Source organism: Lissotriton helveticus, chromosome 1_1, assembly GCF_964261635.1.
Source record: "Lissotriton helveticus chromosome 1_1, aLisHel1.1, whole genome shotgun sequence".
Classification (NCBI taxonomy): Eukaryota; Metazoa; Chordata; class Amphibia; order Caudata; family Salamandridae; genus Lissotriton; species Lissotriton helveticus.
This window is the reverse complement of record NC_136057.1, coordinates 1,542,639,321-1,542,783,499: the sequence shown is the minus strand read 5'-3', so window position 1 is coordinate 1,542,783,499 and position 144,179 is coordinate 1,542,639,321.

Genomic DNA, 144,179 nt, shown 5'->3' with positions numbered 1-144,179 from the left:
CGGTGATGCCCCTTGGGCGGATAGACAAGCAGGTTGAGCTAGGTCTTCCCTCGGTTCTCAGGGAAGATTTTAGCCCCAAAAGGTCTAAATCCCAAGTTTTTAATTTTGGATATCTGGGCAACTTTAGCACCAATAGCAGGGGTCTAGGATTAGAAAGCCACCACTTTGGGATTGGGACTCACTCAGGCTGGATCCAGGTGGCGATTCAAGATGATGGGAGCCTTTTATGTTCCTGATCAGGAGGCCTGCAAACGAGCCATATTGTGTGGCTGTCTGGGAGGATTAGACAGAGTCTACTGCCAACTACACCCAGTCATGTAACTCCGGAGAGGATGCAGGTACCAATTAGTTTAGGACAGAAAAATACCAACTTTCTAAAAGTGGCATTTTCAAAATGTGAACTTAAAATCCGATTTTGCCATTAAAAATGATTTTTAATTGCAATTTCTCAATCACCAAACATGTAATGCTTACCTGTTCCTAATCAAACATTACCACTTATTAAATGCATTATGATTAAGGCAACCCCATGGTATCCTATAGTACAGGTAGGCCTCGCGGTAGTTAAATAACATTTGGACTTTTCACTATTGGCATATGTAAAACTAAAAAGTACATGACCAAACTTTTATTTACAATTCAGTCTGCCCTCTTGGCTACCTAGGGCAAACTAAGGAGTGACTTGTATGTAATAGGAGGAGAAGTAAAGGCTTGGCAAGGTGGTTATATTGCAACCACAACAAAATGATGGACGGAGGGATGAAACGGTTCAAACCCGCACCCCCAGTCTAGACATCCGGGTTAAATCCAATGTTCTTTTGCCCACCATGCCACCCCAGTTTGGACCCAGCCATATGCAAATCAACCTTGACCCTGCTCCCCATTAGAACCGTCCAGCCCGAACTGCCAATCCAGGTCCTCCCTGGACCAGAAACAAGCATCCTGGGACTGTATCAAACCTCATCAGGGAGGCTAGCTTGAATCCAGCGGCACAGCAATCAACGAACCCACATATGGGCATACCCTTGGCCACTTAGGGCGAACATACTAAATGGAACAAGATAATAGATGGAGTGCCGAAACTTTTCAAACACTCACCCCTAGTCATAAGATCTGGGTTAAATCCATTATTCTTTTGCTCACCATGCCACCCCAGTTTGGACCAGCCATATGCAAATGAGTCCTTAGCCTGCTGCCCAAGGTAACAGTCCAGCCCAAACTGCCAGGCCAGGTCATTCCTGAACCAGAAGTAATTATCACCTCTTGTCAGCCAGACTAGCTTGAATCCAGTTTCACAGCGAGCAAGGGTGACACATCTGTCACGGTCCGCCGGCTCCTCAGGATCAGGATGATGCTCATAGGATTCCACCTCCAGATTTCCCCACACTCCGACTAACAATATGTATAAGAGTACGGAAGTAAGCAGGTGAGGGATAAAAAGGGAGGGAACAGCAGTGGAAGAAGGATACCTGTAATGAAAGACCCCACATTAGTACATGTACTCTCCTTTGCCTGGAGAAACATGGAAAGGACAATATGAGTAACTGTGTTAGTGGATTCTGCTGCCACCAAAGAGGGTAATCTCCATTCCTTCCCCTCAGAGCTTTTCTCGAGTTCCTGAGTTTCCTTACTATCGGTACTTTGTATTACTGGGAGGGCTAAATTTTTTCCTGCATAGAAGGGTCTTTGTTTCTTGGGTTTCAGGGTACAATCCTTTACATAGTGCCCCTTTTTGTCACAATTCATGCAGAGTCCCTGGGTTCTACGGCTTTCCCTCTCTGCTCTAGACAGTGGAGATCTAATTGCACCTACGTCCATTGGTTCTGGTGTGTTTCCCTTATCTGCGGGGGAAGGCTGATTGACTCGCCCCAACTCCCCTGAGGTTCTATAGCTCTCCGGTCTTCTACTCTTTCTGCGAGACGGTGATCTAGTCGTAATGTTAGATTAATGAGGTCAGTACAGGTCATGGGTTGGGAATCTATCTGTGCCAACACGTCCTTCAGCTCTTCAGTTAATCCCTGATAATACAGTGCCATCCTTTTTTCTTCCGGCCAGGCGGTCTCGGCTATTAATCGGTTGAATGTGGTCATGTAGGTGACCAAATCCTTCCTACCCTGACGTAACTCTAGTAGTTCCCGATCTGCGCTCAGTGTGGTGGCTCTCCTATCAAACACTTGTTCAAATTCTTTCCGAAAAGCAGTCTAATCTGAGAGCAGAGGATCATCATTCCTAACCAAAGGACCAGCCCAATTGGCCGCATCCCCGGTTAGATACGAAATGGTGAATGCTACCCAGGATAAGTTCGTCGGGAAACATGCGGGTCGGCAAGAAAAGTGCAAGGATATCTGAGTCAGAAAAGCCTGTATGGTATGAGGCTCCCCTGAATACCTCTCGGGACTTGCTAATGGAATGGGTGGGGGAACCGTCACCTGAATTTGCTGAGCACCTACAGAAGCATTGAAAGGATTCCTTGTCTGCCTGTCTACCCTCTCTTTCAGGGCTGCGGTCCCTGCTCGTGATGTGGCTAGTTCCTGCTGTACCAGGACCAGTGCATGAGGTACATCGTCTAACGTAGCCATCCCTGAGTATCTTCCTGACCAGGAGGAGAGTTAATCGTGGACACGTGATTCTGTCACAGTCCGCCGGCTCCTCAGGATCAGGATGATGCTCATAGGATTCCACCTCGAGCTTTCCCCGCACTCCTACTAACAATATGTATACGAGTACGGAAGTAAGCAGGTGAGGGATAAAAAGGGAGGGAACAGCAGTGGAAGAAGGATACCTGTAATGAAAGACCCCACATTAGTACATGTACTCTCCTAGCTACACTAATGTATAAGCTCGCTTGATGCTTAGCAATACCTGATAATCTCTCAGGATTTGACCCTTTCCTTCCTTTACTCTTGATGAGATATCTTCTCTCACCAGCAGGTTTGTCTTTCCTATGGGTTAAAGAATACACTGGTAAAGACCTTGTTCGTTTTCTTCACACACATAAATCTCTCTTAAACCAAAAACGTACATACCAGCCATTCTCCACCGTTAAATCCAAAAAGAACTTCTCCAGTACCAGCTATGATGGATTAAGTCATCCGAATAATCAAAGAGGTATATAGTTTGTAAAGGTACGGAAAGAATGATTTATCTGACAACTCAAGATTTTTACTGCAGATGCTGTAAGTATTAATCCGCTCTGGAAAAGGGCAAAACCAAATGATAAACAAGACTGAAGTAATCAACTCCTCGAAGGAGATACACTCTTACCCCACTGGCCTTGATGTCTCCAAAAGATCAACAAATCTACTCCGCCGAGTAGATTTCAGCAAACCAATGCGCTCTGACACAGGAGGGAGCAATCCAGCGTCTCCCTGCCGTCTCAAACTAATAACACCACATGGAGCTTCCCAGAACGGTTAGGAGGGGGCAATCCAGCATCTCCCTGCCTTCACAAACTAATAACACCACATGGAGCTTCCCGGAACGGTTATGAGGGGGCAATCCAGCGTCTCCCTGCCGTCTCCGGGAAACACTAGAAAAAGAACACAGAAGGCGTTCTGGTCGGCTGAGCAGCACGCAACAGAGGCACAGAACGTAACACGGCAGCCGCGGTGTTACCCAGGGAAAAAGAACAGATGCAAAGAACTCCAAAGGCTCTGCGGGAACCGGGCGTCCGCATAACCACTTGCCATCAGCTCCTCAGAATCACGTGCGAGGCACCCTGCGTATCGCGGGATTATATAGCATTTCCGAAATACCTTCCAGAAGGATGGTCTTCTGGGAGATGTAGTTCCATCATGCTGAATCTAGGTAGACACCTGTCGGACCCTGACAACATCTGGGCATATCCTTGGCAACTTAGGGTAGACAAACACCCCCCCCCCCATTCATGAGATCTGGCTTCAATCCATCAGTCTTTTTCTTAATATGACAACCCAGTTTGGACCCAAGCCATATGTAAATCAGTCATGCCCCTGCTCCAGATTAGAACAGTCCAGCACAAACTGCCAGGCCTGTGGTGCATTTTGCCATTCCAAAAATCACTGGAATGCAGGTGTATCAGCTATGAATTTCTAGACTCATAAGTAGGTGGTCATCTTCCCAGGTGATTTCATTGATGATTCTCAGGAAATCACCGCTGCCACAAGCATCTGAACCATGCAGAGAAATAGTTTGTGAGTCATGGGTGATGGATACTAGTGCAAACCCAGTCTGTGCACTCTTACTCCATGCTTTGCTTGGCATGTTATAGGTCTTTCTCAAGTATCAAACCACCGTTTTAGTGCATATAATACACGTCTAGGATATGCTGCAGGTATGTAATATAGGATGATGTTTGGTGCTTAAGAGATTGAGAGATATCCTTTGAGTTCAATAAGTTACTTGCTAACTTGCAAGCCCCTATGCCAAGTGCTTTATAGAGTATGCCATCCTCAAAACAATTGACATACATGTTCACAAAAGAGTAGAGCCTGTCTTTCAGTTAGAGAGGCAACTACAGAAACACTTATACATTCAGTAAGTCACCAAAAACTATATATGCATGCAGCAGACTCAAATGTAGTTGCAGTGATACCTCTTAGCTCTCTATTGCCTAACACAGGCCCTGAAGTATTTATGCAGCCAGTTACATACATATTTAGGCAGCCATAGAGGTATTATAGTAGTCAGTTATATACCAGCACCCTTACGTAACATCTTGTGGGAATGATAGAGGTGCACTCCTACACTCTATCAAATATGTAGACAACTGCTGTCATAACCTTGTCAACCGTGTACATAAATTGTCACTCAAGCATGGGTGATGGCTACTGGTGCAGAAGCTGTCTGTGCACTATCACTGCAAGCTTCAGTTGGCATGTTAATGGTCTTTCTAAAATGTCAATTCCACATTGTAGTGCACATAACACTTATCTAAGATATGCTGTGGGTATGCCATAAATGGTGCTTTTTTGTGCTTAAGACATTGACAGATATCCATTTGAGTTGCATCAGTTACTTGTGCACTACAAGGCCTCTATGCCAAGTAGTACATACAGTATGACAACCCTAAAACAATTGACAGAAATGTTCACAAAAGTATAGAGCCTTTCTTTTATTTACAGAGCCAGCTATGGAAGCACTTATACATTCAGTCACTCACCAGAACCTCAACGGTAGTTGCAGTGACACCTATACAGCTCTCTATTGAATAACACAGGCACTGAAGTATTTGTGCGGTCACTGACATACATATTTAGGCAGCCATAGAGGTATAATAGCAGGCAGTTACATACCAGCACATTTACTTAACCATCTCATGGCACGGATAGAGGTGTACTAGTACACTCTCTGAGATATGTAGGCAAGTATTTACACAACCTTCTCAACCATGTGCACAAACAGTCCTTCAAACATGGGTGATGGGTACTAGTGCATACCATGTTTGTGTTCTGTCACTGCAAGCTTCACTAGGAATTTATGCATCTTCCTCCATTTTTAAATCAAGGGAAAGGCTGGGGCTGGGGTTCCTGAGGTTCCTGATGAAGATGTCGGCCCGGGGAGGCAAGCCGTTTGGGCCGCCTCCCCTTTAAAAATTATATATCAAGGCCTGGCCCCGGGTGATTGTTCCTCAGGGTTGAACTTGACCTGGGGAGAGGGGGCATGTGGCCTCTTCACTTTGTTAAAAAAATATATAAAGGCCTGGCCCTGGGGAAGGGGTCCCCTGGGCCAAAATCAGCCCAGGATAGGGGGGCTATGAGCCCCTATTCCCTTATTTTTTTAAAGAAAGGCAGGACACTGGGGATAGGGTTCCTGGGGCCAAAAGTGCCCGTGAAGAGGGACACACAGTCGCCTCCATTTTCTTACAGGAAAAAAACAAAAAAGGGGCAGGCCCTAGGGGATGGGTTCCCAGGGGCCCAAAAGGTCCAGGACAGGGGACCAACATAACTCCCCTCCTACAAAATATAAGAAACAAAGGATGGCTACTCGCCTGAGGCAATGCCCTCTTTCTCCACTACTCAGCAAATGTGCCTCCTAGCAATATGTTGGTTCCGGGATGGAGAATTCTTGGCTGTTGACAGTCTTAGGGGCCAACAAGACCTCCTGTTACCTCCAGTAAGCCTCAGACAGTGGGATTGATGAGAGGTGGTCAGAGACCATGCCCCCTTTCTCCACCACTCTACAAACGTGCCTCAGCGCACTGCTGGTTGGTAGATGAGGTCCTTTTGCCCCCTGAGGTCCCCAGGGCTAAAGTGGACTTCATCCTCCAACTAGTAACCTGTTATATCCAATAAGTCCCACACAGCTTGATTGCTAAGAGGTCTTCGGAGGCCACAACCCCTTCCTCCACCACTATGCAAATGCAACTTGTGGTGCACTTCTATTTGGGATATGAAGTCCTCTCTACTTCTGAGGGACCTTGGGGACCAATGAGCCCTCCTAGTATCTCCTGTTAATCCTGCAAAATGGGGTTACTGCGAGTTGGTCGGAGGCCCAGCCCCCTGTATCCACCACTGTGCAAATGTGACTACTAGTTAAAACACCATGGAAATTCACTGAAAAAAACAAAGGCTACAGGGATGTTAAAGGTATGGCAAGCATATTGCGGCCTTTGGACCGCTGCACCACAGCCAGGGATCAGCCTTTCCCTGGCAGCGGTGGTGGCAGTCCAATGGTGGTCCAACCGGCCAATTCTTAATGAGTAAGTCAGACCGTCGATGCAGTGGTGGTTGGTTCACCGCCACCAAAGTCGAGCAGACCTCAGACTGCCAGATCGTAATCAGGCCCTAATTAGGAATCTTTAGTAAATACTTAAATTAATTTCACACCCTAGGCCCCTACAAGCCTAGCAGCTTAAAACTACAATATGAGTAAAATAAATATGTATTCCATAAATTACATATTTATAATTCAATTAAATATTTTATAGTTAATTAGTTATTGCTTAAATAATATCCTACCCTATACACCTACAAATCTAGCAGTTCACAACTGAAATGAATCAGTCTTCTGAAATGTACATAATTAGAAAACAATTGGATGATTAATTTACAATAATAAATGGTTTATTAATTATTACTTAATATACTTCCAACACTACACCCTTACTACACCCTTACAATCAATCAATCACTACATTTATAGAGCGTGCTCCATACCTGTGAGGGTCTCAAGGCGCTGTGGGGGAGGGGAGGGGGTGCTGCTACGGATCGAAGAGCCAGGTCTTGAGGAGTCTTCAGAGGTCCTGCCTCTGTCGTAGGCTGGTGGGGAGAGCGTTCCAGGTCCTGGCGGCGAGGTAGGAGAAGGATTTGCCGCCCGCGGTGATTCTCCGGATACGGGGTATTGTAACGAGGTTGGCTGAGCGGAGGTTTCGGGTGGCGGTGTGGAAGCTGAGACGGTTGTTGAGGTATGTGGGTCCGGCGTTATGTAGGGCTTTGTGTCCGTGGATGAGGAGTTTGAAGGTGATCCTCTTGGTGACGGGGAGCCAGTGCAGGCCTCTCAGGTGGGGGGTGATATGGCTTCATCGGGGGATGTCGAGGATCAGTCGTGCCGAGGCGTTTTGGATTCGTTGGAGTCGTCTCAGGAGCTTGGTTATTGTTCCTGAGTTGAGGGCGTTCCCGTAGTCGAGTCTGCTGGTGATGAGGGCCTGGGTGACGGTTTTCCTTGTGTCGGGAGGGATCCATTTGAAGATCCTGCGGAGCATGCGGAGGGTGTTGAAGCAGGATGCGGAGACGGTGTTGACTTGCCTGGTCATGGAGAGGGTGGAGTCGAGGATGACCCCCAGGTTGCGTGCGTGGTCTGTGGGTTCCGGGGGGTGTGCCTAGCGATGTGGGCCACTAAGAGTCGTCCCAGGCTGATGGGGTTGGTCCGAGAATGAGGACCTCTGTCTTGTCTGAGTTCAGCTTCAGTCTGCTGTCCCTCATCCAGTCGGCCACGGCCTTCATTCCTCTGTGGAGGTTGGCTTTGGCGGTGTGGGGGTCTTCGGTGAGGGATATGATCAGCTGGGTGTCGTCGGCGTAGGAGATGATGTTGAGGTTATGTTGTTGTGCGACGTGGGCAAGAGGTGCCATGTAGATATTGAACAGCGTCGGGCTGAGGAAGTATCCCTGTGGGACGCCGCAGATGATATCGGTGGGTTTCGAGTGGAAGGGTGGGAGACGGACGCTCTGGGTTCTGCCGGAGAGGAAGGATGTGGTCCAGGCCAGGGCCTTCTCTTGAATTCCGACGTCATGGAGGCGTGCTGATAGGGTGCGGTGGCAGACTGTGTCAAAGGCTGCTGATAGGTCCAGGAGGATGAGGGCGGCTGTTTCTCCTTTGTCCATCAGGATCCTGATGTCGTCAGTGGCGGCAAAGAGGGCGGTCTCGGTGCTTTGGTTGCACAGCTTACACAGCCCTCAACTGACATGCTAGTGAATAAACAAGTATTCGATACATTACAAAATGAAAAATCAATGAATCAATGAAATAATTTTTTAACAATTATTCCTTAATTAATATTTGATTATTACTTAACTTCCCACCCCATACCCCTACAAAGCCAACAGCACACAACACTCTAAATTACTATTAATATTCAAATACAAATTTCAAAAACACGTATAATTACAAGCTATATCTAAAATATATATATATATTCTTAAAAACAATACTAACACATAAAATTAATATATCTATTAAAACACATAACGAAAATTAAAAAACGATTTTTTTTACGATTATATTACCGAAAACAACATTAAGAATATCAATATTCTTTAAAACGGTATTACTTACCTTAAAAAGTAATATTCTTGTCAACAATATGAGTGCATCACAATATGTATTTTCGAAAATGTATGTCATCTGATATTTAAGACTTGATATTTTGTCTAAATACTCTACAGAGACTTGAACCCTTTTCTTAGGTGGCAATATCAGCATTCGCTACACTGGAATGAGCGTAGCACTAGATTTCATGGTATTAGACCTGCAGAATACAGAAAAATTGAGGGGCTGATTACGAGTTTGGCGCAGTTGTGCTGGCCCTCCGCCAGAACAGCTGCACCAAACATGTGCAAGGACCGCTCGCCGTATCACAAGTTGAACTCGTGTACGTCAGACGGTTCTTCGCCTCTCCCATGGCGGTGCATGCTTTTCAGGCACCGCCATGGGAACAACGAAAAAGTTTCAGCACGGCATGGACAGTGATGTCGACAGTCCCGCTGAAAATCTTACATTGTGGCGCAGATGTGCCACCGCCAAGGAACAACTGTTCCCTGGCGCATCCGGTGGCCCTCCGCTGCAGGGAATTTGGAAGTCGTAATCTGATGGACAGTGAACCGCCACCACAAGTCTAGCTGTCAGAAGACCGCCAGGCTCGAAATCAGGCCCTAGTCTGGGCTGCAGTTCATGAAAATAACTGCTTGTGGAAAAATGTAGTATTACGTTCCCAACTTACAAAATGCCTTATATTGCTCAGTTTCAGCAAGGAAAAAAATCCTTACACTAAAGAGTTACCCCACAAAAACAAAATGTCAAACTTACTACCCCACTTTCTTTGTGACTTTACTGTCTAACGGTGATACTGGGGTTGAATTAAGTATATTAGACTGCTGAAAATGTAAGCTTAATCCAGTATGTACTCATAAATTAATCACCCAAAGTCCTTTAAAGCCCTGAGCCTCACCCATAAATCCACTCACTAACTTTACTCACCCGAACAGTCTAGTCTCATCACAAGATTACAACGTGTCTAGATTCCCTGTTGTTCACTGCCCTAACTACAGAACCAACTGTTCTCCACAGTACAGACTTCTTCTCTCGCAAACAAAAACCGTACAAATTCCACACAAACAGGAAGATATGTAAAGGCAACCTTTCATTCTTTCACTCATTCGTTCGTTCGTTCATGTTGCAGTGGCAGGTTTGCTTATAAGTTTGTTATTGAAAACTGGATCACAAACGCAGAATTATTTACAGGCAAACTATTTGTCATATTTCTCTAATTATTCAGTAACCTGTTTTCTACAAATGTTTGCTCTAGCGGAAAATTAATATTTTGGACAATATCAAAAGGAGTTCGCTTCATTTTACTTCACACACGCATCACAAATTTGAGATAGCGAAGTTGGTGCATTTTTTTCACGAATGCAGATGTATTTGGTGTTTCAGAATGAATTCTAGATTATGGAAGAACGTCTTTAAGGCGCACAGCCTCTGACAGGAAGTGCAACTCTGGCTGCCTGGCCCGGGTCCCCAAGGCTCCTTCCACAGAAGTAATCAGCCTTGTATAAAGGTCTGTAAAAGGTTTGATTGGCAATACAATGATCTCGTAGCTGACTCCTAACCATGATGAATCACCAGGGAGCCCTGCTCGCGCTGCTCATTATAGCTGAACGAAAGGATGCTGGAGAACTCTGTGGCGAAACTGTGCACCACGCGCACGCGGAGCAGAGAAAGGCATCAAATGTAGCCCAAGGAGGCAAGACCAGCAAGAGCGCTTGATTGGGGCTCGGGTCAGGAACGACGTCTAGCTTCATCAAAATCAATTTTCTGCTCTTGGTTTTCTTTTAAATGCGTTAATCTCACACGGCCGTGGCAAGCGGAAGGAAAGCTGCAGGACTACGCGTTCCGCCGCAACAGCTTCCAGGGTTGGCTCGCCTCGCACAATGGATCCCCAAAGGGGAGAAGGATTCAGCAATACATTAATTCCAGCTGCAGAGAATAGTTTTATTTTTAGCAAAACCTACAGCAGCAGCTAACAATTAATGTTTTGTTCTTGGCCCTCCTGCAGCAATGTAGGCATAAAAGGACCGACTGTGCAGCCAGATGATAAGAGCTGGAAACTCTGTCCCAGATCCCCCCTGTTCTCAGGATAACTGGGCAAATTATCCCGTCTCTATCAAAGGCAATGCGCAGCTTTGCTTTCGCTATAATAATTGGTTCGGTTTCACACCTCTACGTTTTTATCATTTCGTGTATTGACTTAGAATTATACACCTGGCCACAAAGGCCCTATTGGTGCCCCCGGTCTTTTAGAAACACTCAGCCCCCTCTCCGCCCACAATGCTCTGCTGGCGTGGTCGGTCACGCTGCCCCCAACCGCCATGACTGGCTGTGCGTCATTTGCAAGTCTTGAAATGACCGAGAAGGAATATTCGATTCTGAAGTACAAGAGACTGTGCAAGGAATGCCCTCTGACTATTCAAAAGTAAATGACTAGTGAAAATAGAGAAGAGAAGACATACATAGCAATACATCGCTCACATGTGGGCCCATTAGCTGAGGGGAGATGGGCTTCATGATTAATCGTTTTAATCAATGCATCGATGAATAAATAACACTATTTTGAAGCATATCTGCTGTTTTTGTGATTAGAAACAGAACAATCTGATCTTACCAAAAGTTAGCTCCGAGTTTCCCTTGCTAAATTCAGTAGTGGCTCGCACAGGTAAGAGTGGTGAGGTGGGCTGGTGGGGCTGGATGGGGGGTGGTGGAAGTTGCCGAGTCGACAATGCGGCAAGCGCAAGGTAAGCAGTTTTATTTATTTATTTAATATTATTTATGCCGTTGTCTGTCGACTTCCACCGCCCCCCATCCAGCCCCTCCCAGCCCTTTTACCTGTGCGAGCTGCTACTGGCTAAATGAGGAAAATTGAATATTTGGTATCTTTGTTAATATACAAACACAGCAAAATCCATTTACTAATTTTTCCAGTGGTACACAGATCTTTAATCAGTACGTAGTCTTTTGCATCCTTAAGAATACAAAGCAAAATGTTGCAAAACAGTAATAGGTCTATTTTTTCACTGTCGCACAATGCATTTTTTCCCCATTTTATTTTTGTGGTTCAAAAATTGCAAAGTTAACAGTCCTACTTTCCATGTTTAATTCTTACTTTTCAGGTGACTCCCCTATGCTAAAACGGAAACAGGAAACAAGATAGACATATGTCAAAGATAACACCTTGTCTTTTTCCGATATTTTCTAGCAGTAAATGGCAAGGTGGATCATTTTGAAAACAGCAGGATTCATTATAAATTAAGGGGATTATTTACAAGCCCCTTGCGCTGCAGATGCGCCACTTTTTATAACGCTCCGGTGGCGCAAAGTGCCGACCCATATCTACGAGGTTACTTTGCATGGCCTTGTGGATATGGTGTAAGACAACGCAGAACAAGTCGCTGTGTTGCCTTACACTCCATGAGCGAGGCATTCCATGGCTTTTGCGGTAGGTGTTCCCATGCAACACCCATGGGTTTTGACACAATCCCAGATTTAAAAGGATCAGTAAATCTGGGAATGCATCAAAACTGTACACCTCCCAAGTGCAGGCATAATGAGGCGAACAATGTTTATTTCTCATAATTTTTTTCCTGTTTCTATGTGTGCTTCATCCTGCAGCACACATAGAAAGAGTAAAATGCCTCCATGGATTGTTTTTGAGCAGGAAGGTGCCTCTTTGATTTGGCGTAGGACAGCGTAGCAAAAACACATGGGGTGCTGCACTACACCAAGTCATTGTGCCTAATTTACAATGATTTAGCATAGGGCTGTGCTGACCTATGCAATTTCAAAAGGGCAGGAAGGCACAGTATTTATGAGATGCAGTCTATTCCTGTCCTTTCAGCCAGCGCCGGTGCACGATATGGTGCTTACCACTTACACAGAGGTACAAAAGGGGGTGGTGATGGACGGAGCATCTGAATCAATCAAACACTCACACCCAGTCAACAGATCTGGGATTAATCCATCACCGTTCTTTAGCCCACTCTGCCACGCCAGTTCAGACATGGCCATATGCAAATCAGTCTGACCCTGTGCCTCATGGGAATAGTCCAGCCCTAATTGTCAAGCCATGCCTTCCCTGGACGGAAACAAGCTTCCTAGGACCAGTTTCTGGCATTACAGCCGTCTTCAGCCAGGCTTGCTTGAAACCAGCGGCAAAGTGAGCAAGAGACTCACGTCTGAGCATACCCTGCCAACTTATGGCAAACAAAGCGGTACAAAAGGGGGTGGTGATGGACAGAGCATCTGAACCAATCAAACACTCACACCCAGTCCACAGATATGGGTTTAATCCATCACCGTTCTTTAGCCCACTCAGCCACCCCAGTTCAGACATGGCCATATGCAAATCAGTCTGACCCTGTGTCTCATGGGAACAGTCCAGCCTGAACCGCCAAGCCATGCCTTCCCTGGACCGAAAACAACCTTCCTATGACCGATTTCTGGCATTACAGTCATCTTCTGCCAGGCTTGCTTGAATCCAGCGGCAAAGTGAGCAAGGGACTCACGTCTGAGCATACCCTGCCAACTTATGGCGAACAAAGCGGTACAAAAGGGGGTGGTGATGGATGTGTCATCTGAACCGATCAAACACTCACACCCAGTCAACAGATCTGGGTTTAATTCATCACCGTTCTATAGCCCACTGTGCCACCCCAGTTAAGACATGGCCATATGAAAATCAGTCTGACGTTGTGCCTCATGGGAACAGTCCAGCCCGAACTGCCAAGCCATGCCTTCCCTGGACCGGAAACAAGCTTCCTAGGACCGGTTTCTGGCATTACAGCCGTCTTCAGCCAGGCTTGCTTGAATCCAGCGGTAAAGTGAGCAAGGGACTCATGTCTGAGCATACCCTGCCAACTTATGGTGAACAAAGCGGTACAAAAGGGGGTTGTGATGGACGGAGCATCTGAACCAATCAAACACTCACACCCAGTCAACAGATCTGGGTTTAATCCATCACCGTTCTTTAGCCCACTCTGCCAACCCAGTTCAGACATGGCCATATGAAAATCAGTCTGACGTTGTGCCTCATGGGAACAGTCTAGCCCGAACTGCCAAGCCATGCCTTCCCTGGACCGGAAACAAGCTTCCTAGGACCGGTTTCTGGCATTACAGCCTTCTTCAGCCAGGCTTTCTTGAATCCAGCGGCAAAGTGAGCAAGGGACTCACGTCTGAGCATACCCTGCCACCTTATGGAGAACAAAGCGGTACAAAATGGGGTGGTGATGGACGGAGCATCTGAACCAATCAAACACACAGACCCAGTCAACAGATCTGGGTTTAATCCATCACAGTTCTTTAGCCCACTCTGCCACCCCAGTTCAGACATGGCCATATGCAAATCAGGATGACCCTGTGCCTCATGGGAACAGTCCAGCCCGAACTGCCAAGCCATGCCTTCCCTGGACCGGAAGCAAGCTTCCTAGGACCGGTTTCTGGCATTACAGCCGTCTTCAGCCAGGCTTGCTTGAATCCAGCGGCAAAGTGAGCAGGGAACTCACGTCTGAGCATACCCTGCCAACTTATGGCGAACAAAGCGGTACATCATCCCCTTTGGTATCGTTTTTTTTGCCCTAAGTTGGCAGGGTATGCCCAGACGTGGGTCCCTTGCTCACTCTACCACTGGATTCAAGATAGCCTGGCCGATGAGGATTATGAATCCAAAACCGGTCCCAGGATGCTTGTTTCCGGTCCCGGGAAGACATGGCTTGGCAGTTCGGGCTGGACTGTTCCCAGGAGGCAAACGGTCAGACTGGTTTGCATATGGCCATGTCTGAACTGGGATGGTGGAGGGAGCTAAAGAATGGTGATGGATTAAACCCAGATCTGTTAACTGGGTGTGAGTGTTTGATTGGTTCAAATGCTCTGTCCATCACCACCCGCTTTTGTACCTCTTTGTTTGCAATATGTTGGCAGGGTATGCTCAGACGTGAGTCCCTTGCTCACTTTGCCACTGGATTCAAGCAAGCCGGGCTGAAGACGGCTGAAATGCCAGAAATCAGTCCTCGGAAGCTTGTTTCTGGTCCAGGGAAGGCATGGCTTGGCAGTTCGGGCTGGACTGTTCCCATGAGGCACAGGGTCAGACTGATTTGCATATGGCCATGTCTGAACTGGGGTGGCAGAGTGGGCTAAAGAACGGTGATGGATTAAACCCAGATCTTTTGACTGGGTGTGAGTGTTTGATTGGTTCAGATGCTCCGTCCATCACCACCCCCTTTTGTACCTCTTTGTTCGCCATAAGTTGGCAGGTTATGCTCAGACGTGAGTCCCTTGCTCACTTTGCCACTGGATTCAAGCAAGCTAGTGACAAGGTCGTACCATGGAAAAAAATAAAAGTAAAACGTCCTCATGACGCCCAACGCTGGTTCTCGGAACAATTAAAGAAGGATAAACTGGCTCTCCGCCAGGCTGAGCGCCGCTGGCGGCGCACATATGCCCCTGATGAGAAATCCGTATATGTCGCCTTGCTGAAACAATATAAAAATTCTATCCTCCACGCCAAAACAGACTACTTCTCACAAAAAATCATTGAATCTGCTTCTAAGGCGAAAGACATCTTTGCCATCGTCAATGAACTCACACAACCGGATCGGGTGATCATTCAATCCGTCCCCTCACTAATACCCTGTGACTCACTTAATTCTTATTTTATCAACAAAATTGCTGTTATTAAAAATAATATCCCCATTCCTTCCTCCCCTACCGCTCTGGCCATACCTTGCAAGAACTCTCTCTCACTGGACTCTTTTCCCTTAATTTCCAAAATAGATTTTTTGGCCTTACTCAATAAAGTAAGTTCCGGCTCGCCTAATGACTGTTGCCCTCCCCAGGTCCTTAAGGAGGCTTTTCTTGCCTGTGCTGATCCTCCGCTTGCACTCCTTAATAAATCCCTAGCTACAGGCATTGTCCCAGATTCCTTTAAACGTGCCGCAGTTGTCCCCATCCTGAAAAAGCCTAATGCTGACCCCTCTGTATTAAGTAATTTCCGACCTATCTCTCTGCTTCCCTACCTTGGTAAGATCTTAGAGGCCCATGTTACTAACTGCCTAAGCTTATTTATTGAGAACTCCCAGTTCCTTGACTCTCAGCAGGCGGGCTTTAGGCCAGCTCATTCTACTGAGTCCGTCATCTTGGCAGTGATGGACGAGCTCAGGAAAGGAGCTGATAATAATATCTGTCAGGCACTTGTGCTTTTGGATTTATCGGCAGCTTTTGACACGGTCGATCACGAACTCCTGATCGACCGTGTCAACAATGCCGGTATTCAGGGTCGGGGACAATCGATATTTGCCCGGCGGTATTGCCTCTGTAACCCACGAATTATTAATCAATGAAGAGGCAGGCGCTGGAGGCGGGAAGGCAGGAAACAAGGTTTATTCTCTCCGGAGGAGAACACAACAGTTAGACAGCAGGTATCGTTCTGAGGTGCTCTAACTGCATCTCTGAGGCCTGGCCTCTTATATACAGGTTTTATTGCTTTATTATAGATTACATGTTCATGGCAATGCTTTGATGTACGGAAAGACATTCCCGGAATCTCCCCTTCGGGCCCGTTCCCACACACATTTACAGTAGAAGTCCCCACCCCGGTCACAACAGGTGATGATTATCGCGCAGCTGGATATTCTGCCGATTCATGGAATGTGGGGGGGGTTCGATCGGATCTCATGGGGTGGGGGCTTTGATCAACTCGGGGGTCCTTTGATGAGGGAAGCTTTCTACTGTACGGGGAGGGGCGAGGAATAGTACCGGCAGAGCTGGGTGTCGGCCTGGGAATGAGGAAGACAAACGGGCACACACAGGAAAAAGGGGTTGGCATCAAAGGGCCTGGGACCATGAAAAGGAACGAAGGGAGGTGTCGCGCTGGGAACAGGATGGGGTTCTGAGGCAGAGCTGCGCTGAAGAGGGGTTTATGACTCAAAGCAGGTGCGAGCAGGGGGTTGGTCAGCGTGCAGGCTTTGTGAGGGCGAAGGGCTACGTCGGGGCCAGTGGCATGCAAAAGGGCTATTCTGATCGAGGCACCTAAAATGGCGGGCGCGCACGAAAAAAAGTGTGGCATCAGGGGGAAAGGCAAGATGGCGCAGATAATGTTTACCAAAATCGTACTAATTTTCCACACATGGCCATATGAAAATCAGTCTGACGTTGTGCCTCATGGGAACAGTCTAGCCCGAACTGCCAAGCCATGCCTTCCCTGGACCGGAAACAAGCTTCCTAGGACCGGTTTCTGGCATTACAGCCTTCTTCAGCCAGGCTTTCTTGAATCCAGCAGCAAAGTGAGCAAGGGACTCACGTCTGAGCATACCCTGCCACCTTATGGAGAACAAAGCGGTACAAAAGGGGGTGGTGATGGACGGAGCATCTGAACCAATCAAACACACAGACCCAGTCAACAGATCTGGGTTTAATCCATCACAGTTCTTTAGCCCACTCTGCCACCCCAGTTCAGACATGGCCATATGCAAATCAGGATGACCCTGTGCCTCATGGGAACAGTCCAGCCCGAACTGCCAAGCCATGCCTTCCCTGGACCGGAAGCAAGCTTCCTAGGACCGGTTTCTGGCATTACAGCCGTCTTCAGCCAGGCTTGCTTGAATCCAGCGGCAAAGTGAGCAGGGAACTCACGTCTGAGCATACCCTGCCAACTTATGGCAAACAAAGCGGTACATCATCCCCTTTGGTATCGTTTTTTTTGCCCTAAGTTGGCAGGGTATGCCCAGACGTGTTATGTTATGTTATGTTATTTATTATTTATTAAGCGCACATACGCCCGGGGGCTTCTTGGCGCTGGTGAGAGAGTCAACATAACAGTACATAAAAGAAATACAATCACTGTTTACCATAAGCCTGAGAGAAAAGAAAAGTTTTAAATGCCTTCCTGAAAGCAAGAAGATCCTTACTATGTCGCAGAGTCAGAGGGAGGGAGTTCCACAATGAAGCGGCTAAAAATTGAAAACTGCTACCTCCCTGACGTTTCTTTTTGAAACGAGGGACCTCAAGAAGGTCTTTGTGGATGGATCTCAAACTGCGCAAGGGTTTGTATTTGCGCAGTAACAATCTAAGGAACATAGGACCCTTACCTTCCAGAGCCTTAAACACAATACAGCCCACCTTAAATGTGGCTCTATGTTCCACAGGCAGCCAGTGCAAAATCTCTAGTCCGTGTCTAATTGATTCCCACTTAGGGACTTTGCAAATAAGTCTTGCAGCTTGATTTTGCAAGTATTGCAGTCTTTTGAGTTGGCCGATAGGCGCCCCCAGGTAGAGGCCATTTGAGAAATCAATATGAGACAGGACTAGGGCACTAACTGTTTGAATTAAGGCCAAACCTGTGAGGAGATGTGCGATTTTTTTAATCTTCCTCAGCTGAAAGAACCCCGAGGAAACCACAGTTCCGATTTGACTTGCCAAGGTGAGATCCTCGCTAAGAGTCACTCCCAAACTTTTTACCGTGCGGGATTTTTTTGGGGGAGAGCCCATATCCGACGGCCAAAAGCTGGGACTCCAACTGATCTCACTCTTCCCAGGTAAGATAAGCTCTGTTTTTCCCGGGTTTAACTTGAGGTGGTTTAGGGACATCCACCTCTGGATAAGAGACATAGTTGCTCGGAATTCCTCAGCAGCATTGTGAGAGTTTAGTACAAAAACCAACTGCAGGTCGTCTGCATAATTATATACATCAACCTTAAACTCTCGTAAAGAGAACAGCAAAGGCCGCATATACAAATTAAATAATAAGGGAGACAAGGAGGATCCTTGAGGAACCCCACAAAAAGAAATTTTTTTTGGGGCTGTAAAAGAACCCAGTCGAACCGATTGGGTACGTCCTGAAATAAAGGACTTGAGCCAGGCCAAGGCCAAGTCCCGAAGGCCGGCCTGTTCGACACGGTTGACCAAGATGTTGTAGTCAACCGTGTCGAACGCAGCAGACAGATCCAATAACACCAGTGCCTGGTGCAGGTCCCTGTCTGCGTTAGACCTTAAGGTGTTCTGAACAGCCAGTATCACTGCCTCAGTCGAGTGACCAGGCCGGAACCCTGCCTGGTTAGGTTGTAAATAGCCAGAGGCTTCCACAAAACTTGATAGGCAGTTGGTTACGTGCGCCTCCAATATTTTAGATAAATAGGGCAGTAACGATATTGGCCTGTAGTTAGAGAGGTCTGAGGAATCAATACCAGGTTTCTTTTTTAAAGGGATCAGTAAGGCCTGTTTAAAGCTATTAGGAACATTCCCTGACTTAAGGGAGTTATTAAGCAATGGAATCAGGCTACTTGGGAGTGCCCGACCTATTTCTCTCATTACTTGGGGAGGGCAGGCATCCTGAGGAGATCCTGATTTAACTCTCGTGAGCAAATCTTGAAAGGTTTGATCAGTGATTAAAGGAAAAGAATGCAAAGTAAGAGGGTTAAAAAAGGTGTCGTCTATCGGGACACAAACTGGCAGCTTGGATAGAGTATCCTTGATCAACACTATTTTATCATTAAAATAGTCGTTCAATGAGTTGCAGAGCAGTTGTGAGGGGACAACCGGGGGGGAAGTTCTCTCATCATTGCACAACTCATTCACAATCCTGAAAATTTCTTTCGACTTGTTAGTCGCATTAAGTATTTTAGAAGAGAAATAAGCAGTTTTGTGAGTGTGCAATGTCTTTTGGTAGGCTTTACGAGCTAGACAATATGCTATCCTTGCTTCGGGACAGTAGTTGGTACGCCATGTTCTCTCTTGCTGCCTCACTTCAAGTTTTAATTTTCTCAACTCCGGTGTGAACCACTTATGCGCATCCGCGCCGCGTGAGTTGTCAAAGCGAGTGAGGGGAACACAGACATTAATGGCTGAGGTTAGCCAATCTTGAAGCCTACAATCGGCTATCTCCACATCTAAACTCTGCTCTGGCAAAGTAGACTTTAACAAATTTAAAAAAACTGACATGTCCAACGAGGACCATTTCCGAGTCAGACTGGTAGCCTTCAGCTTAAATTGAGGAGCTTTCGCAACACAAAATGAGAAACTAATAAAAAAATGGTCAGACCAGCTGCAGGGTTTAATATCAGTAACATTAATAGTCAAATTCAATGACCAAAGTTGATCGAGACTATGGCCCTTTTGATGGGTCTGAGTATGTATATGTTGTATAAGATTCAGATCACTCAGAAGGTCCCTCGTCTCACCAGCTTGGGGGTCTAATGGTATACTATCAAACCAGAGATTTAAATCCCCAATCAGGAGTAGTTTAGAATTATTGGTGGCTAGCATGGCCAGTTGCTCCGCAAGAATAGCAGGAAACGTGGTCATAATTTGGGGAGGGCGGTATAGTAGAACCACCACGAGTGTCCCATTGACAGTGTCCAGCTTAGCAACAATATTCTCCACATTAGGAATATCTAAGGAGGGAAGTTGTCTGAGTTGATGTTTCTTATTGGAGATAATGGCCACCCCGCCGCCAATTTTACCTCCCGGTCGTAAAACAGAGATAATGTAATAATCAGCAGGCAAGGCAGCTAGGATGTCCGGTAATGAATCCGGTGTAAGCCATGTTTCGCTCAACAGGAGTAAATCCGGTTTAGTATCAGATAGTAACAAAAAGATGTCTGTCTGATGTTTGGTCATAGAGCGGGTGTTTAAATAAACACATTTAAAATTACAAATAGTACCTGAAGAGCTTTCGGAAACCGCGTAACTCGAGGCAGGGTCCGTAGTTAAAGTAATAGGATTGGCAATGCCTAGGCGAGATGTCCGTTTCACCGTGTTAAGGGGAATGGGGGGGCACATCATGATGGAAGGCCGCAGCGCTAGTAAATCAGCGGAAGTGTACATTAAAGGACAGACAGAGTCCTTAGCCCCTAGCCCCGGACGCTCGCGGACGAGCGCAGACGAGCTTGACTCTAGCGCGACTCCGGCGCGCCTCCGTCGCGCCCGCTGCGCACGTCCGCTGCGCTCCCTCCAGCACATTGCGTTTTATGTGAGGGAGCCTCGAGCGACTGGACCGCTGCCACAGGTCCCTGCGCTCTCTGGCTCCTCCCAATATGGCGCCCGTTCCCACCACCAGACCGGCACTAGGGGCCGCGGTAGGTGAGCCGCCCTCCACACAATCGGCAAAAGCCGCGATGGACCAAGGCAGAGGGGCCGCTGTTTCAGGTAAGAATGCGAGTAGCGCTATAAATCAGCCGCCCTGCACGCAAACAGATATAGAAACACTCGCCAGCTATTCCGCAAGCAATTATAATTAAATCGCCGCTTGCACACAGTGACAGTTTAAAACACAGTATAGCAAGGTTAAAATGCAGTTAAAATGTTAAGTGCGCAATTGCAATCAAGTCTGCCGTGATGCAGAGTCTCTCGGTAAATGGCGCCGGGCTGCTACCACCAACCCGGAATCCACGAGTGAGAGAGGACTCCCTAACGTTTTATGGGAGGGAGCCTCGAGCGACTGGACCGCTGCCACAGGTCCCTGCGCTCTCTGGCTCCTCCCAATATGGCGCCCGTTCCCACCACCAGACCGGCACTAGGGGCCGCGGTAGGTGAGCCGCCCTCCACACAATCGGCAAAAGCCGCGATGGACCAAGGCAGAGGGGCCGCTGTTTCAGGTAAGAATGCGAGTAGCGCTATAAATCAGCCGCCCTGCACGCAAACAGATATAGAAACACTCGCCAGCTATTCCGCAAGCAATTATAATTAAATCGCCGCTTGCACACAGTGACAGTTTAAAACACAGTATAGCAAGGTTAAAATGCAGTTAAAATGTTAAGTGCGCAATTGCAATCAAGTCTGCCGTGATGCAGAGTCTCTCGGTAAATGGCGCCGGGCTGCTACCACCAACCCGGAATCCACGTGGGTCCCTTGCTCACTCTACCACTGGATTCAAGATAGCCTGGCTGATGAGGATTATGAATCCAAAACCGGTCCCAGGATGCTTGTTTCCGGTCCCGGGAAGACATGGCTTGGCAGTTCGGGCTGGACTGTTCCCAGGAGGCAAAGGGTCAGACTGGTTTGCATATGGCCATGTCTGAACTGGGATGGTGGAGGGAGCTAAAGAATGGTGATGGATTAAACCCAGATCTGTTAACTGGGTGTGAGTGTTTGATTGGTTCAAATGCTCTGTCCATCACCACCCGCTTTTGTACCTCTTTGTTTGCAATATGTTGGCAGGGTATGCTCAGACGTGAGTCCCTTGCTCACTTTGCCACTGGATTCAAGCAAGCCGGGCTGAAGACGGCTGAAATGCCAGAAATCAGTCCTCGGAATCTTGTTTCTGGTCCAGGGAAGGCATGGCTTGGCAGTTCGTGCTGGACTGTTCCCATGAGGCACAGGGTCAGACTGATTTGCATATGGCCATGTCTGAACTGGGGTGGCAGAGTGGGCTAAAGAACGGTGATGGATTAAACCCAGATCTTTTGACTGGGTGTGAGTGTTTGATTGGTTCAGATGCTCCGTCCATCACCACCCCCTTTTGTACCTCTTTGTTCGCCATAAGTTGGCAGGTTATGCTCAGACGTGAGTCCCTTGCTCACTTTGCCACTGGATTCAAGCAAGCTAGTGACAAGGTCGTACCATGGAAAAAAATAAAAGTAAAACGTCCTCATGACGCCCAACGCTGGTTCTCGGAACAATTAAAGAAGGATAAACTGGCTCTCCGCCAGGCTGAGCGCCGCTGGCGGCGCACATATGCCCCTGATGAGAAATCCGTATATGTCGCCTTGCTGAAACAATATAAAAATTCTATCCTCCACGCCAAAACAGACTACTTCTCACAAAAAATCATTGAATCTGCTTCTAAGGCGAAAGACATCTTTGCCATCGTCAATGAACTCACACAACCGGATCGGGTGATCATTCAATCCGTCCCCTCACTAATACCCTGTGACTCACTTAATTCTTATTTTATCAACAAAATTGCTGTTATTAAAAATAATATCCCCATTCCTTCCTCCCCTACCGCTCTGGCCATACCTTGCAAGAACTCTCTCTCACTGGACTCTTTTCCCTTAATTTCCAAAAAAGATTTTTTGGCCTTACTCAATAAAGTAAGTTCCGGCTCGCCTAATGACTGTTGCCCTCCCCAGGTCCTTAAGGAGGCTTTTCTTGCCTGTGCTGATCCTCCGCTTGCACTCCTTAATAAATCCCTAGCTACAGGCATTGTCCCAGATTCCTTTAAACGTGCCGCAGTTGTCCCCATCCTGAAAAAGCCCAATGCTGACCCCTCTGTATTAAGTAATTTCCGACCTATCTCTCTGCTTCCCTACCTTGGTAAGATCTTAGAGGCCCATGTTACTAACTGCCTAAGCTTATTTATTGAGAACTCCCAGTTCCTTGACTCTCAGCAGGCGGGCTTTAGGCCAGCTCATTCTACTGAGTCCGTCATCTTGGCAGTGATGGACGAGCTCAGGAAAGGAGCTGATAATAATATCTGTCAGGCACTTGTGCTTTTGGATTTATCGGCAGCTTTTGACACGGTCGATCACGAACTCCTGATCGACCGTGTCAACAATGCCGGTATTCAGGGCTCGGCGCTTAAGTGGATCAGATCTTTATTATTTCAGCGCTCCCAGGCGGTTCAGTTGTCTACATTTACGGCATCACAACTCAGTCTGACTTGCGGAGTCCCTCAGGGCTCCGCCTTATCGCCCCTCCTGTTCAATACATACATGCAACCTTTGATCGTTTCCCTTCCCAATAGCCCGGTTACTATCTTTAACTATGCCGATGACCTTCAGCTGGTATTCAATCTTGATTACACCACTGCATCCTGCACTAACTTTCAATCTACCATGCTCTCTATTAGTGAATGGATGTACCATAGCCAGCTGAAACCCAATCCAGACAAAACAGAGCTTGTTTTAACTGGTGGGCCTGCTAAACCTTGGAACTCTAGCTTCTGGCCATCCTCTTTGGGCACTCCCCCCTACCGGCAGACTCTGTTAAGAGTGTTGGTGTCATCATTTGTAAAGATCTATCTATGAAACCTCAGATCAATGCTGTCACTTCCTCTTGCTTTTTCCATCTACGCAGAATTCGTAAAATCTGCAGGTTCGTGACTACGGAGGCTCTTTCACTTGTCATCATGGCCCTGGTCACTTCCCGTATTGATTACGCCAACGCTCTCTATGTTGGCATTCCAGCCTACCAGCTCCACCGTTTGCAACTGGTGCAAAATCAAGCAGCCAGGCTCGTTTTTCGTCAACCCAAATTCCAACATGTTTCCCCGTTGCTGAGGAACCTTCACTGGCTCCCGGTGGACAAACGCTGCATTTTCAAACTTGGCTGTACCATCTTTAAGGCATTATCTGATCAGGGCCCTGCCTTTATCGCCTCTAGGATCCATCGGTGTGCCCCCTCCCGCGATCTTCACTCCTCTTACCATAACCTGCTTATCACTCCAGCTTTTAAGCGGAAAAAACATGGTGGACTCCGTTTCTCCCTCTTGGCCCCTAGGCTATGGAATTCACTCCCGAGCGAACTCAGACTTACTCCTAGCTACGCCTCATTTAGGAAACTTCTGAAAACCCATCTGTTTCGGCAAGCCTATGAGTAATAACGCTTCCATCATCGCCTTCTTTGCTGCTAGCGCCATGAAACCGCCTGGTGTCCGTGCGCTGTATAATTTTTAACATAACATAACAAGCCGGGCTAAAGACGTCTGAAATGCCAGAAACCAGTCCTCTGAAGCTTGTTTCCGGTCCAGGGAAGGCATGGCTTGGCAGTTCGGGCTGGACTGTTCCCATGAGGCACAGGGTCATACTGATTTGCATATGGCCATGTCTGAACTGGGGTGGCAGAGTGGGCTAAGGAACGGTGATGGATTAAACCCAGATCTGTTGACTGGGTGTGAGTGTTTGATTGGTTCAGATGCTCTGTCTATCACCACCCCCTTTTGTACCTCTTTGTTCGCCATAAGTTGGCAGGGTAATGCTCAGACGTGAGTCCCTTGCTCACTTTGCCACTGGATTCAAGCAAGCCGGGCTGAAGACGGCTGTAATGCCAGAAACCAGTCCTCGGGAGCTTGTTTCCGGTCCCGGGAAGGCATGGCTTGGCAGTTCGGGCTGGAATGTTCCCATGAGGCACAGGGTTAGACTGATTTGCATATGGCCATGTCTGAACTGGAGTGGCAGAGTGGGCTAAAGAACGGTGATGGATTAAACCCAGATCTTTTGACTGGGTGTGAGTGTTTGATCGGTTCAGATGCTCCGTCCATCACCACCCCCTTTTGTACCTCTTTGTTCACCATAAGTTGGCAGGGTATGCTCAGACGTGAGTCCCTTGCTCACTTTGCCACTGGATTCAAGCAAGCCCGGCTGAAGACGGCTGAAATGCCAGAAGCCAGTCCCCTGAAGCTTGTTTCCGGTCCATGGAAGGCATGGCTTGGCAGTTCGGGCTGGACTGTTCCCATGAGGTACAGGGTCAGACTAATTTGCTTATGGCCATGTCTGAACGGGGTGGCAGAGTGGGCTAAAGAACGGTGATGGATTAAACCCAGATCTGTTGACTAGGTGTGAGTGTTTGATTGGTTCAAATGCTCCGTCCACCACCACCCCCTTTTGTACCTCTTTGTTCCCCATAAGTTGGCACAGTATTCTCAGACGTGAGTCCCTTGCTCACTTTGCCACTGGATTCAAGCAAGCCGTGCTGAAGACGGCTGAAATGCTAGAAACCAGTCCTCGGAAGCTTGTTTCTGTTCCAGGGAAGGCATGGCTTGGCAGTTCGGGCTGGACTGTTCCCATGAGGCACAGGGTCAGACTGATTGGCATATGGCCATGTCTGAACTGGGGTGGCAGAGTGGGCTAAAGAACGGTGATGGCTAAACCCAGATCTGTTACTGGGTGTGAGTGTTTGATTGGTTCAGATGCTCCGTTCATCACCACCCCCTTTTGTACCTCTTTGTTCGTCATAAGTTGGCAGGGTATGCTCAGACGTGAGTCCCTTGCTCACTTAGCCACTGGATTCAAGCAAGCCGGCTGAAGACGGCTGAAATGCCAGAAACCAGTCCTTGGAAGCATGTTTCCAGTCCAGGGAAGGCATGGCTTGGCAGTTCGGTCTGGACTGTTCCCACGAGGCACAGGGTCAGACTGATTTGCATATGACCATGTCTGAACTGTAGGTTCATAAGGCAGCGTGCATTGTAGATAAAAAGTAGGACATGTGTACTTAAGTTTTACATATCTTGGCAGTGAAGGACCCCTAAAGTATTTTTTAACTATTGCAAGACCTATCTCTCACATTGAATAACACTAGGTTACCTTATTATATTTAATATGAGCTAACATTGGCTAGTGAGCAGATTGATATATGCTATTTACAATCAAAGGAATCAAACTTTCAAATCCTCTTTAATTGTAAAGTCAGAATTTAGGTAACAATTATGATGAAAATGCGACTTTTAGACAGTTGGTATTTTCTTGTCCCAACCATCAGTGCTTTTTGCCAGTGGACTTGGGTCACATGTGTGTATTGCTTCAAGCCAGCCCACTTACACTTCAAAGGGCTTTGCCTGTTGCATACACATAGGAACCCAACACCAGGCCTGCTCTGCCTTTTTTCACTCCGAGACAGTTTGGAGACTTGACAGAGGAAGGAGAAGAACTTTCCAGAAAAAGATGTCGGCACCAGGTATCAATATTTTACCACGAGACCACAGACCAGAACATGCCAGGACCTGTGCAAGTTATAGAAGAAGGACTGCCCTGCAACCAGAGAACTACCCTACTGCTTGAAGGACTGCCTCGCTGTCTGAGAAGGAAGATAGGACCTGCTTGATTTCCTCCTAGACTACCTAGAGTGACTACAAGTGTCAGTTGACTGACCTCCTGTGTGATTTACAGGTCTACAGGTTTACAGGTTTACAACAAGGTCTACAACAAGCTCCATAGACCTCCATGTACCTGCCCAGCTGATCTGCTGCAACTGGACCTGCCTGAGCCCTCCTGTTAGTTTCTGAGGGAGGGAGTCCTGACCCACCAAGTGGTGTCTCACAGGTCCTGGACCATTAGCTGGAATCCAAGTTTACTCCTCTTGGTGCAACTCAATGTTTCACCCAAACCAGTGCAACACAGCTCAGTCTGATACAGGCCTCCCATTGTAGCATCTCTCTGCTCTTGATTGCCAGCTTTGCCACAACTGGCACAGCTCCACCCAGGACCTCACATCGCAGTGTGATGTAGCCTGATGCAGGAACTTGCCTCACAGCTATTTGCACGCCCTTATCACCTCCGCCACCGGAACTGGCATTGCGCAATGGGAACCCAACACATGAAACATCACCTCACCAAGTATGCAAAGGTACAATCCTCAGTAGATCAAACTCAGTCCTGTACCCGGCCATGCTTGTCATGGCCGGCCTGAACTTGGGACTTTTTCCTGGTCCAGTGCAAGCAGATAACCGCAGTTGGAGCTTCCTGAGCCCTGCTGTTGTCCTCTGTGGGAAGGCCTTCTGACCCACCAAGTGCTGTTTCCCAGGTCCTGGACACCTAGCTGGATCTGAGCGTAATCCTGCCAGCGCAACTGAAGGTTTCACCAGAACCGGTGCAGCATGACCCCGTATCTTGGTATCTAATAGCTCCTGATCAGCAGCTTCCCCAGAATTGGTGCAGCACGATGCAGCATGATGCAGGACCTCACCTTGCAGCACCTAACGAGCAGCTTCACTAGAACCAGCACAACGCGATGCAGCCCAATGCAGGACCCCACGTCCCCAAACGAAGGACACAAAGGTACAATCCCCAGTGGACGGAACTCAACCCTATAACTGGACTGTGCTCCAACGTGGCCAGCCTGAACTTATTGCTTTGCCGCAGTCCAGCGCGACCTGATATTGTGCTATTTTTACTGAGGACTCTAAGATTCAATATCTCTAGTTTTCTGATTACACTTTTGTCATGGTATCATTTTATTTACTAAACTGTACTCTACTTTTATAAATTGGTTTGGGATTTTTCTTGTGTTGTTTACACACATTATTACTGTTTGTGTGCTGCATACATAATGTACACATTGCCACTAATTTAAGCCTCACTGCTTTGTGCCAAGCTACCAGAGGGTTAAGTACAGGTTAATTTATTGACTTTTGTGGTTCACCCTGACCAGGATTGTGGTTGTTACCTGAGTGGGACTTCTTACAGCTCAACCAATGACCTAAATTCATACACTGTATTTCACCTATCTCAGCTGCAGCTTCATTTGTGCACACAGTAGATGACCTCCATAATAGCAGGAAGTGTTAAAAGCACAATTTGCTGAAATGTGGCGGATGCCACTAAATTTTCTCCACATTTCAGTGTCCAAGACAAGCTACCTCAACAGAACCCCAGATTTCTAAACCACATTCAACATGTTAACAAAAGTCAAGAAAGAGGACACTGTATCACGTCTTTCTTGTTCACCATCTTCTTTGTGCTTGCTGCTTTGCGCTCTCACCAACTCACTGCCTCTGTTCCGTTTCCTTCCATCACTGCTCAGGAAATAGGACTCATGGGGCCTCATTTATGAGAAGTGACGCATCGCTGCATGAAGGCAGCGATGTGTCACTTCTCAGTGCGCCCTCCTTGCGACATGATGGATGTGTCATATTTACTGTATGACGCATTATGTCGCAAGGAGTTACAGATACGTCAGTATATCTGACGTATCTGTAGGCGCAAAAGTGACCCAATGCTGGAGTATGTCACAAAAGTGACGCAACTCCAGCAATGTGTCCTTTCACATGGGATAAGCCCCATGTGAAAGGGCCTGTATCAGTCTTACGCCTGCTGTGAGGCAGGCGTAAGATATTGACGCATTTGCACCCTATAAGTGGCGCAGTGAAATCTTACAGAGGCTTACTTACGTGGGAACGCCCACCCTGCATACATTATACCTGACGTAGGTATAATATAGTGCAGGGGTTTACATAGTGACTCATCTGCTTATATGCATCACTTTGTAAATAGGGCGCAACAGGAAGCATGTTTTACATCGCTGATGCTTCACAAAAAGTGACGCAACGGAAGTGCAAAACTGCCGCAAGGGCTCATAAATAAGCCCCATGGTATATATAACTCACTGATATTGGTAACCTGTTTCATTGTGACCTGCTTGATAAGGGTACGGTAGCTATTGTGTAATTTGTGTGTTTAGGCCTTGCCTACAAATGGATACAAAAAGGCCAATTAATTTTGTCAATTGAACTCTAGGGAGAATTATAACAGTTACCACATATGAACATTCATCTGCCATGCTTGCAAGCCACCTTGCAGTTTGAATTTCATTTGTTTTGTTCTACTTAATTTTATCACTAATTTGGCTTCAAATTATTTTTATATGTTGACTTAGGCTCACCATAGTTGCCCATGTTTTTGACACTGGTACCAGTGACCCTACGCTATTTGTGCAATTTATAGATTCATACATTCTGCTGTTGAATATTTTACCGAGCACCTGGAGAGTCACCAGCACCCATGTAAAGACTGAGTATTTCTGAATATTTTTGTCATTGTGCAGTCAGCCTCAAGGTGCAGATTGCACGTTTTCAAACACAGTTTGGTAAAATAAATTTTTGCAAAGCATATGTTGATCATGGGTTTCCGGAATGTTTTTCTGCTGTGGACGACATAAGCCCCGGGCTAAACATCTGTTTTGGAATGTAGGCCAGTTTACATTGCTTCTGGGTTTAATCGATATCATTGCAATAACACCAAATAAATGTTAAAAAATACTTGTCATTTGTGAAAACATACGGAAACTCGTATGGATGATTGATAGAGTAACCGTGATATTGATTTTTATTTATATAATGCTTTTTCCAGTTAAATAAACTGGAATATTATTACACAGAACTTATTAAAAGGATAATTTTCGACTACTGGTAGGGCACGATAAAATGCGTTTACATTAACTATAAGAAAACCCCCTTTTTTTTTAGAAGAGGCCAATTTGGTTTTGCTCTCGATCATGATCTGTTACTTTTAAGTTCAAAAACTGTTAATTTAATTTCTGAACAGGTTAAAAGTAAACAAGAATTGGTCAAAACGGTAGAGACAGTAGACATTTCCTCCAAGTCAAAAGAACAGAGAACAGATGAGCGCCTTGCAATGATCGTTAAATATAGTCGTAATCACTGAGTTCTGATTTTATAAAATATCAATTAATTAAGTGAATCCGAAGCTACTTATTTAGCTTTATTTTATTTATTTTGTTATTGATTAGCAGTTTATTTAGCACAACCAAGACCCGGTAGTTGACACTGTTCCATGCAAAACAGGAATATTGTAGGGAATATCGATTCCTGAATATCAGCGAGAATGTATATCGTTACAAAAATATTGAGGTACAACATGTTGAGAGACAAGTGCGAAGAGGGAGGCAAGGATTTATGGCTACATATATAATGATTTCAAATAGCGATTACCTAATTGGGATTCTCTGTGAATCTCAATCAGGAAAATGCTATTTGAATGTATTTAGCGTTTCCTAATGCTTCGCAAATCGGCCTACCGCATTAATGTTAACGTGACACGTCACAATTTGTGACCCATTAGGAATTGCTAAATGACAGAGATGGTGTCTGCTGGGGTCAGCAGACCACCATGCCGGTGATTGCTTTTAAATAAAGCAATCTTTTTTTTAAATGCAGCCCGTTTTTCTTAACCCCTTCCATGCGTCAGACGGCCCCTGGCCGTCTGACGTCACAGTGGGTGTGTGCGGAGGACGGCTGTGGCTGTTCAAACCCCGCCGACTCATTATTTTGCCCGCACCATGGCGGAATACGCTCCGGGGTCAATGGGTTTAAGGAAAATGGATTGCATTTACATAAGAAAAACTAAAAGTTTTCTTTTAATTTTTCTAGAGCGGGCAGTGGTCCTTGGGACTAATGCCTACTCTTAAAAAAAAATTTTTACTAACATATACAAAGGGACCCCTTCCTGTTTCTGAATGGTTTAACAACTACTTGAAGTAGGTGGTAAAATGCAAATGTTTTGCAACTGCATTTTAGTCAAAAAACATTCCTACATACCGCTGCAATTCAGTATTAGGAATAGAAGCCCTAAACACGCCCCTTCCTAATGCAGGATCAGTGTGTATTTAGAATTGCAAATTGCGATATCAAAATAAATTTTACTGGTCGCAAACTGCCTGATTCCATGGATCAGGTCATTTGTGACCAGTAAAACGCATGATACATGTGGCCCCCACTATTTTAACTCTACATCAATGTACGTTGAATATATATATATATTTATATATATAATATGGAAAGCTCCGTCGCTTATACAAAGTAGCTCATTCCTTGCCTTCAGCACACAGGTACGGACACGGACCACAGGTTTCCGATGTTAATTATTTTATTAGTGATTTTCTTGTCGCCATAACGTTTCAGCTCCTAGGAGCCTTGATCACATGACAACGTGAATACTATCACCACCCACTTATAAAGTGCCTTTGCATAGGATAATACTGGTCACATGGCATAGAAATAGAAGACAGATTACAAATGTTTTGACAAGTTAATTTAAAATGTTAAAATCATAGTGGCTAAAATACTTATCCAAATGGAAAATAGTACACTGAAAAATTGTTGTTATAAAGTGCAAAATAGCCAATATATTTGTGCAAAGATGCAAATATGTGCTAATACTGTACAAATTATCGCCATAGCTGCTGCAGTTAAATTGTCCTTCATAGCCTACAATATATTCAAAAAAATTCTCCTGTGTCCTTCCATATACAGTATTAATATACAAAATATCGTAGAGGGACACTAGTGGATAGAACTACCAATTCATTAATGATCAACGGTAGTATTGAATCATAATCAGTGTACTGCACCTTCAATCCGCAGTTACAAGCTAAAGCCTAAAACATGCGGAACAGCAAATATTTGGAGGATAAAAAAAGGTGCCTACATATTCAATAATTGCATCTACTATTTGTAAATACGCACAATAGTCATCACGGGTTAAATCCCCAGATTGAATAATGTAAATGTCAATCCAATTACATGAACCATGTTCATACTCATATGTGCAAAAAACCTTTAAAGTGCAAATATAAAGTGCAAATGTGCAAATATAAAAACTATTTATACTATTGAGGTCTTAGGTAGGCTGAGCCCAGTCATACAAATCCAATATATCAATGCTGATAATAACTCATAATAGTTCCTGTTTGGCAATAGTCATTGCTGGTAAACAATTTAGTAACATAATTTTTCACAGTAAAATACAATATTGCTGAGTATATCACTCTTTATACCAGATACCACGAAATGTGGACTTGAAAAATCATAAGAATGCAGTGCAAAAATCAATGTAGAATACAACATTGCAGAAACCAACAATCATATCTTCCTACTACTTGGATCCATACTCTTTCAGTTGACCCATGAGTGTACAAATTTGGTATTACTTTGCCAGGTGTATGCATGGGAGCTAAGAACAGTAGGGGATATATAAATTGAATCAATTCTGAATTTAAAACAATAAATACATATCAAATAGTTAAAACCACTCTTAGATATTGCCTACAGTAATAAAGAATTGTTACAGGGACAGAATGACCAAATAAATCCATATGATTACTGATACAAGCTTGTATGTAAATCTTCAGTTAAATTTAGCCCCCCTGGCTGTTTGGGGTCGAGCCGTAGTATATACTTATTTTCGATTCTCTGTTGCCTCCCCCTCTACTCGCACTGACTGCATCTATAAGATAACATTTTAGACCTTTGCTGTCACTTTGATGGTGTTCTCTAAAGTGCCTGGCCTCTGGGTACGTGTTATCTTGATTAACAATCGCTCTCAGAGGCTGTAGGATATGCTTGTGAACTGCATGCTTGGTATTACCTACATATCTGAGCGAGCATTGACATTCTAGGATATAGATGGCGTACTCCGTCTTACTGGTAAGTACCTTGCTGATCAGGTGTTTCTTACTGCTAAAACCATCCATATATGTCTTTTTGTTAATTTCGTGAGTACACGATTTACAGGTGTTACATTTAAAAAAACACTGTTAGTTTGCGGCCAGGTAGTTTTTTCAATCACTTCCGGGCTGGTGTTGACCAACCTATCCCTCATCGAGGGGGCCCGGCTAAATGTGATAGATGCTTTTTTGGGGAGTGTGCTACCAATCACAGGGTCATTTAAAATAATTGGCCAATTATTATTAATGATCTGACGTAGCTCCTTGTGTTGTCTGTTGTATCCTACTATAATCCTGAAGGGATTAGATTGAATGACAGGCTGACTGCCAACCCCAATATAGTCAGTTGGAGCAGGAGTAATTGACAGTGCTCTGGTGTCATACTTCATGAGTAGTTCTTGTCGACTGACTAGCATAGATTTAGTTATAGCTTTTTCGATGACCTGATAAGAATAGCCCCTTTTAATGAATCTGATCTTGCTGGCTTCCTAGGCTAGGTGCAAATCACTATCATTGCTGCATACCCTTCTCAGGCGAAGCATTTCGCCATAAGGTATGCTCATAATCAAATGGGATGGGTGTGCACTACCAGCATGGAGAATGGTATTTCCAGCTGTAGTTTTTCTGAATAGTCTAGTTTCCAGTTTGTTGTTACAGACATAGACTTCAGTATCCAAAAAGGTCACATTAGTTCGGCTCAGGGTTGCAGTAAATTTAAGATTACATTGATTTTCATTGATTTTAGACACAACATCTACTGCTTCCTCTTGATTACCACTCCACACCACAAATAGATCATCAATAAATCGATACCACGCGACCACTTTTGACTCAATAATTTCACCATAGTTAGCTCTGAGGACCAGTTCCTCCCAAGCGCCCATGTGCAGACAGTCATAGCTTGGGAGAAACTGGACCCCATTGCTACTCCTTGCAACTGCCTGTATAGCAAATTATTATACATGAACACATTGTTTTCAAGGCAGAACTTAAGCATTTGTTTCAACATTGTATTGTGATCCTTAAAGAGGATGCTCCTCCATGTTAAAAAGGTATTGACAGCAGCAATTCCATCGGAGTGTCTTATACTGGTATATAGCGCTGTCACGTCTAATGCAATCATCCAGTAGTTTTCTTTCCACTCGATTCTCTGCAATTTGAACAAAAAGTCGCCCGTGTCCTGAATATAGGAGTCTAATGCTCTGACATACCCCTGCAAGAAATAGTCAATATACACTGATGCTTTTTCAAGTAGTCCACCTCTGGCAGATATTATCGGTCTGCCAGGGGTGTTTGACAGGTCTTTGTGGACTTTTGGTATGAAGTAGATCGGGGCGTCGTAGGGTTATCCATTTTCAAATACTTATATTTGGCTTCCGACTGCAGTTTTTTGCTCATCCACTTGGTAAGCTTCTGATGATATTCCTGTTGCATAATTTTTAATTGAGCCTTATTTACTCTTTCATAGTGCTGCCTGTCATTGAGCTGCTTATAGGCTTCCTTGTCATAATCATTTTGGGTTAGAAGCACAATAATAATCCACGTTTGTAATCCACATTTGTAAAGCGCGAACAATCACCCGTAAGGGTCTCCAGGCGCTGGGGGCCGTCGGGAAGATTAAGCAAGCTATTGCCCAGAGTCACATGGTGCTGGGCTAAACTGCAGCCGGCGCCGGGGATCGAACAGTGATTCCCAGATTCCAGCGTATGTCGCCTTTACGGTGGCGCCACACCTCTCCCACAATGTTTCCTCCTTTGTCACTTGGTCGGACGACAATGCTTTTATCCTTACTAAGTTTTGCCACCAATTGCTCGTATTGGAATGTTTGATTGTCAAATCTTTGTTTGCTAGTATGGATCTTTTTTTGTAGTTCTTTGAGTTGGGTCATCACATTCTCTTGAAAGACATCAATCATATCCTGTGGCATGATGGGGCTGAATGTTGAGGGTGGTTTGAATGGCGTGAGTGGTGTTGTGAGATTTGCAATCAGAGCACCTCCTGTTGCTACACCACCCCCTACTTCCCGGGTTGCGGCACAACCTACTCCCTCGGTTTCCCACAATTCAAGAATATCATTGGATAAGGTGATATCTGTGTCAATGGCACTTTGATTAGAGATACTGCTCTGTACATCACTACTACTCTTCGTCTTGAGTAGATGACATTTCCGCAGTTTCAATTTCCTAACCGTTTTGTACATGTGAATGCAGATTGCTGGATAGTCCATATTGGTTTGAGGTGTATACGAGAGGCCCAATTTCAAAACATTCTGCTCCTTACTCAATAGTACCAGGGAGGTCAAATTAACAACTGTTCGTGTATTTTTACTTCTTGGTTGTCCATTGACCTCTTCCCCTCTTTTTGGGTTGTCCTCCGCCTCCCCGCGTTGTACCTTTTCCTGCATACGTAGTTTGTGTATTGTTTTTGTAATTCCTTTGTATGCGTGGTCTTAGGGACAGCATCCTCTCTTTACATAAAAAACGAATTTCTTCCCCGGGAGATGGTTTATTCTGTTAGTTAACCGCCGCCGCACCTCGAAACTCCGAATCGGACTCGCTGTCCCCTCCTGAGCTCAAGTCCGATATGGTAGAGTCACTTTGATCTTTTGTTCTTGTTCGCCGCTCTTGATTTGGCTGATAAGTTATGCCCCAGTTGGCAATCCTCGCAACATGTCATATTTACGTGAATATGTAAAAATTTGACCCAATTCGTAGTCGTTACGATCTCGTTGGAACTTGTACGTCTTGCGTTCCATAATTTTAGCCTCTTCCTTTTTCAATCTAATGTTCATCTCATTTGTTAAATTGTTTTTTTCCTCCGTATTTCCCATAGTTTCAAGTTCCTCATATATGGCTGCTATTTCTTTAAGGAGCTGAGCTCTGTCGATATCTGCATACTTGATTGAAATTAACACAAGTCGACGTGATGCCTCCAAGTTGCTCTCAGCCCATTCTCTCATTAGATCCGGGTTAGGGCTTTCATAACGCGGGCCGTAAGTATGTGCAGACCTCTGGGAATCCCATTTACATCAATGTACCGTTGTAGCGATTTTGATTCCCACCACTTACTCTGCTCATTTTTTAGCTTTTTCCCGTGTATCTTGAAATTATCTTGTAATGTACTATTGACAGGACTGGTTTCAGCCTTGGATCTGCCTCGAATGTTGGCGGGTATGGGGAGGCTATCTGAAAACATTGTATTAGCTGCTGCCTTCCGCTCTCTCACGCTGTCGGCCGACATTGTTTTGAGCACTTTCAATTTAAATCAGTACAGGCGTCTTAAACTTGTAAAATAAAATATCAAACACAGTAGCGCCCGTGCATCGACAGTCTCTCCTCCCCTGAGTCCCTGGTTGCCGCTTTACCATGAAATCTGGAATCGCCTCCAGTGTTTTGCGTCGTCCGACACGGCACTTGCAGAGTCTCTTCTTGTTCGTCCGGTGTTCACATACAGGGTCAGGGGGGTCAAACGCCTTTCTTCCTTCCGGAAATCCTTTGAACCAGGCATGCCTGGATACAGTTTCGTAGATGGCGTTGTCCTTTGAGTTACGGTGGAGAGGGTCTCGTGTTCTGGCCAAACGAAACCAGTTGGCCACAAATATGGAAAGCTGCGTTGCTTATGCCAAGCAGCTCATTCCTCGCCTTCAGCACACAGGTACGGACACGGACCACAGGTTTCCGATGCTAATTATTTTTTATTAGTGCTTTTCTTGTCGCCATAACGTTTCGGCTCCGAGGAGCCTTGATCACATGACAACGTGAACACTATCACCACCCACGAATAAAGTGCCTATGCATAGGATAATACTGGTCACATGGCATAGAAATAGAAGACAGATTACAAATGTTTTAACAAGTTAATTTAAAATGATAAAATCATAGTGGCTAAAATAATTTTCCAAATGGAAATTAGTACACTAAAAAATTGTTGTTATAAAGTGCAAAATAGCCAACATATTTGTGCAAAGATGCGAATATGTGCTAATACTGTACAAATTATCGCCATAGCTGCCACCGTTAAATAGTGCTTCATAGCCTACAATATATTCAAAATAATTCTCCTGTGTCCTTCCATATACAGTATTAATATACAAAATATCATAGAGGGACACTGGTGGATAGAACTACCAATTCATTACTGATGAATGGTAGTATTGAATCATAATCAGTGTACTGCACCTTCAATCCGCAGTTACAAGCTAAAGCCTAAAACATGCGGAACAGCAAATATTTGGAGGATAAAAAAAAGGTGCCTACATATTCAATAATTGCATCTACTACTTATAAATACACACATATATATATATATATTCACTGAAAAAACCATAGGTTTCAGGGGCGTTATAGTTAGTTGGACATTTCACTCATACAAAACCATTGAAATTCCCCTATTATAGTTAGTTCAGCTAACTATAACTCGCGCGCCCGCAATGCACTGCTGATGACATCACATATTACATCACTCATGACATGGTCAGTGACATTACTCATGACATCACTCCCACATTTTACAAAGCCGCGGGGGTGGTGGTCCCCGGGAATGGGAGGTCCGTCACGGACCCCCCAATTTTACTATTTAGTGCCCCAGGGAGGTGGCGGTCCCCGGGGCATGTGGGGAGGCTTGAGCTCCCCACACAGGTTACAAAATATATATATACTAATTATTAAATAAGCGCAACCTGCACGGATATTGCCGATTTATTTAAAAAAATATATATTTTTGGGCCCTGGGGGTCTTTCTGGGACCTCCTAGCAGGCCTAGGGGGTAGGGTGTTTCTACCCTGCCCCCTTTTTACGTTTTGCCTGTTTTTTTCTCTGCTTTCTTGTGCTTCGGTTCTATTGGATAATGTTGCTCTTAATATCGGTTCTATCGAGGCACAAGAGGGCTTCAAACACTTCCTGATTTGGAGTGTTGACAGCCAATTAGCATACAGCTCGTGATCGGGAGGGTGTTCGGATCCTCCGCGGCCATAGATATATATATGATTTTACTTTTGATTTTCTAAGCAACTACTGAACGGATATACACCATTTAACAAAAAGGCACCTTTCTGAACCAAGAGCTACCTCTTTGCCAAATTTGGTGTAATTCAGTTCAGCAGTTCGGGCTGTAGCAGCGGCTAAAGTTTCCTATGAAAAAGTGCATGGGGAAAACATGTTTTGGTACCCCCTTTTTTCTCGGCCCCTCGCTTGACGAATCACCCCAAACTTTCAGGATAGGAGTGGACCGGAGCTGGCCATAAGTTTTGAAAATTTTGCGAAGATTCGTAAATCGGCGCCAAAGTTATTGGGAATAGAATGTTGCAGATTTCCTATGGAAAATAGGTCCTAACTATAACTACCTACTGGTGACTGCCAGTAGGTTATATATATATATATATATATATATATATATATATATATATATATATATATATATATATATATATATATATATATATATATATATATATATATATCCTACTGGCGATCAGTGTTTCCCAACAGGGATTCTTTTATAATTAGCCCCTGGGGGGGCCAAATCCTGGGAGCAAATTAAAAAAAAGTATATATATATATTCACTGAAAAAACCATAGGGTCAGACATGTTATAGTCAGGAATTAGCATTTAAAAAACCCCAGCAATTCACTGAAAAAACCCACAGAGTGATATATGTATTCACAAAGTTTAATCGCTAACCCATATATCCTAAACTGAGGGGATTAAGCTGGGGTACCGACGGACAGAGCGGGGCCTCTTCACCTGAGCGAATGCCAGGAGAGGTGAGGCCTTTCCCCAAGCAATTTTGGGAAAGAAATCTATTCCTAAAGATTACTCTCCTACCCCCTGGAATTCAATACCTGGTAGGATGAATTTTTATTTAAAAACTTTTTTCAGGTACTTTGCAGTAGTGTTATCTATTCGGTCCTGAAGAAAGCCACGGTCTAGTTTCCGACCACGCATGGCTGAAACATGTCGACCATTCTTTTCATCAGATGATAGTTACTATATTCAACACTATCCACATGCTGTTTTTAGTTTTGACATTATGATGACCCCCCATAGTAAATTTTGTTTCTGGCAACATAATAGTCAATTTTAGCTTCACACTTATGATTTAATATCACTACTTAAGCACTGCAAACATATTTTTCGGCACCACCATACTACTCTCTATGGCTTTTCATCACTGGTGGATCTAGAACTTGGCTTTTCCTCACGACAACAACAAGTGAGATACCTAGTAGATACCTGTCTTTCATACAAAATCCCAGAAGATGAGGCTCCACCATTGGGTGGGCTGATGGGTTTCTTTTCCTTTTCCTTTTGCGAAACAACATTTTCACTTCTGTTGACATACGTTGCACCTCTGCATTTCCATTTCTAGCCACATGCTAGTATCCATGTATGTTTTGCTATAGTTGGATTGGGGGATAGGATACAACTAGGTCTTTAAATATTTTCTCCCCTCTTGACCCTCTGTTAAGTTTAGTTGTTTGTACCATTCGAGAGTCCCGTAATTAAAGGTAGAATTGTGGGAACCGGGATTCCTTTTAAATAACATGCCAAATTTGGTACTGAGGTGTAACATTTGCAGTGGATATTTACATGTTTACAAACAAGTGATTGTCCGACAGTAGCGTGCATTCTTAATCAGTGAAAAATACATCTATGTTGCCACGTTCACAAGGATACGTAAAAGGGAGTGATGATATTTCATGTATGTAACTGCTACCTACAGGAAAATGTATCATGCAAGATGTGAATTGAAATGTCAAAATAGGTAGTGTATTAGTGTGTTTCAGCTATAATAAATGGGAACTGTTCTAATTTCTCCAAATGCAACATTGGATAGGCAATATCTTTCATGGCCTCAACTGGTATTGACGTGTTAAATTAAAAGGTGAAAACAAATTAGTACAAATCAAGTAATGCCATGGAATGTGCCCATTTTAAAGCGTTTGAAGGGTCCAGCTAAACCGCATAATAGATCTAAGCTGACTCTGCCCATCATACAATGTTGACATGTCACTGCATAATATCAATACCAGATGACACAATATTGATCAATTTATAGATACAAGGGGACAACGTATTAACACAACTATCAACAACAGCTAGCCATTTGTACATATTATCCTGGTCTATTTGTCTCAAATGTGGAGCAGCTTCCATTTGGGATAATTTCCAAATTTCATTATAAGTAGTGTATATAAATTTTTTAGAATGTGGAAATATTGAACCCAAAAGAAAATTTGATAAATTCATGTCCTCAGACAGGAGCAAAAGATGTTGATTTGCTGCTGACAGTGTGGAAAGTTCCATCCATTGTTGACTTAACTTTCCCACCGAATAGGTGGGAATAGTACCAGAATGTGTTGACTGAGAGTATCGGGTATCAGGTCCACTTGCTTTAAACCAAGAAGTGGAATTGAGAAAACAAGCATGACAACCATTCATGTCTACTGGCCATAATAACGACACACCAGGACTTGAAAACGATTCATTAAATGTACCGTGCTGCGCCATGCTAATTAATTATTCTTCTGTGTAATTTTTAAGATTCTGCCAATTATCAACATGGGACACAGAGGGATTGGTCAGAACATTGATTTGTTTAATTTTTGCCAATCCTAAACATGTTGTCTGATGGATTGTTTCATTCAGAAAAATCATTTTTGTGGGACTTATGCAGGCTCAAAATAATATTTCTGTGCCTTGAACTTGACAGGTCTTTGTACCCCAAATAGATTTAAAATCAATAGTATTCTTTCAATAATCGGAACCTTTAAGGGCCAGTTGATTAATGAACAAATTTGTATGTATGTTTTGTTTGAGTAAGCATATATTTCTTTGGTAGTGTTGAAGTTAATTTAAAATAATATGATGTGGGGTCTGAAGCATCATATCCTGTGAAATAGATATATTTATCTTTTTGCTTTTCGGAACATTTTGGAGGGGGATTTAGAAGATGTTCCCATTGGGTATAGTAAAAATGGGGACACTGTATACCTTTTCTTTGTAGGAAATGTTGAACATAATTATGATAGCCAAACATATCAGCATAGTTGGTGGAATTAAGGAATACATCTTCTAATTCAAAAACAGTATAATATTCTAATTCTGAAAGCATAGCATTGACATTGTCAACATCTCAATCATCTGAAAGTAACCCCAGTACAATTACATCACCCATAGAAACTTTGAATACATATGGTATCCGCAGGTTCTCAGGTTAACTGAATATGTCAAAAATAACTTTATCTCAAACAATTCCATCGGTCACTGGAATGACTAAAATGTTAATGAGGGACAAGTCTCTTTTCATTTTATGTGATGAAGAATGGAAGGCCAACACCCCGTTGACCAGTTCTGTAGCAGAACGTTCCAGGAGGTAACGGCCTTTGTTCAGTAGGAAAAATACAGTCACAAATCCTATCCACAAGAAAAGGAAAACCAAGGAGAGTTTCATCTAGCCATATGTCCAAGAAGGGACTAGATAATAGTGTTTTAACCATGAGATACAAACACAAATCTGTGTTGGAGGGGTGTACAAAACAGAAGAACTGTCAGAAGAAAAAGTATCTTGATCTATATAGTACCCAGAGGTATTTAGCTGAAAAATAGGAGGTTGGGCCTTTGCAGCATGACTTGAAAAGGCCAACTCAGATGGACTCACCAACGGTGGATCAATATAAATGATATCAGTTGCAAAATATGTGATATTAGTAGCAGGTATCGTATTAGGGAAATTGTCAGCAGAGGGCACAGCCTCCCCCTCCTTAAACCGCAGATTAACAGCAACAGAGGTGCTCACAGGCTGCAAAGGAAAGTCTTGCAGGAAAGAACTGCTATTCCATGGCATAATCTAAAGTCTCCACCACATGACGTAGCTTGACATGTTTAATGGAGATAAAATAATTGTCTTTGTATCAAGAGAGAGGTGGAAAAATCACAGATCAAAGACCAAGGACTGGAACAGGAGCACGGTACAATGGGCTGAATTCCTTTTGCTGGCCACCTTTTCTTGAACCAGATCCCCAATTTTTGGAAGTCAGCTGGAAACTGGAAAAGCAACCGTAGAAGCAGAATGATGAGATGCAGGTGTATGTTTGCATGCATGAGTTAGCTGGAAACTGGAAAAGTAACCGTAGAAGCAGAATGATGAGATGCAGGTGTATGTTTGCATGCATGAGTTAGCATCACAGAACTCTTGTAGGTCCTCTACGACAGCACAGTGGTTATCTATGTCAAAGGTGTAGGCCGTCACCACAGCTTCCACACCTTTAAGGTCTGGAACATAAATCTTGATGGCAAAAAGTGCTTTGTACAGCCCACCCAGAGATCTTTTAGGGAGATGATTTAATACCGAATGAATCCCATATAGATGGTTCAACCAACCATGCCCTGGACCTAATACACTAGCCTTTAAGGACTGCTCTAAATCATGGTTCATTCTCTACACAACAGAATTACCCTCGGGTCTACACGGAGAAGAAAAATGCACTTGCAAACCCATGGACTTCCTCGATTCACGGTACACTTTAGAAGCGAATGTTGGACCATGGTCCGGTTGAAATGCGTAACAGGCATATGTCCCGACAAAGACTTGCAAGTCTTTAATAACAGTTTGAGCATCATCCGAGCTCAGTGGTCAAACCCAGAGGAATCTAGGGCAAGAATCAACTGCAACCAAAATGTATTTAAATGCAGTATCTGAAATTAGTGGACCACAATGATCTAAGTAAATGCAGCCAAAAGGTTGATTGGTAATAAACAGATGTGTCTGTGGTGGACGAGACACAGTAAAACTTTTGATCTTTTGACAAATGTCATAAGTTAAAACATTTTCTTGTTTGATGGTGTAAACCAGTGGTTCCCAAACTGTGCGCCGCAGCACCCCGGTGCGCGGTAATGAGGTGCCAGGGGTGCCGCGCACACCTGGGTGACCAACCATCCTTAAATTTCACGGAGCGTCCGGACACCTTTTGTCTGTCATTTTGGCCATCACAGGGAGCAGCGCTGCTCCCTGTGAGAGGCCTCACCCCCTGCTGATGGAGCCGCCTCACACTCCTCCTGGAGCACAACAGCAGCCCCTCCCGCCCATTGTCATTCTGTTTGCCGCTAATTGCCACATACAGAATGTCAATGGGGCAGTCTGGGGGTGTTAAAGCATGTGGCGGCCTCCTCCTGCCTCAGGGTACAGAAGCGGTACAAAACGGGGTGGTGAAGGACGGAGCATCTGAACCAATCAATCACTCACACCCAGTCAAAAGATCTGGGTTTAATCCATCACCGTTCTTTAGCCCACTCTGCCACCCCAGTTCAGACATGGCTATATGCAAATCAGTCTGACCCTGTGCCTCATGGGAGCAGTCCAGCCCGAACCGCCAAGCCATGCCTTCCCTGGACCGGAAACAAGCTTCCGAGGACCGGTTTCTGGCATTACAACCGTCTTCAGCCCGGCTTGCTTGAATCCAGTTGCAAAGTGAGCAAGGGACTCACATCTGAGCATTCCCTGCCACACCTATGGCAGCCAAAAGCGGTACAAAAGGGGGTGGTGAAGGATGGAGCATCTGAACCAATCAAACACTCACACCCAGTCAAAAGATCTGGGTTTAATCCATGACCGTTCTTTAGCCCACTCTGCCACCCCAGTTCAGACATGGCTATATGCAAATCAGTCTGACCCTGTGCCTCATGGGAACAGTCCAGCCCGAACTGTCAAGCCATGTCTTCCCTGGACCGGAATCAAGCTTCCCAGGGACTGAAGGGCATTCTGTTTGATAAAAAGTAAACCGCCCATGCTGCAATGTGAGAGAACACTTCATTTAAAGAAGCCTGTGAAACAAGTTAAAAAGAACGGGTTATCGTTCTTTCTCTGTCTCGTCATTTTAGAACTGAGGTATTTTCAATATTATATCCAACAAAGCCATGGTTGCTGCTTTTTTATTTTAAGGAACTGGATGCAAGGACAGAAATAACATAATACCAGTCGGGCTGCACACTATGCTAAGAGCAGATTTTTAGCCGAGGTGTTTTAAACTGCGCTCTTAATTACATCCATTGAAGAGACCCCCCAGTTTTTTTACACCACTTAAAGCCCTGGAAACAACACCATGTCACAGTCAACTAACGTCCTGGCACTGTGCATCATGTGTGACTCATGACTTCTACATTTCAGTCTGCCTATGTGCAGGGGCATAGTGAACTCTCCACCACCCCACCCCTTGCTGTAGTTCGTTCTTGATAGGACTCTTCTGCCTGCAACTCTGCAGACAAAGGCTCAGCTCATAATGTGAAAAGGTGGGTGAGTAAATAAGTGCAGGAATGTCTGAATGGCTGGATGGATTACTGAAAGGATGAATGCATGAATAAAAGGGGGGAATGGATAGATAATGAAAGGATGGATGGATGAGTGAATGAGTGGAAGTATGGATGAGAGAAAAGGTAAATAGATGGATGTATGAGTGGAAGGGTAGATGGATGGGTGAAAGGGTGGATGGATGTGTGAAAGGATGGATGGATGAGTGAAAGGGCAGCTGATGGGCGAGTGAATTGGTGGATGGGTGTGTGAAAGGATGGATGGATGAATGAAAGGATAGATGATGTGCAAGTGAATGGGTGGATAGATGAATTGATAAGTGAAATGGTGAATGGATGGATGAGTGAAAGGGTGGATGTAAGGATTGATGAGTGAGTGAAAGGGGGTAGATGGACAAAAGGATGGATAGATGAGTGAAGTGAAAGGGTGGATGGAAGAGAGAACGGATGGCTGGATGAGTGAAAGGATCGATGAGTAATAGGATCAATGGATGGATTCATGAATGGATGAGTAGATGGGTGGGTAGATGGATGGATAAGTGAAAGGGGGATGAGAGAGAAAGGGAGGATGAATGACTGAAATGGTGAATGGGTGGAAGGATAACTGACTGGGCGGATGGATGAGTAAGTGAATGGGTTGATGGATGTGTGGAAAAGTAAATTTTGCCATGTTCTGTGTCCCTACGTGTCATCCATCATATGTTATGTGTGCATGATTAAATATGCATATGCATTCCCTATGTTCGATTAATGACGCAATTACAGTTGTGTCCACCTCTAGTATGCCAGTTTCCAGTTCTCGTGAATACTACGAATATCAGGCCTATGTAAAGCTACGTTGCCACGTTTCTCAGTGTGCACGTTATTCTATTGAAAAGTCCCCGTTTCTAGGCCTCAAAAGGGCCCGGACACCAGATTCAGCTCCTGTCTCCTGAAGCCTCGCTGAGGAGCGATACAGCCCCCACCTGTATCCTCGACCCTTCACTTACTTCCTGCCTCGCAGTGCCCGGCTCACCCTGGCTCTGCCTCTGAGTCTGCCAAGAATATGTTATGATTCCAGTTATCAGTTCAGTCCTCCTTCTCTGCATTCCTAAAGCTACTGAATCGCATCGATAGTTTCCGTCATTGTCTAGCCTTCACGTCTCCACGTTAGAGAAATACTGCATTTAATGGTCATTTAATATTCTTCATCACGCACTACATGTAGAATAATGCATGGTCCAGTCTTAGAATCAAGTTAGCCTTTCCCCTCCTGACTTCTAGTTTATATCAACATGTTCTCTAAACATCAGATACTAGATGCTGTTTAGGTACATGTCGCCCTGACTCTCCAGACTTCAGTCTCTGCTCCTAGCACAGAGTTCATAGCCCCCAGCTTCTCCTAGTAACACGTCATTGCTAGTTTGCGCGCACCATCAGGTTAGAGGTCCCGGCTCCTCAGGTAGCCCCCTCCATGGTTTCCGCCCCATTCATGACATATTCTGTTATGTTTGCATCACATGTCTATGTATACGCCCTGTTACACCTCTTTTCACCCTTATCTTTCGCGACTGCTACGCGTCACGCCTTTTGCTCCACCCACTGCTACGCCTATTGCAATGTAATGCTATGTGTTTGCGTTATGTATATATGCTCATGCACTGTTATTAAAAAGTTATTCCCCTTGTCCCGATCCTGACCCCGGCAGCACTGCTGGGCCTTGCCATCCTATTCCTGTATTTGCTGTATTAAACCTGCAAAACTCCTACTACCTCGAATCTTGACTCTTATTTATTGAGCTATCTGTTATTCATTTATTCATTCAAAAATAGGGTATTATTTATTTATTTACCACAGATGAGTAAGTGAATGGGTGGATGGATTAGTAAGTGAATGGGTGGATGGATGAGTAAGTGAATGGATGGCTGGTGGAAGAGTGGATGGATGTATGACTGTACAGATGGATAGGGTGAAAGGGTGGGTAGATGAATAATGGATGGATGAGTGAAAGGGTGGATGGAGGGATGGATGAGTGAAATGATGGACAGAAGGATTTATGGTGGATTGGTTTGCAAATGGTTAAATATGTTTGGATATAGATGGGCACACAGATGGAAGGACAGAATGAATGGTGAAAGACTGAATGATGGATGAAAGAATGATTACACCTTGTAGCACCCATTATCTTAAGTACCATTTCCTATACATTGACTTTCATGTTAATATGAGTCATTGTCTCTATATAATTTGTGTGTGATGTAACACAATCCGACACCCTGCCCTACATACTTGGGATGAGCAACACTATAAAAGAAATTAAATACACATGAGAGACCGTCTAAGTAAAGATGAGGGGCACCATTGGAGGGTGGTAGCAAGGCCGCACTGGCAGGACCGGGCATCGGATGTTTCCCTGGGAGGCTGGAAAGGGGGGGGTTGTCACTGGGGGCTGGCACTGCAAAGTTCCTTGTTTATGCAGTAGTTTTCAATCAACAATAAAAGCGGCCTCACTTATATTCAGGTGCGGTTGACCATTGTCTGGTGGATAATGTACCTGCTGGAACGAGATGCAAATTTTGAATCGTCTAAGGTAGCAAGCTGCGGGCATAATGAAAAACCATGAAGTGCATGATTGTCTCAACCTAATATAAACTTATTTAGCCTTGTACTTAGCTGGTTGTTATTTTACTTACTTATATACTATTGCACGACCACCTCAGACGTGTCTGTAAAACGTACCTTTTGTCCCGAAGTATTGTCCTGAATTTTATACTTTTGTCCTGAATTTTTGTCCTGAATTTAGTCCCTTTGTCCTGATTTTTTACACTCACAGTCCTGAATTTGCACCTATGCCAGTTGGTCACCCTAGCACACACGATTTGGGAAATTGCAGCCACAGCGTAGGGGGGAGCGTATAGGGGGAGTTCTTGCCGATGTGAGATGAGGTATTTCGCCTGCCCATACAAACGTCCTAATACGTTTATTTAAAGTACGGGACACATTTGTGTGGACTGTAAGTGGCAGCCAAAGTGATTGCCAGTGGATGAGATTAATAATTCGAGCATTCCAACCATTATAATAACTTCATTGCGTCCCAATTACTTTAAAGAAGACAACAGGAAGTACATACCCCCCACCCACTGGTAAAAAAATGGTGAACTGCCGATTAGGTCAAGGGAGCCATAGGTCAAAAAAGTTTGGGAACCACTGGTGTAAACCTTGCCCCAATATCGTTGCTGTAAGAGTGAAATGATGGAAGCCACTCAGGCATGAGAAGAAGCTAATCCTTCAACTGCGGCTATTATTAAGTCATGTCTGAGGTCTGCGTTGGAATCATGCAATCACCAATGCCAGGAAGAGTTACAAAATGAATATTTTGGTCATTGAAATAATAGGAATGCATTTTTAAAAAGTATAAAGCGCATGGCTCCTCCACTGGAGTGTCCCAGCACTAAGTTACTTACATGTAAGACAAAAGGGTTTATTTAGGCCAAAGTGCCAGGTTTTTAACTTTTTCCTGAAAAGGACTTTTGATGTGATTATCCAAATTTCCATGGGAAGGTTGTTCCATGCAGGGGGAGCTACTTTGCTAAAAGAACTGCTTCCTGCTCTAACTTGTTAAAATCTCGGCACAGTGGCCTGCTTGACTTCCGCCAATCTGAGATTTCTCATGGGCACATAATGTTTCACTATGCTCTGTATGTACTGGGAAACCTAGAGGGAGAGAGCCTTAAAACAGTAAGAGAGTGCTTTAAAGAGAACGTTATGCCTTCTTGGAAGCCAATGTCGTTTCTGCAGTAGTTTAGAAGGAGAGCCCTTTGGTAAAGGGGTGTTGATTTTAAAACCACACATGACAGTCAAAATATCATTGTCAATGGCTGCTGCAGACGTGGCTGATTCATCAGCCAGAGCAGTCCCAACAGTGTGTGCTCCCACATGTTGATGACTCAAAGTATGTTTTACCTGAGCTAGTGGCAACTGATCTTTAAAATCTGCCACCTTAACCCAAAGCAAATTGTGATTGATTGTGATACATTTAAAATCTCGGAAGTCATTTTGCCTCCCAAAATGTAAATTATCATTAAAGGATTGTAAACAGTTATAAAAATCACACACTATAAGCGTGGGGAATCTAGGATCCATATTTTCAAGTGCAAGAAGTAATGCCTTCAACTCAGCCAACTTCACAGTGCAGTCTCCAAAAGACTGTGTGTGAGTAGTTTGAAAGCGGAAGACACCATCGGAAATGATGCCTAGAATGATGGCACATGAAGCAGAATATTGCTGCTTAGAATCTATGGCTGGTTGTGCAGATCCATCCATGTAACATGGATGGACTTATATTGGTCAAGAGGCAGAATTGAAGAGGTAAAGGATAAACATGTTGATATTGCAAAATGTCTTGTGTTTCGAAAAAACGGTCAAAGACAAAGTCAACATCCATGGCTGATAAGGACGTAGCCCATTGTATCCAATGGGCTAGATCTTTATCAATGAGGGTGGAGGGCTTTTGCGTTAGGATAGCTGGCTATTGTGATGGCCTCTAGGGCAGCACTGGAGAAACGACAATAAGCGTTTACCTTAAGCAAGTGGCCGTTCCTTTAGGATGGCATTTGGACAACAGTGAGAATTTATTCAGTAGAAGCAAAATGCAGTTCTGCAGAAGAATAAAAATGCAATTTATATGCAATGGGTACTCTGACAGCTTAATTAAAGGTGACATAAGTAAATCCAATCGCATCCGGCAAAACCCGGATGACCAAGTTTGTAGTATTGACGTATATGCAAATGCTTGTTTCAAGTAAGTCAAACTGTAAAGATCTGAGTGTTTCAGTATGTTCCGATACCCAACAGAAAGTGGAAAAATTAGGTCATATTAAGGCATAAAGCAGTTTACTATGTTGGGCATAGTCAGGTACATATGTTCTGCAACATTTAAATTTCCCAGCGGAGACTGCAATTTTGTAAGAGTAGTTGAAGGTTGCAGTTGAGCACACTTTTCCCAAAAACGAGTGGCAAGGCTTTTGCCCTCATTTATCAGTTCATATCCTAAGAAATGGACTCTGTGAAAAGCAATGTAAGATTTATTGTTAATAAACTTTCAACCAAGTTCAGCAAATTGCAAAATAATGCGATCCACTCTTGCTAAATGGGAGTTCAATTCATCATCGGATAGGTAGATATCATCAATATAGGATGGCACATCAAGATCAATGTCATGAAGAATTGACTTAATACATGGTGAAATGACTCCTGGGCTGTTCTTGTAGCCCATTATCAGTTGGGCGTAGAGCCTCAGAAAACTGAGGGTGCTAAATGCAGATCATTCACGGCTCTCCAGAGCCAATTTGTGAATGAAGAAACCATTGGAAATGTCCAAGGTGATTTTATGTGTTTTACGGACAATATTATTAATCAGTGCTGTACTATGCTTATTTTGTACCACACAAGTTTGTTTATGACTATTCAAAAGCCTGTAATCTAGGACAATATGATATGAAAAATAGGAAGGTTCATTTGAGATACACAGGGTTCAATTACCCCCTGGTACTCTAGCTGAGAAAAAATTTCCTTAACGGGTGCTTCAGCATCCCATTTAAAAGGATACATTGGTTGTTCTTGCAGTATAGACTGTACAGGGATAACAGTGTAAGGAGAATCCTTATCCAAACCAGTATGGTTAGGATAAAGTACAGGGGCCAAAGCAAGCACCCATTTGAAAGCATAAGCCTGTTTGACTTAGTCAGGGACAAGGTGCGCTTAAGAAGGGAGAATGGCATGCTCTGCCAGGGGGCATGCAAGAGCAAAGGGTGGTAGCCAGTCGACCTCCCCCAAGATAATTTCACACAATGTAGTTAAATTGTCCCAAAAGATTGCTTTAACAGTGCGTTTAATGTCAGGTTCAATTTGAATATCCAAAAAGTATAGTCTCTCCAGGGGGGGCTACGTGGGTGTCTATGGTTTCAACCTTCATAAATGTTTCAGTTGCTTTCGCTAACAGAAATTGGTGGAGATTCCAGGGTACTATGGTGACATCTGACGCAATGTCAAGGAGAGTCACCGTTCTGTTCAGGAGTATGGTTCTCACTGTCTGTGGCATGTTTAGCCATTAAAACTGTTGTAAACGAATCTAGGACCCTATTTAAATATTCCCGATTTATGCCCTTATGCGGTTATATCAAATCATATCCTTATAAAGGTATAAGAATCATACCCATATTAAGTCATAGCCAATGCAGTCCAAATACGGCAAGGCTACTCCCATAGACTCCTAGAAAGCACAACGTGTTCTTAAACAGACCAAGCCTCCAGCAGCCCAGGACGTCCCACTGCTTCTGTATTGATATGTCCTAGAACTCCTGGAGTCCTGAAAGAACTGCGAGTTCTTAGTGACATCTTATGTCCAACCTTATGTCAAACTCGGCACTTTCCAGGTATAAATATACTAGCATTTGCCCTAGCAAACACACAGTGGTTTGGAGCAGATCAGCTATCTACTTGCCCGACGCCCTGCTTTAGCGAGTGCCGAAGGAAGCCGACCCTCCCATTGACGCACTGAGAGAGACGCTGTCTTTTCTCCTGCCGAGAAATCCAGCTCAAGTGTTTCCCTGACGCCCTTGCGGGTTGCTGGGAGATCCAGTCCTGAGAGAGAGATACAAGACCTCCTTCATTCTATAACGAAGGTACGGAGCTGATAAGACCCTTAAGAGAATTCTTGATTTAGATTCTTGGCAGAAACTATCTTAACTCAAACTGCAGCTCACTTACTCTTCCCACGTACTAGGCATAGGTTAGGTACACCGGGGTATGCGTATCTTAGAAGCACCAGTTGAGTACGTTTAGTCATGATTTTATCAATGTATATATTTTATATATTTTAAACACTGTAAGGCTTAGAAACCATACCATGCTTTTACAGTATTATTTCATAATACTCCTTTTACTGTACACACGTTACTTTATGACAAGTATTGCAATTGTGGCAACTCACTTCTCTTTCATGAGAAAGAAGACTGCTCAATAAATAACATCTTTTATTGAAAACGCCCGTCTCTCTGTTCAAAGTTCAAAAAGTACTTTATTCGGTTAAAAAGCAATAACCATAAAAGCAGCCACATGAAATTTACAGTTTTACACAGGGAAATTTAAAAAGTGACAGATCTATTACATTTCATTTCATTTGCACATCACCAATTGATTTCCGTAATTTAAAAACATGTTTAAAAAACCTTAAAACTACGACAACAGTTAAAACCATGTCCAATCTCTGACATTCTAAAAAGGCTGGGCGGCATCTATTAAAATTCATTTCTTTAAGGAATGGGATTATGAGTTTCCTACGTGGCATAGTGTAAAATTTGCAAAAGAATAAAATATGGATGTCAGATTGGGGCGAGGAATCATCACACGGGCAAGTGGGTAAATTTCGCAACCATAAATTCATTACTGGGAAGGACAAAAGTCTAAAAAGTATGTTAAATCTAAAACGGGTCAAGAGAAATCGATCATAATTAGACATCGAAAGGGTTAAATATGGCTGGGCATTGTTGCCTGATAATAACAAGATGTGCGAGGTAACTGTCTTTTTACTCATTTCCTCTCGCCTTCTCTTGTCTTCGAGGTATTCCAAGCATGTTCTTTTCAACATTTTCCTGGGTATGTTCCCCATGGTAAGTGGGTCCTTATAGTATTGACGGCAACCAATTTGAGTCAAAAAACGTTTGACATATACTAGCCAATCAAGTCTACCCACCTTTTCCATTTTTAATACGTCCTGTAACATAGCACGATTCATAACACATTCGTTAGTTGTCCATACCCTGTGCCACAAGAGGATGGGTTGTGTTCTAATTATATCCGAAATATAGGGTTGCCCCAGTTCAATATGACGGATGTAAGTCGAAACACTTTGTGGTACCACTAGGACATCCCTCAAAAATTTGTTTTCGGCTATCTGAATAGGTTCTACGTTCGAATACCCCCAAAGACCAGCACCATGCAATGCTACCGATGAACAAGTGGCATTATACATAGTCAGAATTTCTCTTATTGGTTTTTTACCCAGTTTTTTTTATAAAAGTCTTTAAGGCCATTATAGTTTTTTGGAACAAAAGAGTTCTGGCCTTAACGGCGCTTGTCCAAATCCCAGATTCATGAAATAAAATACCCAAATAAGGGAAAGTAGTAGTATTTTCCAATGGTACGTTATTTATAAACATGGTTTTCATCTGCTTTCCAGATCTTGTGCCGCAATTCATGGAGAAAGTTTTACTACAATTAATTTTTAAGTCCAGACTCAACATGAACTTCTCAAATGATGATATCAATTTCTGTAGGGCCAAGGGAGTGCGTGCCATTAAAACTGCGTCGTCCGCATACAAGAGTGCAGGGATAAGTCTCTTGCCGACCCTGGGCATAGCTATACACTCCTGCAGTAGACGATGCTCAAGTCCGTTTATATAGAGCAGGAATAGGAAGGGGGCCAGAACACACCCCTGGCGTACTCCACGTCCCACCTCGAATTTTCTAGTGCATTCACCCCCCCACCATATCGGACTGAAGCTGTAGCTCCTGAGTATAGTTCTCTCAGGAAGGAGATAATAGGATCTTCCACGCCCAATCCCTTTAAAATTGCCCACAGTTTAGTATGTGACACCAATCGAACGCAGACGAAAGATCAACAAACGTAAAGTACACATTTTCACCTTTTACCCTAATATACTTTTGCTGAACAATCATTAAATTTAAGCATTGTTCGACAGTTCCAATGCCCTTCTGAAAACCATACTGTAGGTCCCTCATTATGTCATTTTCCCCCGCCCAGCTCTGAAGTCTTACCAGGATGATTCTTCCGAGGATTTTTATGGATGAGTCAAGGAGGGAGATTGGCCTATAACAGGAACAATTTTGTCTGTCTCCCTTTTTGTATATGGGTACAATCACCGATGTGAACCATGACGGATTAAGGTCCCCAGCAAGTGCTGCATTGAAAAGCTGCGTCAGCATAGGGCCCCAGATCTCAGTATTTGCTTTATATAGATCTGCAGGGATCCCATCAGGCCCTGCTGCCTTGCCTCCCTTCGTTGTTTTCAAACCCATCATGACTTCATCCGAAGTAACTACCAATTTTTCAACCCCAGTTCCCTTAATGCCCGTGGGGAAAGGGCAAGAATCTAAGGTATGGGAATCATCTTGGGACCTATAGAGATTTGAGAAATGATCCACCCAATCCTCCTCAACAATTGCTACCTCAATACAGGCCTTAGAATTGTCAAAGAGGAAAGGGGTGTTAACGGCCCTCCAGAATGCAGAAGCATCCTTGGACAGTGAAGCCTCGCAAAGAGCAGCTAGGGCCTCATTTTTTATGACATTTTTTCTATTCTTTAAAGCCTCGATATATATTTTCCTCAGACCTCTAATTTCTAGCGGGTCTCGGGGTGACCTGTAAATAGCATATTTCAAGTTGATCAATGCCTTTGTACATGCATTGTGAAACCAACTTTTATTGCCCTTTATTCTATTCTTTGCCTCAATGCGCAGACTGTTTTTAATTTCAGAAGCTATTATATTAAAATGCTCTGTTATTTGTTCGCTATGAGGATTCTCCCCAAGGCAAATTGCGAAACTTTCTGAGCAAGTTTTCAGAAGTTTCGCAAGGAACATTTCTGGCACAACCTTGCCCCATTTTAGAGTGTACCCATTCTGCCTCCCCAAAACCACATCAGAGATTGTCCCTCTGATGAACTTGTCTTCATACTGTTCATAGAAGGGGTTTTCAACCTCAATTATTTGGGGCAGATGATCACTTAAAGGTAACTCTATAATCTTTATCCTGTCGATCTTATGACTAAAACTATTTGAAGCAATAATAAAGTCAATAGTCGACGATGCTCCTCTACCAATAAATGTGGGGCCAAAGGGGGTAGGTTTTCGGGCAATTTCATTAGCGTATCCCAAGTCATAGGTAAACAATAATTCATTTAATAAATCCCCGATCAAGGAGTGGTCAAAATGTGTTAAATTAATATCTTGCTCCAACATTAGTCCACAAGTCCTTTGTTTACCCTTTGAACAGAGTGGACAATTAAAATCCCCCCCGATAAAATTATCAGTTCCCTATTGTTTTTGTCAATTCCATGTTGTAAATCATCCCTAAGCATTTTAAGGAAGTTGGGAATTTCATTTTTTGGAATGTTGTTATAAAAGTTTATAACAACAAAATTAATTCCCTTCTTAGTAGTTAAGGTTATTACGTGGTAAAAACTGGATTTAGGAATAAAATGAACTTTCTTATACGTAAGCTGATTTGAAAGAAAAATAATTAGGCCTCCCTTTGCTCTTCCATGTTGACCCCCCACGGCCGGGGTAAAAAATGTTCTATAACCATTTATAAATACTGGATCAGTAGACCAAGTTTCTTGAAAGGCCATGATGTCCTGATCATTTATAACATTTACCCAGGATGGATTATTAATTTTATTCCTTAGCCCTGCCACATTCCAAAATAGGAATGTACAGGATTTCCTAAGCTCATTTGCTACAAGATCACCCACTGAATTATTGCCCAAAGCCTTTTCAGAGAGGGAACTTACTCTACTATTGTCCCCCTTTATTAACACTGGGGTACTTAGGGTCTTAAAGTGCACCTCTTCAGTATCATCATAAATCATTTTTGAAACCGAGTCTGCTTAGCAAGTAACCTCGTTATCCTACCCTAGCATATGTTCTTTTAGTTTCCCGCTAAACTCATCTATAATGACCCCAGAGCCTACTCTAGTGGTCTGGCAAGTATCCCTTTTATGTCAATCCACATATTCAAGGCCTGAGAAGGCGTCAAATCGATTATGGGTTGGTACATTATAAGCGGGTATGGACGAAACTCTATTGTCCCAGAAATAATTATTTGCATGATTAGGTCCTGGAGTTAGTGGGTAAGAATGCAATCGATGGAAATTAAGTGGTCTATGTGTCTGGGCAAAAGAAGTCTGGCTAGATCTAAATTGATTGAAACCATATTGGTTGGAGCCAGGCCTAACTATAGGCTGCCTTACTGGCTCCCTGTTTTTACACTGTTGGATTGGGAAATATGGATAGAAGTAGCTAAGATAATGGGTGGAGATGGAATCGCTACTTCTTGAATCATACCAATCCCCAATATGTCTAACCGCTCTGTGATCTTTAAAGTTTACAATAACAACGTCCCCTTTCCTATCTTTGGGACGTAAACCCACCCAGATTGCACGCCTAACATTTAAAATGTCTCCAATAATATGGGCAGGCAGGGGTTTGTTATTGCGTAACCAGTGAGTCACTTTATTTCTTAGAGCTCGGTGATCTTCCCTAGAACCCATAGGGAGCTCAGGAACCCCCGCCATAACTATTGCATAGGGCGCAGCTTCTGGCGGTAAATCGACTATTTTATCTGACTGCCAGTTTATATTGTGAGGATTCCCTGTCCCAGTCTCCTTAATAACATTATTCTGTCGAGGCTCTGCTCTATCTTCACAATCAAATCTTTCCCCCCTTGGTTATCTGCTTTACTTAAAGTTTGAATATCAAGCGCAGGCTTTTTATTAGACAGGGGGGAAGTGTGGACTTTTTTCGGGGGTGGGACAGTTGGTTTTTTCACAGCTTGGATTATTTTACTAGAGGGTGTGGAACCTAGTAGAACTTGTTTGGGTGCTGTTATCGTACTAGCAGGTATTCTTCTAGATTTTATGATATTTACACCCTTTTCCAGATCTGCTAATACAAGTGTATTTTTTTCCACCTTTTTCATGACCGAATCTAGATGAGTGTTACACAGAGTAATCTTTTCTAGCAGGGGCTGTATTAGTTTTTTCACCATACTTTCAATTTTTTTTCAAAAAGCCAGCCTCGCTAAGGGAGCAATGAGTTGTCGTTAGCGAATCCATGGGAGGAGTTGGTAATTCAGCCACATCACCCTGTATTGTGGTAGAACTCCTCTTTTGTGTCTTAGCTTGCCGGGACATTAAAGGACCACCCACTCTTTTTTTAATTTTAACATTTGTGGGAGATATATAGGGGCATATTATCAAGGGGGTTTATCTCCGCTTTTTTGGCTTTAGAAGCCAAGAAAGCGGAGATAAAATTATCTCCCTATTACCTAACTGTCGCTAACACCAGTTAGCGACAGCTAGTAGGAGATAGCGAACATCTTGGGCCCCACTTTGCATGTCAGTGATATTTATCACTAATGACATGCAAAGTGGGCGTGCCAAGATGTTAGCGACTGGAAACAGTCGCTAACATCGCTATCTCCTATTACCAACTTTTGGAGATATTCGCGCTAAGCGCGAATATCTCCAAAAGCTAACACCTGCCCCTGAGCAGTTCTTAGCCATGTTATCCAATGGGAGGTGGATAACATGGCTAAGAGCATTAGCTCGATAATGCATGAATATCTCTGACTTTTCAGCGATATTCATGCATTGCGGCCGTTTTTTATCGCATTTGCGATAAACCTTGGTAATACCAAGGTTTATCTGCGGTAAAAATCGCCGCAGCTTAGCGGTAAAATTTCCTCTCTAACCAAGCAATAGCGATAATTATCGCTATTGCTTGGTAATATGCCCCATAGTTTGTATTAAGAGGGGATGCAGGAGAGAATCTAGGGGAGTTTGATAACCCTTCATCATCATCACTATAATGCAAACTCGACAAGGATGCACGGTACTAATAGGGGTACTGTAATAATCCAGGGAAACAGGTAACAATCCAAGTAGGTTTATTCAGCAGCACAGCATCTTGTAATCAGCTACAAGTCCAAGAACAACTGACACTGAGATGCAGAATGCATCATTAGGAAAGTTCTGAGAACCAGAACACCATGCAGAAAGGCTCATGCACTTAAAGGGGAAGTAATGGAAGATAAGGTAACAGTATAGGATGTAACACATATCCCCCTTAAAAAAACTAGAAACAAAACATATGTACAGAATCATGAAACAATTAAAGAGATGTACAAAATCGTGAAACAATCAAGGCAATGTTTTACACATAGTCTCGTAAAGACATGGGTGTCTTACGAATGCGGGAATCTTCCTTGATCCTAGAAGCAATAGTGTTAGGAGGAAGTCTAGAACACAAATCTGGTGCGGAATTATAACAATCATGAGGACCAAGATGAGTATTCACATCATGGGTATTTACATCACATTTGACAGGGCACTTAGCAACTTTGCTTACATTCCAGATTTTTCCATCTTGTGTGATAACAGAGTTATTAAAAATATTTTTGATTTGGATAGGTCTGCCATACTTGCTCATTCCCTTATTGATAAAAGAAGGTTTCATAATCTTGACCCAATCACCAACAGCCAAGCCATGTTCTCTTACTTTCCACCTCTTGTTATACCATTCAGCCGATTTCTTTTGTTTACAAGAAACTCTGTTCGCAAGACTCTTAACATCCACAGTATCTTCACCAAAACCCTTACATTTCTCCTTGAACCACCAAGGACAGATGACAGAAGCTGGATCCCTACCTTTTAATAGTTTAAAAGGACTCACCTCAGTGGTAGTGTGGGGAGTTATTCGGTAGTTCCAAAGTTTCTCTCTAAGAGCATTCAACCAGTTACCCTTTTCCTTGATGGAATCAACAACAAAGTTTTTTAATACTCGATTGAAACGCTCAACCTGACCGTTTTCGTGCGGTTCATACAGGGAAGTTCTGACATGTTTGATATTACAGGACTGTAAAAATGACTGCATCTCTGACGAGACTAATTGAACTCCGTTGTCTGACACCAAAACAGAAGGACAACCCTCTCTGGAAAATACTTCCTGAAAAAACATAATAATGGCCTCAGAAGTAATCCTAGATACAAATTTCACCTCTGGCCATTTGGAATGGTAATCTATAATTACCAGAGCAAAACGAGAAGACTCAGGTAAAATATTGAAAGGACCAGAGATATCAAAAGCAATTTTTTTCCACGGAATTTCAGGCCACGCTACAGATTTAAGAGGAGGAACAAAGACCTTCAACATTTTATCTTTGTCACAACACTCATTGCATTCTCTAACCATACGATCCACAAACCTGTCCAAACCCGGCCACCAAAAGTTCAATCTAATAAGCCGCTTCATTGCAGAAATTCCCGGATGGGTCTTATGTGCTAACTTGAGTATCAAATCCTGAACTCCAACAGGTGGAACACATTTGTCACCTTTAAAAACTAAATTTCCTTCACAAAACAACTCATCAGCAACATTAAAAAATGGCATAATATCTTCTCTGACATTAGCTTTGTTGGGCCATCCTTCCAACAAATATTTCCTCAAAATATTCAGTCTATCATCCTTCTCCTGACATTTGAGCCAAAATTGTTCAGTAATATCTTGATACTGAGTACCAATAAAATCTTGCAAACCAGACACAAAATCAACATCCTTACACCTAGAGATACCATCAACCACACTAAGACACGGAAGGCGTGATAGACAATCAGCTGTGACATTTTTCTTTCCTGGTATATATTCTACTGTGAAACTATACTCCTGTAACCTTGATGTTAACCGTGCAATTCTCGCTGTAGAGTTCCATCCTCCTCCTACTGAAAGAATATGAATAAGGGGCTTGTGGTCAGTTCTTAATATGAACTTGCTTCCCCAAATATAGATCCTATAGTGTTCAATTGCCCACACACATGACAGTAGCTCTCGCTCGATAACTGCATATCTGCGTTCCGTTTCACTCAAGGTCCTGGAAGAGAAAGCAACATTCCACTCTGACACACCATCAGTTTGAGACAATACACACCCCAAACCATATAAACTCGCATCCGTAGTGATAATACACTCTTTGCCCATCCTAAAAGGTCCTAAAGTTGGTGAATTTACAATATCTCTTTTTATCTCAGCAAACGCCTTTTCTTGCTCTGAGGCCCAAACAAACTCATTCTTCTGTCTTAACAATTTCCTTAAAGGCTCCATTTTAGTAGCAAAGTTAGCAACAAACTTGCTGTAGTATTCGCACATTCCCGAAAAAGATAGAAGTTGTTCCTTAGTACTAGGAGCCGGGGCATTGAGAATGGCCTCAACATTAGATTTTTTTGGAATCAGACCTTCTCCTGAAAGAGTATGCCCCAGATACTCTACAGATTTTTTAAATAGATTGCATTTATGTGCTTTAAGAGTAAGACCATGGCTTTGCAATCTGGAACAAACTTCGTCAAGATGTGCAGAATGTTCAACAGTATTTTTAGAAAAAATCAAGATATCACCCTGGAAGCACTTAACAAAAGCATCAAGATCCCTGAATATCTGAAACATTACACGCTGGAAAACAGAAGCAGCCGAAGCCAAACCGAATGGCATTCTTTTGTATTGGAATAGACCCAGGGGTGTAATAAAGGCAGTAAATTTCCTGGAATCTTCCGTCAGCTCTATTTGATGGTACGCTGATCTAAGATCTAAAGTAGAGAAAATCTGCGCACCATCAAACAGAGAAACAAGTTCATTAATATTTGGGAGCGGATGGCAGTCTATAACAATATTAGAATTGAGAGCTCTCAAATCAATACAGACCCTCAACTTTTGATCCGGTTTGCGTACGAGAACTATGGGTGAAACCCATTCTGAAGACTCTATAGGTTCAATGATGTTCTCTTTTAATAGGTCATCCAATATATCTTTTAACTCAGACCTGATATTTAGAGGTACACCTCTTAATTTCTGCTTAACCGAAATGGCTCCATCTTTTAGTACTATTTTGTGTGCAAACCCTTTCAACTTCCCCAGTTGATCACAAAACACCTTATTAAATTTTCTGCTCCACACTGAAGTGACATCCTCTCCCCCATCACTAATGGTGTTAACCATTTCTTGGTCGCTACAAAGCTCAATAGGATCTTTAGCACGTGGATTCAACTTGATGCCAAGTTCCCATTGATCTTGCCATCCTAAAACATTTATACCCTTGATAGCAATGTATAGTTTGATGTGAGCCAACCTACCCCTGAAAGTTAAAGGGACACGCAAAAATCCTTCAATAGAAATGTCGGCTCCATTAAAACTTTCTGCTAGAATATCAGATGGTTGTAACTTGGAAAAATCACATACACCTTGTAACATTTCATCAAAATATTGCTTAGTAATAATGGTCCATGGGGATCCAGAATCTACCATCAATTCAACTTCAATTCCCAAAATGTTAAACATACACTTAGGTGATTTCTTACTGATTGAAACAACAGTACCACTTTGGATGATTGAGACAACATATCCTGTATCCAGTTCTTGTGTTGTGGTTTCAGGAGTATTAACAGAAGAAACCTTGGCAGCAGTAGGAAAGTTAGAAAAAGTACGTGGAAACCCCGCTCGCCCCTGTGTATTGAAACGTTTTTCTCTACAGACATTCGCAAAATGTCCCATTTTTCCACATATAGTACAGGTTCTATTAAGGGCAGGACAACCTTGGAAAGAGGCAATATGAGATCTGTTCCCACATCTGAAACAAGAAACTGAATTACTATTATAATCAGGTTTTCTGAATTTGCTACTTGACATATTCTTAATACCCACATGAGTAGCAGAAAATTTTCTTTCTTCATTTTTGGGCTTAACAAGGCACACTTCTTCCTCAACATTAGTTTTGCTAGAATTGGTACTCTGTTTCTCTACAATGTTCATCCATTTTTCAGACATCTCTGTGGATTTAGCAATTGCAATACTCTCCTCTAGGGTGGGGTCACCTAAACACCATAATTTATCTTGTACTTGAACAATAATCTGGTCCCGTATCATTTCATCGGCCATTGTACCAAAATTACAGCGTAAAGTTAATGCTCTTAAGGCAGTGAGAAAATCATCAAACGATTCATTTTGTTCCTGTGCTCTGGTGTAAAATTTGAAACGATTAAGGGCAATATTAGCAGTAGGTTTGAACCTTTTCTCCAATCTGGCAAGTGCTTCAGAGTAAACATTAAGACTATCGCCACTTCCAGAAGGTAGCACAATAAGAGGTAAAGTTCTAAAGATTTCTTGCCCTTCTGAGCCCAAACAGTGTAGTAAAATACTTTTCTTTCTCTCTGCACCCATTCGCTCTCCATCAATAGCCTTCATATAATTGAAAAACTTTTCTTTCCATCTTGCCCAAGGCAAGGGAGGGTCACCCTTAATTTGTAAAAATTTTGCAGGAGGATCAAATTGCATATTAATTAGTTCAATGACAGTAAAGTGTGTAATATTAATACTAAGGTTATGGAATGTACATAAATGTAAATGTAGATAGGTATTATGAACACATTGTAGTAAGTTATAGAAGACACACTGTAAAATATTAGTAAAGCAAAAGGAATATAAAAGTGTACAGTAAATAATAATTGTTGTAAAAGGAAATATTTAGTAGTAATTGTCAGTTATACGAGTGTTGTAGAATTACTGAAGAATTCAGAGTGACCAGGGTCATGAAAATCAGTTCCTTCTTGTAGAAGGATGATAATAAAGTACCTTCGTTGTTCAACTGTTGAAAAGAAAATAAAACGCTTGTGAGTTGAACGAGTTGTTTCACGAGCGATTGTAGAAAAAGAAGGATCTTCGTGATCGCGTGTTGTTGCCAGGTAACAGGATGCCAAATGAACAAAATGGTGGCACGTTGCGTGTGGCACGTAGCGTGGTAGCGTTGTATGACGTCAGGAAGATCAGCGTATCCAGTGCGCGTGCTAAGAAACTCACGCGACGTTCGATGCGTTGCTGGGAAACACTTCCTGGCTGTGACGCTTCAAGGTAGACGCGATATTTGACGCGTAGAGAAGAACGCTTCTTCCGGTAACAAGGCAGCAAACGGTGACGCATAGACAAGAGCGTTCCTTCTGGTAACTAGGCAGCAGACGGCAACAAAAGGAACAACGTCCACGGCAATCAGGAATAGGAATTCTCAGTAAGATCGCCGGTAGCAGGCACAGGATTAAAAGATGCAAATTGAGAAATCCGATGAAATTTTGAAGATAAAAACACGCAAATGTTTCCCAGTAGCAGGATGAAAGAGGGAACAAATGCAGGAAGTAAAAGTTCGAAGTAAATATTTTCCTTAGGTAGAAAATAGCAGGATGTTCATAAAAGGGTCCAAAAGAGTCCCAATAAGAAGGAAATTGGGTTCACTCCGCTCCTGTGCTGTAGATGGCTGGAGTCCTCGTCGCCAAATTTTGTAATAATCCAGGGAAACAGGTAACAATCCAAATAGGTTTATTCAGCAGCACAGCATCTTGTAATCAGCTACAAGTCCAAGAACAACTGACACTGAGATGCAGAATGCATCATTAGGAAAGTTCTGAGAACCAGAACACCATGCAGAAAGGCTCATGCACTTAAAGGGGAAGTAATGGAAGATACGGTAACAGTATAGGATGTAACAGGTACTCAACAAGGAAACCTCAATACTAACACGATCTGACGCTTCACCTTTATCCTCCCTGCCTCCAGTATTTAATAACCCAGAGTGTGTTCCGATGGTATGTGTTTGAGTAGGTGATGGGATTGTCCCTATGTGCCCCAAAGAGGATCGTTTATCTATCATTTTGTCAGGAGGAGAACCCCATTTAGAATTGGCTCTATCAGTTTTAATCTGTTTGTGCTTCCCCCTTCGTCTTGATATTGCTTTTTTGAATGTTCTAGCCGAACGTGGGGGAAGCGGTGCACGCTCTATTTCCATGATGGTAGGAATATCTGGCCGGTCATCCTGCATTACAGCATGCACCTGGGCTATGGCCGTCACTGCTTTCCCAAGAACAATGGGGGGATTGTGGATTAAGGGTATATCATCAACTAATAGTAACGCCTCCTCCTGTGTCATTCTAGGACTGCCCTGGCCAAGGGAAGCCCTTCTATCGCTATTAATCTGGTTTATCTTCTTGATCAAATAATTGTCCATGGGACCTAGTACAGAAGCGAATTTGTCGATGTTAGCAATTTTACCATTGTTATCTTTAGACATCATACCAATATGGTTTTACTACCAGTCAAACAGGTTATAATAACAGGTCAGGCTTATAGCAGACAACGCTTTTACCAGCAAACATTAAATAAAAAATGAGCCTCACGGGCAATACATACAGACAGGCCTTACCTTAAGGATCAAAGTCTATGGCCCAGTCCAGTCTCCTCAGGCCTCTGAGGGCCACAGAGGGCCCGCCCTTTGCCCGGGCTTCGCCCGGCGTCCCGCGGAGCGGGGGGTCAGCCCCCTTTGTAGCGCCTCCTGGCGCAGTTGTGACGGTACCCGCCTGCACCCAGCCGCTGAGGTTGCTGGGATTCCGAGTCCTCCGCTCGGCGGCCGCGATGTTATCAGTGTGCGGCGGCGGGAGGACTCGTGCAACAGCGGCAGGGTAGGGAAATGCCCAGGGATTCGCTTTTCCTCCCAAAATCACCACAGTTCGGTTCAGAAAGGTCTCCCCAGCTCCGCCGGGGGTCAGCCCCCTTTGTAGCGCCTCCTGGCGCAGCTGTGACGGTACCCACCTGCACCCAACCGCTGAGGTTGCTGGGATTCCGAGTCCTCCGCTCGCGGGCCGCGATGTTATCAGTGTGCGGTGGCGGGAGGACTCGTGCAACAGCGGCAGGGTAGGGAAATGCCCAGGGATTAGCTTTTCCTCCTAAAATCACCACAGTTCGGTTCAGAAAGGTCTCCCGTCTCTCTGTTTCTCTGCACCTCTGGTGAAACTAAGCATGCACGATTGACTGAGTAAAATAGTTATCTATTGTTTCCGCTACTCTGGAGGTATACTTCTTATTCTGGAGGGAGCAAAGTTGTCATGTTTAGGCGGTTGTCAGAAACTAATCCCTTCTTGTGTACTCGAGAAAGTTTCTAGTGACCTCTGAGCTAGCTGGCATTCATATTCATAAATAAGTCTAACATATTCAATAGAGACCTAGTTGACCTAAGTCCTACGTCTAAACTATCGTTTATGTTATTCCAATGCGCAGAGCCTATTGGGAATATAGGAACTGCACTAAATGGCGCCCAACGTTTGGTAAGGCGATAATTTAACGCTAGATACTAGAGTAACTCAGTCGTGCTTTTCACACAGACCCCTTTTTCCCGTAAAAACTCCAAAAGACGTCTGGAGTGGGTGGAAGGTTAATATCCGCCAAAACTTAGTAGGACGAGAATCCTATGTATTAGTTTTTGGTTTAGTCAATGTTGAAGGATACAGTGTTCCAAAATATTGTTCACCTAATCTTTGTCTCCTTGAAACTTGCTCTGCCAACTTTCAGTCAGTAAAATGACGGGAAGTGACGACGAAAGAGATGCTTTGGCAGCTCAACTTTTAGCGGAGGACACAAGTCTACGGCAAGATGACCCGGATGCTATAATCATCCCAGTCAATGTAAGGATCAGTGTAACTTACAAACTTATAAATAATGGAGTATCATCAAGAGGTGGTACGGTCATATTTGTGGTAGAGGCCCATGAATATCGGCAGACAGAGGTATTCTATTCATGGATACATTTTCCGGCAGCAAATGCTGTGACACGCGATTTCCACTTCTACAAAGCAGAGGAATCTCCATCGGAATACGTTCCTTTCGAGGACGTTGAAATTCCACTAACATACCAAATGCATCAGCTCTGGTTTAATGGCGCCCTAAAACATCAAAATGACATTACCAGGCTCGGTCCACTAGGTAGACCAGGAGTCACATGGCCGGTTCTAGCCAGCTATACACCACATCCTGACATTGAAGAAATGTCAAACAGAGAACTTTTAGTTCAGCTAAAACAATTAATTAAAATACATAGACAATTGGTCAAATATGTCATGCTGATTTTAACAGTCCAACCAGCAATACAAATTCCACAGCAAACCCCTCACCAGGGGAACACAAATAAAATTACAACACAGACTATACAATCAGTCATTGGCAAATTACCCGTAAAACTGGAACAATTTCCGTTCTGGTTAGCTCAAACAATTACTCAAATAGAGGCAATATTTCCTGATACTACATCTAATGAGAAACACAGAATACTGACAATCTGTCTACCAATGGGGATCGCACCACATGTGGAGGACTGTGACACTTGGGGAACAGTCTTTGCTTCAATATACACAAAAACACATGGTGTTCCGTCTATGGCGGGTATACCAGACGTACTAAGACAGATTCAAAATGAATACGGCCCAGAGCCTGCTTTAAATCTAGGTATGAAATTACTGAAAGACTTTAAGCAAGTCTCGGTTATACTACTAGCCAATATAAAAGGAGAAGCAGCATCTGTGGCAATCCGCCAAAAATTTTAAGAAACAGATATAGCAGAACAACCTTTTGAACTTGCCAGAATAATTGAAAAATCCTATGAAGAATTAGGTAGAGATAGTTTGGGTGGGAAACCACTAAAACCACAACTAACTGAAAATCCTGAAAAAACCTTTATTAAGAATAATCTCATTACTCCAAAAAAGAAGTGGGAGGGTAATAAACAAGCCGCTCCCAGAGAAAACCAGTTTCAGTCCAGAGGAAGGTCTCCCCAACGGAGAAATTGATCTCCAGATCGAGGGGACAGGTCTCCACAACGGGAGCCCTCTGAAAAAAGATACAACCTTAGAAATAGGGATAGTTTAAGAAAACCTGACAGTTATCGAGATAATGATACACGTCCCTCTCGATCTTTTCAGACTTCCTCACAGAAATCGGAAAGAAGAGGACGGTCAGAACATAAAGAAGAGCGCGTCAAGTCCAAAGACAAGGAACCTGCTCATCAAAGTAAAAAATTACAATTTCCCAAAAAGAAGGTAGCTAGTATTAAAATAAAACATGCAGAGGATTCTGAGAACACAACTCAAGAACGGAGAATGGGCCCAGACAATGCTAGACAGCGCAGCAGAAGTGACCATAGCTCGCAAGATCCTGATGAATCTTCTGGAGACAGTGGACACGAATGAATACATTCAAGTGGAAACTGCAAACACCAGAGTTAGTGTACCCCATAAATTATATGAAATAACATTACGTATAGAAGGGGACAAAACTAGGAAAATAAGAGGTCTCTTTTGGGAGAATCTATCTAAAGGCTATGATATCCTTCTAGCAGAGAAAGACTGGCCACCAGAGTTTGTCAGGGAGTGCCCACATGGCGAAGAAATGATTATGCCTGCCTTCTCAAATCACATTCCAATTCATAAATAATACACATATGCTAGAAAATGGGCAGTGGCCCAAGCCCCTGCATTATATAAAAATCATGTAGGATGGGATGAGGATTCTCCTCAGTGTGAGAAGTTGGCCTGGTATATGATGCTCACTAGTTCTAGTGATCACCTTGTACCATGCCAAGCAACCCTTATGGTGCAGGTTGTAAAGTCAACCTTATAGACAAGCTATCCTAGGGGTAGCATGGACTAAGCAGTCTTAGGCTAAACTCTGTAAAGGCATGTGAAGCAAGCTGTTTTACCATACACAATCCCTTGAATACCAAATGAAAGGACACCACACCGATATATATTGAAAATATATATAGATTTATTACTACAAATAACCCTGATACTCTTTATGAGCACAGAAGCAAATGCGTTAAAACAAAACACAGTTTAAATATACAAAAGTTGCACAATTTTGGATGAGCCCTAGGGGCCACCTAAACCATATACTAAAATAGGGGTATAAGAACCACTATGGGGAAAGTGAAGAGGCCTAGGGCCTGGGGAATTGCTGGAGCTGTTCGGGACTAGCAGTGAAGAAGTCGGGAAAGGCCTGCGGGACTCGGGTGCAGTGCGGAAAGTGCACGCTTTACCAATGCAATGTCAATGGTGCGTAAAAGTTACAAAGTTAGTTATTAAGGAACCTTCCGAGTGACCTAGGAGGATGAAACTTTAGACACAGACACTAGAGGTGTATACCAGTGTGGGAACACCGGCGTTGCTGAGTTACCTCACCCACAGGAAGCGGGTGCACAGGGTCGAAGTAGTGTCAGGTTTCGTCACGCAGGTCGATGGTGCTTGGAGCTGAAGATGCTGCAGGCGGCTCGATGTGAAGAGTTCCGGTGGATCCAAGGGTGGATCTGAAGAGGTGAAGACCTGAAAGCAGAGGGAACAATGTTCAAAGTCACTAGCCAGTGACTACCGTGGAACCAGGAAGGAACCAGGCGAGGTCGGGTGCAAACAGGTGATGTCATGAAGATTGTCTCTGCAGCCACGTGGACACGAAGAGGTCAAGGACATCCAGGCGTTAGTCACGAGCTGTCCCACGAAGGCTCTCGCTGATGGCGGTGTTGGCAACTTGATTGGAGCAAACAGGCCTTGGCTAAAGCAAGCCACGCAGGAAGTGATTCAAGCTTCTCACTCAAACCAGCAAGGTCAGAGCGGGTGCTCCTTTTCAGGGGAGCGAGGGCCAATCTGGAGCAACCAGATCAGCAGTGTAGTTTGTCGTTTTCGTCACCAAGATGGCCGCTAGTCACGTGGCAAGTGGCCGGGATGGCGCATCGAGTGGCACAGTGCAAAAGGGCCCCCACGCAGATCGTGGAGATGCTGGGGGGCTGATCTTCGGTGCAAGGGCTGCTCGAGGTTGGGGCTTCTCAAACCCCAAAGCACAGTGTTGAGGGTGCCTCGGATACTGCGCAGTCAGCTTCTTGGGGGTCTTTCAAGAGGTCCGGTCCCACGTCTCTCGGTGCCTCCATGGGTCCCTTCTTTGCAGGGACTGTGGATCAAGCTGTGAGAAGTCTGGGAGTCTGGGTCTTGTTGGGCTCTGGGCTCAGGCTCCGGTGGGAGGTGGCAGCAAAGCAGACGTCGAGTTGCTGGATGGTGCCTGTGTTCACAGGGAGGCCACTCCTAGGCCACAAGGGAGATGCTCTTCAGTCTTCTGTGCAGCAGAATGTCGAAGTCCAGTCGTCTTCTTAGTTTCAAGTTGATTCAATGTGATCTGAAGTCTCAGGACACAGCTCCCACTCTTATTCGAATCTGGGGGGCCGGATCACCTACTAGGTCCCTCCTCTGGGTGGGACCAGGAAGGGGGGTGGTTACACCCCCTCTCCTTTGTCCAGTTTCGCGCCAGGACTGGGGCTGGAAAGCCCCATCACCGGTTTGAACTGGCCTATGCACAGGGACACCTTGTGTGCCCCAGGCATGTCTGATTCTAATCAGCCCTGTCCTACCCAATACACAAAATCCTGTCTGGGGTGGTGCTAGCACCTCCCAAGGCAGGAAACCCTTTGTCCAAGCTGCCCTCGCTGGAAGGACTCCCAGCAGCAGGAGGTCAGACTTGTGTCTGTGGTGGCAGCATTCATTTTGTGATGCTGAGGCTCTGTTTAACTTTAAACGGGGTTCAGGCTAGGTACATTTCGTGTCCCTCTAGAAGGGTGGAATGCTACCCCCGTCGCCAGAACTGGCGAGGGGGTAGTATTCCAATTTGTATGACACCTTACTCGACATGTTTTGATAAAGCCAAACCAAAGATAGCATTTAACCGCGAGGTTCATAATGCACTTAAGAGTATATGGTATGGCAGTATCATGAAACAGCTAAAGGACATGGTTCCGAAGGCTGCAGACAGGCTCAGCTCATGCCAGAGCACTATCTCACATATTCCCAAGCGTTCTGCCTCCAGGATTGATGAGGCCTTCCATAGGAGTGGCTGGTAGGGACATATGTGTCCATTTTAGGTTAGGTATAGGCATACTACACCTAAGTAAGGGGTGATTACACCGACTTACCCCAGCTGAGTGATCAGCCAGTTGTGTCAAATATGGAGGCCAGGCCAGAGGTGGCACAATACATGCTGCAGCCCCTGGTAGGCCTTGGAAGCACCTATGCCCTGGGTACCTGGGTACACTGTTACAGGGGCCAATAAGGTGAACCAGTTCCAATGTTGTTATGCACCTAAAGTGCATGGGTAACAATTTAGAGAGAGAACAGCATGCTGTGGGTCTGATTAGCAGGCCCACAGCCACATTAAGTCATAAAACAGTGAAGCAAAAAGCTAAAATTTGAGGTGACCATAGGATAGCAGACCCTACTCTCCTACACAACCCCCCCAAACGCAGGGACATTAGACTAACCTTGACCAGTTGTGTCTTCATGTTCTAAGTGGAAGTACCTGGAGAGACCATCTGCATTACCATGGTCAGTCCCTGGGCGGTGCTCCACTGTAAAGTCCATCCCCTGTAGGGAAATGGACCACCTGAGCAGTTTGGGCTTTTCACCCTTCATCTGATTAAGCCATAAGAGGGGCTTACGGTCGGTCTGAATCTTGAAGTGAGTGCCAAACAAGTATGGTCTCAACTTCTTCAGGGCCCACACCACAGCAAAGGCCTCCCTCTCAATGGCTGACCAACGTTTCTCTCTGGGGGTCAGCCTTCTGCTAATAAAAGCAATGGGCTGGTCTTGACCATCTACATTAAGTTGTCGAAGCACAGCTCCCACTCCCAACTCAGAAGCATCTGTTTGGACAATAAACTCTCTTGAGTAGTCAGGACTCTTCAGGATAGGTGCAGAGCACATGGCCTTCTTCAGGTCATCAAATGCCTTTTGACAGTATTCTGTCCACTGAACCTTTTTGGGCATCTTCTTGGATGTCAGATCATTAAGAGGAGTCACAATGGACCCATAGTTCTTAACAAACTTCCTGTAGTACCCAGTCAGGCCCAAGAAAGCTCTGACCTGAGTCTGGGTAGTTGGAGTAGTCCAGTCCTTTATGGTCTGAATCTTACTCTCCAGTGGTTGAACTTGGCCTCCACCCACAAGGTGGCCCAAGTATACAACCTTACTCTGCCCTATCTGGCACTTGGTGGCCTTGATAGTGAGGCCTGCCTTTTGCAGAGCCTCTAGCACTTCCTTCAGGTGGACCAGGTGATCCTCCCAGGTGGAGCTAAAGACAGCAATATCATCCAGATATGCTGCATAAAAGTCATCCAACCCAGTAAGGACTTGATTCACCAACCTTTGGAAGGTGGCAGGTGCATTTTTCAAACCAAAGGGCATCACCACAAACTAGTAATGCCCACTGGGGGTAGAAAATTCTGTCTTGGCTTTAGACTCCTCAGCTAACCTGATTTGCCAGTAGCCAGCTGTCAAGTCAAATGTGCTCAAATACTTGGCAGAAGCCAATTTGTCTATGAGCTCATCTGCCCTTGGAATTGGGTGTGCATCTGTCCTGGTGACAGCATTGAGTCCTCTGTAATCCACACAGAACCTCATCTCTCTCTTTCCATCTTTGGTGTGAGGTTTGGGGACCAGAACCACTGGGCTAGCCCAGGGGCTCTCTGAAGGCTCAATGACACATAATTCTAGCATCTTTTGCACCTCAGCCTTGATACAGTCTCTGACATGGTCAGGCTGCCTGTAAATTTTGTTCTTTACAGGAAGACTATCACCAGTGTCTACCACATGGGTACACCAGTTAGTCTGACTGGGTGTCAGGGAGAACATATGTCGGTATGACTGCAAAACCTGTCTACAGTCATGTTGCTGATGTTCAGTGAGGCTGCCATCTAAGGCCACACCATCAACTGAGCCATCATCAGGATTCTGAGTCAGCAGGTCTGGGAGAGGGTCACTCTCTTCCTCCTGCCCCTCATCTGTAGCCATGAGCAAGCCCATTTCTCTCCTGTCAACATATGCTTTCAGCCTGTTAACATGGAGCACCCTGTGGGGGCTCCTGGGAGTTCCAAGGTCCACCAAGTAGGTAACCTCTCCCTTTTTCTCAAGGATTGTATGGGGTCCAGACCATTTGTCTTGGAGTGCTGCTGGGGCCACTGGCTCCAACACCCATACCTTCTGTCCAGGCTGGTACTCAGTCAGGACAGCCTTTTGGTCATGCCAGGCTTTCTGTAATTCCTGGCTAGCCTCAAGGTTTTTAGATGCCGTCTCCATATACTCAGCCATCCTGGAGCGGAGACCAAGTACATAGTCCACTATGTCTTGCTTGGGCTTTTTGAGAGGTAACTCCCATCCTTCCCTCACCAGACATAGGGGTCCTCTTACAGGGTGCCCAAACAACAATTCAAAGGGGCTGAAGCCAACACCTTTTTGTGGGAAACCTCTCTGTAAGCAAACAGAAGGCAGGGCAGAAGGATATCCCATCTTCGCCTGAGCTTCTCAGGTAATCCTTTGATCATGCCCTATAGGGTCTTGTTTAATCTCTCAACAAGCCCATTGCATTGTGGATGATAGGGAGTGGTGAACTTGTAGTTGACACCACATTCCTTCCACATAGCTGTCAAGTATCCTGACATGAAGTTTGCACCTCTATCAGATACTACCTCCTTAGGAAACCCCACTCTGGAGAAAACTCCAAGTAAAGCCCTGGCCACAACAGGAGCTGTTGTGGTCCTAAGTGGAATTGCCTCTGGGTACCTGGTGGCATGGTCCACCACCACCAGTATGAATCGGTGCCCAGATGCTGTAGGGGGATCCATTGGTCCAACAATGTCAATCCCTACCCTTTCAAAGGGCACCCCCACCACAGGTAGTGGTATTAGGGGGGCCTTTGTGGTACCACCTGCTTTGCCACTTGCTTGGCAGGTTACACAGGAGCGACAAAACTCCTTTGTATCTTCTGACATGTGAGGCCAGTGAAAGTGACAGACAAGTCTGTCCCATGTTTTGTTCTGGCCTAGGTGTCCTGCTAAGGGAATATCATGTGCCAAGGTAAGAAGGAAGCCCCTAAATTGCAGAGATATGACCAACCTCCTGGTTGTACCAGGCTTGGGGTCTCTACCCTCTGAATAAAGGAGCCCATCATCCCAATAAACCTTATGGGTACCTTGAGCATTCCCAGCAGCCTCAGCAGCAGCCTGCTGTCTGAGGGGTTCAAGAGAAGGACAGGATAACTGAGCCTGCCCCAAGTCTGCCCTAGAAGGCCCCCCTGTCCCCAGAAACTCAACCTGATCAGGTTCAAGCTCTATAGGGACAGTTCCTTCAGGGGTCTCAGAATCATCTTCCTGTGAAGGCTGAACCTCACTTGTAGGCATTTGGGAAGGCACAGCCTTTGCCCTCCTGTTCCTTGTCTTGGAAGGTACTTGGTCCATTGTTCCAGGATCCAAGACCTGAGGTTCAGAGAGGCACTTTTTGGCCTGTGACCTGGTCACAGCAAGGACATGTGATGATATCCCTAACATCTCTGCATGAGTCCTGTACTCAACTTCTGACCATAGAGAGCTCTCCAGGTCATTGCCCAACAAACATTCTACTGGGAGATCAGCACTAACCACAACTCTTTTTAGGCCAGTTACCCCTCCCCAGGAAAAGTTAACAATTGCCACACTATGTGTAGTAGTGACATTGCTGGCATTGGTCACCAGGTAATTATCACCTGGTATGTACTGTCCAGGGTCCACAAAGCTAGGCATCACCATAGTGACACTGGCACATTTGTCCCTGTATGCTTGAGCCACTTTTTCATTAATCAGAGGTGTCTGTCTGTACTTGCCCAAATTATTGGGACTGACAGTAGGGGAAAAATCAATCTCCCCATCACAAATCAGAACAGCCTGTGTGGGGATTCTGACTAGGTCAGAATCTCCCTCAGTTCCCAAGGTGATACCCACTACCCCCTTAGTCTGTGGACCAACACTGCCAACTGTACTAGTGGGTGCAGGTGCCTTAGGGGCTGCAGTGTTGGGGGCTCCACCCTTTTTACAATCACTTGTCCAGTGAGTGGTGTTTTTGCAAAAGCTACACCAGGGTTTTCTTTGACCTTCTTTCTTCTTCTTCTTGGAAGTTTGGTACCCAACCTCAGTATTAGTTTGGGGCCCTGTTGAAGATTTCTGGTCTTTAGCTTTCTGCTCCCCACCCTTCTGGTCTGTTTTCTTTTGGTCACCACCCTGGTTCTGATTCTGGTTCTTTTGCTTAACTCTGGTTCTAACCCATTTGTCTGCCCTCTTTCCCAATTCTTGGGGAGAGGTTAGATCTGAGTCAACCAAATGTTGATGCAACTGCTGGTTCTGACAGTAATTTAAAATCTGTTCTCTCATAAGCAAATTGTACAATCCTTCATAGTCTGTAACCTTACTTCCCGGCAACCAGCCCTCCAGAGCCTTAGTGGCACATTCAACAAATTCAGACCAGTCCTGAGTCTGTGTCTTCTGGGTATCTCTGAACATTAACCTGTACTGTTCAGTGGTTAAGCCTAACCCATCAATCAGAGCACTCTTCAGGACCAGGTAGTTTCTAGAATCCTCATCACTAACTGTGAGGAGTCTGTCTCGGCCTCTACCTTCAAAAGAGAGCCACAAGACTGCTGCCGACTGATCCTGAGGGACCTGCTGTACTTTGCAAGCTCTCTCAAGTGCAGTCATCCATTTGTGGATATCATCACCAACTTTGTAGGGGGGCACAATCTTACTCAGGTTTCTATTGTCATAGGACCTGTCTTTATCCTTAGGGATAGTGCTGCCACCAGTGGATCCTAATCCACTCTCTCTAGGCTGCCTTGCTCTAGCAAGTTTCTCTTTGGCCAGGGCAACTTCTAATTCTTGCTTCTGGATCCTAAGTTCAGCCTCTCTCATTTTGGCCTCATGTTCCCTTCTCTGAGGGCTAGTCAGCTCCCTTCTGGAGTTGCCATGAGAACCTCTAGAAACATGGGAAGTATTGGATTCACCTGAGTGATTCCTCCTCCTCCTATGCTCCTGGTTAAGTCCATTTGGGGGTCTGAATGGGTTGGACCCCCCTTCAGTCCCAAATAAGCTTAAGTTAGCCTGGTTAAGCCTGCTGACTAACACCTGGCTATTTCTCTCATCATCAGACCCACTTTCTTCCTCCTCCTCCTCTTCTTCCTCATCCTCTGGCTGAGTATCTCCAGTGACCTGGTCTTCCTCATCTATGTGGATAACAGGGGCAGGGGCATCAGTGTTTCTTCTTCAGAAGGAGAACCTCCATCACCAGTCCCTGAGGAGCCTGGTTTAGAGTTCTTTAGAGCTTCAGACTGGTCTAAAAGCTCTCTGAGGTGTCCTGCTGTAGGAGTAGGACCTGTTTTGATTCCTCTCATGGAACACAGTTGCCTCAGTACCTTAAATGGAAAGATAGCAAATTTGGATGGTGCCCTTGGAGGGTCACTCTCAACAGAGATGGGTCCAGTGGATCCCTCTGCTCCAGACATTGCTCTAGTGTGGTGGATGTGTTGCAATCTGCCTACACTTGTGTTTTCCTACAAAACCTATCTAGTAGTTGTAGTCAGGGTGTGCTACTCCCTATCCTCTACAACAACTAAGTTCAGTAGAACTTAAGTATATCTAGTCTTGTTTTAGTGTACCTATCAGGTACCTGTATGATCTTTCAAATGATACTCTCAAAGATTGTAATGGTAAAACAACAGCAAGCTCAAATCCCAATCCGCTGCTCACCAATGTGAGAAGTTGGCCTGGTATATGATGCTCACTAGTTCTAGTGATCACCTTGTACCATGCCAAGCAACCCTTATGGTGCAGGTTGTAAAGTCAACATTATAGACAAGCTATCCTAGGGGTAGCATGGACTAAGCAGTCTTAGGCTAAACTCTGTAAAGGCATGTGAAGCAAGCTGTTTTACCATACACAATCCCTTGAATACCAAATGAAAGGACACCACACAGATATATATTGAAAATATATATAGATTCATTACTACAAATAACCCTGATACTCTTTATGAGCACAGAAGCAAATGTGTTAAAACAAAACACAGTTTAAATATACAAAAGTTGCACAATTTTGGATGAGCCCTAGGGGCCACCTAAACCATATACTAAAATAGTGGTATAAGAACCACTATGGGGAAAGTGAAGAGGCCTAGGGCCTGGGGAATCGCTGGAGCTGATCGGGACTAGCAGTGAAGAAGTCGGGAAAGGCCCGCGGGACTCGGGTGCAGTGCGGAAAGTGCACGCTTTACCTATGCAATGTCAATGGTGCGTAAAAGTTACAAAGTTAGTTACTAAGGAACCTTCCGAGTGATCTAGGAGGATGAAACTTTAGACACAGACACTAGAGATGTATACCAGTGTGGGAACACCGGCGTTGCTGAGTTACCTCACCCACAGGAAGCGGGTGCACAGGGTCGAAGTAGTGTCGGGTTTCGTCACGCAGGTCGATGGTGCTTGGAGCTGAAGATGCTGCAGGCGGCTCGATGTGAAGAGTTCCGGTGGATCCAAGGGTGGATCTGAAGAGGTGAAGACCTGAAAGCAGAGGGGACAATGTTCAAAGTCACTAGCCAGTGACTACCGTGGAACCAGGAAGGAACCAGGCGATGTCGGGTGCAAACAGGTGATGTTGTGAAGATTGTCTCTGCAGCCACGTGGACACGAAGAGGTAAAGGACATTCAGGCATTGGTCACGAGCTGTTCCACAAAGGCTCTTGCTGATGGCGGTGTCGGCAACTTGATTGGAGCAAACAGGCCTTGGCTAAAGCAAGCCACACAGGAAGTGATTCAAGCTTCTCAATCAGACCAGCAAGGTCAGAGCGGGTGCTCCTTTTCAGAGGAGCGAGGGCCAATCTGGAGCAACCAGATCAGCAGTGTAGTTTGTCGTGTTCGTCGCCAAGATGGCCGCTAGCCACGTGGCAAGTGGCCGGGATGGCGCATCGAGTGGCACAGTGCAAAAGGGGCCCCACGCAGATCGTGGAGATGCTGGGGGGCTGATCTTCGGTGCAAGGGCTGTTCGAGGTTGGGGCTTCTCAAACCCCAAAGCACAGTGTTGAGGGTGCCTCGGATACTGCGCAGTCAGCTTCTCGGGGGTCTTTCAAGAGGTCCGGTCCCACGTCTCTCGATGCCTCCACGGGTCCCTTCTTTGCAGGGACTGTGGATCGGGCTGTGAGAAGTCTGGGAGTCTGGGTCTTGTCGGGCTCTGGGCTTGGGCTCCGGTGGGAGGCGGCGGCAAAGCAGACGTCGAGTTGCTGGATGGTGCCTGTGTTCACAGGGTGGCCACTCCTAGGCCACAAGGGAGATGCTCTTCAGTCTTCTGTGCAGCAGAATGTCAAAGTCCAGTCGTCTTCTTAGTTTCAAGTTGATTCAGGATGATCTGAAGTCTCAGGACACAGCTCCCACTCTTATTCGAATCTGGGGGGCCGGATCACCTACTAGGTCCCTCCTCTGGGGGGGACCAGGAAGGGGGGGTGGTTACACCCCCTCTCCTTTGTCCAGTTTTGCGCCAGGACTGGGGCTGGAAAGCCCCAGCACCGGTTTGAACTGGCCTATGCACAGGGACACCTTGTGTGCCCCAGGCATGTCTGATTCTATTCAGCCCTGTCCTACCCAATACACAAAATCCTGTCTGGGGTGGTGCTAGCACCTCCCAAGGCAGGAAACCCTTTGTCCAAGCTGCCCTCGCTGGAAGGACTCCCAGCAGCAGGAGGTCAGACTTGTGTCTGTGGTGGCAGCATCCATTTTGTGATGCTGAGGCTCTGTTTAACTTTAACCGGGGTTCAGGCTAGGTACATGTCGTATCCCTCTAGAAGGGTGGAATGCTACCCCCGTCGCCAGAACTGGCGAGGGGGTAGTATTCCAATTCGTATGACACCTTACTCACATGTTTTGATAGAGCCCAACCAAAGATAGCATTTAACCGCAAGGTTCATAATGCACTTAAGAGTATATGGTATGGCAGTATCATGAAACAGCTAAAGGACATGGTTCCGAAGGCTGCAGACACGCTCAGGTCATGCCAGAGCACTATCTCACATATTTCCAAGCACTCTGCCTCCAGGATTGATGAGGCCTTCCATAGGAGTGGCTGGTAGGGACATATGTGTCCATTTTAGGTTAGGTATAGGCATACTACACCTAAGTAAGGGGTGATTACACCGACTTACCCCAGCTGAGTGATCAGCCAGTTGTGTCAAATATGGAGGCCAGGCCAGGGGTGGCACAATACATGCTGCAGCCCCTGGTAGGCCTTGGAAGCACCTATGCCCTGGGTACCTGGGTACACTGTTACAGGGGCCAATAAGGTGAACCAGTTCCAATGTCGTTATGCACCTAAAGTGCATGGGTAACAATTTAGAGAGAGAACAGCAGGCTGTGGGTCTGATTAGCAGGCCCACAGCCACATTAAGTCATAAACCAGTGAAGCAAAAAGCAAAAATTTGGGGTGACCATAGGATAGCAGACCCTACTCTCCTACACTCACCATACAATTCTGTTAAAAAATCGACCTACTGCACAGAGGCAGTATCCTGTTAGGCAAGAAGCTAAATAACAAGTCAGGGAGATCATAGATCAACTTGAATACGAGGGGGTGATTGAAACATGCACCTCACAAATGAACATCCCTTTGTTTGCTGTCTCCAAACCAGACGATTCATATTGTCTAGTTTTGGACTACTGTGGTAAATAAAAGATTACCCTGGCAGAATTTCTAGGCATTAACAAAGTATCATGCATCAAGTGAGAAGCAGAGTCCGTGGTATCTGAGTTAAAATGGGCTTTATTCCAATAACTCGAGTCAAAGGGAGAATTAGTTCCATCACCACAGAGGTTCAGGAAGAGTCTTCTAACAATTATTTACTGAACATAGTATATATACATTTCTTGTACATAGGCTAAGCAGAGCAAGAAAGTAAATGAGATAAGAACATGTGGGTGTACATGAGGGTGTGTACTTTGATGAGTCATAGGTAGGTGATAGGTAGGTGTCATAGGTGGGTGGGTACTTAGGAGGAGTTTGCATGACCAGCTGGAACTCTGCCCTACTTGTGCAACTTTGAGCATGACGTGCAATTGACGTGTAACTGGGAGGAGAGCTGACTTTCAACCTAGTAGAGAGATCTCTTGTGTCAAGGCGACTTGAGCACGTCTAGTACAACTGATATCTAGAGTCAGGGGATGTATTATCTGAAGAAAAGGTTGTTCGTCACTAAAAGACAGAGAGGGCATATTTATTCGTTCATTGCATGAGCTTTCTATGGGTGCAAGCACTGTAATTCACTTAAATGGGGACAGAATGGCTATCGGACGGGTTCTGTTTACTTTTCCTCACCGGGCAGGGATGCCACTCTATACAGCAAACAGATAACTGTTATTCATAATACCGTCTTGGCAGGCTTCTTGCTGACGTGACTGCAGCTCAGTATGCCAAGAGTCATGAAAACATTAATTCAGAAAGTGGTTTCAGGCTCAACCAGTACGATATTTATTTAAAAGAGCACAATGCAAAATGCAAATACATGGGCCTTCATTTTAGCTTAACGTTTGGGAGACTTGATGACTTGACTTGCAGGACATGTTTGCAGAGGCCTAGTGATTCAGGCCACTACGGGAAATATGCATGGGTGACATGCACATGACATGTAACATAGGGTATATGTAGTGGACATATTTGGTCAGGCAAAATATCATTTTCCTCATTCCCTCCTTGTCCCCTACATAACCCTTTAGGATACATCTATATTCATGAGACCGTATAGTTCATCATACAGAATCATTTGTTCATCTTTAACTCTTTGTTTACGTGGATGGGGAACACAGGCAGTGGCACACAGGCCGCAAATCGCCGGACCACACTGCAGACAGAGACAGCAACCGAATACCATAAGTAGGGCCATTCCTAGGAAGGACATAACTTTCCATCCCCATGCAGATATTACACCCCAGAACTAACTGGACCAAGTCCATGTGCCTGGATCTTGATGTATGGCATGAGCAATCTTGTGGAGCCTTGTTATTGCTTCGTACACAGATGGTGCATTATCTGGGATGAAAATGCAACAACTAGATCGGATCACTCTACAAGCTCCGCCCCTATCCGCCAAGATGACGTCTAGAACGAGGCGGTTTTGAAGAATGACAAGTCTAATAGCAGACTGTTCCTGGGTCAAGTTCGCCAGGGCAGATGCAGTTACATTTACAACTGTTTCAAGAGTCCTTGTTAACCTGCGTATCAGTTTACTGTTTTGGACGGGACCTATGAAGAAAAAGAATCCTCTGTTGAAATCTGTATATTGCTCCCAAGCTGTTTCAGTCTGATCGATCCCTGCAGAATCTGTCTCTCTCTTTTGTCTAACATGTTCTAGTCGTGAATCTCTATGATAATTTGATGGGGCTAGAAAAACGGGTGGCAATAAGAATGCTATATAACAAGTCCCACCCCAGTCTAAGGGCAGATGTACATAGGCTGTCTGACCACAAATGAAATAGGTATGGCGTGATGTTTTGAAAGAAGAAAGTCCGTTATCGTCAAACTCTACTACAGTGTTACACTTGCTGTGTCCCATATGTACTGAGCCTTTCTTACTAACACATAAATCATCTTTTGCTGGCAGGACTGATATAAACGGTGGACCTGTGTTTTGCTTGGGCTGAACGTTTAACATTATAAAATTAACAGATGCATTTCCCTGTTCGTACTCATCATTCTCTAAATCGGTTCCCTTTCTTTGGGGGAATCCGTCTTTGTCTGGAAAGCATGCTTCATTCATTACTTTATTCAGGTTTCCATATATCCAGCCACCTGGATAAGCTATGTACCTTCTATCTATTGATGTCATTAGAGCAAACCATGCTCCACACGAACCATTGAGTGAGAACAGTAAAGGGTAGAAGGGCAGAACTCCCTTCGTTTCTTGATAAGGAGGCAGTTGGCCACATACCCAGCAATCAGTCGCATTGCTGGTCTGGTGAGAATGGTGTAACATTCGAATAAATGTATTGTTACGCAGTGCAAGTCGATATGACAATTCATGAGGTGGCAGGTCACTAAATGTGTGCTCTGCGGTGCTGTTACAGGAAGAGTGTATATGTGAGGAAATAGGAAAGAAAACATGTAGCAATCAACTAACACCAATTATAACAATGCACAGAATAAAAAGGATGATCAAAGTAACTATACATCTACTGCGTAATACCTTGCAGTACTTTTCCTTCTTATCTCTCTTCTTGCTATTCTCATATGTGATCTTATACATGTCAGAATCGAGTCTAACCGATTCACCACCGGGTGGGCTTAAACAATTAAACTACGTCTGACTTGCTAGTTCTTAATCTAGACCTATACTCTTGCTGAGGGGTATTTTCTAGCAAAGGTCAGTGTTCTTTATAAAAGTTCCAAAGTTCCAAAGTTCCAAAGTTCCAAAGTTCCAAATAGTGATGAAGGTGAGTTCGGCCTTTACGTCCTTCCACCAACTTCGGCGTCTTCCAACGTGGCTCAAGGGGACTTGAACGATCAAAAATCCGGACACAAGTATAGAATCCTCTGGTGCTATGGCATGTTCCTTGACCTGGGTGTTGTCAGGGAAGGCAGCTGCAACCTGTGAACAACAAGAGAGTAGTGCAGAAATCAAGGAAGCCAGGTAATCTGTCAGCATGTTACTGTCAACATCAGTTATTTACTTAAGCATAGGTGTACCCCACATATGGAATGAGCTACCATTCGCATGTAAAAGAGGGCAACCGGCAAGGCCGCCATCCAATCCACGCCTTTTTCTGTACAGATCTTAGCAACTTTTGTCTTAATTGTCTGATTATGTCTTTCTACAAGACCTGCTGCTTCTGGGTGTCTGACACAATGGAATTTCCATGTATAACCTAACAGAAGGGACACTTGTTTCATTAATTCAGAGGAGAATGGCTGATCGTTATCTGAATAGATCACATGAGGTAGATCACATGAGGTGGTTCATAGCTGGGGAAGTACTGCGCACTAATTGTCTGGCTGTTGTAACAGCAGTATAATCTGGAACTGGATATGCTTCTGTCCATCTAGACAGTGCACACACAACTACTAGGACATACTTGTTAAACCTCTACATCTGTCCATTTGGATATAATCCATCTGGAGAACTTCAAAAGGGTGGTCAGGAGGATGAAATCCGCCTTGTTCCACCGGAATGCCTTTACCTGGATTGAACTGGTAATAGATCATACATGTTCGCTGCTTGTTAAACCAAATGTTCTGTAAGCTGTCTAGCATTGCCTTCTCTCCCAAGTGTGTTGGACTATGTGCTGAGAAGAAAACAATGTACCTTTTCCCCTAGTCATCTAACCTTGGTTAGTCTGGACCCCTCCTTGTTCAGTCCAATTCTTTATCACATCTGTTGTGGCATGTGTCTGTATGTCAAGTACATCTTGTGTAGGGTCCCTGACTATCATACTTTATGTCAGTAATGGTACCTCTGTCCTTGTCGTGTCTGTTGGTGTCTGTAACTTTGGTATGAGCTTTGCATTTCAGGATAGAAATGGCTATAGGTAAATGTATGGCCTCTAACAGGGCCTGAATAAGCTGGCTGTGCTGAATCTTGGTCCCATGGGAGGTCTCAAGAAACCTCTCTCTTTCTCCTCAGAACCCCGAAATCATGAACAACGTCAAAAGCGTATTGTGAGTCAGTATAAATGTTTACTTTCAAGTGCTTAGCTCTTATGCAGGCTTGTGTCAGAGCAATGAGCTCTGCTGCTTGTGCAGACAGTGTGTCTATTTCCTGTGGTCACAGCATAGGCTGCTACTGATTCTCCTGCACTTGTTCTCATGCATGAACCATCCACATAGAGTGTCAGGTCAGGGTCTGGGAGTACAATATCTGTCAGGTCTTGTCTTGGTCTTGTCACTATATTCATAACTTCCACACAGTCATGTAGTGGTGCATTTACTGTACTTGAGGGAAAAAATGTCGCAGGATTCAGAATGTTACAACGTCTGATCTCTATGTGTGGTTGAAATAATGTCAGTCCATATCCTGTCAGTCTCGCTACAGTCAAATGTAAAAATAAATAAAAATAAAAAAACATAAAAAAGCATAAAATGTTTACTGTAACATGGAGTCGCTTAAAACTGGCGCTTGACATAATGCTCTTTTTAATTCCTCAAATGCCAAGGTGTGTTCTTGTGTCCTAGGGAGTACAGTCAGAGTAGTTGCCTCCTGTGTAGTTAACTGTATGAGTGGTTTGGCTAGATATGTATACTGGGGAATCCATTGCCTGCAGTAAGAAGTAAGGCCAATAAATGGTTATGTTAGCTGTATACCTGGTGTACCCTCCTTGGAAAGCAAGTGTTGTACACCACTTGCTTTTCACAGAAAGTGTAAGACTGTCAGAGATGCAATGTCACAGTCTGGTTCTGATCTTGCTGTAATTAAAATGTTGTTTATGTACTGTATCAGTGCTGTGTTGGTAGGCATGTAAACACTGACTAGCTGTCGCCTTAATGATTGACTGCAAATGCTAGGACCCTATGTCATCAATCCAGCAAAAATGAATTACATAAAAATAAATAAATAAATAAAAATGAATTTTCAATTCAAAAGCACAATTTTTATTTCGGGGAAACCTCTTTCCAAAAAAGCTCCATAGTTTACAAAAAAAAATCCTACTCTAAATCTTGGGAATAGTATGACCATACTACCTACAATAAGTTCTCTAAATGTATTTTAATAAAATTCCAAATTATTCTTGTCATAGACAGAAGGCCTAGAGCCTCGCCACTCCTCACTCCTTTGTGAGAAACAGCCCCTCCCTCTAGAATTATGTTCGCGCTCGGAGTTTTGAATCAACTCCAAGCCGGGCTACACTGTGATCTAAAATTGAATGACTGCCATATGCTGAACCCATTGCAAGAGCAAGACTCCTGCCAATTATGCTTGTTACACTATTTTAAACTATACATTTGCAAGCGTGACTTATCTGTAAGGAAGAGCAACTATTTGTACACAAGTCAGAGGGGCTGGGGAGGTAACTTCGCTACGAACTCACTCCTTGCTCACCTACCCCTCCCCTCAGAGCCAGGAGCTGGCTCAGTGTCAAACATCACTAAGAGGAGACAAGCCTCTCACTCGTCTCTGCTTCTCTAAAATTGGGTCGCTGCCAACGCTGAGCTCATTGAAAGAGTCAAGCGTCTGCCAAGTTCCTTAAAGAGTGAGCTGCAAGCCTCCTCCCTTTACATGCGAAGGAAGCTAGTCGGAGCAGTAGCCCTCCCTTTACATAAACATTCCTCTGCTGCTCATCACGGAGGCTCTGAGAGCTGAGAACAGCTGCCAAGTTACTGAAGACAGACCTCGGTCTCGTCCGCGGAAAAGAATTGGAGTATGACCAATATCAACAAGACAGGCACAGCTCGCTCCAAGAGGGAGTAGCCCTCCCTTTACATAAACATTTACTGGGAGCCAGGCCATCTCGATCTCGGACGGACTGTCTGAAGGTCGAAAAACACATTCCTTGTACGTCATAACATATCTCTTCCCAGGCCAGAACCATTATTCTCTAACTAACTGAAGCGAATTTAAAACGTGTTAAAAAGTAAATTAATAAAGACATGTATTTTTCTGTAACTGAGTGACATGCTAGCATCTCAAAATAATTCTGTACTGCTACTTAAAAGCTCCACTTTCTAAAAAACACTTTTGTCTAACTAATTCAGCTAGAAGGCAAGACATTTGAAACACGGGCATTTGTTTAGCATGCAAATTACCACACAAAAAAGAAAGGGACAATTTGCTTCTGCACACAATGCTAAGCACTTTGCAGTTGAGAGAAAAAAAAAACGAATTATCATGGACTGTTGCGTTGGGACTGTTCTCTGCATATATCAATGGAGGCTTCTCCACTAAATGTTGATCTGAAACCATCTGTGTAAGTATTGCACCTCTGAATCAGACATAATAAATCCTATTTTCAAGTCTTGTTTAATGATCACTGCTCTTACCGTGCAAGATTATACCTTTCTATCAGCAGCCTGTCAAAGTACATAGGTGAGCCTTGAAACTAAATGAATGCAAATCAAACTAATGTAGGGGACTCTTAGCAATGCACTAAGATGGTAGTGTATTGTAGCTATCAAAAAGGGCCACGTTCATTAATTTACAAATAGCCACTTTCCTAAGTGAGTGGAATAACTGTCACACGCTAAAGGGCAGCTTGCATTGGGAAAAATAATAATTTATATTTTGTAGAAACATCCCTATTTAAACAAAAAACACTGTTGCATTACACTAATTTAAAGCACATTCTCTAATGGGTCTGTTTCATATTTTCTTTCCAACCGGGAAAACATTGAAGCACTCTTTGTGCAAACCCTTATCTCAATTAGACTGGTTTATTTACAACTATACCGACCTCTGAGCCAAACACATTAAATCAAGTGTTCCAAGGCAAACCCTTTACAAACACACTTCTTTACTCTCCATGCAAGATTTTACCATTCAATCTGCAAACTGAATACGCCCATTGGATAACATGGCAAATCGCACCTCCACACAAAACATGCTTTTTTCACCACTTCCACAGCTCGGATCCTTTTCGAATTTGGCATCATAGTAGTCCAAGCTATTTCCTAAATCCTCACCAAAAAGCAACCAAATCCCTCCACTGGAACAGGTACGAATTTCCGCTCAAAAACATGCCCCCCCCCCGCAAACACCAAAAAACGCCAAAATCCCTCAACACCTAGTTGATCAGCATGTTAAAACAAATACTGCCTACTCAGTACAAGATATTAACTCTTTGGCAGCTGAAGCACAATCATTCCCCAATGACTGCAGTACATGGGAAAGTCATGAACTCATCTCTCCACGTTATCACACAACACATACGCACATCTTCAAAACGTTTTCTCCAAATACTTGAAAGAGATCCAGCTCTCTCCTGACTAACGTAATGATAACAAGCTCTGCACAAAACATAACCACATGGCACTATTCACAAGCCATATTTACAAGAAACTCAACAAGTCACAAAAATGACACGCTATTCACAAGGCATATTTACAAGGAGCTATACTTAAGAAAATTCAACATACTACTCACAAGTCTTAATCACAAGGCGCTTATTCACAAATAAACCAACTAGTTACTCACAAGGCACTTTCGCAGTCCAGAAGGGACTCGTCTAGATACAAGGAAATGAACTCTTCAGATGCTGTTGACTTATTTTACATACTCTAAAGGGTACAGGTGGTGGCGTTCTCGACCTACTGGGTCTTTCTGAGGTGGTCACTTTAGCTAGTTCTTCTGACAGGACGGGATAAATACCAGTAACAACGGCATTTCTTTCTCTAACAGTCTGTTCTGTCTTGACCTGTTCCCCCTTATCCCGTAGTTCTTTTTCTTTGGCTTTATTTTTTCTCTGCTTGTTTTAGTTCTCTCTGCTTTATTGAATTCTTTCTCTGATCTCCTGTGTCACTCTTTGCGCCATAACTCAATAGCGTCTTTCTGAGAGGGTCTTGACCTTTTAACACATATCATGACCAGGTGTGTCTCTAGGCCGGATATTAACTGTCTATTCTAGTATACCTTTTCTGGTCCCTATCTGACGTAACTTTGAAAACAGTGGCATGTTGAAATCAACACAATGGAAACACAATACACAAAAAATAGACTGTAACAATCAACAATCATTCACACTAAACAATTTAAACACTGAAACAGATACAGATACAACCTAAACTGATACAGAGAGTTAAACATGTACTTGAAAAACAGTTTGTGCACTGAAAATACAGTACAACCATACCGGTCCCAGAAATGAGACACGTCTTTACCGGGCCCACGTTTAACCGTAGGCCCGTCTTGACCGTTCTCATTTAAAATGAGCCCGTCTTGAACTTGATGCATTCCCCATAGTGGTACTCACCGGGAAAGCAGAACTTGAAACTTGAAGGCCTCGGAAACTTGACTTGACTACGCTTGCGCCTTGGAACAGGTGGACCTCTGGAGACCTCGGACCTTGCTCTCTCACGGGCTGGGCCTCTGGTTGAGACGATCCGCGTTCCTCACCGCCTCACATGGATGCCTGGTCGCAGTCCGTCCTCCTTCTGGGCCTGAGGGAGTAGCGGAAAATCCCGATGGCGTGCGCACTTTGAAGTCCGTCACGGCTGTAGAAGGGGGCAAAGACTAGACCCACAACTCCGGCGAGTGGGGAAAGGGATATGTCCCTGTAAGGGCGCCAAATTATGTGGTAAATAAAAGATTACCCTGGCAGAATTTCTAGGCATTAACAAAGTATCATGCATCAAGTGAGAAGCAGAGTCCGTGGTATCTGAGTTAAAATGGGCTTTATTCCAATAACTCGAGTCAAAGGGAGAATTAGTTCCATCACCACAGAGGTTCAGGAAGAGTCTTCTAACAATTATTTACTGAACATAGTATATATAAATTTCTTGTACATAGGCTAAACAGAGCAAGAAAGTAAATGAGATAAGAACATGTGGGTGTACATGAGGGTGTGTACTTTGATGAGTCATAGGTAGGTGATAGGTAGGTGTCATAGGTGGGTGGGTACTTAGGAGGAGTTTGCATGACCAGCTGGAACTCTGCCCTACTTGTGCAACTTTGAGCATGACGTGCAATTGACGTGTAACTGGGAGGAGAGCTGACTTTCAACCTAGTAGAGAGATCTCTTGTGTCAAGGCGACTTGAGCACGTCTAGTACAACTGATATCTAGAGTCAGGGGATGTATTATCTGAAGAAAAGGTTGTTCGTCACTAAAAGACAGAGAGGGCATATTTATTCGTTCATTGCATGAGCTTTCTATGGGTGCAAGCACTGTAATTCACTTAAATGGAGACAGAATGGCTATCGGACGGGTTCTGTTTACTTTTCCTCACCGGGCAGGGATGCCACTCTGTACAGCAAACAGATAACTGTTATTCATAATACCGTCTTGGCAGGCTTCTTGCTGACGTGACTGCAGCTCAGTATGCCAAGAGTCATGAAAACATTAATTCAGAAAGTGGTTTCAGGCTCAACCAGTACGATATTTATTTAAAAGAGCACAATGCAAAATGCAAATACATGGGCCTTCATTTTAGCTTAACGTTTGGGAGACTTGATGACTTGACTTGCAGGACATGTTTGCAGAGGCCTAGTGATTCAGGCCACTACGGGAAATATGCATGGGTGACATGCACATGACATGTAACATAGGGTATATGTAGTGGACATATTTGGTCAGGCAAAATATCATTTTCCTCACTACAGACACCTAAACTCTTGTTGCAAAACATTTGCAGTACAAAACTCACACAGTGCAGCACTAATGAATAACATTGTGCGCAAAAAATATAAAATGACATTAGATATTTCAAATGGTTTCTTCTGTCAAAACATTGCACCAGAAAGCAGGTATTTGACCGTTTTCTCCAGTATGGGGGCTTAAAGGCAATTCTGTCGTCTCCCCCAGGGATTCAAGAACAGCCCAGGATTATTTTCAGCCAGGGTAACAGAAATACTACAAATGTATGATGATGAGGCATTATCTTATGTCGATGATATCTATCTTACAGACGATGACCTGGAGACACACTTGAAAAGAATGAACACCATAATACTTGGGTTCGCATCTGAAGGGTATAAATTCAACTTAAAAAGTCACAAATTGCCCACCTCACTGTCCTATTTTTAGGATATGAGTTATCAAGTGAAGGCAAAAGCCTAGCAGACAACTTCTTAGAGAAGTGTGCAGTACTCCAAGCTCCAAAAACGCTGAAAAACTTACAATCAATTCTAGGTTTCCTGAATTTCGGAAGAACTTACATTCTAAACTACGCAGAGAGGGTTACACCTCTCTACGAATTAATAAAACCTGATTTCAAACTAATTAATTGGACACAGAAACACACAAAAATTTTACGATCAATACAAACAGACATGTTAACTAAAACAAAACTGCAAACACGCGCAAACGAATGCAACCTTGTAATCCGAGTCATTACAAGAAGATGCGGATTTACGTACCTGACCTCTAATGAGGGAGAAACGATACCAATAGCATATAAATCACACTTGTACACACAAGCTGAAATGAAATTCAGTTCTACTGAAAAAATTCTGACTGTGGTCCAAACTGCTGTAGCAAAAGAAAGAGCCCTCGCACAAGGTAAACGTATAATAATCGTTACACCGGTACCTGCCCTAATGGCAGTAACAAAAGCCAGCATTCCGAATGCTAAACCTTTACATCCAAGATGGATACAATGGGTTAATTCTCTTGCTGCATCAGACGTAGTATACGAATTTGATCCTAACTTAAAAACACAAGAATTTCTCCAATACGAATATGAATGGCCTCTGCCGATCGAAATTCTGCCTCTCGAACATTACGGCTGTATAATATATACAGACGGTTCAGCACAACCGCAGTTGGGGGTAAACAAGCATATAGTGCTGCGTGCGCGATTGTTAAAGGTCAGTGGCACGAAGGAAAGTTTAGACCCCTGGTCACTAAAACTCAATCACTCGGAGATTGTACAGCTCAGCGAGCTGAACTACAGGCTTTCAAAATGGCGCTTGAAAATACCGGTTGCGAATTCCCCACACTAATAGTGTGCGATTCGTATTATTGCGTCCAGTCTTACAATGAACACTTGCAGAACTGGGTTCAAAACGGTTTCAAAGATGCAAAAGGTGGTACAATCAAGCATAAAATGCTGTGGGAACAAGTAGTTCTTTTACAGAAAGAACTAAAAAAGACTCACATGATACATACACTGAGTCATCAATGTGATGGCGTTCACGTTGCAGGGAATTCTTGGCTGATGAGGCCGCGAAGGCAGCTGTGCAAACGGCTTCCGTAGCTGCCATTACCGGGTAAAAAACAAAAATAGACAGCGAGATAAGGCAAGCTGTCAGTGCTTCAGTAAAAGACAGTGGTAAGACACTCCCGAAAGGCTTTCCAGTAAAGTACTCATACAAAACTGATAAGAATAATGTTCCTTTTGCTGTAATCCCTGGAGTGGGGGATAGGGCAATTCCAAACATGGAACACAGGTTAGGACTAATTTTAGCGGCACATGAAGGGCTCGCTTCTGCACATGCTGGTGTTTCCGCCACAGTATCGTTATTAAAACAGAGATATTGGTGGCCACGCATGAGAAAACAGACTAGAAACTATGTTCTAGAATGTGAAATATGACAAAAAATGAAGGTATCAGCAGTGAAACAACCTGCACAGACGCCCCTTCTAATCTCAGATAAACCATTAGCATGTGTTTACCTGGACCACTGTGGTCCCTTACAAAGGGATGGCAACTATAAATATATCATGGTCGCAGTGGATTCCTGCACGAGATTCATTTGGATGTGGCCCCAGCGCTCGGCTGACGCCAGCACTGTTATAAAAGATTTGCGAGTCTTTATCGGCACATACGCAATTGGCATGCTACATTCTGACCAAGGTCCTGCGTTTAGCTCTCGAGCTTATAAGGAGGACATGGCCAGCTTGGGCATTGCATTGCGGTACTCTAGTCCATTCCATCCCGAGGGAAATGCGGTAGTGGAAAGAAAAAACCGTGACATAAAGCTATCTATAACAGCGAGGGTATTTGGTTCGGGTGATGGGTGGGTCAAACATCTAATAAGTGTCCAACGTAGTCTTAATAATCTGCCAAGACATTCTCTGGGTGGAATCACTCCGTATGAACTTTTGTTTGGTACTAGAATGATAATCGAAGACCTCGATAGTCAGACTTCAGTGGTGGAACAAAAAACCTTTGATATCAAAGATCATTTGGCTGTTTTACAGGACTTAAATGAAACAAGTAGAAGTCTAATTAACACAAAGCTAAAGCCAACGGCCACTGAAGAAAAACCACCTGTCCCAGCAAGGCCTGTCTGGATTCCTAAGATTGGGGATCTGGTCAGAGAACAGATCGCAGTGAAGAAGGAATTTGGGCCTTCTTACAGAAAAGTAATACCTGTCTTAGCTATCAGCGGAACAAGATCAGTAGTACTAACACCACTTGCTGAAAAAGTAGAACAGAGTTGTATCCATCGACCTGGTAAAACCACAATCATGTGGCCAATAATAAGTAGTAGGCCAAGTGGACTGCCAAGAAGTAGCGGAAGACCAAACCTTGCTACAATTCAAGAGGTTCAAACTGAGAGACTAATTACATTTGATAAACCAGCAGTGAATAAAAAAGGACTATGCAACAAAGCCATGGAACTTGTGCCTCTTGAAACCCAAATTGCAAAAGTTCGTCAAGAAACACCAATCTACAATGATGTAGCCTCTGACTATTCAAATACAAACATTAATGAAAATCCGGAAGCAATTCCAACAATTGACAGAACTGCATCTGGCTACTTCATCAATTTCGATGACTTTTCTGGAGATCCATGTGAACATGGAGAAAAGCCAGCAAATAAAACTTTCAAAGAAAAAATAACTGAACTCTTTCATCAACTTGGAAAAACATATCTGATTTCACCATGGATTGAATTGTGGATTGTGTTAGGTGTACTTTTCTTCCTACTCTGGCTCATTTTGGTTTTAAGCTTGGGAAGAATGATTGATGGAAAATATAGTACAATGGACACAGCAAGTCAGAACATCAACTTGGTTCAAAAGCCTCACAGATCTTCTCACATTGAAAAAAGAGAACTATCATCAGTAAACATCACAGCCATTCCTATACCTGGTGGTGTAGCATGGGACGCTACTGATTACGACATCTATGGCCCGGTTGGACTCTTGAAATATCCACACCAGTTCAAGGTTTCATTAAGTGACTTTGTATCACCTAGTACTTTCTCTGATGATTGGGACTTTGAAAATATTAATAATATGATGTCAGATTTAGAAATGTCAGCAAAATTTACAGAACATAATTATTTAGAAGGTTCATCAGATTATGAAGAAATGTATTGCTTTAATCATTATGGGCATCACTATTTGCATAAATCTGCTAATCCTAGAAATGTTTTCACACATAATCAATGGGAACATTGTCCAACACCGCCAAAAGGTAGCTCAAAAACATTTTTATGGGAAATTCCCATACTTCTCAGGGTTTAATACAACTGATCCAGAAACGTTTTATTTTAAAATGATGAATAAGACAGGAATGAAAAACATGTTGACAAATACTAAATTAATATATTCTACAAAATGTTATGAAAAAATGTCTACATTTGGTTTTGAATTTTGGAAAAACAACATTGAGACAAAAACAGTCTGGGGTAAAAAAAAGACTGGCAAGTACAAGGTTTAGAATCATTATTCAGAGCCTGCATGATCCCAGAACAGATAATATTCCTGAATGACACCATTCAACAAACAACCTGTCTTGGCCTAGCCAAGATAAGGGACTCAAACAAACCGTCTATACCAAAGCCCATACCTGATAGTAATAGCACTACAGATGTGGAAATAGACGTATCCCATATTTTATACCAAAACAGAACTAATAATGATTGGAAAAAATGGTTGATCTGGCCCACAGACACTAATAACTGTCAAGATAGATTCCTGAACAAAACACAGGGGTTCAAACAGAACAGGCCAGAACCAAGATATTTCCAGAGATAACATCCAGGGATAATAACAACATACAGTGTAGGAAAACTATGCCTCGAATGGCTACAGAAATCCACACTACCTGAAATTAAGCAACACTTGACTTTACCTAAAGAAGGTGCTGACTTGCGAGATTTCTTATTGGGACCTCGCAAACAGCGTCTAAAACGTTTCATATACGCCGGTATATACGCTACTTACAACGAAGCTTGGAAAGTAACGCAAATTGAAACTGCTGAAAAAATACGAGAAATTGATCGTATTAATTTGGAAAAATCACTGTCTGTAGTGGACAATGGGTTAACGACTCTGTCCTCCAGAATTTATTCACTGGACAGCATTGTATCATCTGCTATTGATATAATAGAACAGGATATGCTAATGTTACAACATGGCCAGTCCCAATTACGTTCTATTGTACAGTTAGGCTGGATGTTACAAAACCCCCGTTCAGGCTACGTGCCATGGCGTCTAATCAACATAACGTCATTATTTTCTATCTTTAACCTTACAGATAAACAAATCTCTTTGGCACGAAAAGGAGCAGACTATAAGGTGCTGAGCATTGAAAAACTAGAAAGATTGCCATTGACAGTCTCTGAAAGACATGGCACTATCACAATTCCAATAACGACTTTTCAGTTTCAATATTGCCAAAAGCACATACCAGCGGGCCTGTATGAAAGAATGGGTAAAGGTTACATCAAGTCAACCTGGAATCTACCTTATACACATAGATGTTACAGTGGGGGGAAAAAGAGGTATTTCTTAGTGGTAACAACTGTAAAAATTCTTTGAGCGGTACACTTCTGTGTCAAGGAATTAACTAGCATGGAGCCTGCGAAGGTTCATCAAATAACCTTTCATGCCACCTGCAGGGCACCCCTGCTACACAAATAGAGCCTTTTTTCAGACAACTTTCCAACGGCAGTTACGTTATAATAAGTGACCGCAGCTGTTGTGTCATGGTGCCAGGAAGGGCCTATCTCGTCAGTGTAACTTCCAGGGTCACTTGCTGTATGCAAGTATTGTATCCAAACAGCAAACCAGACAAGGAGGCAACGATATGGCCTTTTCTGAATATCTCTTCTATTCGAATTGATACTTTAAGCAGAATGAAATCCATTCTTTTACAAACAACTGTGCCTTTACCCTCGTCTAGAGAAACGTATGATCTGCAAGTTGCAAGGACAGCAGCAGAGATACATGCATTATTATTGACAAATTGCCCCGTGCATTTCGTAGAAATGTTAAGTCAAATCTTAAACATGTCTGATACCAGTGGCATCGCACATGTATTTAAGACAGTTTTTTCGGGACTGTTAGCACCCTTTGAAGCAGTCCTGAGCATCTTCCCGAATTTCGTGCACTCAGTGTTCGGTGGCCTGCCTCTCATCTTGGGACTCGTAGCAGGAATCTTATTTTTGTTCCTTCTGCTCCAATATGGCAAGTCCAGCCACAGACAAAACTCAGGCTACCATGGAAGAAATGCTCCTAGCAATGAGATACCGAGACCGGATTACTAAAGTCTTCGGCTTGGCTCGGCTAAGGGATCTAAATACTACCTGGTTTCTTTCATTCAGACCAATCTGGCAAGATTGCATCCTACCTGTTCTACGATGCCTGCTCTGCAGGGAAGAATGCGTGTTAGACGTCTGTCTCACACTCCCATCAGCAGGTTCGGTAACGGCTCATGCAACGTGTTGTCCCCAGCGGCTACCTATTCTGATGACGGCATTCGTTGAGACCTCACCATTACGATTAGGTGGCGGTGAGGTACGAGATGAAAGCGGCACAAAGGTACAACCTTCTGTGACCATTGCTGATCTAGACACCGATGACGGCAATGCTTCTCACATATGCACTATTTCTACTTTTTCGGACATGGTCCAACTTTCACCTACTGTTATAGACGAATTCTTTGCCAGCCTATCTGAGTTAATGTTCTCTCCTAACAACGAGAATAACTTTTGAAAACATGAGCACACAGCGTTCCCTGAACTCTGAATTTGACCTTCAGTTTTGATAAACAGAACTTCTAAAAAACTGTGGAACTATTTTTCCCTAAAAGCAAATTTTTTTTTTCCCTGTTCCCAAAATATTTACCTTTTTGGCACATGATACTCTGCTTAAAGTAGAACTATTCTTAGAGAACAAGATTTCTATTTTTGAAACCTCTAGAGACAATATTTTGACTTAGCCTCTAGCACATGTACAGTCTTGTATAAATATGTGATGGAATGGTCTCGACCTTCTCTTCTGTATTAAGAGCCATTTCATAAATGTAATTTTCGTGATTCATTCAGTCAACATTTCAATGTACAATATATGCATTATCTGAATGATACCACTGCTTGAAAACGTACAGTATAATACTCATTTTTCGTGTATATACCATTTCAAATGCATTTTATGTTTTTTGGGGTGGGATGGAAAACACATGCATAGTTATGTTTAAAATTGCTTAGTATTTAGTAATGATGGACATTATACGTGGAGTGGGTTTTGTAAACGAATGTAGGACCCTATTTAAATATTCCCGATTTATGTCCTTATGCGGTTATATCAAATCATATCCTTATAAAGGCATAAGAATCATACCCATATTAAGTCATAGCCAATGCAGTCCAAATACGGCAAGGCTACTCCCATAGACTCCTAGAAAGCACAACGTGTTCTTAAACAAACCAAGCCTCCAGCAGCCCGGGAATTCCCCCTGCTTCTGTATTGATTTGTCCTAGAACTCCTGGAGTCCTGAAAGAACTGCGGGTTCTTAGTGACGTCTTATATCCAACCTTACGTCAAACTCGGCACCTTCCAGTTTTAAATATGCCAGCATTTGCCCTAGCAAACACACGGTGGTTTGGAGCAGATCGGCTATCTACTTGCCCGATGCCTTGCTGTAGCGAGTGCCGAAGGAAGCCGACCCTCCCATTGACGCACTGAGAGAGACGCTGTCTTTTCTCCTGCCGAGAAATCCAGCGCCAGTGTTTCCCTGACGCCCTTGCGGGTTGCCAGGAGATCGAGTCCTGAGAGAGAGATACAAGACCTCCTTCATTCTATAACCAAGGTACGGAGCTGATTAGACCCTTAAGAGAATTCTTGATTTAGATTCTTGGCAGAAACTATCTTATCTCAAACTGCAGCTCACTTACTCTTCCCACGTAGTAGGCTTAGGTTAGGCACACCGGGGTAGGCGTATCTTAGAGGCACCAGTTAGAGGTGTTTAGTCATGATTTTATCAATGTATATATTTTATATTTTTTAAACACCGTATGGCTTAGAAACCAAACCATGCTTTTACAGTATTATTTCATAATACTCCTTTTACTGTACGCACTTTACTTTATGGCAAGTATTGCAATTGTGGCAACTCACTTCTCTTGCATGAGAAAGAAGACTGCTCAATAAATAACCTCTTTTATTGAAAACGCCCGTCTCTCTGTTTCTCTGCACTTCTGGTGAAACTAAGCATGCACGATTGACTGAATAAAATAGTTATCTATTGTTTCCGCGACTCTGGAGGTATACTCCTTATTCTGGAGGGAGCAAAGTTGTCATGTTTATGCGGTTGTCAGAAACGAATCCCTTCTTGTGTACTTGAGAAAGTTTCTAGTGACCTCTGAGCTAGCTGGCATTCATAATTAAGTCTAACATATTCAATAGAGACCTAGTCAACCTAAGTCCTACGTCTAAACTATCGTTTATGTTATTCCAATGCGCAGAGCCTATTGGGAATATAGGAACTACACTACAAAGCCACAACTTTCTCTTTCTAAAAAGGGAGTTTGTATTGAGGAAGTCTATCCTCATTTATTATTTTAATGTCAGACGAATGGTGTGTTTCCCTCTTTGGGTGCACATACTCTCCTTGTTTGCGATCATAATAGCCTCCTCTGTCATACTGTTTGTCAAATGAGTCTGATACCTGTCAGGAGTTTTGATGTTTGTGTGATTACAAAAATCAAATTGCCTCTCAGAAAAGTCAGGGGCGGAGAGACTGCACATTGTCTAGGGTTTGGATGTTGTTCATTTGATTTGTCCCATGGTTGCCTAGAAAACCCACAGGCATGTCTGGCATCCTTTCCAGAGCTAGCTTGCCAAGTGGTGGGACTGAAGGTCTGGTCCCTAAACTATATCGTCCCATTGACATATCTACATTAGCAATATTGACACTCAACTCACGTTCAGCTACTGCCACCACAGCATGTCATGGCCAAAGATACTGCTTAACCTTTAACATTAGAAAGAATCATTTTGTAGACTACAGGAACGTTTCCTTCAAGTTTCATCCCGAAATCAAGGACAGGACCTGCCCCATGCTCATTCTGTATCTGTTTGGCACGTTCTGTAGAATGGCCATCGAGAGAGTGCCATGGCAAAGAGTGTAGACTCTGGCAACAATAGTCCCTCAGGTGTTGCGGTTGGCCAGAGGGTAAACCATAGTCAGAATTCTGTGCTTGTTGTATGGTTTTGTAAGGGGAAACACAGCCCCAAGTTGATCTATCCTTTGAGCTATCCAGAAGGGTATCTCTTCATGAATCATGTTTTTTTTGCCCATAACTACATTAACAATTCCAGGACTGATGACATCACCGGCAGGCACCTGCAGTTGTCCCTGTTGGGCAACTCTAGCTGGTCCAGCCAGCAGGACTCATCGAATAAATTGGGTCATGCATTGATATACGACAAGAACATTGTATAAAGCACAAGTTTGCACTAAATTAATATTACCTGAATCCGGATACGGGGTGTACCCTGCTAGTGCCGGCCAGGTGGCCCTTTCAGAATGTAAGGGGCCCATTTGGACAGTGCCAAACACATGGAGAAGGGTGGCATTAAACCAAGTCAGGGCCTCCGAGACGGTAAGTGGAAGCTCAATAAGAGAATTTGGTCGATATGTACCAGAAGCTGTTGCTACCAGATATTCATAGAATGTATTATCATTAGCATCCACGGCTGGGAAAGTGGCCCATGAATAAAAAACCTCAAAGCGAAACACTGCATCCACATCAATTACAAAAACCACAGCAGCCCCTGCATTAGGAACTTCATGTTGCATTAAATTCTGAGTGACTGCCGGGCAGTAATTAACAGGAATATCAATGGGTTGAGCCATAGCTAACTGAAAAAGGATTCAAAACATAGCACAATCAGAGGTTTATAAACCTTTTAATATTCGAGCTTGAAAAACCAACAGAACTAGGTGTGGCATAATAACTGTGGAGGAGAAATCCCTGACACCACAGACATCTTCAAGAGAAGATGCAAGGGTATTGAGGACGAGCACCACTCAGGGTTTCCACAAGTAAGTACCATACCAAATATTGGTGGTGCCATGTTGCAGGGATTCTGCTCTTAGAACATAACTATAACTTAGATCCATAGAACGTTCGTATGTAGTGTCTTAGTTACCATATCAGCTCAGTACAGTTGAGTCTAACTAGCTATAGTCCTCATTTGCCCTCCTAACCTTATCAGAGAAACAAGTGAATTGGTTCCGCAGAACACAACACTCTAGACCTTCTCAGCGATGGTGGTAACAAAACACACCCTTTCACTCTCTCACTCATACTCAACCACAATAAGATAACCAGGAGTCACAAAGGAAGTTTAGAATATTTATTTAAACTATTTTGCTCTGAAATGCAGTATAAGTGCCACAATTAGGAAACAGATGCATACTAACAATACTGTTAGCATGGGTAATATTCCATATATATTAAAAAGCTCTGTCATTTTATAGGTCTGAGTAATCTAAACCCCCCCCCTAGCTAATGAAGCTAAATGATTATACATTACAGATCCCAGGAGTTACTGATGGACCCACTACCTTCTGCCAGTTTAGGTCTCATTGCGCTCAGTTTATCAGGCTGCAGGCGTGTCTCAATCTCCTTTGGGAATTAACATGAGAACACACTTTTCTTGAAAGATCACCCACAAACTTTCCATGTATCACCGGCACACTTTTTTTTTAACATTTCGTGAAGATTTGTCAAACTGCATCAAAGTTATAGGCAAGTGAAAAACACTTTACCTATGAAAACATAGTCCTAACTATAACTACCTACTGGTGACTGCCAGTAGGTAGGTATAGTTAGAAACAGGTTTCCACAGGAAAAGCATTTTTTTAATTGCCTATAACTTTAGTGCTTTATGAAGAATTTTAACAAAATGTTCCCCAAAAATTGTCAAGTTAGGTTTTGTTGTGCATGGAAAGTTTGGGGGTGATCCATCAAGTGGGGGAAGAGAAAAAGAGGGGTCAAAAAGTGTTTTTCTCATGTTAATTCCCATAGAATTTTTAGACATGCTTGCAGCCAGAACCACTAGACGGAAATACACCGATTTGGCAGAAAGGTTGCCTTTGGTTCACAGATCATGCGTTCAGTTATATGTTGTAAATCCGCTCAGTAGTTTGCGAGATTTTGAAGGACATCCAAATTTGTATTTCTAGGGTTGTGACTATTTTGCGATGATTCATGAATGTGCGAACCAACAGGATTACCATGTTTGGCTGGCCATAACCTGAGCATAAAGTTGTGGCTGCCATATTAGCTTATCAGCAATGTCTCCGGGTCTAAAATGAAATGGTGGAACTTGAAAAAGGGTCAGGTTGGACCTACCCTGACCCATGGGTGAGATATAGAGGTGTTTCTGGGACACAATATGGGCAGAAAACAGCAAAGAAAAGGTTTTTTCTGTCATGTGTGATATTTTTCGAATTGCAGTGAACTTGCATGCTCAGTGCAGCCCCCAAGTAAAGTTGTGATGAATTTACGAATATTGCTGAAAATAAATATATATTTTCACACACCCGCCCTTAGTCTCATTCAGACTCACTTAGAAACTCAGAAACTCACTTACAGACTCACTCAGACATTTGCACGCTAACTTATGGACCACTCAGACACTTATACACCCACTCACAGACCCACTCAGATACTCACACACCCACTCACAGACCCAATAGGACAGTGCCATGCCTTCTCAGAGAACCACTTAGACAGACATGCATCCACTCACAGACCAAATCAGACACGTACATACCCAGTCACAGATTTAACCAGGAGGGGTCTCTCACCTTGGATGCAAGCCCTGCAATGTTCCAGGATGCCATTTTACACGTTTTACTTAATTCTGAACTCCTGTATCCTAGCCCTATATCTGCTGGGATAGTACCATCTCCTAGCCTGTTCCCTGTCTCAGTCGGTGTTTCTTCTGTATTTAGTCTGAGTTCAGTATTTTGCTTTACAGTTACATCTCTAATATGTCCCCCTCCATCTGGCTGTCTTCAGTATTCAATATAATTTGTCTGACTTCCTTCTGTATAATGTGATTTCGGTCAAGTCCCTGAACTCCCAAATTATTTGCCTCTGTCACAAACCCTTTCACCCTCCCCTTTTCACTCCTCCTCCTGTACTGTGCTTTAGGTCAATCTATGTGATCCATTGACTTTAGTAACTCAAACGATTTTGGAGTGGCTTGATTGCACTATTACTTAAGTTCTTGGATTGATTTCTTTGTAGATATTGGGGTGGGGGGATAGAAAGCCCCCAGTGGTAAGACATTTATTTCTCTGCTATTGAATGATACATTTCCTCTCCTGTTCCAAATTATACGTACTACTCTAGGGTTGTTAAATGTTAGAACTATGCAATCACCCTCTAAGGTTTTACGTTCTTTTCATACCCACATAACCCGTCTTGCCATTTTGAAGGTTCTAAACAGTGCTTCGCTGAGATCAGTATGTTGTCCTAACCAGTGCAACAATTTATTGCAAAGCTCTTCCCAGGTTTCCTGCACTTGTATGAGTATCTTGGGGACATTGGCCAGAACTACTATATAAGGTGTGGCCACCGTGGGTAGATCTAAACAATCCACTACTGGGGTCACTAATATATGTTTAGTCGTTGTCTCTAATACCCTTACACCACTCCCTGGGTCCTAATGTTTCCCCACATCCTGTATTTTGTATCCAGTTTTCCCTGGCTGCTCGTTTCTACTGGCAGAGTTTTTTTGGGAAGAGAGTCTAGGTACCTGTTCTAAGACTGGGGTAACATGAGGGTTTATGCCATTTGGCCTGCTTGCGGTGTTATAAGCATTTAAAATTGATAAATTCCCATTACGTTGGATGCTCAATTCTCCTGTGGTGGCTTTCTTTTTTCCATTTAAATAGCCCTCAAGGGACGCCACTCTGTCTGTTAATTTCCCTATCATATGGGCATACAATTCATAATTTTTTTTTATATAGTTCCTAAGGCTACAGTATGTCCCTCAATTTGCGAGTTCAATGTTATTTTTCCTGCATTATCCTGTTTTTTGTGTGCATGAGATTTAGGACCAGGGGTTTTCCTTTTCTTAGATATTGATTTTTTGGGCCGATCTATCTTGCTCTTTCCCATGGGTTCCGTGATTAGCACCTCCTCGCTCACGTCTGGGTTCTTAGTGCGCTTCGAGGGTGGTTGGGAATCTACATCTTGATCGCTCCCCTCTATTAAATCAGAAATTTCCTGTATACACACATTTGATATTCCCTGTACACCTGAATTTTCATTTGGGGTGGGCTAGTAATATTTTGATTACTTAGGAGCGACAGGTCTTCCGACATTTCCGCCCGTCTCCCTTTAGTAATCGTCTCATCTACTGTATTTATTTGTTGTTCTATGGCCCACATAGCACCATATAAATAAGTCAGTAAAGCTGTTCGGCCGACTAATCTCGAATTCGTTATCTGGCTAATTTTCCTTTTGCTCATGACTACGGTCTTCGATAGATCAACCCTGAATATAGTTAAATCCTATACGTGTTGTAATTCAGCAAAAACGATCAAATGACTCTTCCACTCGGGAGAACAAACCCCCCAAAAGTCCTGGGATTTGTGACAAAAGAAGCTGGAGGAAAGAGCAAAGTCCGTGGAACAGGGACGGAGAATAACGTATGTTTCTAAGGCAAATTGACCCAGCAATCCAATATGTGTTGCAAAGCAATTGACCCTGCAAGGCACAAAAGGTGAAAAATGTAAGGGGGGTAGCCCAGCCCGGCCTCTTCACAGGCAGAGACAGGCCCACCCTTAGTCCGGGCTACGTCCCGCGCGTGTCCCGTGCCGCGGGGGGGGGAGGCTGCGCTAAGAGCGGTATACACCCGTTACAACGGATCTTTTACTCCGCAGACCCATTACAACGCGACCATTACTCCGCATACCATTACAACGCATTGCGCTGGGGGGCGCTCTAGGATAGGGAATAAGTATAATTTACTATCCAACACCTTCCACAGGGTCCACGGGGACTGGAGTTAGAATAGTAAATTATATTTACCACTATCCAGCGCCCCAAGGCGCTATGCGTTGTAACGGTATGCGGTGTAAAAGTCGCGTTGTAATGGTCTGCGGAGTAAAAGTATGCGTTATAACGTCATACATCCGCTAAGAGCGCATTGGCCCTGCCTCTTCCTCATTCGTGGCAGGTGTGTAGAGTCACCGGTGCACTCTGGGGGTTGCAGTCCATCCCAGAGTGTAAGGCTCGATCTGCTACGGATGGCGGGGCAGCAAAACGTAGCCCCTGGGACCGTCGTCCCACCAGGGGTAAACAGGAGGATTTAAAATACGGCGGCAGCAGTGAGGAAAACGCCATGTTGGACCAGCAGCAGGCAAGAATAAAACACTAATTGTGCAGGGGGTGGGGGCATTGGTGTGCTCATAATATTACCTAATGAAAAAGAATCCATGGTTCTACTGGGCTTTCTGCCACCCAGGGGAGCAGATCGGGGGTATAGCCCCCATCTGCCCCCGGGGGGCAGAAAGACTGAAATTATGCCCAAAAAAAGGGGCATCAAAGGCCCTTGCCCAAGGGGCTACTCCCCCTTCCCTGGTGGCTAGTGGGTGGATCCCTGCTTGGGGATCGCCCTCCCCTTTCCAATGATACCTCTCCCAAGTGTTTCAGTGCTCGGAGGGCTGAGATAGCCCTAGGAGCACTGAAACACTTGAACTGGAACTAAGTTTCAGTTTTGTTTTCAGTGTAATGTTGACAGCGCGCCATGCGCGTGAACGTCATTAGACTGAAAACAGCTGATGGGCCTCCGGGGGTACAAAAACAAAATTTGCAATCCCCCTTCTGTTTACAGCAGAGGGATTTCCTGCCCCTGTCCTCATGACGGAATGGTTCCCGTCATGAGCATAGGAGCACCGATGCTCATGACGGAACCATTCCATCATGAGCATCAAAGGGGTTAATAGAGTAAGGTTAGCTATATTATAATAAGACAACTATTTATGTTGATAGTTAAATATTTAAAGTATGTAAACCTATTAGTACATAATGAAAAGGTAAATGTACTTGTTCTTTTTTCTTTTCAGGCATCAATTTCAAGCTAAGCACAGATAGGTACAATGCCATAAAAAATGAGAGAATAAAAAAACAGAAGCAAGGACACTATCTCCTAACAACTGACAAAAAAGGGGCAAAAGGGCAGAGAAAGTTGTGAAAGAGAAAAGAGCTACTGCTCAGAGGATCAAGACATTTCTTAAAATAGCATGTGAACTACTGGAAAATCAGCAAAATCAAGCAAACAAAAACCAAAGATGATAGTACTATTCCAAAAGAGGTGATGGTACCTAGAAATATAGACAAAGTGATAGTTGAAGAGGTAACTGGTAGGTGCAAACAAGCCCCTGTATATAAATGGAACTGGAGTAGAATGTCTTGTGTCTGGCAGGAATCTATTGATATATTTCCGTGCAGAAGTCTGAAACTGAAAATAAGTATCTTGCAAGGATTTGATCCATGCAAAGTAAGGAAGTTTGCTAATTTACAGGGACAGTCACTAGCATGTGTATCAAAGACGGTTTGCCAAAGCACCTTTCATAATTTCAGAATGTTAGCTTACACCAGTCGAAAATGCAAACTTTAGTTAGGAGGCTTTACTATGTCAAATTCCTGTGCTATGTTTAGGAACAATTAAAAGAGCTCTTCTGCATGGTACAGTAGCAGAGGTAGAAAATGGTTGCAATGATCTTCAGTTTTTTTTATTTGCTCCTGAACAGGAGTGTTGGGAGAATTAGGACTTTGAACTATGTTTGTATATGTTGTAGACACACTCATTACAAAAGTCAAACTCATTATGTTGTTGTGTCTTCAAAAAGAGAAGAAGAGAACAGAGTTAAGAGGCAAGAATTTACAGCTTATTTATTTGTAGAAAAACTCTTTGATAGTTCCAAGCGACAAATTATATGTAAGTACTGTTATGATATGTTAGACAATAATAAAATGCTAGCTAGAGCAGTACATAGCAAGTTAGAACTAGTTTCAATTCCACAAGAACTTCAAGCTTTAACTGTTTACGGATCTATTCTTATACAGTGTAGACATCCATTCCAAGCTATAGTTCGTATGGAACCAAGGACAGAGAGGTTACCTCCAACAGAGCTACAGAAATGTCTTAAAGGTATAGTTGTCTACTTGCCATTAGATTTGAAGCAGAATATTGAAACTATAGGGGTTCAGCGAGATTTTGAAGAAACACTTATTATTCAAGTGAATGATGTCCCCACCAAAAGGAAAAATATATGGCAAGAGTTGATAAATCTTAGTAAACTAATAAAACATCATTATATCTGGTAAAAATTAATATTTATTATTAAAATGTAGATGTTCTTAACGATATATAACACATATGGAGGATGACTCATTACCATCAAGAGGTCAGATTGAAAAGGTGGATGGGGCAAGATCAGAAGAAATGTATTCACACAACAGTAACCATCCTATGTATTCTTAAGAGATTATTGGTGATGCTACTGAGCTCTTTCAAATGAAAGAAGAAAAATTAGCTTATTTGAGTGTGTGGAAGAAAAGATTAAAAGCTTGCTGTTTTCCCACTGGAGTGGGTGGTAGGTATGATGACCGGTCTGTACAAGTACCAGAAGCTGAGTACAGATCAACTAGAAAATAGTCAGAGGACCCTAGATTTCAGCAGTGTATTCCCTGTATATTCCTGCTTTTATTTGAAAGTGACTTGTCAGGACTATCGTATGCAGTAAACTACATTCTCAAGATTGAAGTGAATCTGCAAAATCTTACAGATGGGGAATTTGTTGACAAAGTTCAAGGAAAAGATGAAAACCTGGAACTCAACTTGGTTAATTTGATAGGCGTGCCAATGTGGCTCTAACGGGTATTGGTACCATCATCATGGTGAGCTGCATGTTGACAAACCTATGAGCACCTACCTAGTTTCTAACACTCAGGTATGCTGAGTATGTGTTGGGAGACCTGCTTGAATTCTTGCGAGAAGCAAACTCAAACATCAAAGTAAAGACAGCTGAAAAACCTTGGGCGTTGGATCCTGCAAATTTTTGCAGATATTTTAACCACAGTTACTTTCATCTGCAACAAAAGTAATCCTTCTCTAGGTGAAGTAATTGATTTCTTTTGACGTAAAGAGTACCAAGCTAGAGGTGCTCCATGTATTCACATGCCATTATGGGTAAAAGATGCCCATTAATTTGGAACATACAGTGATGAGTGTGTCTTATCATTCATAGAACAGCATGTGATATGAGCCATCCCAAAAGACGGTGGTAAGAAGGGCTTAACAAAGCAAGTTCAATGGTTTCAAACTATAATTGAAAATACAGATGCATAGGAAATTATTACACAATATGTTGGTTTGGACTCCCAAATGCCTGTCATTTCTGAAGGAACCGCTTTTTGTCTGCAGTCAGACTTACACTGACTTGGAAAACATTGAAAACTACAAACAACCTAAGAAGAACAGAGGCATCCAAGTAATGACCTTGGGCCAGATGTACGACCATTGGAAATTACAACTCGCAATTTGCGCTCGATTGTGAGTTACAAATTGTGAGTCGCAATTTCCAATGTTCAACAGTGTCTGAGACACTGTTTGCTATTCTCAATGGAGTCGCAAATTGCACGCCTATTGAATATTCATGAGGCACTCGCAATTTGCAATCCCATTGAGAATGGCAGGCTTTCCCAGGTATGGTGGCCTGCTGGGCCCAGCAGACCTCCATGTCTGGGACTGCTTTTAAATAAAGCAGTTTTTTTAATGCAGCCCATTTTCCTTAAAGGAAAACGAGATGCATTTAAAAAAAAAAAAGGAAACGTTTTCGTTTCATTTTTTAAGGGTAGGTAGTGGTCCCTGCGACAACTGCCTGCCCTTAAAAAAAATGTCCCCTGCATTTGCAAAGGGGAAGGGGTCCCCTAGGGATGACTTCCCATTTGTGGCTGCATTACCACCCTCTTGAAGAGGGCGGTAAATTGCGAGTGTTTTGCAACCGCAATTGCGGTTGCAAAACATTCATACATAGGGCTGCGAGTCTGAATTAGGAAGAGATGCCCTTGGAACGCCCCTTCCTAATTGCGAGTCGCTAAATACTATTTTGCGAGTCACAATTTTTTGCGACTCACAAATTGGTGTTAGTACATGGCCCACAGGGATTTTGCATGCGCAAACGGGTCACACACCTGTTTGCGCATGCAAAATCCTGTCGTACATCTGGCCCTGAAAACATGGATCCACATGACATGTGTATTTGTAAAGCCCACGTTCACCCCTAATGGGGTATCTTGGTGCCGAATAACATCTGTTTATTGTCACCCACCTCAATGGTACTCGTTTGATTGACCTCAGATGGATAAAAGGCTGAGTGGACTCGCCGGGATATGGACCTGTGACCATGAGGTCGAATACAGACCTGGCTTATCTACAATTTGTTGCAGACCACTCCATCACTATTGCTCGCCATGTCACTTTATATATAACAAAACCAGAGAAGAAAGAGATGTGGGAGGAGATTTCTGCAGAAAAGAGTGGTACCAAAAGGTTGTACAGTTTCAGCTAGAAAATGCTTTCCATTAGAGAGTTAGAATCGTATGAGGGCTCAGACCAGTTGAGCTCAGCTAGTTTGTTCACAAAGTCAAAGGAATTGTTTGAGTAAGACTAGACTTACAAACAGTTGAAATAGAGTATTAAAGTATCTCCCTGACATACAGTATCTAGCAGAATTTGATCCAGAAAGTAGAGACATTCTGATATCTAATATGTTGGATACATATTACCCAAGAAGGAGTCCACATCTTTAATACAATTTCCTCTATGAAGTTCTTCAATACTATACATATAGAAGCAATGTAACTGAAAACCTAGAAGAAGGGAGATATGCAGTTCTTGGATGTGATGGTTGTTTGGTGAGACACAGCAACATAAATCTAATTAACCACAGAAATCTTAGTTACCAAACTCTGGAGAGAAGAGACTTTTTCTACTTGCCACTTTTGCAGTTGTTAAAGCCATGGCATATTGAATCAGATTTACTTGGACACTATAACTGTGAAAGACAGCATTAAGTGTCCCTTATTTCCAGCCTACTTGCAAATGTTGAAAGATAAGATTGAACAGGAAAAAACCATTGCTGCTGAAATAGACAAGGAGAGTTCACAAAGCAGCCAAAGTTCTTGACCACTAACTCAAGATTTTCTTGGAGAACCAAAAATGTTAAATGAAACAGCTGCATCTATGAATGAGGTGGCGAGTGCAATGCAGCAAGGAAGAGAGGAAACTGTTAATTTCTAACAGATAATATAACAACTGAACAATTAAAAATAACAATGACCATGGATTTCTCCACAAGAATAAACAATGTGAATATTCTTCATTTAAATAAATATTACTATACATCAGTGGTCAACCTGGCACTGGAAAAACCTTTGTAATTAAAGTTCTCATCAGTTATCCACAAATGACTACATAATCAAATCTGTAATGTGTAGTAATATCACCAATAGGGTTTGCTGCACATAACATTAAAGGTACTACTTTACATCGACTACTTATGTTACTTGTTGAACATGATGATAAACTGGAATACCAGAAATGATCTGGTGAAGTTTCTCACGAGGTATCAAGAGTATTGAAAAACTGAGGCTTTAAATAATTGATGAGGTGAGCAAGTATCAAACGTAATGCTTGCCTTCATACACTAAGGAATGCATCAGGTTTTAAAACCAAACTACGATGGACTCTTTGGAGGAAAGCATTTGATTGTGTTTGGCGACCCCCGTAAATGGACAACCTGTTTTCAAAACACATGTTCATAATGAAGCAAGAAATTCTTTGGGGAGTATTGGCAATGTAAATATTTGGTTACACTTTGAATTCAAGGAACTAGTGAAAAAAATGCACCAAGCATCTGATGGGGATAATGGAAATATTTTTAAGGACATTAGAATAGGAGCTCTAACAAACAATGACATTTGTGCTTTAGAAACTCAACTTATCAAGAAACTATTTCTTCTAACATTACAACAGCAGAACTACTTTGCTATATTATTGAAGAACAGAAATCCATAGTCTGTTTTATGCCTACACTTCAAGAGTGCTCCAACTTCAACAAACAATTATGAAAACTGGAAAAAAAAGTTAGGGGGGAAATTACAGCTATTGATAAAATGGAATATCAGGGAATGACAATACAGCTTACAGAAAAACTATAAGCAAAATTGGATTCCTTGGAAAGTCTGTATCCAGGACTGCAGGATTAGAACAGTATTTACAAATGTGCAAGAACAGTCAAGTAATTGTTTTGAGTAATTTAAATGTTGAAGAAGGGTTAGTAAATGGTACTTATGGTAAAGTTATTGATTTCATTAATTTTCCAAATAGAGGTGAGGTTGAATACTTGCCAAAAGATTTGAGCAGAATGATGGCAGCAAGCAGATTGACTGATCTGTTGCACATTTTATTCTAGTGAAAGACATTTGAGTGGCGCCAGCAGTTCCCATTCTCTCTAGTGTATGTTGTAATTATCCATAAATCACAGGGTTTAAGCATAGATACGGCTTTTGTTAATATTGGTGGTACTGTTGTTTAACAAGAAATGTTGCTTTTCATTGGTTTTGATGAAAAGAAAGCCAGCTCCAATTAATGTTGTATAAGTGAGTGCAATTGGTTAAGAAGTCTATAGTGTCTTCATTTAGAAAAGAATCCTATTTATGAGAAACAGATAAACTCTCCTAAGCGGAAGCTTATAAAAGAGTTGGATTATGTTCAAGAAAAAAAAGGAAACAAGCACAAACCAGATGGTGTTAAGAAGAAAAAAGTGGACAATGAGGAAGATGTTGTAGGATACCAGTTGGAAAACAGTTCAGGATTCAACTGCTATGCAAATGTTATTCTGAATGTACTGTTTCATTTACCACATCTTGCAAATGAAATTCAACAAAAACAATTAATAGATTGTTTTTTGCACTGTATCAAATGCTCCAACATTTACTCACTGACAGAGCGGAAATATATTCTGCCTCAGGCAGACATATATATCGGATATCTGATATATGTAACGGAACACTAATATTTACTTTTAACACTCAATAAGCTGCGCAAGAACGTATTATGGTCATCCTTGGAGTTTTAAAAAAAGAATACGTAAATATTGAGTTATTTGGACTGAGTCACAAATGGAACCATGACTGTGAAGATTGCTTTTACATCTGCCACTCAAATATGTTCTGAGCAATTGTTATATTTAACTCTACCAGATTGCAAATTTCTGCTTTTTGACAGATTGGTTAAAAACTGTGCCCAAATAGTAGATCAGATTTTATGTCTACGTTGCATCTACGGAGAACAGGAAAATACCATATATTAATGTTATAATGATGCAGAGCAGATGGATCTAAATTAGAAAGTGACATTTCAAAGTTCAAGGCTTGACAAGTATCAATTTCTGGAAGAACTTATACTACTTTGGCTATAAGCTTTCACAAAGGTCTCACACTAATATCTTGACACTTCCCTGTCTGTTTAAAGAGTAGAACTGGATAGACAGAATGCAATGACGGCAACATTAAATTCAAACCAAATCTTCCTTTCAAGCTACCAAACTCGTATCTTCTGCTTCTTCAACCAAAGTTCTAAGACGGATTTCTGGAAAAAAGTGTTGTACAGTGTTTCTTCAACATGGATCATCAGTGTTTAGACATCGTTCAGCCGATTGTGATGATGTCTTAAAAGATTTCTAAAAAATTCAAGTGTGAAAGTGGATTGACACAATTCTATCACAGGAATCTCAAATACAAACCAAAACTGCCTTTCAAACTACAAAATTGTCACATTTTGTTTCTTCAACCAAACCTCTACATACTATTTGTGGAAAAAGATAATGTATGGGATTTTGCCCCTGTGGATCATCAATTTATTAGACATCATTTGGCCTACCATGGATGATGTTTTCTAAAGGATCTCCTAAATTTAAGTGTGGTTATACTTATTAGGACAATTGTACCATGTGTAATGATAAAATAAATATTTTAAAGATATGTTTGTTCAGATTAGTTTAGGAACTGTAGGTAAAACTGATTAACGAATTGCAGTGAGTGCAATGCATAGTGTTATTTATTTACAGAGATTTACTGTGCAGTTTTTTTCTATGATCCATACAATTGTTTTCCCCACTGCTCAAGGATGATGCTTGATGCAGAACAGTATAAAAGGGAAAATGAAATGTTTTACTATATTGTGATATAGTGTTACAAAATAGCCAATGGTTATTTTTATGTTTCTGCAATTTCGAAAATGAAATACTAACATATATTTATGTTCTTTTACTTTTTCAATAGTGGTTGGAGTGCTAGGTCTTTAGATGTCTATAAATAGTTGTTGTACCACAGAAATACTTCTTAGACATACCGCTGGAAAGTGTTTTTATGTATGAAGAGCACCCGCACACCTTACCACCAATGTGTTTTGCCAATGTACTAATTATTACTTACAGTGTAGTTCAGCAAATTTACACTGTAAAACTACACACCTAGGTGTAGTCATATATAGCCCCTGACACGTTGACATACACTGATAACAGAACTCAAATACCCAGCCCCTGATCCATTAAACCAGCCACTCGCCCATTAACTCACTGACACAGTTAATTACACATTGTCTCATGTACAAATACATCTACTACTGCGTGATCTTAATTACCCATACAGATAATTACATACCTAGTTACTTTCTAATACAGGTACTAAAACATGCACTCACTCACCTACACAGTACCTTTTACAACAAGTGCGCCATGCATACAATCACTGACATACTCAGTCACTACTGATATACCTAAATACTCTCCCATACAGCGAAAAAGACACCCATTCACTCCTGTAAACGCATACACTTACTTACTTATTTAAACACCTACTAATACAGCCAGACAGTTACTTATAGAGCTACTGCCATGGATATTCAGTATTACACACTGACCCTGAATAAGTCACTTACTCACCTGGTCAGGCACTCACAAAGCCAACTAGTCATTGATATAAACACTCATGCACCCCCTTACTCATATATATAGACATTTACACACCTATTTACACACAGATACAGACTGTGACACACCCTGGCATGCAGTGTTGTATATACTAATACTCCCAGGCACACCTGATTAGGACACTAACACTCCCCGACCAACACTTGTGCATGGACTAACACACCCAGGTACACACTCTTTCATCCATTAATACATCCATCCACACACTGATATATACAGCAAAATATCCTGGTATTTACTGACACACCCAGTCTCACTCTTGTGTATACACTAATACACCCATGCACACACTGTTCTATACACTATTACACCCATACACACAATAATATAGCCAGTTACAGAAAAATGCACTCATCCATAGAGCTACTCACACAGTGTCATGATCAACCACACATCTGCTGAAACTGCCAGTCACTTACTCATCCGTTCAGTCAGATATACAGCTATTTACCTACCCAGTGACTAACTTATACACACACGTATCTACCGATTCACTCACCATTACAGCCACTAGTACACCCAGTCACTCACTTATACTAACACTCACCCACCAGGCACTAACTCATATGGGTAGTAACACACCTGGTCAATCAACCATACTGCCAGTTTGGCCAACCAATCACTGAATCATACAATCACTCACATATCCACTCATTCACCCATATCGATACTCTCACACCCTGGTACTCACTTGGACAGGCATTGGCACATCTAAGCTGTCACCTAAGCAGCTACTCACACAATCGATCACTCAATTATACAAGCAGTAACACACACATTCACTTAGCCTGATAGACACTCACATGCCAAGTCTCTCACTCATACAGTCACTAACACACCCAGTCTCTATCCTATGCAGCCACTCACACCCACTTACTCAATCATACAAGCACTCACACATACATTCACTCACTCCCACATCCACTTACACATACAGTTGCCACTCATACCCAGTCACTCACCCTTACAACCACTCACACACCCAATCACTCACTAATACAGATACTCATTCACACAGTCAGTCTCTTGTACAGGCACTAACCCACCCACTCACTGACCTATACAGCCACTAACACATAACACTCAACCATAGAGGCACTCACACATTCATTCACTCACCCATAAAGCCACTTACAGAGGCAGTCACTCACTCATGTAGGCACTCACATACCCATTTACTCACTCATGCAGTCACTTACACATCCAGTCAATGACTTATACAGCCACTATTCTTTATACACACAGACATACAATTGATCTTGTTTTTCTTCCCTTTTTCTTGGAATGGTTCATTTTGTTTTCTAACCTTTTGTACTTTTTGTGTTTTTTCTTAAATAAAATGGTGACTTCGATAAAAAACATTATCTCCCAAAAGGTAAAAACACTGCAGCTAGCGGTGTGAAAAAAATAACTTGTTATTTTTTGCCATCTCCAGAACTACACCCACACATTGTTTTTGTCCAGTAAGTACTATATTGCAGTTCAGGTAAAATATTTTGATTCCATTCAATTCTGGAGATTTTTCTTGGAGCCCTCTATCTACTGCAACAGGAATTCTCTCTCCTGTAGCAGCTGGTATAGCAGCCGAAGTTGACGGCTGGTCACCACTTCTCTCCCTCTGTATTCTCTTCAGCTGTGTCCCATGGTAGGGTTTTAAGTAGGACTACATGCTAGTTGTCCTACAGGAATATATCTTGAAAGTGCCCTTTGGAAGGGGTTTATTACACAAAGAGCACTTCACGAATTTCCCTGCAGTTTTTCTTTTTCAACAGAGGGGATCATAAAAAAAATTAATGCGATGGACTGGCTTTTTATTTCTAGTTCTTCATTTGATGACTATCCTTGTGAAAGGCATGGCTCCTGCTCCTCACTTCCTCTGTGTAGATCCTGCTCCTCACTTGCTCCAGATACCATCTTATCCAAGGTAAAAGACAAAAAACATACACAAGACAGTTCTAGCATGGCAAAGTATAGGGGACCTGTGAATACTCTTCCAATATCTCTACTGGAAGGTTGATAAAGAGAAAAAGGGTGGTGACTACCTTTGAAATTTATTAAAAAGTGTCTAGTCCAATCAAATATCTTTGTTACATAGTCATGGGATATTCACAAATGCTAACATAATCGCAAACACCTGCATTATCGTGAAGATGTGAAATACAATTAAAAAGTGTTTTACAATTAAATTTCTTTCAGAAATTCAAGTTTGAACACTATTTTAGTAAACTACAGTTCTCAAAGATTAATTACAATATGTGTATATATTTGTTTGACACTTTTTAAAAAAACCTGCTACACCGGAAAAAAAGGCCGCAAGATGTTTTGCAAAGATGTCTATCCTCCCCAAATTTACATTTATCTTTAATATTATTCCCCTGGCTTTTGATGTCAAAATCTTAGACAAGTGCCAGCGAGAGATAAATTCTTTTATTTGGAACTATAAGTCAACCAGATTGACATGGAAGAAGTTAAGGAGAAGGAGGGAAAAGGGGGGGCTGGCTCTGCCTGACTTGCACTACTACGCATGGGCTTTTCAGTTGTCCCACTCTAGAATGCTCTTAAAAACACCATGGAATGAAATCTTCTGGAACAATGTTTAAAGCCATGCTGGTAGGATCAGTTTTACCAACTGACGGATTCCTGTTTAAATTTGGGGACCAGAATTTTTAAAAAAAAGTTACGTTAAAAACTCTTCTGTCCTTGACGAAAGCCTGGGTACAGATTAGAAAAAGACTAGGTCTGCCTAATTATTCGAACTATGCACCGGGACTTCCACTATGTTTAAAGGACAGGCTATCGACCCCGGAAGGGGGGATAACAAGATGGGGAGAGCTGCTGGCAGTAGGGTCGGTGAGGACCTGGGAGGAGTTACGGGAACAGGTGGGCCCTGGTTTCTCTAGATTTAAGTATCTACAGTTAGACATCTGGGCCAGGGCTTTGAGTCGGAAAGGGACATCACTGGGGAAGGTTAGTTACCTGGAACAGCAGTTGGTAGAGCGACAAGGGGGAGGTAAAGAGGTGGCCCAGTGGTATTGGAGTTTGTTAGAGGAGGTCGATGGGGAGTTTACTCTACCCGACGAGTTGTGGGGAGAAGAGTTTGGCGCCCAATGCGAGGAGACTTGGATAAAATCTTTCTCCCTCCTCTAGAAAATCGTAAAACCAGCATGATGTTGCTATAGATGACTTACACTTTAAACATAACGTATATGGAGAAACTTTGCATAAAATCATGAGCCGTTATGACCTAGAAATTATGGGTTTCTCTAAAGATGAAAATGGACAAACCATCCCCACGTTTAAGAACCGTTACACCAGTTCAGTAATTGACCATGTGATCGTTTCTTCAAATATTATTCCCTACTGTGCCTCCCCTAGGATTGATGTTACTTCACTTAGTGATCATAATTGTATTATACTAGAATGCACTTTGTGGGGGGGATGCACCGTGGAAGTTGATAGAATCATTGCTAACATTGAACCCCACAGACCAAACGGTGTGAGAATGAGATGGAAGGGAGAAAAAGCTAAAGACTTAACCAGTTCCATTGTCAAGGATTGCCTGACAGACATTTCGCTTATATTTGATAACATCACCAACACCGCTCAGGTTTTATTTGCTTTTAATGAAATTAACAGATTAATCAATGTTAAGTTTACCAGACCTAGTAGAGATCAGCATCGTAATGGGCCGGGGTGGTTTTATCATGCATGCACTAACTTACTATCAGAATTAAAGGGTGCTCTCGCTAAGAAACCTAGGGACACTGACCAAATAATCAAATCCCGACTTTTGTATAAGTTAGCACTGAAACGTAGGAAGAGTGAGTTACAGCAGGAGGCTTGGGATTCCCTAAACCAAGCATCTTAAACATATAATAATACACTCTTTTGGGCTATGGTTAACTCTCCTTTTCTTAAAGAAGACCACGTACCTGAGCTATCCTCTAACGTCACTAGTGAAAATTGGGTCACACATTTTTCCAAAATCTTTGGATCTGAATGTGGCGAGATTTTGAATCCTAGCAGTTGGCCTTTATTACCACTTCATATCACTGTTCAAGAGGTTGCCCAGGGAATACATGCTAATAAGGGGGGGAAGGCCCAGGGACCCAATGGGGTCCCTATTGATGTCTACAAATCAGCCCCAAAGCTGTGGAGCCCTCTCTTGACTATCGTATTTAACGCTGCTGTCTGTAGTGAGCCCCCTAAAACCTGGGGTGAATCTATTATCATCCCAATCCACAAGAAGGGCAGTAGGTCAGATGTAAAAAACTATCGCTCTATTTCTCTTCTTGACTCCTCTGTCAAGATCATGAGTAGGGTAATGCTAATAAGATTAGAAGAATGGGCAGAGCAAGAGAACATCTTGGCTGATAGCCAGTATGGCTTTAGGAAGGGCAGGGGCACAATGGACCAGTGTATAAACTTAGATCTAATGATTAGCAAATAAACTGAAGCAAAACAGGTTCGCTTTACCTCTGCTTTGCAGACTTAAGCAGTGCTTTTGACATGGTCAACCATGCTATTTTATGGCCAATTCTGTTGAAGCTAGGAGCCCCGGAGGGAATAATTTACTTTTTTGCTAGGTTGTATGAAAAGCTTGAAACCTGTGTGCGTTATGGCACCAAAGGAGAGTGCACCCCAAAATTCAGTGTAAAACGAGGGATTCGACAGGGTTGTGTCCTGGCCCCTCTTCTTTTTATACTTTTTATTAATGAGGTTTATGCAATTTTAAAGAATGTAATGGCCGATGCCCTCCAGATGAATGGTGTTTCCGTACCGGTGTTACTATATGTTGATGACGCTGTTTTGCTCTCAAGAACTCCCCTAGGGCTTCAGCGCCTAATTGACAGATTCTGTAAGTTTATCCAAGATAGGAAACTGTCTATCAATAAGGGGAAAACGCACACCATGACCTGCGGGGCTGGAAAAAAATCTTCAAATTCCTTTTTTATTGATCATGAAAAAGTGCTACATGTGGGAAAATTTTGTTACCTTGGTATTACCTTCTCAAGCGACAGAAAATGGGACGATGAATTTTTAACAATGTGGGTAATAAAATGACAAAAAACGCCCACGGTGTCTTTAGATTTGCGGCTAAAGTTGGAGATAGGCGCACTAATGATATGCTCCAAATTTATCAGGCAAGATGTACCACAATAGCATTGTATGGGGCAGGTGTGTGGGGTCACAGATATTCTCAAGTTTTACAAACGGAGGAAAACTGTTTTTTGAAAAAGCTCTTATGTTTACCCCAGACTGCCTCAACTGAGTTGATTCACCGGGAATTAGACATTTATTATCTAAGTGATCTATTATCTTTAAGGCCACTCCTGATCTGGCGTTCCATCTGGCTTCAGGAGGAGAAGTCCTTTAATAGAACAATTATTGAGGACTGTTTATTATTGGATCACTATAAGAAAATTACCTGGTTAAGTTATGTTGTTGACTGCTATTCTGAAATCTTTAATCTTAATGTCCTGATTGATCCTAGTGCCGCATGCCTGATACCCAAAGCCGATCTGAAAAATAAATCTTTGGCCTATAGAGCTAGGAAACGGTTGTTAACGGCAGGTTCTTTGACCACCGTCCATGTTTTATAATAGATATATTGTCTCCGAAGGTTTACCATCTTATCTATCAATGGTGACTAGCCCATCACATAAGTATGTGCTTACAAGATTGAGGTTTGGAGTAGCACACAATTTAGTGGCCCTACCAACCCTGAAAAAACATCCAATAGGGCCATGTTTGTGCGATGGCGTGTCTAAACAGAGCACTTTGCACTTTTTATTATTTTGTAAACTGTACACGAACGTTCGCATCGCCTATCTGAAACCTATGTTTTTGAAATATGGTGTATGTACAGTTAACCAGGCTATGAACTTACTGTGTAATTTGAACTCCGCCGATATTTGTTTTTATACTGCTTCTTTTTTAAACAAGTGTATCTACGCTAGGAAAAACATGCTTTTTTAATTCTATGGACTGTATCTCTATTGATATCTGTTTTTAATTGTTATTCTGATTCATGTTTTAATCAACAATTTGTAATTATGGTCTTTGATTGTTTGTTTTTTATGTGCTTTTATGGTCATGTATCATGTACTGAATAAAGCTTCATGAATTGAATTGAAGTATCTACAGTTAGACAGCTGGGCCAGGGCTTTGAGTCGGAAAGGGACATCACTGGGGAAGGTTAGTTACCTGGAACAGCAGTTGGTAGAGCGACAAGGGGGAGGTAAAGAGGTGGCCCAGTGGTATTGGAGTTTGTTAGAGGAGGTCGATGGGGAGTTTACTCTACCCGACGAGTTGTGGGGAGAATAGTTTGGCGCCCAATGCGAGGAGACTTGGATAAAATCTTTCTCCCTCCTCTAGAAAATCGTAAAACCAGCATGGTTAAGACATAACCAGCTGTTCACGTCACATCGAGCCTACCTCTCACCCCTGAGATTGTCTAAATTCCTCCCAGGAAAGAAATGCAACAAGTGCAATTACATCGAGGCCTCGGACGTGCATATGTTCAAGGACTGCCCCTACATCGGCCGGTTCTGGGAAGAAGTGAAATCAACCTTGGACTCTATCTTAAATATATCTCTGTCCATCACGCTGCCACTAATAATCTTCGGCTTGGATGTTGGTATTACCGGTCAGGCAAGGTCTTTCTTGTTTTATGCAGTTCTCTTGGCCAGGAGGCAAATATGTAAAGTTTGGGTGGTAAACACGGCGCCATCACACTCAAGCTGGCTGATGTCCCTGTATGAAACATCCAAGGTGGACTTGGCCAGAACCTGCAGCAAACGTAACTTGGCTTTTGGGACCTGTTGGTCCATTGGAGATAGCGTTCTGTTTTTTTTTTTTCTTCCCCCCCCCCCCCCCCCCGGTCCTATGATTATACCTATTACACTCCAAGGACCTGGGCTCCCCGATTCATCGTTGGTCCTACAGGTTGATTAATACCAAGATGGAGTAAGTGAAAGCCCGCTCCCCTCTACCCCCTCCATCTCTCAAGTTCCATCTCCTACCAATAATCACAAATGGTGTCGCTGAGTGGGAGACAGCCAAAATCTTTAGTATATCGGCGCGGGACACGCTAGGTGGTTGGCGGCTTCTTGAGAGGAGGGCAAGGCAAATGAGCACCAAAAAAAAAAAAAAGATGTTTTGCAACAAATTTGTGCATAATATATATATTTTATATATATATATATATATATATATATATATATATATATATATATGTATATGGCAGCTCCAATCGTTTCTTCTTTCCCAAAAACGATAACGCACTCACGGGGGTTATGCAGCAACAGTTTTAATCAGCTACGGACAAAAACAGACGCGTTTCAGACCTAAAAGTCCTTCATCAGTGTTTACAGTTCCAAGTCTTTCTAACACATTATATACACCTTACTTCCTGTTGGTGAAAAGGAATGATGGACAAGTAAGTTACATTGCAACGGGCAGCCATTTCTAAATTGGTTATTCTTTACAAACAGTTGCACAATTTCGATGTGTCCTTTTGTCTAATATCATACCATTGCGGGTCTGGCTACACTCGATCTTGCTGTGTATCAGCATATCACCGGCATACCTGTTGCCCAGATTGCAATTATTCCAATATATTTATAATTGATTTCAAACACCATATTAAAGTGATGCGATCATCCGCCAGTTACATGGGGGCCATTTCTTGGTGTGCATACTGATGAACACTCGTATGATTTAAACCCATCAATCGGTTATTTCGTCCCCAGTCGGTGATCAATGGTACAATCTCGCCGTGTATCAGCACGTCACCGACTAATGTAACGCTAAAATGATCGCAATATATAACAACAAGAACACCCAATTTACATACTTACAAAAATTACAGATCTCATAATATAGCCGTGGATCGGCTTCTATACAATCACATTAGACCTTATACTCCACCTTTAGATTCATCTTGGTGAGTCGGCTAATAACCTAGTTCTATCCATAGGTCAAAATGCAAGAATATTTAGTTACAGATACTAATAAGTTGAGAAGTGCGAGAGAAAAGAAGAAAAAGAAAAGAAAAAGAAAAAGAAGAAAAAGGAAAAGGAAAAGAAAGCAGAATGAACTAAAGCCGTGACAGTGCATCTCCATGCAGAGATTAATGTCTTTATAACGTCACAGTTGTATTGATTCCTTGTACACATAAGATTCAGTATTGTACCAGCCCATCATACTATTACCTTCCCAGGTGTACTGTGAGTTCCTCCCCAATGTTTAGCCCACCCGGCTGTTTGGTCTGCATGTCTATTATATGTCGCGACTCTAGTCTGCGCAGACATAATAATCTATCCCCTCCTCTGGGATTAGATGGTACATGATCCAGCCCAAAGTATTGGAGTAACTCCCGATTATTTTGGTGGACCCGAGCAAATGTCTGACCACAGGATAAGATACATCCTTGTTCATTATGGCCCGTTGGTGTTCCAGCACTCGCATCTTCACATTGTTAATCGTACTGCCTATATACTTCAGGCCGCAGGGACATACAAGACAGTACACCACATAGGGTGTTGTACACGTAATGAATTTCTTGATCTTTTTGGGTTGGGATAGGCCTGGAATTTGGTAAGAGAGAACCCTCTTGCTGTTTTCGCATGCACGGCATTTTCCACATGGGAAAAAGCCTGCCATGTCCTTTAGAGTACCCTGCACAACAGTTTTGGTTGGTACTAGATGGCTATGTACTACCATGTCTTTTATGGATCTCGATTTTTGAAAAGTAATGAGTGGTCTTTCAGGAACGTCACACCCAAATGCTGGATCAGTGCGTAGAATGTGCCAGCTTTTTGAGAGCATGCTCCTCAGTACATTGGCCCCATATATATATGAACCAGCACTCTTCACCACCTCCGCAGCTGCAGCGAAATGAAGAGACGGACCCAAGGCTGTTGGCAAGGTAAGATTTATTTTGTACCTCTCAACGGGCGACGCGTTTCGAGCATCACGTGCTCTTGTTCACACACCGTGCACCCGGTCAGCTTTATTTTTAAATACTTTTTTTTGGTGTTGCTCCACCTCTCAAGTGAGTCACAAGGTCAGTAGTAAGCACAAAGAAAATACTTTCGTTTACAAAAGGTCCTATTTACATATTACATGTTCGCATTAAAGACCATATACATAATACTAGGTAATGCACTTATTCGAGCTTACCAACTAACCTACACAGATGTAGAAATTGATTAAGTATTATGGTTTACGGAATTGATTTAGAAAAAACATATTATTTCCTACATAAATGCATTGACAGTACCTGATAATAAGTACATGTGTACTAAGCAATGTCGCAAAGGTGCAATATGTAGAGCATTCCATTATCGTGATCATCAGTTGATTATAAATACATAAAAAACATAGAATACCAATTTTGTATCCCATATATACAATTAATGTACATATTTTACAATTTTATTTACATATATAACTGCTTAAATGCAGATTCTATTAAAAATATCACTTGATCATCTAATGGTTATCTGAAATGTCACATTTCTACAATACTGTGCCTCATAGGGTACTGCTGGATGTACCCCCACTGTCACTCCTTACTTCCTTGAACTTGGCATATGGATATATTATGTCCCATAAATACACTGTTGTATGTTGGACCTTGCAAGACCTGTGTTTCATAATAATTAGTGAGTTCAAACGTGGTACCCTCTACTCTGAAGTTACAAAGGTAAGTTGATCTAAACCGTGAAACCACCTTGTTTCACCCCTTACAACTTTTCAGACCTCTGTATTCTAATCCTAATAAACTAATTTCAAATATAGTGTATACATACATATTTACAAATGTGGATAGCAACTAACAATAAAGAAAAATAAAATTATATTTTTTCATCAATATTTACAATTTGCGGTCTGATGTATAATTTCGGGCTAAATCATTTCAGCTTTTTTTATATGTTTGTTACTCTTTTGTAACCGTTGTCCAGCATAGCACTAGATCACACAGCAGTCCTCTTAATTCACTGATTTACTTCTGATTGGGGCTCCTCTAATAATGGAAACATAAATTGTGAAATTTACGGTCAGTGTGGAGCTTTTTCAACTGAACTCCAGTAAATTATAAAAATAGTCATTTCATTCTACAAAAAATTATGCAGATCTTCCGTTGTATTTAGCCCGTTCGGGTATTTGCTATCAAGCTCCACTATATAATGTGTCTCCCTCCTTCTCAGGGTCTTCTCTCTATCTCCTCCTCTTCTGGGGAGCGCCACTGCGTCAATCACATAATAGGAGAGACACATCAGATCATTGTTGTGTGTAGATCTGAAATGGCGGGCTACTGGGTAGGCACTGTCATTGTTCACTATTGCCCTTAGATGTTGTAATATCCTGATGTGCATATATATATAAATTTAAATATACACTGAGCAAGCCACTAAATGAATTCCTTGAAAAATTGATGGATATTTAAATGTGTGTTAAATGAGTGGCTTGTTTCACAATCACAGAATGCAGATGAAAAGCTGAACAACAGTCCAGAGGAAAAATAGTTACTAGGCATGTTACACTACATGCTATGATTCAGTACATAGCCTATAAGTGACGGCTACCATGGACACTAATGCAGGGTCACTTTGATTACGGAGAAAAAGCATGAAGCCAGTCTTTCAGTAATCACTGACAACCAGAGCTATGCTGGGAATAATGCTCCTGTATGCCAATGATGAAGTATTCACTAACACTGATACTGTGCTTACATGCCTTTCAAGGGGATCAAGGGAATCTCCCTCTTATTTTTTTTCCATAAGTGGTGCCTCTGCAGATGTTACTTTTACTCAATTTATCTATTAGTGTGCTGCCTTTCCTAAATGTCACTCTGGGGTTATCATCAATGTAACCTGTAAGGATATCATCAATAGATAATGATGGTCATTATTTCATCAAGATCTTCTTGATCTCACCTGCATTGTTGTTATATGTTGGTATAAATTCGCACTGGGTATCAGACATCTCAGTCAGAGGTTTTTTGGGGATCAGAATATCCTCCCTTCTGATTTTATGTACTTTTTCGCTGAATTAATCAGAATTGCCTGTTTGTAACATCTGTGTTTGAAACACTGCAACATTGTTTCATAAACACTTTCAAAGGGTGTTTCGGTGCAGCAATTTCTGCGAACCCTTAAAAGCCCTCCATAGGGATGCTTTCAATACAATTTCTGGGGTGATTGCTCGAGGCATAAAGCACTGTGTTGCCTGCTGTTGATTTCCTGTGCATCCTGGATGTCAGTTTCTTATTAATGACTTCCACAGTGATGTCTAAGAACTCACCAGTCGTGGGGCCAGATGTACCACTCTTTTTTGCAGCAGCAAATGAGCAATCCTCCCATTTGAGACAGCAAAATAGAGTAATGGCATGTACAAGTCTATTTTGCGAGTCACTGACTCGCAAAATAACATTTGCGACTCTGGCTAATAGCAAGTCCCCATGCCGTGTACTATTGATTTTTTTTTGTTTTGCACCCAGAAAACACTCACAATATACCACCTAGTAGGTGTAGGTGGTAAACCACCGGCAAATGGGAAGAGGTTCCCCAGGCGACCCCTTTCCCTATGTGACTATGTGGGAAAATATTTTAAGAGCTGTCAGTGGTCCCAGGAACCACTGCCTGCCCTTAAAAAAATGTAACTGAAAAGTTACATTTTTCTTTTTTAAATGCATCCCGTTTCCCGTTACATTTTTCTTTTTTAAATGCATCCCGGGAAACGGGCTACATTAAAAAAAACAGCCTTGTCAAAAAAGCAGTCACAGACATGGTGGTCTGCTGACCCCAGCAGGCCATCATCCCTGTTAGTGCTAGCCCTTCCTAATGGGGTCTGAAATTGCGCCTGCCTCATTAATATTAATGAGGCATGCCATTTTTGACACCGTTAGGAATGGCAAACAGAGTCTGAAACACTATTGTGCATCCTAATTTGCATGTTGCAAATTGGTGGGTAGTACAGCTGGCCCTTGGTGTCATTGTATGCTATCAGAATAAAGTTGCATTGATTGTCATTAAGTTGTGTGACAAATTGTTCTGCCTCTGTTCTGGTGCCTTTCCAGATCACTAAAAATCAGCAATGTAACATAACTACATCCCCTTGGAATTTAAAGCTTCCAATGCGACCCCTTTTTCTGATATGAAAAGTGTTCTCCTGGTAGAACTGGATCATTTGTAAGAGCATGTCAGTGTGGAAAAACAATGAGAGGGATCTTGCTCTCAAAAAGTATCTACATGCAGAAATGCCACCCGAATGTTTAATGTTAGTGTACAAGTATAGATAGATTACATAGTGGCAGTTGGCACTAGATAGTTATAGTTAAGTGTGCTTTTCCATAGAAAGAGGGTTTTTGGTTTACTAATAACTTTGGCCCTATTTGTAGAATCTTCACAAACTTTCCAAATAAAAACTAAATCCACCTCAGCTCCTTCACGGGAAGTTTTGGGGTGACCTGTCCAGTTGGATGTATGACGTTACAACGCATACTTTTACCACGCATACCTTTACAACGCGGTTTTTACCATGCATACCATTACAACGCATAGCGCTTAGAGGTGCTGGATAGTGGTAAGTATAATTTTCTATTCCAACTCCAGTCCCCGTGGACACTAGGGAAGGTGTTGCATAGAAAATTAAACGTATTCCCTATCCTAGAGCGCCCCCCAGCGCAATGCGTTGTAATGGTATGCGTGGTAATACCTGCGTTGTAATGGTAGTGCGTTGTAAAAATGTTGTTGTAAATGTTACGTACCGTCCAGTTGGAGGGTTGTGGGGGAGTGAGTAAAAAGGGGGCCCAAAAATGTAAAATCCCCATGCATTTTCCATAGACTTTTTTTATACTAGGCTACAGCAAAAACTGTTAAACAGAACTGCACCAAATTCGCCAGGAAGCTAAATTGTACTTTTTGTGTAAATGTGTTCAGTAGTTTTTGAGATATTAAGTGTCATATATATTTGTGTTTTTGGCAGTCCTGAGAGCCTCACACAAGAGTGCAAAATCAAAGATGGAGGCCTGTGATTGGTTGAGAGGCCTGGTATTCCCTTGAGTTTTCATGCTCTAGGGGGACCATGAGGCTCCCGCGAGTCTCACAAGAGTGAGTGTTCTAATTGGCTGGCTGTTGAAATATTGGAAATGAAATGGCCGTCCTTACTGTTTACTTTGAAAAATTGGAGGTGTTGTGGAAATGAAGTAATATAGCTATATAATGGGGCAGCAGAAAGGCATGCTGTCCTCTAGATTTATAGAGGAGGTGTCTAAGGGATGCGTACTGTGAAGAAAATAAATTTATATTTTTTTTACCAATTTTTAGAATCTCTTGGGAATCTCACAGGATTGTGAATAGTAAAAAGGAGTAGATGAGTACTCAATACACTCTATTAGTAGAAATGCATATTGTGGTCTTTGTTTTTGAGAGGAAGTGTAGAAGAGATAAGTGCTGTGATGATTAGAATGTTAGTTCTTTTTTTTTGTTTGCTATCTTGCAAGACTCTCACTTTGAATATACTTTAGTATACTCACTTGCATCTGTAGGAAGAAATATTACTGGAGATGGTGTTTATCATGCCCATTGGTTTGGTAAGAGTTGTGAGTAGAGTACAGTGTTTTCCCACACCCTACTATGCACATCTATTATCAGAGAGAGGGGTGTTAGCAAGGAGGACAGCCCCTCTCCTCTCACTACTACATGCACTTGTCATCTGAAAGAGAGGTGTTAGCGGAGAGGCCAGTCTCTCTAACCACACCCTACTATGCTCAACTGCCATCTGAGAAAGAGGTCTGAATGGACAGTCCTGTCATTCTCCACACACTACTGCTCACAACCGGCTCTGAGACAGAGGTCTGAAAGAAAAGGCCAGTCCATCCACACACAATACTACACACACTGGTCATCTGAGAGAGAGGTGTTAAAGGAGAGACTAGTTCCTCCACATACTACTACATGCACCCATCATCTGAGTGAGAGGTCTAAAAGGAAATGACAGTCCCTCCCTTCACACTACTAGGCACACCCGTCTACTGAGAGAGAGGTCTCAGCGAAGAGGCCAGTCTCTCTCCATACACCCTATTGTGCACACCTGTAATCTGAGAGAGAGGCTAGAAAGGAGAGGCCAGTTCCTCTCCACACTCTAATGTGCACATTCATCATCTGAGTGAGAGATCAGACAAGAGAGGGCAGTCCCTTCTTACACACTACTACACACACCTGTCATCATAGAGAGAGGTGTGAACGGAAAGGTTAGTTTGTCCACACACCCTACTATGCACACCGGTCATCTGGGACACAGGTCTCAGTGGAGAAACCGGTCTCTCTCCACATGCCCTACTACACACACCCATCATCTGAGAGATGTCTGACAGGAGAGGCCAGTTCAAGTACACACTCTGATATGCATACTTGTCATCTCAGACAGAGATCTGAGTGGAAAGGGCAGTCTCTTTCCACTCACTGACATTCACATCCATCATCTCAGAGAGAGGTCTGTGAGGAAAAGTCATCCCCTCTCAACTCACTACTGCGCACATTCGTAATCTGAGACAGAGCCATCAAAGGAAAAATTACTCCATCCACACACCCTACTATGCAAACCTATCATGAGAGAGAGAGGTCTGAAAGGAGAGGCCAGTACCTTGCCACTAACTACTATGCATACCAGTTAGCTTAGAGAGAGGCCTCAAAGGAGAGGCCAGTCCCACTGCACACCCTACAATGTACACCTATTATGCAAGCAAGGGGTCTCAATGAGAGGCCAGTTCCCACAGATGCCCTACTCTGCATAATTGGTATTTGAGAGAAAGGTTTGAAAGCATAGGGTAGTTTCTCCCCGTACTCCGGTAGGCACACCCATTATCCAACAGCAGGTTTTTAGTGGAGTGGCTAGTGTTTCCCATATAGTATGATTTGTCTACAATTGTGTTGGCATCCCACAAGAGTCTCACGAGTTTGGAGTGCAAGCTTCAGGGGATGAGGTTTGCTGCATGAGACTTGTGTAATCCCACAAGACTCTCGCAAGTCCCAGATGGAAAATTGCATAGCCTGTCACAAGGTGTTTGGTGATCCCACAAACCTCTTGGATGGCCCGCATGGAAAATTACTGTGTCTGCCACGAGGGGTCTTACAATCCAGTGAAAGTCTTTCTAGATCATGTGGGGATGTAAAAAAAATGGGTCAAGGCTCAACAAATAGTTACCACTCTTATTACATTATTGAAGAAATGCTGTGATGTGATTGGCTGCAGAATCAGAGATACTCAGTCCTTAGTACTTTGGAGGAGAAGAAACTCTCATTGAGTTGTGCTCAGCAGATGTGACTTAATTTGTAGCAGAAAGAGACTGGTATCATCATCTGCATTTAAGAAAGAACTCAAAATGCAGGTATTTAATAATGCATAATATAAACTTTGTTGTGAAGTGTCAGTGTCATTTGAGATGTTATTAGTGATGTCATCAATTATGTTGTGGAACATGTCATGAGGTATGTCATATGTGCAAGTTATAGTTAGTCTTACTAACTATTACTACTGAATGTCAGTGTTTTTTGTTTAAAATGTTACTGTTGTCACATAGAAATTCACCTAACTGTAATGTTACTTCAGCCGTTGTTTTTTTCAGGAAATATATATGTATATAGAATCACAAAAAGATTATGTACGGAATGCTGAATATTGACAAACATTTACCCCCATTCAAGGATCCGGGTGAAATCCATGGTTTTTTGCTCATCAAGCCACCCCAGTTAGGACCCAGTCATATACAAATCAGTCTCGACCCGGCTCCTCACGGGAACAGTCCAACCCAAACTGCCAGTACATGTCCTACCTGGACATGAAAACAAGCATCCTGGGGCTGGTTTTGGGGTATCACCTCTCTTCAGCCAGGCTAGATTGAATCCAGTGGCATAGCGAGCACAGGACCCATGTCTGGCCATCATCTTGGGTGAAGTTTGAGGGCGTCACTTTGGCCCATTGCTACACCCATTCTACCTGGGCAGAAGGGTGATTAGAGACTGGTTTGGTGAAAGGGATAGGCAACTGATCCGAATAAGTGAGGGTAATAGGGAGGCCGGGCACTACCTGGCCAAATTGGAGAAGATGGGATCCAGATTGTTCCCCAGTCTATAAGTGGGGATGGAAACTGATTGAAGAAGGTGTAAGCCCTCCTGATCTGCAAACAATGCTGATGCAGCTAAACAAACTGTGTCATCGGAGTGCAACTTAATATCCCCTACAACCAGAAAGTTGACAAAGAGGTGAACCAAGAATGGGCAGAGCATCCGCTAATGAAGTGGAAACATTGACTGCAGGGTTAGGCAGGCGGTAAAGCAAAAATCCTGAAACTGCAAAATAGCTTGTGAGAGCTAAGGAGAAAACACTGCTTTGCACCACTCAATAGAAAGCTCTGAGAAGGAGCATTGTTAGAAACATTATGTTGATTCTTCCCTCTCTATGAGTTCTCCTATCTTGTCTCACTATGGTGACACCTTGGGGCATGGTTTCCAAAAGATCCAGAGAGGTAATTCTCAGTAAGCTGAGTCTCCTTCAGGAAACTGCAACTATCAATTGTACTCTAGGAAGTAATTAATCTGCAGTTTGTGCTTGACTAGTGCCCTACAAATCAGCAAAACAACTTTATGGAGAGCAGAGATTAAGATGTAGGGTTTACCCCCACACTCTGTGCCAGAGTAGTAGACACACAGAATCTCCATTTGTCACAGCTTATCTGCACCTTTGAGAGGTCCATAGCATGGAGACAGGTGTTAGGTAAAAGGGATACAAAATCCAGCAGTTCAGCATTGGAATACTTGCAGGGAGCTGACCCAGAATGGCCAGGGTTGCAGGACACATCATTGTTTGAACTCTTTGGAGCTGAAATCAAGCTGGAAAAGAAACTGTTAGCAAAAACACTCCTTTTATACCATACACCGGGAAGCAGCACAGTCTCCCTAGAGAAACTTATGGAAACAATTGCAATCAATGCTACTTCACTCTCTAATACAATATTGTAAAGACATTTCAACCTGCATTGGAACAATGATAAATACCCCACAGTGGCTGCACTCAGTAATCTGCTCCTGGACCTCAACATGATTCAAGCAGGCAATGGATCAACTCACAACAAAGGCATCACACGTGACCTCATCATCGCTAAACCGGGATCAATAAACATGCTAGACATCACTCCAACAGACTGGTCAGACTACAATCAAATTATGATCCCAATATTCACACAAGAAACTAAAATCAAAGGTCAAACAAGAAGGGAGAAAACTTGGGTGAGGGATTAAAGCTGTGTAAACAGAACTGGTGAGTTTATGCCAAACTTCCTTGGCACCTCGGACTGACTAAACATCGGATCTGTAACTTACGCACCTATACAACAGCAGTATGATCATTATAGTTCAGAAGGCTACTCCATAATGTCTAAAATGACAAACGAAAAAACCTTTGCACTGTGGTTCAACAAAAACATAAACAATTAAAGAACACAACTAAGCTATCTGGAATGACTTTGGAGAAAGGAGCCAAGCATTGCCCATCTCGAACAGTTGAGAATGCAAAGAATCTCATTCTAAAAGGCTATCTTGAATGAGAAAACAACAATGATCAGATCTCAACTAGACAGAGCAAAGAACAGACCCAGAAAACTCTTTGACATAATAAATCAGCAAACAGGAAAATTTGCAGGACCCACAATTGCAAAAACAAGGATGGACATCTGTAATGCCTTCTCCACTTTCTTTAACCCTTTCCATGCTCGTGGCGTAACCATTCCGTCATGAGTTACGGTTGGGCTGTGCTGATGACGGAATGGTTCCGTCACGACCACCCCCGCGATTGGAATGTCCAGCACAGGGCTGGAATTCCTGCCGCACACAAGCGGTTAAAGATAAAACTGGAACCATAAGCAAGTCTATTCCCAGCCAAGCTAGTACAAAACCTAGGGAACCTAGTAATTCTAGGGAATCCATTACCCCACTCTCACAGTACACAGCAAGGATACTGGTCAAGACACCCCAACTGTCCCAAGAAAAGAACTGAGCCTTGTGGAGTTATTTTAGATCTCTGTTTGAGGGGAAATACAGAAAACTATTCAGTCTGTGAAACCCACCACACATTTTGACTACGGTATCCCATTCCCTCCCATCTACTAAAAGAGATCGCCCAATCCTTCAGTCCCTTATGGGTGAAAATTGTAAACTCATCTCTCCAACAAGGATCCCTCTCAGAATGCCTGAAGATGGTCCAAGTATGTCCTCTACTAAACAAAAACAGGCACTGACCAGAAACTCTTAAACAACTTCTGACCAGTATTCAGTTTGCCTTTCCAGACTAAATAGTTTAAAAAATGCACCCACGGTGAGCTATGAAAACACATCAAGAATGTTCTCCCATTAGACAAACACCAATCAGGTTAGGACCTGGACACAATACCAAGGTCACAATTCTAAGCATCATAGATGATATATAAACATCACTAGACCCAAAAAAATTCCTGTCTCCTAATACTTCTTTATTTACCAGCGGCGTTCAACACAGTCAGCTACAAATGCCTGAGAGAAACATAAGAAATCAGAATGGGCCTATCAGGAGCTGTCCTTAACTGGTTCACCTACTTCTTGCAGAACAGCCAACAAAAAGTCAAAATTATCACCACTCTATTAGGTGTAGAATACATCAACAGGGGGGTTATGGAAGGATCTACAATTTCACCAATGCTCTTCAAACTATGCATGGAACATCTCACTGACATTTTTAAATATTCAAAAAGCTCAAACCACATGTATGCTGATGAGACTCAGCTCTACATCAAACTCTCCTCTCAAGAGGATATATGGAGACTGGATGAGGAAAACACAGGACTGGCTGGCACACAACAATCCACAACTAAATCTGCTGTAACCCAGATTCATTCTTTTCTCCCCACCCCTTCGATCCCAACAGCCACAACTTTGGTATCTTAACCTCAAATCATTAAACAGAACCCCAACCATCTGTGACTCCATCAAATCTAAATATGCAAGCTCACATACAAGCTGCAACCAGAAGCTTTAACTTACAGCTTTACCTTCTAAGAAAACTAAAACCCTTCATACTGCTAGGAGACCTCGAAACAGCGTTCAATCTATATCACTCTCAAGACTGGACTATGGGAATGCCACATTCATAAGTCTACCTAAAACCAGCCTAGACCCAATGAAAGTGGCACTAAATACAGCAGCAAGATTTTTAACAGGCGCATTTCATTATGCTTGCATTTCCCCATCACTATGCGCCCTCAACTGACTCCCAGTTGAAGCTAGGATCCAACTGAAGGTTGCATGCATAACAATCAATCACTTAATCAGGATTTATAAATCACCCGTGAGAGTCTCAAGAAGCTGCATTTGCTAATTGCTTTGCAGTGTTCTGTTCATTCAAACATCCAGGTCTTGAGTCCTTTCCAGAATTCCTGTAGTGATGAGGCAGTCCTAAGGTGCAGAGGAAGGTCATTCCAGGCTTTGGCCGCCAGATGAGAGAAAGAGTGTCCTTGGTTGTTGGCTTGGCGGATACAGAGGGTATCTGCAAGGAAGCGAGGAGAATTGCAGGTGTATGGTTGGTAGGAGAAAGGTCATTCATTTGTTGATGTATGCTTGTCCTTCATTGTATATGGCTTGCGTTGGTCAACATTTTGAGCTGGCATTACTTCTGGATCAAGAACCAGTGTAGCTTATTGAGGTGTGGCTTGATATCAGTTTGTCCGGGGAGGTTAAGGATGATTCTTGTCACTGAGTTTTGTATTTCCTGTAGTCTCTTCAGAAGACGTGCAGTGATTCCTAGGTAGAAAGTGTTCCCGTCGTCCAGGCTGCTGGTGATGGGAGCCTCAGTAACTTTCCTTTTGGTGTTGATTGGGAGCCACCTGAAAATCTTAGATACTTGCGGTCCAAGATGATGCTGAGGTTGCTGGTGTGGTGCGTCAAGGCGGGGGAGGAGTGAGTTCAGCAAGGCCATCAAGCATCCTTCCATGGTGAGGTGTTGTTCCAAGAGATGAGGACTTCTGTCTTGTCCATATTGAGCTTGAGACAGGTGTGCTTCATTCAGTTGGCGATGTTCATCATACATCTGTCGAACTTGGCTTTGGTGGTGAGGGGTCTTCTGACAGCGAGACAATGAGCAGGGTATTGTCAGTTTAAGAGATTATGTTGAGTCTGTGCGATCTGGCAGTGGGAGCCATTGGGGTCAATTACATTTTGAAGAGGGTGGGGCTGAGGGACGATCCTTGTGGGATGCTGCTGATGAAATTTTTGTGTTCAGACGTGAACGTGGGAGAAAGACTATCTGGTTTCTTCTGGTGAGGTATGACATGATCCATTTGAGTCCGCATCCCTGAATTCCAATTTGGTGGAGTCTGTTGATCAACATATGGTAATAAACGGTGCTGAAGGTGGCTGACATGTCCAGAATGATGAGGGCTGATGTTTTCCGATGGTCCAGAAGGGCCTTGATGTAATCAGTGGCTGCGATCAGGGCTACCTCGGTGCAGTGGTTGGCTTGCAATCAAGACTGAGAGGGGTCCAGGACGTTTTAGTGTTCCAGGTGTTCAGTGAGTAACTGATTCATTGCCTTTGAGAACTTTAAAGGGGAGCAGGGTGATGGGCCGGTAGCTCTTTAGTTCTACTGAATCAGCAGAGTGTTTCTTCAGGAGGGACCTCACTTCAGTGTGTTTCCAAACCTCAGGAAAGAAGGCCGTGGTTATGGAGGTGCTCAGGACTTTCTTGAGCTTGTTGCCAATTGTCGTGCTGCCGAGGTTGAAGATGTGGTGGAGACATGGGTCCGTGGGTGCTCATGAGGGTACGGAGTTTATGATGGAGATTGTGGCTTGAGTTGTGAGAGGGTTCCAACTGGTAATCTGGTTTTTGGGGTTTGTGTTTGTGGTGGTGAGTTAACTGATGCTGTATGTGGAGGAGGGTTAGGGTTTAATGTTCTTGTAGATGGCTGATATCTTGCATTGGAAGAAGTCCACCAGGGTGTTTCACAGTACTTAGGAGGGGTGATGTCCTTCCTTGTGGCTGTGGGAATGGAGAATTACTTCACTGTGGCAAAGAGGGTGTGTGCTGGCCAACACACAAATCTCTACACAATTCCAGTCCTAAATACATAGCAAATAAGATTAAGTTATCAGAAGGTGGAAGCAATTGTAGAAGTGTTAAATCTCTCATGCCACACTTTTACCGGATCTGCCTCAAAAATATGTAAATCCCTACCACCCTCAACAAAAGCAATTACTTCATTCAGGCTTTTCAAGAAGGAAGTTAAAGCCATACAACTAGAAAAATCTGTGTCAGAGACTATTTTGAAACGGTCATTCACACTATTTATATTGTATCCTATTGTGTTATATCTTGCTCTTCACGTTCTATGCACATCCTATCTTAAGTGACAAGTGTTTTTACTGCAACACAACCCTCATAAGCTCTCTCTTTGTACCGTGATGGTCATGTTCACACTTTCTAAAACACAATAAATAAAATAAATAAATAAAAAATGTACAAATGCTCCCTAAATTACATTTGCAAATGATCCATAACAAACCTAAAGCTGCTTTTATTTTTTAAACTCGACTATTTAACAACCCAATTATTGTAATGGCCATCTTCTCTTTTTTCCTCTATTAGAAAGTTGAGTGATACCCTTACTTCTTTAGTGGCTGTAGACTCTGATGTTAAATGTAATTTGACTGTGGATTATTTTGTGCCAAAATCTCATCAATCACATCAAACTGCTACTCTTTCCATCTGCTATGCAATTGTATCAGCCCCAAACTTCTGAGACTAACACAAACTTATTTTCATCATACTTCTCCTTGATATTTGATGATAACTTTTTATCGGTCCTATGGGGTAGTAAAACATCATGTTCCATTAGTATTTCTCTCCGAGCATCATTATTTAAGAATGTTCAACAGCTAGGTTTTACTAGTCCCTTGAATGTTTCTTTGTAGTAAGGCTGGGTATCCACAAGTTTTAAATTTGAATTTGTAAAAAGAAAAGTTGTGTTTAGTGCCGAAAGTTCTGCTAATTATTTCCCTATCTCATGGAAGGCATATTTGTTCAAGCCTCTGGAGAGAGCATTATGTTGTCAGGCAACTGCCTTTGTTGGATTCAACTATACACTACACTTCTTTCAAGTCTTGTCCTGCTCTGTGACAGAATGGAACTGTAGTAGTATCTGCTATGGGTGAGCTTTGTCTCAGTACTGATTCCAACTTCCCTTCTGCTCTGTATTTCCAAGACTTTCCAGCAGGATTTGATATGGAGGAACCAGGGTTTGAGGGGAGCAGTTGTACTTGGTTCTCTAGTTGTTTATCGGATACATATTTTAAACTACTTCGTTATTCTCGTCCTCAAAGATATTATCTGGTGGGGTTCCGCACAGCTCCATTTGTCCCCTCTTTGATTTAATATTTACATGTTGTTGAAGCCCAATTGATTCAGTCATGTGGATTTGGGTTGTTTATGTATGTTACCAATACCCATATTGTTTTAAAAATTTCTAATATCTGATTAGTACTGCTGCCCATCTCAATCATTGTCTGTTGAACATGGAACAACGAATGCTTCATCAATATTTAACTGAATGCTAACAAAACTACGATTTTATTCCCCTATGACAGCATCTTATTTTTGTAACCCGAAATCAGGCCATTAGACTTTCGTTGAACTGCCCGACAGATTAGGGGGTATATTTACAAGAATTGCTGCTAGCCAGTCTTAGCGTTAGTTAGTAGGAATTTTCTTAATGCTGTTTATCATTAAAAACGTAGTGATGTATGTACAATACGTTGCTACATGGCAATAGTATCAGCGAGCCGTGACGAAAACTGCCGCTAACAGTAGCCTCAAGGTGATAACAATATTGATGTTAGCGAGAGAAAAGTGGCGTAAGGCCAATTAGCGGGAGAAAAACACGTTAGTCAGCCCTACGTCACTTTTCTGCCGCCACAGGCAAAAAAACCTATAGGTCCACCTCCAATGAAAAAAACATAAGAGTTTTCTCCTGGTCAGCAGGCAGTACTTTGGGGTTCCCAACGCATTCCTATAAAATAGGCACCTAAATGGGATAGGCAAAATGCACAACATGTGGCCCCCTGCATGCAACCCCAATCGCGCCAGCGGGGAAACACGTAATATGCTTGGCAGGACCACTGCATTCTTGCCAAGTCTTTGTGGCCTCAAGACTACCGCACTATCCAGGCATCTCCAATCCCTGAGAGCTGTGACAGTCCCAGGGCAGCCTGACCACCCTAATATTAACAGGGCAGACAGAAGACTGGGGAGCCCCCGTTAGTCTGGCTGTCCATGGACTGCCACACTAGTAATTAGCCCCTAAGTGTGTTCTTTTTACACCACAAGATTTTTTTAAATATCTTTTATTGGCTTTTCATCAAATAATATTTATATTTCATGCTTAGTCAATATAAGAGTTACATATGTGGATAGGTGTATTAGTGAACTTCAATAATAAGAGATGTCTGTCTGTTAAAAATTTTGAGATACCCTCACAAGCATACCTTAATTACAGAGCTGTAGAATGTTCGTATATATTGTAGAAATCTCATTGCTTCACTAATTATTAATGTAATATTGGAAAGTGCCATATTTAAGATAATAAAACTCATTAAGAACAATAACTTGAACATAAAGGCCCTCATTTACGGGATTTTATATGGCAGCGCAGCGAGTCACCTTGCTCTGCTTCCCAATGGCAAAGTGTAAGGGCAGGAGAGCACTGTATTTATGCAATACGGTGCATTCCTGTCCTTTCTCCCTGCCCTGGTGCCTTTTTGGCACCCTTGCACCACGGTGCAAGGGTCCCTGCGTTGCATTCAGGGTTGTTTTTGTGCAGGAAGGGGAATGTTCCTGTACAGAAACAATCCTAAGAGGAATTGTTCTCTTTGTATGTGTGCTGCACATTGCAACACACAAGGAAAAAGGAAAGAATGAGGAGAAATAAACATGTTTCTCTTTGTTGCGTCTCACCTCAGGAGGCGTAAGGATTTGGCACTTTCCCAGGTATACATGATTTCGTTAATCTGGGGCAGCATCAAAATTCACGGGTGTTACGTGGAAACATCCACTGCAATGCCCACGGAATGCCACCTGAGCACAAATTAAGGCGATGCAGCAATTTGCACTGCGTCGCCTTACTCAAGATTCATGAGACCACTGAAAGCCATGTAGGGTGGCTTTGCATGGTGTCAAAAAAATGTGTGAAGACATCTAACATGGGCTTCGATGGGAATTCATAGAGCATATTATCAAGCCCATTATCGCAGCTTTATCGGCAGTTTCCTGCCGATAAAAGCGGCGATAATGTAACGCCCTTACTTGATAATAACCCTAACAGCTTTAAATATAGAAAAATTAGATGTTCTCCGTGTACCTAATTTTTGCTCTTTCTTTGGTTTTAATTCAAGCGGCATGATGGATTCCCAGGTGGAATTTTTGCATTTTACAGGTTTCATATAAACTAAAATAAATACATACACAAACACTCATGTAAACAAGCCAGCAAATAAATAAATACAATATCCCACTCTCAAATAAATCGTATGTTTTGCAGACCTGCAGGTATGCATGTTCTCTTATGGCGATTAAAATGTGAAGCTCATGTTTTGTAATGGTTCACATTAGCTTATTTGATAATTTTCATTTTGCATGTCAGAAAAGCAGTGTTTCATGACTTGAGCATAAAAGCAGAGGCTTCCGCTGTCGACAAAATGTGTACGAATGGAAACCATGACTTGGGCACGCAGAAACAATTCAGCATCCTTTGGTAACATAAAAACTATTATATAAAACTATTTTGCAGAAAATGTAATCAGAACAATTTTAGGGATATTTTTAGATCATAAAAGCAATAACTTTAGAAAATATTCAGATGACAGTGGGTTGTTAAAAGTCAGACTTCGTGGTGTTTAGCTATACAAAAATGTGGGAGGCAAACTCAAAAAGATTACATACACAAGGTGAGCTAAGTGATTTTGAACATCCTATTAAAAACTCTACACCTTGATACATGCATTTTTTAGTAATGTGATACACTAATTAGGGATTTGCATTTCCTATAATTGTTGCCTCCTCTTCTCCATCTGTTAACTTGATTTTAATTGGATAACTCATGGAAAGCATAATTAGTTTACGGTTAATTAGTGCATGATTAATTATACTTTTTTGCTTAAGACTTGTTTTTCTAGCAGTCTTAGAACTCTTTTTGGATATATTCTAAAAATTTTCAGTAAGTTGTACATGCATATTCAATTCAGATTTACAATCTACTTTGCATGGAACCTCCCACAGCTTTAATTTAGATTTTAAGAGTCATATGTATGGGGATTTGGTGTAGGGCACAGCAGCAAGTCACCTTGCTGTGCTGCCCCGACGTCAAAGTGAGAGGAAAGGAAGGCACCGTATTTATCCATTACGGGGCATCCCTGTCCTTTCTTCCTGCGCTGACAGCCTAATGCAAACACCAGGCACCCTTGATCCATGGTGCAAGGTGCCTGTGTTGTCGGCAGGATTGTTTAAGTGCCGGAAGGGGTATCAGAAAAAATCCATTGAGGCATTTTCCTCTTTCTGTATGCTTCAAAATGCAGCACACATAAAAAGAGTAATAAACAAGTAGACATAAAGTTATTTCTCCTCATTATGCTTCACTTGGGAGGCGTATGGCTTTGGAGCATCCGCAGTTTTACATGGTCCTGTAAATCAGGGGAGGCATAAAAATCCATGGAAGTTGTGTGGGAAGAACCACGGCAACACCCATGGAATATCTCCCTAGCGCACCGCAGTGATTTGTACTGCCTTGCTTTACTCCATATATTTGAGGTCATTCAAAGCCATGCAAAGTGGCTAAGTGTGGCCTCATAAATATAATTTGGTGGTTTGACCCACTGGAGCATCACAAAAGGTGATGCTACGGCAGCTTAAGGGGCTCATAAATATGTCCCTAAGTCTTTAGTCTAAGTTTAGCATCCATTGGGAGTGGTACTAGTGCTGCAAAGCATAGAACTTTGTAGCTATTGTAATCTTTATAAGAAAATAAAAATGTGAGTCCAATTAGGATTGGGTGCTCCATTAGAGAGCTATAATGTTTGCTGTGTGAAGGTTGTTTACTGTCTTGGAATAGTTGGGTTGGCTAGTCTGTCACCAAGAGAAAATGTGGGCACATAGGACCATTTTTGATAATCATCCATATATCTGTTTTAACCATTTTATTACGTCGGTGCCCTTCTTTTAAGGGCTATAAAAATAAAAAGCCCTTTACCAGACAGGTTGGACATCTGAAGTTTGGGATCCAGGGAAAAGTTCAAGATTCCATTTTAATAAGCAGTCTTTCTGCAACTGCAGGCTTTCAAGTCAGGCCAATGAAAATGGGTTGCCATCTGGTTTTATAAAGGGCAGTGGTTCCACTGGGCTTGCATTTTACAGTGCTCTATATGCATTGAAACAATGAGAGCATTAAATGCAGGCATAAGTCAGGACGCCAGTTTGCTTTTAAGGAATTGTAAGTTGTGAAAGAATTCAGCAAATTGACTGGGCCCTGTCAAAATTATGGTGCTCCTAACTAAACAGTAACCAAAACTGGGTCTGGGCTCACGGGCAATAAGGACAAGCCTCACTAATAATCACAAAAACCAATGCGAGCACCACTATTGCCAACTATTTGTACTAGGGTCTAGGATGACCACTCAAACTACTGAACTAAACAGTAACTCTCAGGACACTTATTTGTCCGGAATCAATCCAATGACTTTAATCAAATTATTTTGTCAGAACATCATTAGAAAACAATCCACATTAATTAGAAAACATTGCTTATTTCACTCCACATTTACTTACAACAGCAATTCTCACATTCAAATCCCTCATTCAAACACTCATACAGACAATACTACACAAAAATATACTTTACATCAGTTGATACACACTAATTATTTACAGTTCAATTTTTACAAAAAAATAGCATCGGAAAACACTTTTTCAGAATTTAGGCAGTATTTTAGTTTTTGCACCACATTCCTAATACTGTATGAAGAGGGTCTACGCGTTTCGATAACCCCCAGTTTAGGGTAAATCTCATCAGGACCACGTAGCTGTGAATGGAAAGAACAGGCATGAGTCAGTCTGATAGAGGACCCACCCTATCTCACTTAAGAATCAAAAAAGGGGGAACGCCTAATCCTACCTCAAAGGTGCTCGATTTCTTTGAGACTGGGCGCTGTAACAAAAACAAACTAAACTTAATATCAAGGTCAATTCTGTTTACAGACTCTATTTAAAGAACAACAAAGTCAAATATACTCACAGGCTTCGCTTTCAAAACAGCCTATGGCTCAAGGGGAGTGAAAATCTGTTGTGAAAAGATGTTTATATGTCAGTGAGGACTCAAGTCGTGTTTAGTTCTAAAGCTTATTCGACAGAACAGGGGGGAGATCTTACTTGTATTCTGGCGTGTTCGGAGTCCAGCATTTAAATGAGGAGTGGCGAGCAGATTTTCGCGCCTGTTGGAACCAAGGGAACTATTATTAGGTCTCCGTTCAGATTGCGCACCAAGGTCCTAAGTGACCTCAATGTCTGACTATAATTACCTTTTGCTCGATCAGTGTAGCAAAAAAGTTTTCACGCCAAACAGCCTCCGTGTCTTTCTTCAGAAGACTGACGCCGTCAGGTCGATGTTGCTGGTTAAGCATATCGGCGTCCTCCTTACTTCCTGTATACGGGAATTATGGGATTTACAAATCCCATAATTCCCGGATCGAGCAAAAGGTAATTATAGTCAGACATTGAGGTCACTTAGGACCTTGGTGCGCAATCTGAACGGAGACCTAATAATAGTTCCCTTGGTTCCAACAGGCGCGAAAATCTGCTTGCCACTCCTCATTTAAATGCTGGACTCCGAACACGCCAGAATACAAGTAAGACCTCCCCCCCTGTTCTGTCGAATAAGCTTTAGAACTAAACACGACTTGAGTCCTCACTGACATATAAACATCTTTTCACAACAGATTTTCACTCCCCTTGAGCCATAGGCTGTTTTGAAAGCGAAGCCTGTGAGTATATTTGACTTTGTTGTTCTTTAAATAGAGTCTGTAAACAGAATTGACCTTGATATTAAGTTTAGTTTGTTTTTGTTACAGCGCCCAGTCTCAAAGAAATCGAACACCTTTGAGGTAGGATTAGGCTTTCCCCCTTTTTTGATTCTGAAGTGAGATAGGGTGGGTCCTCTATCAGACTGACTCATGCCTGTTCTTTCCATTCACAGCTACGTGGTCCTGAGGGGGTTATCGAAACACGTAGACCCTCTTCATACAGTATTAGGAATGTGGTGCAAAAACTAAAATACTGCCTAAATTCTGAAAAAGTGTTTTCCGATGCTGTTTTTTTGTAAAAATTGAACTGTAAATAATTAGTGTGTATCAACTGATGTAAAGTATATTTTTGTGTAGTATTGTCTGTATGAGTGTTTGAATGAGAGATTTTGAATGTGAGAATTGCTGTTGTAAGTAAATGTGGAGTGAAATAAGCAATGTTTTCTAATTAATGTGAATTGTTTTCTAATGATGTTCTGACAAAATAATTTGATTAAAGTCATTGGATTGATTCCGGACAAATAAGTGTCCTGAGAGTTACTGTTTAGTTCAGTGGTTTGAGTGGTCATCCTAGACCCTAGTACAAATAGTTGGCAATAGTGGTGCTCGTATTGGTTTTTGTGCTTAACTAAACAGAGCATGTGACATGGTTCCTCACTTCCACTTGAGGATAAGCAAGGTTGCAACCTATGTGAAACATTTCCTGCATTCATCATCAGGACAAGGAATGTGTAATGATCATCTAAGATCAGATTCTACTAAGATACTGCTGACGATCAATTGGTTTCTCTACAGTCAGGGTGTGTTTAAGAGTGAAAGCACCGAGCAGTGGTGCCAATTTATAGCTATGATGGATTCAAGGTTACAGGTATCACTGAAGGATATGCTGGTAAATTATCTTTCAGCCTGACCACTGATACTAGTATGTACAGGACAACTTGCCACTCGAACATAAAAGGAAGGAAGGGAGCACAGTGCCTGGCCTACAGTAAGAAATTGCGATTCTCCTATTAACATGACCAGAGAATCTGGATTTCATTAAAGACACGGAGGCTGACATTATGCATTATCCTTTAATGCAACTCAAAAGCAGCCGCACTACATCACAAAGGATAAAGTTCTAGAGTTTACATAACACAGGATAAAGGATGTAACCAGGAAACAGTCTGCCTCTTTTAAAAGAATCGCAGCAGGAAAATTTCAGCAAATGGAGAGATCCAACTTGAACTTGCGAATGGAGAAGAACTTAAAAGGGAAGGAGCGAAGCAAGGAGCCTTATTAGGAGACAGGAACAGACCATTAAACGGAATTATTACCTGGAAAGGAGACAAAACAAGATAAGGAGCCATTTTAAGGAATAAAGTCCAAGAGAAAAAACAAGCCAAGAGAAAAAATGTACATACGGCATTGATGATAACAATAAACGTATCAACAATTGATGTTAACAATAAACTTATCAGCAATTAAAAAAATTGAAACATTGTGAAAGGGAGGAGAGGGAGGGATAATGTCAGCCTCCGTGTCTTTAATGAAATCCAGATTCTCTGCTCATGTTAATAGGAGAATCGCAATTTCATTACAAGACCGGAGACTACATTATGCATGTTCGTAGCCCCGAAGGACAACATCAGACATATGCTCGATAGGCTTGCAATAATGACGAGCAAAGGTGTTAGCATTTGACCAGTCTGCAGCTTTCAGGATATCGTCCAACTTACCACCAGACCAAAAACCAAAAGGACTTACTGGCCATAGCTCCTCTAATAGAATGGGCCTGAAATCTGGAGAGATCAATACTATAGTTGACTTGACCCATCTAGCTATGGAGGAAGAGGCAACAGGTTTAAAAGGTTTAACAAAGGAAATCAGAAGTTGATTAGCATCGCTAGGGCGAAGGTCACTCATCCTAGAGTCATACTCTTTCATACAGGCCACCACACAAAGTTTAGGGAAAAGGTCAAAACGAGGGTAAAAGATAAAATCTGACATGGTTTTAGTTCTTCTTAGAATCTCAAACTTAACGCCAAACATATCATAACACCTATTTGAAATATCTAAGCTTTTGATGTCAGAGACTCTTCTACAGGAGATTAAACATAAGAGGGTAGCAAGTTTGAAGGAGAGAGATTTCCTGTTACGGGAAGAGTTATCAGGCCAGGAATAGAAAAGGTCTAGAATAGCTTTAACATCCCAAAGAGTTTGGTAATTAGGTCTAGGGGTCTCCTTAGTCTAATACTCTTAAGGACCCTACAAATGATAGCATTCTTACCTACCGATTTACCGTTGATGGGTGAATGGACCGCAGAAATTGCGGATCTAAAACAATTAATTGAACGATAGGAGAGACCTCTGTCAAATTGTTCGACAAGAAAGTTCACGATATTGACGACAGGAGTCTCCACGGGATCCAGACTCCTTTCCAAGCACCAACAAAACCATTTTCTCCAAATGCTGTTGTACCTAAGGTGTGTTCCCGAGGCCCAGGATTCCCCGAGAAGAGAGAGAGCTGACGACGAAAGTCCAGACAATTCGTTAGATTGCCTGACACTTTCCAGGCAAGAAGGTTCAAACTCCCTGAGAGGATAAGATGATGATCTTCCCCGCCTGCGTTTGAAACCAGACCTCTGACTGCTGGGATCAGGAAGGGAATGTCGCATGCGAGCTCCAGGACTGTCGGGAACCAGGCTTGGGACGGCCAAAAGGGAGTTATTAAGATCAGTAAACATTCCTCCGTCCTGACCTTCTGAAGGACCCTCTGAATCATGGCAAAGGGAGGGAAGGCATAACCGAGGATGTGAGACCAGGGTTAGAGAAAGGCATTCACAGCAAGAGCGCCCGGGTCTGGCATCCAGCTGAAGTAGTTCGGTAATTGGAAGGTCAGTCTGCTGGCAAATAAGTCCACATCTAGGGGACCCCAAAAATGGAAGAGGGTGTTGAATACGCTCACATTGAGCTTCCAGACGGTGAAGTCTAGGAGGAATGTTGAGTTCCAATCTGCAGACAAATTGGATTTCCGGGGAGATGTTCTGCCTTCAGGGAGATTTTGTGTTCTAGGCAGAACATCCAAAGTTTTTTGGCTAGATTGGAAAGGTCTGCAGATCTCGTGCCACCAAGGCGATTGATATAAGCCACAGCAGAAATGTTGTCCATTTTCAGAACAACGGACCTCCCCTGAAGGGAGTGTTTGAAGCTCATAAGTGCGTATAAACCGGCAGTGAGCTCCAGAAAGTTTATATGATGTGTGGATTCTGTTAGGGTCCAGACCCAGCCGGTGTTTTGGTCTTGCAAACGCGCCCCCCAGCCATGAAGGATGGCATCTGATTCCAGGATGAATTCCGGGGCTGATCCGAAGATAGCTTTGCCATTCCAGGCATCTAGGTTCTCCAGCCACCAAAAAAGCTCTGCCCTGGCGTCCGGGTCCAGAGTTACAAGGTCTCCATACCAAAGACCTGAATTGAGGGCTTTCCTCTTTATTCTCTGAAGAGCGCAGTAATTCAGAGGCCCAGGGAAGATGGTTTGGATGGATGATGAGAGAAGGCCAAGAAGTCTGGATAGTTCTCGAAGGGTTAGAGAATCTTGTTTTAGCACTGATCTGATCTCCTTTCGGATCTTGGCAATCTTTTTGGCTGGAAGGAGGAGAAGACAGTTCGAGGTGTCTACCGTGAAGCCAAGGAACTCTAGGGACTTGCAGGGAGAGAGAATGGACTTTTCCCTGTTTATGATGAAACCGAGACTCTCTATTAGATTCATGGAAGTATTCAGATCTCTGACGAGGTCTGACTGGACTTGAGACATGATAAGGATATCGTCTAGGTAGATGATAAGGCGGATGCCCCTTTCTCCCAGGATAGAAACAATGGTCTTCATAATCTTGGTGAAACACCAAGGGGCAGAAGAGAGGCCGAAAGGCAGGGCTTGAAATTGGAATAGACGATCCTTCCAAGAGAATTGAAGGAAGGGTTGGTGATCTTTGGCCATGGGGATGGTAAAGTAGGCGTCCTTCAAGTCCAATTTGACCAGCCAGTCTCCTTTGAGAAGGAGATCCCTGAGGAGGTGGATACCCACCATTTTGAAGTGGCGATAAACCAGAAATTTGTTGACTTCTCGAAGGTTTATAACGGGTCTCCAGCCCTTGTCCTTCTTTTGGTCCAGAAAGAGTGTGCTTATGAATCTCGCTAGAGACCATGGAACTTCTACAATGGCGCCCTTTTGGAGCATAGAAAGGATTTCTTCTTCCACGATTTTCTGTTGTTCTTCTGAAAGGATAAAGGGTTGGGGCAAGTGTGACTGGAAGGGGACCTCTACAAAATCTATTCTGAAGCCCAGAACAATCTCCAGAACCCAGGGGTCCTGGGTAAGGGATTCCCAAACATGATGAAAATGCTTTAGCCTGCCCCCTACCTTGGGAGGGGAAGAAGAAAGAGGAAGACTTACTTGAAGGGTTGGAGGTGTTGGGAGTACCATGTCCTCTTGAACCTCTGTTTCTAGGACCCCTTCCTCTCTGGGGGTAGAAAGGTTGTCTTGGTGGGTAGAAACCTCTACCTGTTCCTCTGAAGGTCGAGAAGGGGCGTTGGTAGCCTCGGCCTGAAGAACGACCCCTTCTGCCGGCCTGACCAAAAAGGTTTGAATTAAAGACACGCTCGAGGTTGTTTTGGGCCCTGTCGAGGGCAGTAAAGGTTGACACATATTTGCCAATTGTTTTAATCATATCCTCCCCGAAAAGGAGGCCTTTAGGATTCTCTGAGGGTTCCTTCTCGGCCAAGTCCCCCAGTTTGGGATGATCTTGGTTAGAATAGATCTCCTCCTTTCAATATTTATGCTGGAGTTTGCGTTGCTGAGGAGCACAAGTGCCCTTTGGCTCCAGCCACGAATGAGGTTGACATGCAAGGAAGTAGAGGAGAGGTGGGATTCCTCAGCCAGGTCCAAAATTCTAGTGAGTGGCCCAAGCACATCTAGAAGACGATCCTGATAGCCCTTAAGGGCTCTCTCCAGACCTTTTCTAGGGTCTCTCCCAAGCTTGAACAGGAATTTGATAAGGTCGGGATCGAGGTTAGGAGTTTGACACACCTTCTCTTCAATAGTAGGTCTGGGAGATTCGGATCTCATGGTGTTGCAAGTGTCTCTATCAAGTAGGTTCCTTAGCCAACGGGTGACAAAGCGGGAGACATGCTCTTGTGGGAACCACTTCGAACTATTAGGACGAGAGATGTTAAGGGGGAAAACATCTCCTCTCCGAGTGGGTTGAAAATCATATTTTTAGAGATTGGTTCGGGGTCAGGTTGGGAATTAAAGTCAGGGTCGACCTCATCTAGGTCTAAGACGAACTCGTCATCAAGATCCCTTGAGACACCATCTTCAGAAGATGTAGAGTCAAAGTCATTATTATTGTTAGCACTACTCCAAAGTGTGCCGCGAGGAACACCGTTCAAATTTGTGCCACCATGGGCACCGTTCAAAGAAGTGTCGCGAGGGACATCAGGGTCAAGTGAAGCGCGCTGGCCTCCCATCCAAAGTGAGGTGCTAGGACTTCCCGATCCAGAAGAGGCGCTAGGGCCTCCTGTAGTGCTTTGGTAAGATACATCACAGTGCTTTGACTTTTTGGTCCTCTTACCGTTGATGTGATCAGGGAGGGGTTCCTGGCCATCAAGCGGTCTTTTGGAGGACACAACCTCTTTCAGGGTCACCAGCATACAGGATTTGATCTCCTGATGTAGGAATTTTTTAAGGGATTGGTTTACTGGCGCAGGAGAACTTGCAGTAGCATCATCAGACTCAAGGTCAGACATGGTGATGTTTAGTCCTCGAGCAGCAAGGTGTTAGACAATGTTTAAATTAAATGGTACAGAAAAGGGGGTAAGAGTAAAAATTAAGTAATGAGAGAACTTAAACAAGAAAGTCTCTATGAGAATGCTATAATTATTATGATTTTTTTTTAACTAAAGTTATCTGCTGGTGGTAAAACACTATTTATCTTATTAATCTTATTATCCCCTTTTTTTTAGTGTAAATAACTGTTAAAGGCTAGTAAATCAGCAGCGTAATAGGCAAAGGTCTCTGGCAAAGGTCTCCGGCAGTGGCAGAGAGCGATGTAACTGCCAAAAAAAATCGCTCGAGCTCAGCCGCTGCCGGAGTTAGAGGAATGCGCTTAGGGAATGTGGCACGCAACGAGAGTGTTGCTAATGTCCAATCCTCTAAATCGGTGAGGCGGTAGCAGGCATTAGACCGGGTACGAGGCTGTCGATTCACATCTGTGGTGTGAAAAGCGCCCCGAACGACGAAAAGAGAAAGAAGGAGGAATGATGCGGATACGCTCACAGGAGTTGAGCGATCAGTCTCCGAAAGGGACTGTGGATATGCCCGCAAGCTCGTGCTGAGAGGTGTGCGTAGGAGAGGTAGAAGCGGGCTCACTCGAGTATCGAAAAGGCCATCGGAGAGGGCTCGAAGGGGGGGGAGGGAGACAACCATAGATTGGAAGTCGACGTAGTGGGGGTGGGCGGGGGAAACCGGCGCCACCACGGAAGGAAGGGTAGATTAACAAGACTGTATAGGCTTAGACAAATAGGACAGTATAAGCATAAAAGGGTTAAACAAGGCAACTATAAGCCTAAATCGGTAACTGTAAGCTT